Source organism: Pan troglodytes, chromosome 7 (assembly GCF_028858775.2).
Source record: "Pan troglodytes isolate AG18354 chromosome 7, NHGRI_mPanTro3-v2.0_pri, whole genome shotgun sequence".
NCBI classification, from domain to species: Eukaryota; Metazoa; Chordata; class Mammalia; order Primates; family Hominidae; genus Pan; species Pan troglodytes.
In genome coordinates, this window is record NC_072405.2 from 142,157,427 (window position 1) to 142,284,143 (window position 126,717).

The 126,717-nt window shown below is 36.2% G+C and overlaps 1 protein-coding gene across 8 annotated transcripts; it reads left to right on the top strand.

Annotated features, from left to right (window-relative positions):
* The first annotated feature begins 10,202 nt into the window (after nucleotides 1-10,202).
* On the top strand, nucleotides 10,203-119,278 carry EFR3A (EFR3 homolog A). 8 transcript variants are annotated; one of them, XR_001720432.3, is made up of 24 exons: nucleotides 10,203-10,444; nucleotides 46,627-46,703; nucleotides 50,873-51,000; nucleotides 52,602-52,752; nucleotides 56,078-56,199; nucleotides 59,931-60,080; nucleotides 61,881-62,018; nucleotides 65,708-65,786; nucleotides 74,406-74,541; nucleotides 76,580-76,747; nucleotides 82,152-82,266; nucleotides 83,172-83,223; nucleotides 84,981-85,153; nucleotides 85,480-85,555; nucleotides 90,280-90,441; nucleotides 91,070-91,201; nucleotides 92,334-92,401; nucleotides 93,721-93,848; nucleotides 102,541-102,632; nucleotides 107,901-107,949; nucleotides 108,747-108,850; nucleotides 109,377-109,426; nucleotides 116,722-116,827; nucleotides 119,051-119,278. XR_001720432.3 is itself a non-coding variant. In XM_003311923.6 (23 exons), exons 1-23 carry the CDS (start codon nucleotides 10,435-10,437, stop codon nucleotides 116,972-116,974), a joined length of 2,466 nt encoding a protein of 821 aa, XP_003311971.1. In that variant the 5' UTR covers nucleotides 10,206-10,434; the 3' UTR covers nucleotides 116,975-119,278. The 8 variants fall into 8 exon arrangements, 6 of the variants coding, with proteins under 6 accessions (XP_003311971.1, XP_016815364.1, XP_063673448.1 ...); XR_010159680.1 differs by having other exon boundaries at nucleotides 10,305-10,444; nucleotides 46,627-46,772; XM_003311923.6 differs by lacking the exon at nucleotides 116,722-116,827 and having other exon boundaries at nucleotides 10,206-10,444; nucleotides 116,869-119,278.
* The last annotated feature ends 7,439 nt before the right edge of the window (nucleotides 119,279-126,717 follow it).

A 126,717-nucleotide genomic window follows, 5' to 3' on the forward strand; every position in this document is an offset into this window, starting at 1 on the left:
GTCTAATGATCCCTTATGTTCAGAATTCTGCATCCTACCAAGCCTGGCTGTAGTGGTGCCATTTAAAAGTGTGCAAACTTCACTGGGTTTTGGACAATTAGTTCAAAACTAAGTTTGAGAGCAAAGTGGGAAATTCCACTGGCCATATATTATGAGTCCATAGGGTTTCCTTGGATCAACTACTCCCTTTGTTGGGAAACTACATTCTTTTCCACTTTGCTGCTAAACTTCTATTTCTATAGCCTTCTTTCCTTCCTACCTTGTTTCTGTTTCATTTATTTATTATGAGTTACTCAGTTAAAAAAGCTCACTCTGTGGTTACCAGTAATCTATCTTTCTTTCTTTCTTCCTTTCTTTTCTTTTTTTGAGATGGAGACTCACTCTATTGCCCAGGCTGGAGCGCAGTGGCGCAGTCTCCGCTCACTGAAACCTCCGCCTCCCAGGTTCAAGCGATTCTCATGCCTCAGCCTCCTGAGTAGCTGAAATTACAAGCACACACCACCAAGCCCAGCTAATTTTTGTATTATTAGTAGAGACACGGTTTCGCCATATTGGCTAGGCTGTTCTCAAACTCCTGGACCTCAAGTGATCTGCCTGCCTTGGCCTCCCAAAGTGCAGGAATTACAGGCATGAGTCACCACACCTGGCCTCTCAATACCAATTGGAAGTATTTAGCCATAGAACTCTGGGTGATGAATGATTGCTTGCTGCATGATTCAGTCACACCAACTCGCCTAGCTTTGAAAATTATCTATTATTATGCTCTATTACCTGTAATCTAAACAGAGCTGTGATTTAGAGAGAGCCATTTTTTACTGACTTTAGGCTCATTGCCTGCACACACAATAACTTTTTGTTTAAATGCTGCATTATAGTGTGGTATTTTTGAACCAATTTAAGGAACAATTAGATTTGATTGAATTCAAATTTACATTAAAATTCAATCACGTGTGATGACATTAGTGAAAATAACTGTTGGGACAATTGCCTGGATCTAGGTATGGTTGAGTCAGACAGTAACAGCTACAGTGCTAGGGAGCAGAAATTTATACCTTTCCTTCCATAGCTGGCAAGTTTCAGCTGACATCAAATGTCAGTTGTATTCTTATTCCAGAAACATTTAAATGAGAAAAAAAATTCGTCTTAGAATTGGGCAAATCTGGTGTTTTGATTTTGCAACTTAACTCCTTGAGCTCTGAGCATCTCTTGTGCTCACATTAGATACCTCCACAGTAGGATACTGGCCCTCGGATGCTTCCATCACTTCCCTGTTACCTCAGTGCATGTTTCTGGATCTAGCAAGGCAGTTCGATTCATGCACTTGTCAAAAACATTGAGAATTTATTTTGCTGTGTTAGGCCTAATTCTTGCTCTTTTAAAACAAATAATTTGTTGAAAATCTAGGACACAAAGAGACTTATAGACCACTCAAAGTGGTCTATAACATAACAATGCCCCTGATTCTCTAATAAAAACAATAAGATACAACAACCAGAATTATCCACACTAGTTTCAGCAATCTGCTTGTGAGATGTATTTTTCCATATTTCCAAGCAGGTCTACCACCTCTCTCCCTTATTTCATTAGATATAAATAGGATTTGGTTGAACTGGGTTTCTGCTTTAAAGGTATAAAATGTTCTGGATTTACTTCTAACTACTTCCTGCTCCCACCCCCCAACTACCCCTGCCAGTTCAAGATTCAAGGTAAATATAATTAGTAGCGATAATAGCTAATCATAACTCTATTACCTTATTTGAGGCAAATTTAATAACTATCCTCCACCCACTCATCATTTACTAGCTACATTAAAGACCAAGATGGAACAATGTATGGACAAAGATTTCTCATAGGAATGCACAAGTATTGAATGTACAAGTATTGCAATATTTTAAAGTTTATTTTCTGAGAAAGATGAAGGTTGATACAATTAGAACTTGCTTGAAACAACAGTTATAGTTTGAAACCAATAGTCAACAGTCCAAATTTCTTATTTCTATCTTTTTCCCAAATGAGAGAAAAACAAACAATTACATGGTGATTGTAATTCAGCTTCAAGCCTTTAAAAGGAGACTCAATACAAAACCTACTGGCATTTTTTTAAGGAATTAGAAACAGATGGAAAGCATGATTCTTCCTCTGGAGGGTTTGACATTCTTTCTGCAAAACAGATTGGAAAAAAGACAATAATTGCCTCTAAATCCACCCGTTGTAAGTATGCATCTCCTATTGGGCCTTCTAATTTGCTCTTCAGATGACTTTGCATACTGTCTGTGGTGAAGATCTTGGGTTTGCGGGGGGCAGACAGGCCTGATTTCAAATTCCTGGGTCATGACTGACTTGGGTGACTTTGGGGAAACTATTTAATCTCTCCATGCTTCAGTTTCCTCATACTAAAACAACAGGTATACTTAAGCGTATCCATTCAGTTTTGTGAGGATTATGTCAGAAAATGTACTTAAGGTACTTAGCATGATATTTGGCACGTACTAAAAGCTTGATAAATTATACCACCCATGATTACTTGTATACGCTATTGATTATTAGCAACAGTTATAGTGAAAACTAGTAATAGTGATTAGGGGATACATAACTAACCACTCCCAAACTTAGTGGCTTAAAGTAACAGCTATTTCTTCAGCTCGTGCTCCTGTGTGTTGACAATTTGGGCTGGTCTCAGCTGGGTGGTGCTTATGTGGCTTTTGGCTAGGCTGACTTTTGAATTCTTGTTTAGCTGGGTGACCAGCAGGGGCTGACTGATATATGGTGGCCTCATCTGGGATGATTAGGAGGATTGGCGCCTCTCTCTTCAAATAGAAAGTTTGGGCTTCTTCACCCTTTTTAAGTCTCTGCTCACATAATGTTTGTCACTGCCTCTTTGGTCAAAGCAAGTTACAAGGACAATGCAGACTCAGAGATGAGGAAAAAATTATCTCTTCGGGGGAGGTATCCCCAAATCAACTGCAAGAGTGTAGATACAGCCAGAGGAAAAAAAAATCAAAGCCATTTTTCTAATCTACCACAAAGATCTCCTTTCAATACTTCAACTGACCTCTCTGTGATGCTTGCCCTTTATGTTTTTCCCCTTCCTCCCTCCCTCTCTTCCTCCAATTCCCACACTTCCTCAAATATTTATTAAATAAAATATTTCATGTGCAGGAGATACAGCAATAAATAAGATTTGATACCAATTGTCATAAAAGTCTTGTAAAAAACTCACTGCCTAGCACGAGACCATATTTAGAAGATTTTTTTCTCTCCTTTCAGCAGCTCCCCTACACTCTGTGTTAAGTGCTAAAGCTAGCTAACATTTTACTAAATAACAATGAGAGTTAATGCTTTCCTCTAATTGTTTAAAATGATAGTGTTTCTAAGGAAGGGTTTCCAGCTGTTTTGTCTGATTTAATCAAGAACTCTTAACCTGATTATCTCAAGATTTTGCTCCACCCATTTGCAATTCTCTTTATAAAGCAGAGATGACTGAGACATTTGGCTCATGACATGATAGGGAGTGTCTGCCTTGCACAGTGTCCTAGTTGGCACCGAAAAGTTTGGGCAATGACCTTCTGGATTAGAGGCTGTTAAAGGGTAAGCTGGCTGGGTGTGGTGGCTCATGCCTGTAATCCTAGTACTTTGGGAGGCCGAGGCGGGCAGATCACCTGAGGTCAGGAGTTCGAAACCAGACTGACCAACATGCTGAAACCCGGTCTCTACTAAAAATACAAGATTAGCTGGGTGTGGTGGCACATGCCTGTAATCCCAGCTAATTGGGAGGCTGAAGCAGGATAATTGCTTAGACCCGGGAGAGGTTGCAGTGAGCCCATATCATGCCATTGCACTCCAGCCTGGGCAACAAGAGCGAAACTCCATCTCAAAAAAAAAAAAAAGAAGAAGAAGAAAATGTAAACTGAGGCATAATAAAATTTTAAAGAGTTTATTTGCACAAATAGCGATGCATGAATCTTCGGAGGGAACACCAGGGGAAGGTTTCTATAGGATGGACATAGAAGTAAAGCAAATAAAATATTTGATTGATTATAATTATACAGTCCCCATACTTGGTTTATTCTGTTAGAAAGTCCCTAGTTATATAAATTTGTTGGTAACTTCTGATTGGTTGAGCTTAAGTTCTGTTTTTCTTGAATTTCAGCATTTACAAGAAATAGCTCAAGTTAAGTTTTACTTAAGTTTGCAAATCAAGCAAGGCTTAGTTCACTCACGAGGCCTAACTGGTTTTATCTGCTCAGGGGTTCTTTAGACCTGGTCTGCATCTTAATTTACTTTAGCAAGACTTATCTTTTTCGTATGTTTTCATAAGTGTTTCCAATTCCTTTGTGGGGAAAGCAGAATCCAAACTCAGGTTTTCTGTGTCTAAAGTCTGTGTTTTTTATGCCTCATAAGAACTGGAAAGCCTTAAGTTATGATTAATCAATGGTAAAATGAAATGGAATGAAATGAAAAAAAGGGCATATTATTGATAGTATTGTGAGAAAAAAACTAAGCAATGAGAGCATCAGATTGCATCATTATGACTTTTTTGGAATAAGCTTTTAGGAGTGAATCTATAGCCTTATTAATTATTTCCTATAAACTGTAAATTTGCTGGCAATTACCTTTGAAGCACTAAAATGCATGCTAATTAAAAGTGAATTCTCTCAGTGCAGGATTTAGAAATTGGAACAAATACTACACTAAACTGGAAACAGAGGTATTTTGGACAATTTGAGCTAAAAGCCAATGCTCTAATAGGATATCAACAACGACCTTTCTAATATTATTTTGACCTCTTATTTTCTGAGAAGGAATAAAAGAAGGGACAAAGAACTTCTATTTTTAATGGCATGTATTCTGAAAATGTGCCAGAAAACATAAAAAAGAAAGTACTCTTCTATTTAAGTGCTAGTGAATGTCTTTCTTGATTTGAACTCAACATTGGCTTTTGAAGAGTTTAAACAAAATAAACAGGTACTATTAGTAATGATTAATATATAGGTAATGAGGTAACAAATGTCCCAGTCCTGACCAGCCTATATGTATAAATAAGGACAAGTTAATGCCCACATTACCTTGGTTCTTTATCCCACCTGCACATGCAGGCCCCAGCAGCCCTCCTTAGGATCCACCACAGTTACTGGGAGTCCCCAATATCTGCTATGTACCATAAGAAGCACTAGGGCCCTTCAGAGACAGGATGGAGGTATGCAAATTAGCTCTGGAACTTGAAAGAAACACCTTAAAGCCAACTTAGAAGTCTTGGAAGGTCTTTTTGTACTTAGTGATATTTGAAAATAATTTGTTCCTTTTTTAAAAAAATCAGTTGCAAAGACTGCAGCAATCACATTCCTTTTTCATTGTACACTGTCGTCTTTCTGTTCAAAGCCCTTTTTTTGTTAATTTTATTTCCCTATTCTCACTCCCTTTCCCTTCACCTCCTTATATATCATTGTTAAGATCCATGTTTTCTATGTGCATGTTTTTTAAAAAAATGACATAAATAGTACTGTGCTATAAATATTGATGCTTCTTAATTCTGCATTTTTTTTTTTTTCGAGACGGAGTTTTACTCTTGTTGCCCAGGCTGGAGTGCAGTGGCACGGTCTTGGCTCACTGCAACTTCTGCCTCCTGGGTTCAAGCGATTCTCCTGCCTCAGCCTCCCAAGTAGCCGGGATTATAGGCACCCACCACCATGTCTGGCTAATTTTTGTTATTTTAGTAGAGACGGAGTTTCACCATGTTGGCCAGGCTGGTTTCGAACTCCTGAGCTCCAGTGATCCACCCGCCTTGGCTTCCCAAAGTGCTGGGATTACAGGCGTGAGCCACTGAGCCTGGCCAATTCTGCATTTTTAAGATCAAGCCATGTTGCTGATGTGCATCCACAGTACGTATGAATCTACCATGTTCTGCAAGTGACAAACGCCTAGGTGGCCTCCAACTCCCCATTGCCATGAACAACACGTCAATTAACCTTTTTATCCATCTTCCTTGTGGACCCTGGTGAGAAATTTTCCAGGATATATTCCCAGGAGGATGATCTCCAGGTCATAGGGCATACTTAGTTACACCAAACACTCACAAGGACTTTGGAAGTTAGCTAGAGCAGGGGACAGAAAAGCCCATTCCAGCAGGGCAAAGAGCATGGGCAAAAGAATGGAAGAGTGCTACAGCAGAGTGGTTTCTGAGAACTGTGCACTCATTAGGACCAGGGGAAGCAAAGCGTAAGTTGCGATGTAGGGGAACTGAAGAGCTCTCAATGTCAGGCCTTGAAAGGCTTCCTGTGCTAAGCTAAGGGCTTTGAACTGTAGACTGAACACTCTACTGAGCCACAGACAAGTGTTAGCAGGTGAGAGGTCATAGTCCATTTCCATTCCTATAAAGGAATACCCGAGGCTGGGTAATTTCTAAAGAAAAGAACTTTATTTGGCCCACAGTTCTGCAGACTGTATAAGAAGCATGGTGCCAGTGTCTGCTTCTGGTGAGGGTTTCAGGGAGTTTCTACTCATGGTGGAAGGGGAAGGGAGGAGGCATCACATGGCATGAGAGAGGGAAAGGCGGTGCCAGACAATTTTTAGCAATCAGATACTGCAGGAACCAACAGAGAACTTATTCATTACCTTAAGGAAGGCACCAAATTGTTCATAAAGGATCCACCCCCATCACCCAAACACCTTCCACCTAGGCCCCACCTCCAATGTGGGGGATCAAATTTCAATATGAGATTTGGAGGGAACAAATATCCAAACCATATCAGAGGTATCATTAGATTTGCATGTTAGAAAGGGCACTCTGCCTGCCCTGCACCCTGACAAAAGCATCACCTCAAATACCAAGCTCAAACACTAAAGTGGCTCAAATGCCAAGGCAGTGCGTCTTCTCTTAAAGGGATCTGGTGACTCGTCTCCATGTCTACCACACATAGTGTCCAGGACAAGAGCTGGGCAGTGTGGGCACCAAGAGAGATGGCTAAATCCTCGTTCCTGCCAGCCCAGACTGGGCTCCAAGAGAGGAGCACTGACACAGAGGGGATAGAAAGGGGAAGGGTGTTTGCAAAAGGGGATAGGAGGAGTGGCCCAAGAGGGGCTAAGACCAAGTACCAAAGATGACGGCAGACTCTCTGCTCTCAGAAGTAGGGGGTAGGGGGCCGGGCGTGGTGGCTCACACCTGTCATCCCAGCACTTTGAGAGGCTGAGACAGGCAGATCACTTGAGGCTGGGAGTTTGAGACCAGCCTGGCCAACATGACAAAACCCCGTCTCTACTAAAATTACAAAAATTAGCCAGGCGTGGTGGCATGCACCTGTAGTTCCAGTTACTTGGGAGGCTGAGCTAGGAGAATTGTTTGAACCCAGGAGGTGGAGGCTGCAGTGAGGTGAGATTGCACCACTGCACTCCAGCCTGGGCGACAGAGTGAAACTCTGTCTCAAAAAAAAAAAAAAAAAAAAAAAATCAAAAAGGAAGCAGGGGCTGGCTGTGGTGGATACACCAGCAGAACTCTGATCCAGAGGATAGGTTAGGGAAAGAGTATGGTAACATTGCTACCAATGTGCACAAACTAGGGGAAAAAAAAAATCACGTAGGTACTGTATATATAATCAAAACATTATGACACTATTTTTCCTGACATTCAGCTGTCCTTCCTCAGAATCTTTGGCTGCTGATTTTTATTTCTGGCAACAATACAAAACCAAAAGACCAAGAGGATTAAAAACAGAAAGAAATGAAAAACAAACAAACAAACAACCAGTATGTGCAGGACAATTTTAGGGCCTTTGGGATCTGCATCTTTTTCAAGGTAATGTAAGCAGAGATGTCTGCCTTTTGGAGTCATGTCTTCCCTTGGCTCCTGGGGCACTGTATCCTGTGGATCTCGTCTCTCTGTGCCTTTACTGCCTCCACATCTTCCCTAAAAGGGCTCTCTTTGACACCCAGCTTCAGCTCCTGTCCCGGGACCAAAGATTTCCAAATCTCCCACCCTGAGGTCCCTCAGCCCACCTTCATCCTGGCTTGCCCAGCTGCCTTCAGATTCATTCACTCGGATGTCTCCCTCTGATACCACCTCAAGCTCAATATGTCAAGGAGAAACTCACACCTTTCTTCACACCCCTTCCCTAAAACAGCATTTCTTCCTGACTGGTCTACTGCTCTCCAGCACCACCACTTTCCTTGTTCCAACCTTGGAGTTACATAACTAACAGATGCCTCTCTATTGCTCCCAAGTCAGCAGCCAACAAATCCAGGGATTCTTTTCCAAAGTAAGATTCAGTTCTTTCTTTTTCCACAGCCACCACCAAGACTGAGCACCTAACACTCTCTCCTGTATTGGGGCCTTCCGATTTGGCTGCCTACTTCCACGGTTTCTCTACCACACCATTCCCCCTGCAAGGCCCTGCTTCTGATAATTTAATGTTACTGTTATGCTTTTTGTAAAAATCACAGAACAGTTTCTTAAAAGACAAATTCCAAGGTTGAATGTAAAGTTGTTTATCAGTTTTATTTACCTGTTTTTGTTTTCATACTCTTGAATAAAATCCTTTATTTATATATTGAATTAATATACTCTGGCCCCCACCTGTGTGCCAGCCAAGGATACATAAATATGAACAGAATATGGCTTTTGCCATTTTCTGAAAAGCAAATAGGCCCATGGTAAAACACAAGCACTCATGACAGTTTATTTAGGATGCAGTGAGAAAAGTGCTGTAGCAGAGAGGAATCAAGATAATGCCAAAGTCTTAGGGAGAAAACTGGGAGCATGAAAGATTTTATAGATGATAAAATATGCAACAGGGCATTAAAACATGAATAAGCACTAGGTAGTTTGGTCTTTACTGTTAGCAAGGGACAGTCTCTTTTTTTTTTTTTTTTTTTTTTTGAGATGGAGTCTTGCTCTGTAGCCCAGGCTAGAGTGCAGTGGCCCGATCTCGGCTCACTGCAAACTCCGTCTCCTGGGTTCAAGCGATTCTCCTTCCTCAGCTTCCCAAGTAGCTGAGTGAGAATACAGGCATGCGCCACCAACCCCGCCTAATTTTTGCATTTTCAGTACAGACAGGGTTTCGCCATGTTGGCCAGGCTGATCTCGAACTCCTGACCTCAGGTGATCTGCCCACCGCCCACCTCGGTCTCCCAAAGTGTTAGGATTACAGGCGTGAGCCACCGTGCCCAGCTGGACAGTCTCTTTTATAGGTACAGTACACACTCTCCTCTCCCCAGCTGCCATGACTCACTCTAAATTACCCTTCATCCTCTCCCCAGTCTCTTTCAGGGCTCCCCTAGGCTTTGCTAATTCAAATTCTGCTTTCTTCCAAGTCCACCTCAAGCCAAGACTAATTTCTCCTCAGCGCTTCCTAGCTCTGATCTTCATGTTCTTCATCTTCTCCTCCCAGTACTGCACAATATCATTTCTTAATCAGAAGGTTAGCCCTACCTTTTAGGACAAAGGTTCTCAATATTAACATTGTATTTAAATCATCTGTATATGTGCTCGTAGGTTTGGCTCAGCACCTAGGAATCTGCTTTTCAACAAGTCCCCAGGGGATCCAAGCACAAAAGGATCCTGGACCACTTTGACCCACTTTGAGGAAGGCTGTGTTAAACCTCTGCGGTTGGCTTTTATATCTCCGTATGGGCTGTCCGCAGCCCACGGCGCCTAGCATAGTGTAGGTGCGTTGCTCAGCTCTCTGACTCCGGGTGTCTGCTCAGCTTGGTGACTATTAGATACCTCAATTATTAATGACACCCAGAGTCAAGAAGAGTAGCTCAGCCAAGTGCACAGAGCTGCCCTCTCCAGAAGAGACTAACTCCTGAGGGATAAGGTCGCTCTGAAAGTCACAAGAGCAAAAGGAAATTACATTTTCTGCCCTCTCAAAAAATGAGCAGCCATCACCCGAAATGACCTTAGTGCATCTCAAATAAACCATGCTTTCAGAGTATGCAAAACGCACTGCAAGTTAAACCGATTGCAAAAGAAAAAGCCCACAGGTACTCCGTGCGCTCAAAGCCATCATCCTCACAAACGTAAAGTGATGCACTCCAAATAGAGATCAAGGAAAACGAATGCCACGCAGGTCACCAGGCTTTGAAAATAGAAGGCACCCGAAGTTGTTCTACGTGGCTGTCCCCAGCCACCCATTCCACCCGCTCGACAAGGGATCCTGGGCCGAGCTCGGCCATCCGCGGGGGCGGGGCCGGGACGGCGGCGGCGCGCTGACGTAACGGGCGTGGGTCGTCCGTCGCGCCGCCCGGCGAGGAGTGGGCTGGCGGCGGTAGCTGTCGCCCGCTTGGTTGCGTGACCGCGGGGTCCGCGTCCGCTCCCTCCACCCTTCGCCCTTCGCCTCGTCCCGGCCTCCGCGGCCCAGCAACGGCCGTCATGGTGCCGTCGGCGCTCCCTGCGCGGCCCCGCTGAGCCTCGGTGCGGCGGCGAGCGCGGTCGAGGTCGCCATGCCTACCCGTGAGTGGCCGGCCGAGGGCCGGGGGCGTTGGGAGGCGACTGCCTGCGCGACGCGCTTGGGCCGGGTAGTCCTCCCGGGCGGCTGGGGAGGCTGGGCCGCGCTGAGCAGAGCCAGGAAGTGTCTGCGAGCGGCGGAGTTAGTTTCGTTTCGGCTTAGCCTTCCGGGGATGGCGTGAGCCCGTTGCACGGATCGGGAAACTGAGGCCCGAACGTTAAGGGAACTGCGGGGACGCGCTGTTAGGAGGCGGCAGAGCTGGTGGTAACCTGACCCGTGGGATTTCAAAGTTAAAGCCCTTTTCCCACGGCCACACGGCTTCGTGGGACTTTATGGAAATATTGAAAATAACTGCGGTACCATTGTCAGTCCCTTCTCACCTCGGGCCGGACGTCGCTAGTGGACGCGCCGGCCCCGAGTCCCTTCCGGCGGCCGCCAGACAGACCCCCGACAGCCTAACTCGGCGTCCGTATCGCCGTCGGGGCGGCTGAAGTCGGAGCTTTCTGTGGAGCTTGTTAGGCAGAGGCACCTCGACTGTGGCTTTTGGACCACACTTCGGATTCACCCGGGCAGATGATTAAAAATGCCGGTTTCGGGACCCGCCCTGTTCCCATGGAATTAGTCTGGAGCTTGGGCCCCGGAGTCTGCATGTCTAATAAGCGTCCCTGGGGTTACCAAGGCACCCCAAAGTTTAAAAGTCACTCGGTGTTGGAGGATTTTTAGACAGACGCGATACTACAAGTACTACTAATGACCTATTTTAGAATGACCCAGATAATCGCAGTGTGACTTTATAGCCACAGGTCAATGTGGATATGTGCAAACTAGGGAAGCTCCTGATCTTGGGTAGAGAGGAAGCAACTTTGTCATTGATTTGAGAATTCAAGTAGGACTCTTTTGACTAAGTGTTCAATACTATAGAATCTTTACACACTTGTGAATATATTTCCTAGAATTCATAACTACTTCTAGTTGTCCTTGTTTTTGTAGCCATCTGGGACGCTGAATTTCCAGGTCAGTCTCCAATGCACGTTTCGTCTAGCGGTGGGAAAAGATGAGTTATTTCTTGATATTAGAAAGATTGATATTTTCCTGATATTTAAGGATATTAAATTTAAATTGATATTAAAGATATTTAAATATCTTCTTGAGATTTAAAGATTTTCCTGTGGCAAATCTTTACATAGTCCTGTTGTAGAGATTACTTTTAACTCCTCATACATGTGTGGGTACTGTGGATTTTGTTTTCTTCACACACTACTGTGTGTCCTTAACTCACGTTCTTGGACTTCGCATCCAGTAAATATGTCCAGTTTAAATTTCTGTTTTATTCCTTTTGGTTGGAGGAATATCATTTACAATCATCTTCATTGTTATTGCCAGTTTAGTACTTCTAAATTCATGTTCACGTTATTCAGTGAATATCTGAGACTAGCACTATGCTAATCTTTTATTTTCTGAGAAACCAAAGGGGAGGAGGTAAGCACCTATTGAAAGTTGAGGCTTCAAGTAGAATTTATTGGTAACATGCCAGAATTATCCTGTGAAATAAAATTTTTAGTTATGTTCTAGGGTTATCTAGCTTCACAGAGTGGATATAGTAAACTCGTTTCTTTTCAAATGTTTAGTTTATTCTGCAAAATGATTTTAGGATGGGCCATGGTGGAGTTTACATAGTTAAGAATGCAGATTTCACACCCTGACTGGAAGACAAGTGAAATGTTTGTTTTATCTGTCATTGTTAATATTTGTCATGGTACATTTTTTATGACTGAATAAAAGTGTGCTGTGGATTGATTGGGGGTACCAGTGTGAGGTGAGTAGTGTTCATATTTGCCTTTTCTCTCCTTTGGCAGTCACAGCTGCCGAAATTGCTGGGATAGTGCAGTGGACAACAATATTTCTTTGAAATTCTGTTTGTAGAATATATATCCAACACAGAGATGGCAAAATTGTTATTCTCTGTAGGAATTTAGGAGGAAGTTCACAGCTCTTAGGAGGAAAACTGTGCTCAGATAAGCTAAGTGTTTTTGTTTGATTGGTTGTTTTAATGTTAAATGGTTGAGAGGCTCAGTGATAAGCCCAAACTAGTTAATCCGTACGAGTTTTAATTAAAATCAAAGGGTTGGAGGTGATCACTGTGGTCTCTCAGACTCTACAATTCTGAGAGCAACCCTTGCTGTAAGTCATAGAATTATTCTACTCTTGATATTTTGTTGCTTATTTGGAATATTGGTACTCATTGAAACTGTTGTTAATAACTAGAATCCAGTGAAGCATGCAGTAACCCCACTGGCTAAGCAATGATATATCTCATGAATATTAACAGCCACTTCACTAGAATTATTTTGGAGATCCGTAGACTCTTTGAGAAAGCAACCACCTGGAAGGATGCCTGACAGGAAACTGCCAGGACACAGAAACAATTTTGTGGTCGTGTTACAAGCCTGTAGTCTGAAACAATCCTTAGGCACAGATTTCAAGACTATGCTGCTGAATGCTGTTTCAAACCTGTAAACCTATAATTTGACAGATCATTTTTCTAGAGGCCTTTATTTCATTCTCCATTCAAAGGACCATTAAGAAGCGTTTTATTTTAAAGATTTTCAAACTCTGAATCGGAGTTTGAGTTGGAACGACTGTTGAAGCTTCTTAATCATTTTATGTTGTGTATCGGGAAGCTGAGCCTTCTGAGAGTTTCCATGGAGTAAAACCATGACTTGAACACAGAACTGGCCCCTATAATCAGTAACCGCAGTGAGCATAGTAACATTAATTTTTCTCTAGCACTAAATTGATAATAGTTTAGCCTTTTTTTCCCCTTGAGTTACATTAAGGTAAATGTAAGCTTGGTCAAAAATTTAAATCGTTCTGTGAACTTACAAGAATGCATTTGCTTCCATCCTGTCACAGAAATCTTTGGAAAAGCTGTGGATATCACTGGTGTGCTAAGTAGATTCTTGTTTATATAGACACAAACTTAAACTTTTAGTAAACTCCTTATGTGAAAATGGCTCCTGAGTTCACAGATAACTTGCCTCAAAACAGGTCCAGTAAAATGTGCTCTTTTATTTTATATGAAAAGTTATTCTATATTTTCTAGGGAAAACCAAAACTCTCAAATATTGTTTGCTGTTAAACTATACTTTGAGTAATTATGTGTGTTGAATGCTTTCTTTTCTCATTTAGGTACTGACGTTGAGGTCTAGGCAAATTTCTTAGGCTGTAATAATAATATGGTTACTCCATGTTTGTTTTTCTTTTGATGAGGCTAATTACATTTAACTTATTTTTTAATTTATTTTTATGAAAGAAATGCAGAATGAATTATAAAAGAGGGTTGCTGATTGAAGTGTTTTCCTTTTAGAGACACATTACATGCAAACTTGACCTACACTTTCATATTACTGGATTATTAGCCTTTTGTGTTCATTCATATTCTCATTCTTTCTCTCCCCTTTTCCCCTCTTCCCCCCTTTCCTCATTGTCCCTTTGCTTCCTTCTCCCCTCCCCTCCCATCTCCCTCCTTCCTCCCTTCTTCTACCCACCACCTATGTGTCCTGCCAGAGTTGTAGCTGATGAATTTTCTTTTTTGCAGTGACCTTTGGCTTGATACTGCCCTGTTTGCTGCCCAGATCTCATCTTTCAGTCTGTCCCCACTTGTGGGGACATGGGACTACATTAATGATTATGTAGGTGGTAGGAGATAATGCTGGAGAAAGAGAAAGCCAGAATTTGAGGTTGTTTTTTTTTTTCTTTTTTGAGAGGGCGTCTCACTCTGTCGCCCAGGCTGGAGTGCAGTGGTGAGATCTCTGTTCACTGCAACCTCCAAATCCCAGGTTCAAGCAATTCTCCTGTCTCAGCCTCCCTAGTAGCTGGGACTACAGGCATGTGCCACCACGCCCGGCTAATTTTTTGTATTTTTAGTAGAGATGGGATTTCACCATGTTAGCCAGGATGGTCTCAATCTCCTGACCTCGTGATCCACCCGTCTCGGCCTCCCAAAGTGCTGGGATTACAGGTGTGAGCCACCGCTCCCGGCCATTTGAGGGGTTTTATATGCTCTCGCAATCAACAGTTACGGTGGCTTTTTTATAGGCTTAGTAGCAGTTTCCAACTTACTGATTACTTTATGAAGACTTACAGTTTGCTATTAGTAATAGGAAGTAATTATTGAATACTGATTGTGTGGTAGGCAGTATACTTTGTGCTTTACCTGAATTATCTTCTTTAACTCTTCCACTTTGAGGGAGGCCCTATTTGACCTGTTTTAGAAGATAGAGAGATTGAAGTTCAGAAAAGTTAAGTAACATTCCTAATGACAGTAAGTGGTAGAGCTGTTATTGCAACTAGATGGGTCTGACCTCTTAAGTCCCAGCTCTTTTTTCATACTATGGTGCTCTGAGCCAGGCAGGAGTTGAACAGGATCCCATCAGTTTTACACTGTCAATTTTGCTTAGCACTGTGCCTGGTTATATAATAGGTGCTTGGTAAATGCCAAATAAATTAATAATTGAATCTTTACAAAATTTTTAAATTGATACATAATATTTTCACATTTATGGAGTAGGGTACATGTGATATTTTGTTAGATTCATACAGTGTGTAACAATCAGGTCAGGGTATTTAGGGTATCCATCACTTTGAGTGTTTATCATTTCCATGTGTTGGGAACATTTCAAATCCTCTCTTCTAGCTACTTTGAAATACACAGTACATTGTTATTAACTATAGTCGTCCTACTCTGTTATCAGACATTAGAACTTACTCCATCTAACTGTATGATTTACCTATTAACCAACCTCTCTTCATCCGCCTTGCTCCCCCCCATGCTTCTGGCCTATATGCAGAATAGATTGAATTGTAACTGGAGTCAGATAAGTTATTCTTTGGATACCATAACTGGAACTTTTTTTTCCCATAAAGATAGTGTTATAAAAGTTTTATAATTTGGCCAGGTGCAGTGGCTCACATCTGTAACCCCAGCACTTTGGGAGGCCAAGAAGAGAGGATCGCTTTTGGCTGAGAGTTCTAGACCAGCCTGGGCAACATAGACCCCGCCTCTACAGAAAAATTAAAAATTAGCCAGGTGTGTTGGTACATGCCTATTGTCCTAGCTACTTGGAGGCTGAGGCAGGAGGATTGTTTGAGCCCAGGAGGCTGAGGCTGCAGTGAGCTATGGTCTCACTACTATACTCCAGCCTGGGCAACAGAGTAAGACCTATCTCTAAAAAGGAAAAAAATATATATATTTAGTTTATGATTGTGTTCTTTGCAGGCCTGTTTGTACCACATTTGAGGTCTGAGACAAGAATACAAATGGAGGTCTGCAAATCATAGTTTAAATCAGGGATTTTCAGTCTTTACACTATTGATGTCTGGGACAGGTTTAGGGGTAACAGGGGCTGTCCTATGCACTATAGGACATTAAACATCATCCTTGGCCTCTACGAACTGGAAGCCAGGAGTAACCCTCCTGCCCCAAGCTTCTGTCAACCAAAAGTGTCTCTAGATATTGCCAAATGTCCTCTGGGGGACAAAATTGTCCCTGGTTGAGAACCACTGGCCTAAATATTTAAATGTTATAGACCATACTGTGCCCGCAGCCTGGCCTGCTTTCCCATGCAGGGTCCCCAGCCTGCTCCCTAGGCATTGCCTTCTCAGTGCAGAGGTCCAAGTAGCTTGCAGGCTTGATCCAGTCAGTAGGACCCTGGCCTGGGATTGACTGTCAGTTTCCTTCAGGGAGCCAGGGTGGGCAGGTTCCCCTCCTTTGATACGGTACTTTTCCATCTCAGGATTTCTAGATAGATAGTTCCAAGCATCTCCCAGAACTATACTAGCCGAGTAGCTGGACAGATAGAAGGTGGAAGCCTAGCTTTCTGGGGAACTCATTCTGCTTAGACTCTGACTCTAGGTGACATGGAATGGGGAACTTGAAGCAAAAACAGCTGCAGCCATCTTTCTCTGGTAATTTGAGATGGAGTCTCACTCTGTAGCCCAAGCTGGAGTGCAGTGGTGTGATCTCGGCTCACTGCAACCTCCACCTCCTGGACTCAAGCTATTCTCCTGCCTCGGCCTCCCGAGTAGCTGGGACTACAGGTGTGCGCCACCACGCCTGGCTAATTGTTTTGTATTTGAGTAGAGATGGGGTTTCACCATGTTGCCCAGCATGGTCTTGAACTCCCAAGCTCAGGCAATCTGCCTGCCTCGGCCTCACAAAGTGCTGGAATTACAGGCGTGAGCCACTGTGCCCAGTCTTTCTCTGGTTTTCTAGGGCAGTGATTTTCAGTTATCACTACTCCATGCGCTTTCCCACCCACACACACCTCTGTAAAAGGAGAGACAGTCCTCTGTGTTTTGCAGGGCAGAGGCCCTTTTTTTCATGGGTCAAATAAGATACTGATTTTTAGGATGAAACCACATTTTACTCATTACATGGCTCAACTCTGGTGTGGAATGATCCAGTTATCATATGCAGTGTTTCTGTTGTGGTGGGATGGATTGCAGTGAATGAATCTTCATCCTATAGTGGGAGTAGAGAGGTTTTTATTGGTACCATTTAAGGAAAGGGGTCCCAGACAGTCTCAGAAATAAAGAGAAGGGCACAGAAAATCCCAATATGGCCCGCAACTGCTTCAGAGAAGAAAGAGTGGACCGGAAGATAGGACATGAGTCGTTTGTCTAGGTTAAGGAGTCTTCAGTCTTTTTGCTAAATTAACCCTTTTGAGAATCTGATGAAAGCCATGATTATTCTTCCCCAGAAATGCAGATTCTCACCCAAAGTTTTGCATGTAATTTGAAGCAATTCAAAGGCATACTAAGATGGAAAAATGAAGTAAATCACCACAGTGGCAGTTCTCTGAGAAAAGCACCCTAACTGAGGTTGTGGAAGAATATCATTTGCCAAATATATGATGCCAATATAAGTATGTCTTTTTTCTGCTTTTTTGTCTGTTTTCCCCCTAACCTTTTAACATTATCTTGTTTTTTCTTACCTTCTCTGTTAGCCTACTGAAATCTTTAAGGTATTATATAATATATAGATGGATATTCAGTAAGGCTTTTCTAAAATTGGTATCTATGAAGAGAGTTAGTTTAAGAATTGCAGGATCACCAGAGAAGGAACTTTAAGAGAGGGAAAAATGAAATTGAATAGAATTTGAACTTAAAAGGCCGTTTTATCCAATCATTAAGGGGAAAGTGAAACCAAAGTAGTTTTGGGGCCAAGGGTAAAGTTCCCCTTTGCCCTCTGAAGGTTCACTGAAAAATCAACTGACAAAAGGCAGATTAATTGGAGAAAAGGCATACAAATTTATGTAACGTATATATGCACAAGAGCCTTCAGAATGAAGACCCAAAGATACGGGGGAAAATGCCCATTTTTATGCTTAGGTTCAACAAAGTATGGACATTATATAGAAATATTGGCCAAAATACGAATGATCTAATGTTAATAGACTGAGTGGGGAAACTCAGCAAGGCCCATCTAGATTTTTCTTGGATTATCTGAGCATGCATTCTTTTCTTCTGGGTATGGGGCAGGACCCTGTCTGGCTTGGGGTCTTGTGACCCACAGTCAAACAAGGTGGGTCAGGTAATTTCTTTATGATCAGTTTTTACGCAGAAAGGCCGAGGGAAAGTTAGAGTAATATTTTTCAGTTTTATGACTGGGTTTGGGGAAAAAGGGTTCTGGTTTTTGTAACCCACCTTGGGGAAGAGCGATTCTGGTTTCTATAGCTAGCCTTAGGGGAAAATGGGACTGAGAGACAGGAAGGCAGGAGAAGGTCAGAGAAAAACTTTTGTTTTTGAGGCCTTCATTTTGGAGTATGTTTTCTGAGGCCCAACAATAGGTTAACTGTGCCATTCAGCTAGATAATGGTGTGATACTAGAACCCAGCTCATCTGAATCCTGGGTGGGTGTGCTCACAGCTACATACTTCCTACGACCTGCATGGCACATGGAAGGGGTGGGAGATAAGCAGGATAGAAACCATGGCTAACAGTATGAAGAAAGATTCAAAATTAATATCAAATAGGAAAAAAGATATTATTTACAGCATTTGTACAAATCTGAAAGCAAAATATTATGAATCCTATGTGGTTAGAGTACATTTTTGGTCTCGTAGATTACCAAAAGACTTAACACTAACATGCAGAGGCAGTGAAGTACAATAGAAAAGACAGAAGTTTAAATTGGTACAGCATTTTTAGAAAGCAATATAGCAATGTGTTATCAAATACGCAAATCTTAAACCACTGACACAGTAATTTCACTTTTGGGGATCTATCCTTTTTCTTCTCTATAATTGGTGTTTTCCTTCTACAGTTAGCATTCTACAATCAGAGAAGAAGATTCTTAAGATGTTTTTACAGCTCAACATAATTTTTTCAACATTTTTATAATTCAACATTTTATAAAAATTTTTATAATTTTTTTCAAAACCTTGAAATGACATGTTAAAATGCTGCTTTGAACTGGTTTTTCTTTAGCCTGTAGAAAAGAACTTTGAGTTACTACTGGTCAAGTAGTTTTGACCATACTGGCTTAGGAAAACAGCGCATCAGCTGTCTGATTGCTATCATGTAAAAATCTGTGAACGACTTTGAGAAGTCATTGGTGGATTATGTTGTTCAGGGATAGGAATGGAGCTCTTTTCCTATCACTTGTATTTTTTTTTTTTTTTGAAAGGAGGAGGAGGAGGAAATAATTTCTGCCTTATTAAGTGGTGGTTTAAATCATGAAAACCTGAAAGGTTGAGATGAGTCATGATGTGGGGGTTCAGTTTATTGGGAACGGACAGGTTTTTATTTTTCTGTTTTTTTTTTTTTTTTGGAATGATCTTGTGTTGTAGAGTTGAATACAGTTCTAGGGAAGTATGATCACAAAATGAATGTTGGCAGTTCCTTCTATGATTAATATGTCAGACTTGTCAAAATTCTCTCATCATGTGTATTTGCCGGGTTTATTCAGTTCTTGAAATGAGGCAGCTCTCAAGTATATTCTAAAGCAAACAGGAACTACTATTTTTCTTCTTTCCATGTATGGTATCATATTATCCCTTTTGCATATGTATTTCTTGCTCTCTGACTTTAAGTGTTATTAGATAGTGTGATTCTAATTTTTATGGAGGAAGGAAACACTAGTCAGTTTTTTTTTTTAATTTTACTTCTGAATCAAGAGTTTTCTGTATTCTTAAATTAGGCATTAAGCCATTTGCTTTATAGTCTTTAAGAGGAATTCTGTCCTTCTAAATGCTATTTTTGTTTTTATTCTTAGTTGGTGAGTTATTCAGCTGTACCTTTTTATTGTTATTACCTGAACTCCAGGGTATTTCTGCTGCAGTAGTTTTCTGGATAACGCTAAGCGTTCTTCACATCCCTGTTGTTTAATTGGTGTTTTTGAACAGCTGTCTTGGCAATTAGCTACCAAGTTCCCTTGCTGTGGTTACAGTTAACTGTAAACGAATTTCACTCCTGATGAGCCGAGTGAAGTGTAAGGTGTCCAAGGTTGGCGTTGTCATTTCCTGGAATCTCATAAACTTTGCAGAAGGTACTGTGCCAGGCTAAAGGAATGGCATTTATGACATCTGACTTGGATTGTTTTATTTTATTAACTTAGTTAAAAATAATTTACTAACTTTTTAACCCACTAACTGGAGAAGATTTTATCTCCTACGCATATTTAGATGCAATAGAATTTACGTAACTGTGCTTTAGAGGTGGAAATGCTTTATGAACATGTTGTTAGCATCAGCAGGTTATCAGTTCTTGCATTATCATCCCACCATCTGCTGCAGCTGGCTCTAGAAGGGCATCTACAGTGGGGATGACACTCTAGGCAAATGTATAACACCTAAGATTCCGGCTCTAAGTCCCTATGGCTTCTCCTGTTTTCTTAGCTGGGCTGGAGTATGTGAATTTCAGAGGTCCAATTACTTTTCATTTCACAACTCAAATTGGAAGCAGACTTAAGTGACTTGTCATGACCCCTTTTCCCTTGGTTCCATCTTGCTTCTTTGTTTGGTCTTCCAGTGATGGGGGTATCTGCCCCAGGACAGTTCTATTTCTAATACCTATACAGAAGCTCCTTCCCCTGGCACAGCATCCTCATTGTTGATTCCTGAGGATTTCATATTGCTCTTGACCCACATTGATGAATACAATCAGTGAGGGTGGCCCAAGGGAAGCTTGAGCTTTTAGAGCCAAGTTTTCAAAATTTCTTCCACAGAGTATAATAAGGACTGTTGTATGGGAAGGATTCCGACAAGACTGTGCAGGTGGCCCTCTCTATCTGACCAGCTTCAGCTGGAGCAGTTCTGTTTTTTTTTTTAACTTTTATTTTAGGTTCATGGGTACATTTACAGGTTAGTTAATAGGTAAACTCGTGTCACAGGGGATTGTTGTAGTACTATTGTATTGTTGTAATATTATTGCACCCAGGTACTAAGCCTAGCACCCAGTAGTTATTTTTTCTGCTCCTCTCTCTTTTCCCACCCTCCACCCTCAAGTGGGCCCCAGTGTCCATTGTTCCTTTCTTGGCGTCCATGAGTTCTCATCATTTGGCTCCCACTTATAAATAAGAACGTGGTGTTTGGTTTTCTGTTCCTGTGTCAGTTTGCTAAGGATGATAGCCTCCAGCTCCATCTGTTCCCACAAAAGACATGATCTCCTTCTTTATTATGGCTGCATAGTATTCCATGGTATATATACACGACATTTTCTTCATCCAGTCTGTCATTGATAGGTATTTAGATTGATTCCATGTCTTTGCTATTGTGAATAGTGGAGCAGCTCTATTTTTATCTCTTTTATTTGTGACATTCTGCATTTGGTTTCAGTAGTGTTGGCTACTTGTAAAAAGTTTGAGGTTTATAGTATTAGACATTAGAATATGCCCTCTGACAAGAATGTAAGCTGTTTTATAATCAATAGCTCGGGAACCTAGAGGCAAAAATAAAAACTATTTAGTTGATAGTGCCTCACCTGATTTGCTCTCATGATCTCCAAGATGGGAGATTTTATAATCTCTTCTTGTAGTCATTTCAGTCATAGGTACTGTCAGTATGTTCCTAGAATCACAAATGTTCTTTCAATTTTTCTTGTTTTCCTGTTGGATTTCTCTTAGCAAATATTTTTGGGCCTACATTTGTAAAGCACTGCTGGCTGGAGAATACAGAGGTGAATAAAGCAGTCCCTAGCTTCAAAAAGTTTACCTTATTTATAGAAGGGTATAAATTGCTATAACACAGAGAATGGCAAGCACGATTAGAATGGTGCTATTGGGGCCCAGGGGAGAGACTGCACCTCTGATTGGGAGAAGAGAGCAAGGGGAAATGAGTGGAGGACAGCTTTCTAAATCCAAGTACCTTAAAGTATACAGTGGTCAAAGGAGAAATGCTGCATTGGGGAAACTGTTTGAGATGAGTTATGCAGGTGGAAATAACCATTAAGCAGTTTAAGTGAGACAGTAGTGCTAGGGAAGGTGAAGAATCTAAGGCTGTGTATGTGTGCACACCTGCGCATGGTAATTTTGTCTTTTATTCACATATTTATTGAATGCTATGTGTCATTTATTATGCTAGACACTGAGGATACGGTGCTATCCTCATACAGGACATATGGACACCAACAGGGGTGTCGTCCCTGCCCTCATGGATCTTGGTCTGATGGGGAAGAAAGGTGCTCAGCAGGTAGTTACACTGATGAGACAGGGAGCTTTAGAGGGCCTATGGTTTCTTTCCTTTACTGCTGTGTTTATAGTTTTGGTATAGTGTCTGGGCCATGGCACACATTCAATGTATGTTTATAGAGTGAATCAAAGAAATGTAATAGATGTTAATAATAAAAGAAACACAAGTTGCTATGTAAACATGTAAGTGAGCCTGGAGGGAAAGCAGTTAGAGGTTATTAAAATACAGTAGTCTAATTGGTGGGCTTTGGACTTGGATGGTGGTTGTAGGAAGGACTGCAGTGAACAAATGTGAACACTTTTGAGGAAATACAATTGATAGGATTAATTGGATCAAAGGATTGAGGGAGAAAGGGGAGTAAGGATTTACTCAGGTTTCTGGCTTTATCATATGGGTGAATGGTTCTGGTTTGCTATAGGGACTTTTTGGAGGAGGAGCAATTTGGGGAAATTGAGATGGAAGATGAGTCCATTTTAGGATATGGTGAGTATAGTGCCTTAAAGACATTCATGTTATGTTTGTAGGAGTAATAGTGCATAAAATTACTAAAGGATAGGTTGTATAGAGGCTAAAGAAGCTGAGGGCAAACTCTTGAGGAACATGTTTATTTAAAGATGGAGTGAGGCACAGGAACCGAAGAGGGAGCAGGTGGGTTATTTTTTAAACAAATACCATTGCAACAAATGTTTGCAGGATGAGAGTTATGCAAGACTCAAATGACTCACACTTATTTTTAGTAGCATTTGAATATTCCAATGTAGCAAGAAGCAGAAACACTGGGCAGTCTCTTACAGTTTGATCTGATATGATGACAATAAAGGTAATTTATGAAACAATTTTTTTTAAGCTTTAGGACTTAAGAACAATTGTTGTGTCTCAGCCGTGGCAGTTCTGTCCTATACGTCTGGCCTAAACTGTCTTTTCACAGCTTCCTAGCTGGGGGAGGTGATTGTCAAATTATAATTGGGTGAGAGGATGTAAACTGTAAATTGTGCAGTTTGCAAGTAGAAATTAGGGTGGCTCCACATATATAAGCTAAAATAAATAATATAGAACTAAACTGTTAGTAATTTATCAACCCATTGCCATCTTGAGAATCATAATGTATATTTGTGAAACAACAGAATGATTTGCAGGCAGCAGATGTAATGCTTATGCAGAGTTGCTGGGAAACTGCTTTATTCACACAAGGAACTGAGGGACATTAGAGACGAGCTGTCACCTGAGAGTATCAGTCAGCTCTTGGAGTTTTCAGTAAGATTTCTTTCCCCTTATACAGCGAATACTGTTCTCCTTTCCTCCCCGTCGACTGGTTTCTCGGCATCTACTTGGTATGACACAGTAAACAGGCTCTATTCTCTGTTTTCAGCAACATAGAAATATTGTTCAGCCTGTCCTGATGGAGTACAGCAACCTGCTGATTAAGGGATTAACAATTTTAAAAGTATTTTGTACAGTGGTTCAGGGAAGATTAGAGAGGGTTGAGTATAATTGTGGTTTGGATGCTTTGCTTTTGCCAAAATTGGCAGTTGTTTCAACCATTCTTAATATTTTCATCTAAAATTGCACGGTAATTAAACCCTGCTAAACACTTTTAAGTATTTGCATAGAGGTGAGATAATGTTCTATTGATTCTTTTAATTTGTAAGAGTAGATTAAGTTTATCTTTATAGTTGCAGTAATAAAATGAATTATACAAATATATACAGAATTCCAGGTTCTTTGTCTATAATGCTACAGAAAAACTGGTTGGTTTGTTTTTTTTCCATGTGTCAGTAGTAGTAACCCTTATCTTTGAACTTGAGGTAATTTTGTCAGTTGGTAATACATTGAATTCTTAGGGTAGCATCAGATTTTGGTTTATGAGCCATTTAAGAATATTGATTAGAAAAGATTTGATTTTCTTCTTAGAAGCATATGATTAACATAAAAATACCTTGTTCATGTTGTGACCACAGTGTGTGTTTGTGATAAATTAAAAGAATAGGGGCCTGGCACAGTGGCTCACTCCTGTAATCCTAGCACTTTGGAAGGCAGAGACGGGCAGATCACGAGGTCAAGAGGTTGAAACAAGCCTGACCAACATGGTGAAACCCCATCTCTACTAAAAATGCAAAAATTAGCTGGGCGTGGTGGCGCATGCCTGCAATTCCAGCTACTCAGGAGGCTGAAGCAGGAGAATCGCATGAACCCGGAAGGTGGAGGTTGCAGTGAGTTGAGATCGCACCACTGCACTCCAGCCTGGGTGACAGAGCAAGACTCTGTCTCAACAACAACAACAACAACAAAGAATAGGTTAAAATTTAAAGAAGTCTTAGGCTTTTGACTTTGTGTTACTATAATTTCATCTATAGAGTGAATATAAAATGTTTAAGGTTTCTTGGTTTTAGTTGGAAGATTGGAGAGAATATATCAGGCATTGAACTTTGAATGCTTAAATTAGTAGAATAATTTTTTAATTGAACATTTTACTTAACTAGCCCTGCTCAGCAAATCCTGTGTTATATGTTGCTATCTTCAAATGTTGGATAGAGAAATTACTTAAAATATATATTTTATTTAGATATGTAATTAGACTGCTACTTATCTTTTCAGTTACTGTTTAATCAGAAAATGTAATCATCTCAATTCAAATGAAAATCTCTAACATATGGCATAGATGCTGTGGGTGTTATAGAATCTATAAGAAGAATCAATGCTGTTGGTATATTAAATGTATTTCCTCTAAAAATAATTTTGGAAGTTACAAACACTCCTACAGATTTAACACTTTTGTTGCTCTGTGACTAATGAGGAAATAAAATTTTTTTAAAAATTTAAGTAGTTAGGGTTTTAAAGCTGTTTTAAATTTTGCCTGAGATAACTCATATCCTATTTGTGAATTACTTAGAGGACTTTTAATTAAAGTAACTCAAACCAACTTGGTTAGCTAAGAAAGATCCTAGTCATTGCCTGTGGTAGATTCTTCATGCTCATAATGGTAACAAACTAGTATTTTTTGATTTAGGGGTTTTCCTAAACTATGGTGCCTTACTTTGTTTAAGCAGACACTGTCCTTTGTCAGTGATTTTTTTTTTTTTAAAGCTTAGCTAAAAATCTGCAGAAAGCCCCAAACCTATCTTTTTTCCCCCCATATTCGGCTTTTCATTTTGGACAATAGGCTAGTAGAATTTTAAACTGTGACCTTAGTATTACTAATGCATATTAAGGTCACAGTAAGTATACCGAAGGAAATGATTGATTTTTTAAGCAGCTTTATTGAGATATAATTTGCATACCATAAAATTTACCTGTTTTGGCCGGGCGCAGTGGCTCATGCCTGTAATCCCAGCACTTTGGGCGGTCGAGGCAGGTGGATCACAAGGTCAGGAAACAGAGACCATCCTGGCTAACACAGTGAAACCCCGTCTCTACTAAAAATACAAAAAATTAGCCGGGTATAGTGGCGGGCGCCCACTACTCAGCTACTCAGGAGGCTGAGGCAGGAGAATGGCGTGAGCTCAGGAGGCGGAGCTTGCAGTGAGCTGAGATTGCGCCACTGCACTCCAGCCTGGGCGACAGAGCAAGACTCCGTCTCAAAAAAAAAAAAAAAAAAAAAAAAAAAATTACCTGTTTTAACGGTATGAGGAAACTTGATTTTTACATTAAACAAAATCCCTGGGAAATCACCTGGACAGATACTTTTAACAAATGTGAATTTTCAGATGCTCCACCTTTTCTTCTCCCTAGATTTTGGTTCATTAGGACTCAAACTTTAGTAAGTATTAGGAGACTTGTGAAAACGAAAGACTCTGAAATCCCAGTTCTTTTTAACTTTTTAATTGTAAGGAAGATACATTTATTTCTGGATTTTATATATATGTATATATATATATTATATTTAAGTTTAAAAACCTGAAAGCTTCCAGTATCAGATTACTGTAGTGACAAGCATTTTAATATGTGCAGGAAAGAGTAAAAAGTAAAGACTTTTCTGCATGCTGAAGTTACAGTACAGCAGAGGATTCTCACCTTAGTTTTACAAAATAAAAAGGGGCCTTAGCTTCAAAACTGGATTTTGCTTGGGGATGGATTTGCTGCTAGAATTTTGTGAAAGATTATGTAAAAATATTTCCATTATTTTCCTTGTCAGTTTTGGGACACTTGTGCCGGAGTGCTTTGTTATTGTAAGCTGAAACTTCAGTGCACAGACAGTGGAAAAGCTTTAAGACATTCTAGACCCTAAGCAGCAATGGCCATTTTGCTGTGAGTTTGTAAAGTAAAAACGTTCTCTCCCCCTTTTCCTAAGATGTGCATGTAGCAAGGATGGCAAAGCCCTCCCTGTAGCTCTTGCTTGTGGTCTTGGTATGCAGGGAGTTTACCAGGAACTTCTTATGTAGACCCTCTAACAGCATAAAAGGCTTCTTTTTTCTTTCTCACATGTTCTTGTATTCTTAGGGACATTTTTTAGCTCAGAGTAACCTATGATAGGAAAAGAAGATAACTTCTAGAAGTGGTAAGTTTTGTAATATGACAGATTCTCAAGCAGGGTGTCGCTTCCCCATTCTGTACCATCTGACTTAAGTTTTGTACGTCTGGAGAGCAGTGGCAGTAATTGTATAATTTTTTGGCAGCTGCACAATGTTTTGATGACGTTGCTTTAGTCTCCAAAGTAGACAGTTCAGATTTTTTTTTTTTTTCAAAAAGAACTTTCTCAGAAAGGCAGTATAGTGTATAGTGTTGAGAGTACAGGCTTAGAGGCCCTTAACGAGATCCATGCTCCATGCTCCTCGTTGTATGGTCTTGGGGATATTATTGTCTTTCTGATTCTCTATTTGTAAAGTGTAAATAACAATACCTACCTCATAGGGTCATTCTGAGGATTAAATAAGACCAAACCTAGAATTTAGTGGACACTCAAATATTTGGTAAATACATTTTGAAAGACTCAGACTAGTAGATGAGGGATAGATAGGAGCAGGGAATTCTTGGAGTAGATTGGATCTTGTTGCCATTTGGTTAAGTCTTCTGATTTTCCACTGTATTTGCACAATATCCATGAAGCCAGATTTTGTGCTTTTGAAAAACACTTGGATTAGAATTTGGTGTATTAGTTTGCTGAGCTGTTGTAACAAAGTGCAACCAACTGGATGATTTCTACAACAGATATTTATTGTCTCACTATTCTGGAGGGTAGACCTCTGAAATCAAGGTGTTGGCAGGGTGGGTTCTTTGTGAGGGCTGTGAAGGAAGGATCTGTTCCAGGCATCTCCCTGGCTTTTAGATAGCCATCTACCTGGAGTTCTGACTGTATGTGTGTCTGTCTCTAAATTTCTCCTTTTTATAAGAATACTAGTCGTATTGGATTAGGACCTACCCCAATGGCCCTATCCTAACTTGATTACTACTACAAAGACCCCCCTCTCTCTAGATATGGTCACTTTCTAAGGCACTGGAAAATTATGACTTTAACATATGAATTTTGAAGGGACACAATTTAATCCATAACAGAGGTATATCAGACATGAGAATGAAACAGACTTTTACTTACAACGTTTTCATTTTTTTAATTGTGCGTATTTATTAAACTTTGATGTAAATTAATGGTATAATCTTTTTTTCTTTTACTGAGCCCAGACATTCATTTACCTAAACTTAAGTGAAGTGTATGTGGCACTTGAAAAAGATTGGTAAAATTGAACAAAAATTCCTTATTTCCTTGTCTTAGTTATTTTGTATGTTACTATTGAGATGAGGGAGGAATGTTTGAGTTTGAGTGACTGAAATATCAAGGGAGGAGTTAAATTCTCTGGAGGCTGACCTGAAGTCATTTTGGCATTTAAACTGGTTTCAGAATGGTACATATCTACTAAATATAGAATTTACTGGTGTACATGTTGTACGAAATCTTATGTGTATTAGTTTTCTAGGGCTACCGTAACAAGGTAGCACAAACTGGGTGGCTTAAGACAACAGAATATTTTTCTCTCACAGTTCTGGAGTCCAGAAATTCAAAACCAAGGTTTGGGCAGGATCATGCTTCTGAAGGCTCTAGGGAAGAATACTTCTTTGCCTCTTTTAGCTTCTGGTATTTACTGTAGTCCTTGGAGTTCCTTGGCTTGTGGCAAAATAATTCCAATCTCTTCCGCTGTCTTCATGCAGCCTTCTTGTGTGTATCCGTATCTTTCTTTTTTCTTATAAGGATACCAGTCATTGAATTTAGGGCTTACCCTAATCCAGTATGACTTCATATTGATTATATCTGCGAAGACCCCATTTCGAAATAAAGTCACAATGGCAGGTATAGGTTGAATATTCCTAACCCGAAAATCTAAAATGCCCCAAAATTTGAAACTTTTGAGCTCCTTTTTGAGCACTCAAAAGAAATGCTTTTTGGAGCAATTTGAATGTCAGATTTTTTTATTAGGGATACTCAACTAGTATGTATTCTACAAGTACCCTTAAATTAAAAAAAAATTAAAAATCTGAAACACTTCTGGTCTCAAGCATTTTTGATAAGGTTAATTCAACCTTTACTGGGGTTAGGACTTAAACATATTGTTTTGGGGAACATAATTCAACCCACAACACTTGTCCATTGCTTCTTAAAATCACATTTACTGTTAATTTCTCTCTTAAATTCTCCAGTTATTCTGACTAGTAAATGGACAGCCTTGTTTCCACACATTAATATACTTGAGTGTGACAGCTGAGAACTCTCCCACTTTCCTGCATGTTAACCTATTGCCTTGGATTTCCAGCTACATAATCATGCTTTCACTCTTTGTCCTTCTGTTTCAGCAGTTTGTTGGAAATTCTTAGATTGGTTTTGGTTTCTTGTTGTCTTTACCAACTCAGTGTCATAAGTTGTATTTAAAATTGTTGAACTTTCTGTTTTATAACTTACAGTAGATTTTATCTCCAGGAACTTTTTTGTAATTGGAATGCATATTGACTTACTACTGAATGCTTATTACTAATAACACTTTCTATTGAGACAACAATGTTCTCCGCAGAATGAATAGTATGAGCACATGCATTGGAATGAAAACATTTGAGACTTGATTTGAAAGCTGTATTCACAGGTTTTGCTGTGAAAAATGTTATGCTTTATTGGGAAGTAATGCTGAAAAGGTAGAGATTGTGCATAGGTTCACCTCCAAGACCGGCCTGTCAATGAAGCATAAATAAATTGGGGAGATCGTTATTTCGGCAAAGTATTATGTGGCTTTACTGTTTAAAATATGTTGGCATGTGTGTGTATAAAGCTAAAATAAGCCATTGATCATGTATACTTTTTAAAATAAGTGATTTGAGTTTTTGTGGGTATGCACTGAAGGAACTATCTTTAAAATTGTTTGATTGTGGATACTATATTATCTTTTCTATTCTCAATATTTGTGTGACATATAATAAAATGTTTTGTACTCATTCTTTCTAATGTGTTCATTTTGCTCTGTATAAACTTCACGGCCTTTAAAAAGGCATCTGGGAAAATGTCAGGGTGTTTTGTTTTTTTTTTTTTTGACAAATTGGAAATGCCACATTCAGATGACTTCTTAGGAAGAATAAAATGTTGTTATTCTGAGTCTAGGTTTGAACTTTAAAGATTCATCTCGTTTTAGTATAAAGTGTTTTATTTACCAAGAACTTCAGTAGGCTTTCTTGTCACCTGAATGGCAAGTTAATTCAGAAGGAACGTATCAAAATAATAAAATGAGAAAAGTTAGGAACCAGCATTAGCTGAGTCACAATCCCCTGCTTAACCTCATTTGCCAGTGCGCACTCGGAAGAACTGCTTCTTACCAAAACATCTGTCTCTTCAGCTTTCAGTAGGAAGCAGTGTCCTTTGGCTTACAAAGAAGTGGTAACAGAACTAAGCGAAGATGAATGAAACAGTTTGAAATTGGCATTGGTAGATTTAGTTTCTTTTTTTAAGCAATTAAAATTTAAAAGCCCGCGGCAGTGTGATTGGCATTTTTGACGTTTAGCTTGTGCTACTTAGTATCAGAGACTTAGTATCAGGGACTTATCAGTAAGTCCCTGATACTTACTGTAATTGCTGTATCTTGCTAAGACCTGCTGTTTAGATATTTCTTAGGTCATAAAATGAATGCTTATTAGATTGTTTCTCGTGAGAACTAAGGACCAGTGTAGAGATCATTTATTACCAAAGTATGAGTATTAGCATTTTATGCCAAAGGAATTATTTCTGCATACCCCATTCAGCATTTTTATATACTGAGAAATAACATTAATAAATATCTAATTATTTGTCCTTGACTCGGCATTTTTCTTCATAGTTGTTAATATAATTAATTTTTTCACCAAGTAATTTTTTTATCCTTTGACATGTGAAAAGACTAATCATATAATTACAGTGTTTTCATCATGCTACTGCCCTACTCTAACATTTTGAGTTGTTTACAGTGCTTACAGAGTCCAGGCTTAACATCCATATATATGTACAAGGTTGTCTAAAGTTTTGAGGAGAGACAAGTATATATTGGCATTATATGCTTGTACAGCTACTGCTAACTTATCTTTCTGATTCTTCTCTAAGGCCCCAGAGCTAAATCTGCAGTTCAGCTGGGTTAGTCATTTTATTACTCCAGAACATCCTGTTTCCCTCAGCCTTTCTGGAATACTCTGTTCCCTCTGTTCATTTTCTTCCTTTCTTCAAAGGCTAGCTCAAAGCTCAGATTTCTTGAAAGGAGAAACTTGTCCTAATCAGTCCAACTCAGAAAAGTCTTTTCATCTTCTGGTCTGTAAGAAATAGTCTGTTCTACTCATTTCGTGTTCACGCTTGGCTGAGCTCGTCTTTTACACCTTCTAAGAAGCTTTTCTAGACTTCGATTTTTCTCATTTCTCTTATATTTTATTTATATTGTTTATAGGTGGGTCCTTCTATTCTTTCAAGCATGTAAGTTCTTGTTAGATAATATTTTCCATTAAGGTTTTTTTCTTTATCTTCCACAGTACCTTATATACTACTTTCAACAAAAATTAGTTAATGTTTGTTTGCATTTGAGTTGGAATGTCATGTGCTTGATAGAATGAACCTTAGTCTTAGTTCCTTAGTCTAACCTCTGGTTTCTCAGTCTTAGTTCCTTAGTCTAACCTCTGGTTTCTCAGTCTTAGTTCCTTAGTCTAACCTCTGGTTTGAGTCTCAGGAATATATTTACATCCAGGTTTGGTCCTTTGAGGATATCACAGACTAGTCCCTTTTTCACATGATGTCCTTTAAATATTTGAGTAATATCTGATATTTTAACATTTACTATGTGATACATCCTGTGCTAAGCATTTTGTAACTAAAATAATGAAGATTTTTGTTATGCATTATAAATTGTTCTTAGTAGCCTTCAAATACACCACAATCTGTGCAGTTAGTTAAATTCAACAGCAGTTCATTTTTGCAGAATCTGTGAAGTGGGGCAAAACGTCCTTCAATTATCAGTAAGATACCTACTTAGCTCTTGCAGGCAGGTAATGCATTGCACTCCATTTCCAATCAATAATATGTGATGAGCATCCAGAGAATTATATAAAAATGATTATGAAGAAATTATCTTGATTTGATTTGAGGACATTAAATATGAAAACACAAAAGCATAAAAATGATACAAATATACTGGCTTCTGCAAAAATCTGAATGAGGAAGTTCTTAGTAATATGTTTCCTGTGGCAGAGGGAAGTAATTTTTTTTTTAATAAGGTCTTCTCTCCCTGAAGACCTGATTATAATTTTTAAAAGATAACTCTTAATGCTATATTAAGTATAGTGAGTGCTTTTAGGTAAAGTTGCCTTAAATTGGGTTTTAGTAGAAAGATCTTCTACCTGTACTTTGTCCCTGATCCTGTGTTTTCCTTCACAGTTGTTAAAATAATTATCCCCCTCCCAAATTTTGCTAAGGCCTAAAACAGAACAGTAGTGTATACAGTAATGAATATGCCAGGCTAATGTTGGTATTCATTGTGGCTAGATTATTTTATTTTAATGTTATTATTTTTTTTGAGTTTTAAAATAAATGCAACAAGGTCAGTAATCACACTGTCAAGGCTAAAGCCAGATCAGTCAGTGAATAAAATAGTTAAAATCTATTATAGGGTTATAGTTGATTATTAGCTTTATTGTGTTGTAAGACTAGATAAAAAAATGACTAGAAGACTAGCTTCATGTTATAAAAATTATAAACAATATACTTCAAATATTAATATGAATTGCTGTCTCAAAGGCTAATTCATTGATCAAGAAATGCAATATATTAGTCAGAGTTTCAGAATGTATTATGGTGACTTTAAAAAACCATTTTTATTGTCTGTGATTTCAAATTTAACTTCTTTGTAAACATCTGTGATGTACTATATAGTTAAAATTAACAGACTGAAATTATTACTTTTTTGGGTGTAAAAATAGCACATTTTAAACACCAGAACCACATCAAAAATGATGAAATTGAAGAAATAAAAAAAATTTGTATCTTCTTATTTCGTGTGGTCAAAGCTTTATTGTGGCACAGTGATGCAAAATGACCTATAATGGCATATGGGGGTGCTAGATACTAAAAATTACATTTTAAGATATATGTCTGCTTACTGCCAAAACTTATTTACTTTATAGCTCAGGAAACACACCTGTAAGTTGTTTTTTTAAAAAAAAATTTTGGAGGGTATTTTTTGAGAAAGGATCTTGCTCTGTTGCTCAGGCTGGAGTGCAGTGGCATGATTGTAGCTCACTGCAACCTCAGTCACCTGGGTTCAGGTGATACTCCCTCCTTAGCCTCCCGAGTAACTGAGGCTATGAATGTGTGCCACCGTGTCCAGCTAGTTTTTATGATAATCAGTTTAAACTTTCTATGTACTTTAAGTGTGGGAGTCAAATGCTGTTAGTTTTCATTTTTTATTATAGCATTTTGACTATAACTGATTGCAACATAAAATGATTAATATTTTAGTCTAATACATTAGAGAGGACTTCACATTTCCAAGGTTGCATTTTTCTTTCACGGAGGGGAAAGATGTACATTGTAGCTGTGGACTTTCTTAGCAGTCATTTCTGGATTCCTTCTCAATGTAACATTTCACCCTGTGAGTCTTTCAAAAATGAATAAACCACAGCTCTGCCCTTGAGGAGCTTATAGACCTCTGAGAAAAATAGATCAATAAGTTATTAACCCAAACGGTAGTGGTTGTGGCAGCAGAGAGAGTAGCACCTGCCTAGCTTTAGGTCGTGGTTAAGGACAACTTGAAGAATAATGCTGGGCTGAGGCTGGGAGGTAAGTTAGCTGAAGACAGGGACAACATGAGCAGAAGCCTGGCCTATTCTTCATACATGTTAGTTTGCCACTGCCTTTTTTGGTAGTGTGGCAGACAACATTGCCTATTTGCTCAGTATCCAAGGTATCAGATTATTAAGCAAAAGTACTAAATGCAGAGCTTTGTGGCAGTGACTGGAAATCTTCCTCTAGGTTACTGTTCCCCAAACTTGAGAACTCTAACCATTAAAGTTTTGTCACACCCTACATCAAAAAATTGCTGCATGAAAAGTTAAATATTATTATTTTAGGTGATTATTTGGTGCTAATATGATTTTAGACACAGAAGTGAACATGGGCAGCAAAGTCGGTATAGTATTACATGGTTATAAGGTGGTCATACATATACTCATATACAAAATGAAATGGTTTTTAGCAAGAGCTTTTTTTAGGAACCATAACGTGTGTGCCAATCAGTTACCAGCTATCAGTTAATTTTTTGGCATTGAGTTTATTCATTTACAATTTACAACTTCTTTTGTCTCTTCACTTACTGGAAATTGAATTATCGTTTATTATTTTAGAAAAAAACCCAAAAAGTTAAAAAGTGAGAGTATAAAAAGATGAATGAGAAGAGCCCTTCCCTTATGAAACTACCCGGAAACAAGTTAAAGAACAGATATAGATGTGATGAACTGTGAAAGCCTTGCAAATTCCCATCCTTTTAGAACTTCCTGTTCATCATGATTTTGCAAGCATTGATAGTAATTCTGCAGCTATAATCTTAAAATTGTCTTCTGACAATGGAAAATAAAATCTGACAACTGTAATTTTTTGAATTTTAGTCTTTCTAGTTTGGGAACTTCTTGAAGACATACATGTTGCATTCCTGGCACTTTGCGTGTAGTTAAGTACCTTATAAACCTAATTGATTGGTTGACTAGTCATGAAATACTTAAAATGTTCTTTGAATGTCTGTCCTGGAAGAATGCTTCAAATGTGGAACTTCTGTTACTGTGTGTATTATAAGAATAAGATAGTTGCCCAATTCTTGATCCTGTTAGAAGAAATCTCTGCTTTTCTTATACGTTCGACATTAAGTGCTAAATGAAGGGTGGGGTTTCTGCAGACATTATACAATTTTTTTCTTCAGATATTTATCATCAGACTTTCCTTTTGTTGTTATTCTGATCAATTATTTTATCCTTCAGCGTTTACTAGAAATTATAAAATGTAATCTTAAGTTCTGTATTTTAGATAGACTTTTATCTTGCCAAAAGCTGATTAAAGTAGCAATAAATTAGTAAATCCTCATAAAGGAAATTTCTTATTACCTAAATAATAAGTTATAATCTTGTTGTAAACTATGTTATCAGTTTCTCCTTTTTCCATGTCAGATGTGGTCTATAGAACAATGATTTTCAGTCTGGGTATTCTGAAACTGCCACTGTTGTGATTTATTTTGGTCACAATATTTAGTCCATCTTGAAATTTTAAATTACATTATTGTAAAATCATGTTTTCCTTTTTACTTGCATTTAAAATATTCTTAATTTCTTTTTCTGATGTTTCCTCATTACTGGAGTGTTTTTTTAAAGTCCATGTATCTTATCTGTATAATTGGTACCTTTGTAAAAAGTACAGTATTTGAAAAACTATTCTTTGCATTTTCTAACACAATCCTTTTGTAATTTTCTTTCTGTTTATTCAGAGGTCTTCTCTTTCTGCTCTTATTGTGCTGATCATCCCTTAAATGTTTTCTTTCCTCAGGATTCTCTAAGTCTCCTATTTGCCTTTAGTGATCTCAGCAGATTTGCTTTTGCTATCACTTAAATGCTTTTGGTTTTTAAATTTGTTTCTAGTTTAGATCAATTGTCTGCTACAGGATATCCCACCTTCAAGTTTACCTCAAATTTAATATGTGCAAAACAGAATTCATTCTCTCTTCTTGATATCCTCCTTTTACCCCAGAGTGTATCCTCTTGTGTTCCTTGTTGGTCAGTGACACTAGCATCCAACCAGTTGTCCAAACTTTCCTGTCTCCTCCTCTTTACCTTCTATACTCAGTTGTTTCCAAGTCAGCTTCCTGCAAGTTTGCCTAGGCATTTTTCTCATGTTGCAGAACTTTATGCTTACTTTCAAATTAAAACCACATTGTTTAAACCTCTTAAGAGCCTTAATAGATGTGGCTCCCTTTGCCTGGGAATAATAATCCTCTCCTCTTTGCCTAATTTCTACTTTTTCTTCAAGACTTAATTTAGTCATTACTTCTTGCAGAAAGGTTTGTTATCCCATTAGCTATTATCTCATAGCAACCTGTGATAGTTGTTATCACAGAGATAATTCTTTCTGTATGTGATTATCTTTTCCCACCAGACTACGAGCTACTAAATGGCCAGGGATTGTGGCCTGTATTTGTATTCCCTACATTTAGTTTAGTGCCTAGGGCATGGTAGGCTTCACTAAATGATTGTTAAAAGAATACATGAGATTGGGTATTGTTTTTCCCAATTATGTATATTTCTGAGGCACATTTGTTTTTTGGTTTTCAGAGGGTAGCAGTTTCACCTGTGTCCCTCTCTGAGTTGAGAACCAACTGAAATACAGAAATATAAGAGTCAGTTTGAAGCAAGTCAAAATACCAGTTTTACTACTAGTAAAGCTGGGTTGGAGAATGCATCTTGATCTTTGTCCATTATCAGTCTTTCTGTTACTTTTCCTCCAAATCTAAACTTTCCAATGATGTATCTGAGGGACACCCCAAGTTAGCAGAGCAAACACATTGACCAAGCCTTTTGCGAGGAAGGCACATTGATTCAAACTGCCCTATAACTCCATGGAGATCATGTAAAGATACACGCTTCCAGACCCAGGTATGCTCATAAGCAGGAAGAATGAATTGCAGACTGCACATCTGAAGGAGAAACTCTTAAGAGTTTGTTTATTCATTCATTTAACAAATAGATATTGAGCTCTTACCATGTGCTGGATGGACATTGTGCAGATGGTGCAGATATAGATTTGGTGCTTATGTTTTAGAGCCTATTAGGTTCCTTTTTTCCAGACTGATGAGTAAAATAAGTCACTTTTCCTCTTATAGCAGAAGTCTTCTCTAGGGAAGATAGGAACAGATGAATAGAATAGTTTATCCAAAGGTATAACCTGTTCTCTAGCCATTGCATGTAAAATAATTCCCAAGGACTGATAATTTTAAGAACACAGTGGAATGAAATACAGAGAAACATATCAGCACAATCTTAAGAGAAATTTCAAAGGTCTAGTCATGTTTTAGAAAAACGTGGAAAATTTGATCATGATAATTTCACTTTTCCTTTACTATACTTGAAATACTTGGCTTAGGATTTTAAAGACCATTTAGTCATGATTTATTTCTGACATAAGTCTGCTAAGTATTCATTTATACAAGTTACTGAGAAAATCTACTCCCTAATGAGGTCTGGTGGCAGCATTTGAAAATAGTGGGGAAATTCTAGTGGTGTTAGCCACAAATACCAGCTCCCTGTTGCCAGTGATAGGTCTTTATCACATCAGCATCTCCTGTGAAATCTTTTCTTTCTCACTCATTTGGTCTCCTGGTTCTTTATAGTGCTATTTATGATTCAGTTATTGTAATATATAAGATGATCTTACGAGGTGCAGCCTATATTGTAACTTACCGATTGCATAACTTAGATAAAGACAGTTTCCCGAATACCTGAAGTACACAATAAGAAAAAGTTATATGCTAAATTCTCTACATCATTATACAAGGGGAGTGGTTCTCTAGAGCAGTGGCTCCCGAATGAATGTGGGTGTGCATGAGGGCCATGGTGGGAGGGGGAGGCTTATTTTTAGAAAGAAGAATTCTGGTATGCCATCCCAGGGATTGATTCAGAAAGTCCTGGGTTGGGGGCAGGGAGTATTCACTTTTAAAAGTACTCTAGGAGATTCTTCTTCAGAGGGCTCATAGGCCACCCTTAGAGAAGCATTGTACTATGGAAACATAGTTCGCTTTGATTGTATTTATTCCAAGGCAACCTTGTACAATTAAAGAATAAATACAAACAGTAAGAGAAGATTTTTATGAATGTTGATTTTGTTAGGGAGTTAGAAGTTGTGGTAATTGTTTCTTAGAGATGTGTTAATGTTAAACGTTTGATAGACAAATCAGTATAATTAGGTATATATAGTTATACCCCAAGACTGAGGGTAAATCCAGTCATTTTCTATTGTTATTATTTTGTTTGCATCTAGCTTTGTTTTTAGTAAAGGAACTATATATTTTGTTTTCTGTAATGTTGATTTCTTACAATCTTAATATATATTAAACTGCTTAATATCAGGAACCAGTTGTATGAATATTTGCAAATTTCACAATGCCTTATATGTAGTAGACATTTTATAAAACATTTTCATTACAAATGTTGAGTAAATGAGCTTTCTATAAAAATTGTTGCATTATTTGATACATGGTAAGTATTATAGTTATTATATATGAAAAAAAGCCAGCTAACATCTTAGGGTTTTTCATTTGGTCTTCTATGTTTCTTTTTGTCTTCATCTTTGTCTGCCCTGACTGGATTCTTGCTGCTTTTCTTCATTTTGCAGTTGTAGCTGAAAATTTGACTATTTGATACCTTTAGACATGTTCCAATATGCAGGAGAATAAGTAGGAATATCCTGGCTCCTGGTTTGCCTGGGATGGTCAAAGTTTATGCCACTGGTCCTGGCATAATTAATAATAGCACCCCCCAGCCACTCTCAAAATGCCAAATTATATAAATTTCTTTGAAGCTTGAAACCATGTAAATAAGTGATTTGCAAGTTGAGTTCTTGCCTTCACATATTCTTGCCACAATCCCATTTTTTGTTGTACTAATGTTATTGGTTCTTTCTGTATTTTGATTTCTAATTGTGAACATTTTTGAGACCCCCTAATTTGAGGTGTCTTTATTTTTTATGAGAATTTTTCTGTTTTGTATGTGGAATTTTTAATTTACCTTAATAGTATTTTTAAACTATAGAAGATTTGAGTTGTCTCAAAATAATTTGTTCTTTTAAAATGGTTTAGAAATGAGTGACAGACGGTTCCTGGGCCATTAGCTTATGTTCAAGCATTGATATAACAAAAGCAGTTTTCAAAAAGACATTTAACAATGTTCCTTGGTGTTCCATGAATATTTATTCAGGTTGTTAAAAGTCCTTTACAGGAAATATTTAGCTTATAAATAGGCTAATAAAAGGGAAGCTGTAAGTTCAGTTTCTTTTGTCCTCTTGGTATTAAAGGAAGCTGTTACCAGAAACACAGATCTCAGTTTTTAAGGTAAAATACTCCTATACATGTTAGCTAGGTTTGTTACTTTGTGTATTTACCAAGATTTTCTCTAAGACATGGAAGTAAGTTCCTATAGAAAGCTCCAAAGATATTGATTGATTGGTTGAAATACACTCTATAAATGGAAACTGTCTCCATAATGACTTTACCAATTGTTTCCCTACAAATATAGGGAAACACTTTATTTTTGCCAACAAGTGCTTTTGTTAGACTGCATTTTAGCAGGACTCTTAGAACATGTTAGTGCTTAGTACTATTATAAATTCACTCTCAGTTCCATTATAAACTGTGGATAGTCTGATTTGCCTTATGTCTTTCCTCTGTTTTTCTCCCTCTTAATCACGATCCCTAACATTTGTCTTAGACCACTACATAATTACTACACTCCTCTAAAACATATTAATTAGCAAAGTAAATTTCAATGTGATAGTACCATGGTTTGCATTAAAGAAGAAAGTCACTGCTTACATCTTTTTAAAAAAACAGTTACAACAATGAAAATGTTCTTTTTTTAATTCTAAGAGTACTACTGACATTGTAGAAGACGTTAGCCAATCTTTTATATATTAAAAAAGGGAATCACATACTGTTTCAGTTTTTATTTTTGCATCATTTGATTACTTACCTCTGTAGATTGGGACACCGGGGCGGTATAGTCTTCTTGCCAAGACTCTTCCCCCTGAGCACATTGAAGATGGTCAGTGACATGTAGGGTCCAGGGACATGGTCTTGAAAATAGGAATGAACCATGCAGTGTTGTACAGTGGTGGGGCAGAGGTATGAGTACTTTTCTCTCCTGGCTGCAGCTCTGGTTTCTCTTTCATCCATTGGGTTGTTTCCTATTTTGCAAACTAAGCCAGGATCAGATGAAATGAAAAGGGAATGATATTATCTGATTTTAATATTTGTGTTAATTTTTTTCAAATGATGATTCTAGAAGCTTTTCGAATGAAATCTCTCAGAATAATATTTTCCAAAAGCTGGGATTATTCTGTATTTTATTGCTCTTGTCTTTGTGTAACTCTGCTGAGTAATATTTAATTTTTTTCCAATAAATATGATAATATACAGTAAAGTTAAATTGAAGTGTAAGTCTACAACATGATTACTAATAAGTAGGATAATGTCTAAAATTAAAACTTTTTAAATTAGAAATTGTAATAGTGGGAAAAAAATCAGATATAAAGTATAAACCAGTTAGTTGCCTCAGGAAAAAAAGGTGCTGTTTTTTTTTTCTACAGTTTCCCAGAATTGTTTGGAGAAGTGTACAACAGTTTTGTCTGTGTTATGCCTATTATAGAGCAAAGTATTGCAATGTAAGGAGAAGACCATCTTTTAAAACAGAATTGGAGCTTTAATTCTATTTATTGCTTTGTTGTCCTCTTTTCCATAAGGTTTATGTGCCTAGGAATTAAAAACAAGTAGTGAAATTGAGAATGAAAGGAGAGAAGGTATACGATTATATGTGGAAAGAATCATGTAATAAAATACTCCTCTAATGGATTAAAATCCTTTTAAAAGGAACACTTTTCTGAAGATAAGATTATTTTGTTCCCTTTCTTTTGACCCCATATCTAATTAGTCACCAAACTCTTTTCATGTTTTCCCACTTTTCTGTCAAAGCTCTGGGACACTAGAATATGCATTTTGTTTTTCCCATGTGCCGTCCTGCCTAGTGTTGCTTGCGTTGTTCCATTTGATTACAGTTGTCCTTCACTGTCTCTAGTTTATTCCTGTAGTTCAGTCTTACTCGTTCTTCACGGGAGTCCTCAGTATCCAGTTCAAGTTCCATGTCCTTGGTAAAACCTCTTTTCACTTTAGCCGCAAGTTGTTTTCTCTCTCCTCTGAACCTCTGTGGTGCTTACAGCTGTGCAGTCTATTTGACACTGGAGAACTTTTGTCCTAAAATGTCCAAATTTTGTTTTAAAACTTAATTTTTAAACTTTGTCTTTTAAAGTATGTAGTCACCTTTTTAAGTCCTTGTAGTTGTCATTTGTAGCATAGTGTGCTAAAATAACACCTATATTACAGGCTTTATAGATAATACATGTGTGTATGTGTGTGTATATATATATAAATACAGAATTATATATAATACGTGTGTGTGTGTGTGTATTGCTCTTTGGGTAGCTCTGTTGAGTAATATTTAATTTTTTTCTGATAAGTATGATAATATGCAGTACACAGACATATTTAGCTTTACTGCTGCGTATTACATATATGTGTATATACACACACATACACACATATTATATGTAAATTGTTTTGGTACCTGGAAAGGATATGTGTGAGTGGAACTGTAATATTGCTAAATATTTTTGATTGTATGAAGTAAATGTCTTGTTCTGACATCAACTGAATGAGTAACTTGACTTTTAATTTTAACCTTGGAGGGAATATATGTGAGGCAGACTCTTTTAAAGGGTTTTGGACACCACAGAGCTAGAGTTCTTGAAGTGGTTAATTTTAAAAATCTTCTAATAGAAAGTCTGTCTCTTTTCACCTTGATTACTGGTGGACTCTGCTAGACCTAAAAATAAAGCATGAATTGTTCAAAGTGATTCATTTGACATTGTCATCTGTTTGTTGGAAAAATCATATCATTCTGGCACTTATTTAGTGTTTTATGGTGGACAGTGTACTTTATTGATTTTTATAGCGTATAGGAGCAGATGTTAAACTCACTTTATATTTTGTTTCCTTATTTATTTAGGAAAAAGCATTTTTATAAATGTCTGCTTTATGCCTGACATGCATAACAATGAGTAAGATACATGGGCTTTGCATTTGAGGAATTCATATTCTGGTGGTGAAGACAGACACATATATGTAAACAAGAGCAGTAGATTGTTACAGGTGCTGTGATAGAAATATATAATGAGGGCATGAAGGACCAAAATCCAGTAATCGTAGGCACTGTCATTTAAAAGTATGAAATCTAGTGAGCCATACATATGTCAGTCAATTTCTATTATGTTACATGTGAGAATTAAATGAGAGAATTGCTACATAGAAGGTGTAGATACTATTATTGTATGCTTTTATAGATTATGAAACAAACTTAATTCAAAGCCATACAGTCAGTTTCCATAATATGAATACAATCTAAACATTCTTCATCTCCAGTGACAGTGTTACTAACTTAGCATTTTTGTTTTGGAGGATAGCTTTATCCCAAGTAGCCAGTGGCATGGTGGCAGTTAGTGGTGGAGACATCAATATTTCCAGTTAAATTATCATTGAATAATATAGTCCCTTGAAAGTGGAAGTTGCTTATTTTTAAAGGGGTCTTTTTTTTTTAATGATCCAAGTCCCCAAATTTATAGAGTTGCATAGGAAAGCAAATGATATCACAAACCAGAAGTACTCAGTGGTCAACCAACCACTTACAATATTGGTTCCCAGTATTCAGAATTCTCCTAGTGCCTTTGAGTGCCTGCGTGCCTAATCCATACTCTCAGTTTCACCTTGAGTTTCTCAATGCAGCTGCTCAAGTCCTTCTATGAATGCCTCTTTGAGACAGGATGGATTGGAAATTAGCTCTAATACCTCATTATTGAAGGAGGAGGATGTTTCCTCTTCTAGAGGTCAGTTGGCATCACTACTGTTTAGGGACTAAGAGGCATTGCTGAATCTATATGAGAATGATGTTAGGGGAGCAAAGGAGAAGAATTTTCTTGCAGTGTTGAGTAGATAAAACAAACTGCTTGCTTCTTCTACTATACTGTCACAACACTTGAACACTTCTGTGAACAAATGTGTGGGAGATTTTCCCCAAGCACCGAGCCAGCAATTCCCCAGCTGGGTGTCCTCTAACGTAATTCAGTTCTTAGCAATATTTACCTGGAGGTAGTGTCACAACCCACAGGTTGAGGGCTCTGTCCCACAGGACTGCCTCCCTCCGCCCCCCTCCCCTCCAGCACACACACACACTCACATACACACACACATGCTCTCTCTGTCTCTCTGTCTCTGTCTCTCTCTCAAGATACCAGTTGGAAGCCCCAGGTTGTTTTACCTGTGCCTCTGCCAGCTATAAATCAGGATTCCCACACTCCCTCCTTGGACTCAGCTAATTTGCTAGAGTGGCTCACAGAACTTAGGGAAATACTTTACTTACATTTACCAGTTTATTAGAAAGGCTATTAGGAAGGAGACAGATGAACAGCCGGATGGAAAAGATGCATAGGTCCAAGTATGGGAGAAGGAGTGAGGAGCTTCCATATATATTTGCTCCAGGTAAGTCACGCTCCGGAAACTTCCATGTGTCCAGCCACCTGGAAGCCCATCCACACCCAGTCCTTTTGGGTTTTTTTATAGAGGCTTCACTATAAAGGCGCGATTGATTAAATCGTTGGCCACCTGTAACCAACTTAACTATCAGCCCCTCCCGCATCCTTAGAGGTTAGGGGTTGTGGCTGAAAGTCCCCATCCTCTGGTCATGCCTTGGTCTTTACTGTGACTAACCCACACCAGAAGCTATCCTTGAGCCCCCAGCCATCAGTCAACTTATTAGTATACACAATGACACTTGGCACTTTGGAGAACCTAAGACTATCAGAAGCTATTTGTTAGGAAATGGGAAGACCAAATATGTATTTCACAATATCACAGATGTCTTTAAAGAAATGTTACTTCAGGAGTATGTAAAATTTACTCATAAAAAAAGAGCTTATTAAGTGTGTTTAGGTGGCTTCTACACTCCAGGCACTTTTTATGTATTATTAATTTAATACCCTTAACTGTGAGAAGTAGGTAGTAGGATTTTCCTGTTCACTGACTAAGGCTCAGAGAGCTGTATTGAATAGATTACTTCTGAGCTTATGTGTACACTACTATAATATTCAGCCTGGCACTTTTTTGGTTATAATTTATCCACTGTGTCTGAATTCTATTTTCCCAAAGTTATCCCACTTGAGCCTTCCTATTTCATATTCTTCTAGTGTATCATAATCAGAGTTCTGAATTCCACATGCTGTAGGAGGAGAATAGTGGATAGTTTTCTCTTTTATGTGCTGGAATTAATTTATTTTTACTGATAATAGTATTTATTGAATATTTCCTAGGTTACAAACACCGCAAAGGCACTAGACATACAATTGGGGAAAAGAACTACAATATAGAATTAAATTTAAAGGAAGAATTTATATTGCTTAGACTTGCCAGTTGTTGGAGACTTTCTGTGATATGCTCATCCCCCTCTTTTTTTTTTTTTTTTCTTTTGGGAAAGAGGAAGTTGGGAAGAGGTCAAAAATATATTAGTTTTGGGACCCAAGTGAGTTTGTTGGAAGGGATCAGAAGCTAGGATAAGGAGGAACTAAAGGAATGCTTTAAGGAAAGGGGTTGTAAGTAGGCTTGCTTTCTTATTTAACCTGTATGAAAAACCTACTTTTATTAAGCTAGCAATATAAGTACTTTAATAGTATCTTATTTAAGCTAGTTGGCTTTGCTAGCAGAACTTGATATGGATATTATCAAGTTCTTGATAGCTTTATATTTGATGTCAATGGCAAGTTAGGTAAGTTACAGTACTTCTGTGCCCTCTGCTAATTAATTAGAAGTAAAGTGAACTAGGCACTTCCTGAACAGTAGGTAAAAGGATCTAGAGTCAGAAAGATCGACTAGGAAATAGTCTGATACAACATGAAGGACTATGTTCAGGTACCTGCAGCTGAACTCGAAAAGCCTTATGAATTTACTTCAACAAGGGAGTCACCTACATTTCTATATTTGAGTAGGTCCAATGATTTTATTTTACTTGTTCTTCTGATATTTATAAGTAGAATATTTGTATTTATTTAAAAGTCTATATAGTAATTTCTTTTGTGATTATTATTGCCAGTTATTTCAACCTTACATTGTCTTTGATATAATTTTATAAAAACCTGAAATTATAAATGAAAAATTTTAACCTATATGCCTTCTTTATAGTGGGTAGTTTTTTATTTTTAGTAAGTGATCAAAAAGGTGTTTTTGTTTTGTGTTGGGCCTTCCTGAGAAACTCACTGTGATCATTTATTTCCCTATATGGCAATGCATCCCTCTTCTGTTAGGCACACACATTTCTGCAATTATGTTCATTGGTCATGATTTATAGAAAGCTAAAATATTTAAAGTAATTTAGAAATTTGCTGGTACTTGAGTTTAGTGTGGCAGTTACTCTTTGAAGTCATCAGGTCTGGGTTGGAATTGCAGTTCCTCAGATCCTCCCCCGCTGGGTGTTACTGGACAAAATTGGCCTCTCTAAGCTGGTTTCCTCATTTATCCAATGGAGATGATCATAACCCTCAGAGAGTTACGATAGGAGTGAGTGAATAATGTTGTAACATCCTTAGTACAGTGCTGCACACGTCATCTTCAGAAAATGGTAATTGTCCCTCCTGCTATTGATATAGTTATGGTTGTGAACCATATGTAAAATTTATTGTGATTTTTAAATTATGGGCTTACAACAAAGATTTTTATGCTATTGGGAATCCTATCTTAAGGGTCCTTGATCATCATCTGCTTACCCTGATTGTAATACTCCTCTTACTGCATTACTAATAATAGCTACCATTTTATTGAGTGCTTGCTTAATAAGAGCTTTATATACAATTTTATTTAATTCTTATTATTATGAAGAAGGCATTATTGCATCTATTTTTACTGATGGGGAAACTTGTGTGTAGTAAGACAAAGTAACGCACCCAGCCCAGCTGGACGGAGGGAGACTGATTCACTTCAGATCTGTCTGTTCCAAAGCCCATGTTCTTTAACCCATGGCTGTCCACTAGACACTTTACCATTTGCTTATCTGTCTCTCCTGGTAAACCTAAGCTTCCCAAAAGTGGGAACTGGACATTGTTTGCATTCCAAGGTTACATTTATATTTCAAGCTCTTTTAAACTAAAAGCAGTGTATAGTGTATAATATCAGAAATGTTAATGTAAGTGAAACTTAATAGCTTATTAAGAATCTTTCTTATTGAAAATAACAAAATTTCCCATTGTTACAGAAAACTTGAAACATGAGGACTTGTTTTTTAGACGTATGGCTAGTCTGTGCCATGCTAACAATTTGAATTTACTATATTTGGCTTTGCATTAGTGTTCACTAAGTACTCACTTAATCTTCTTTTCAGGTTATAAGCTTCTTTCATCATTGCAATACAGGACGTGGCTCAGTGCTTGTGTGCTTAATACATATTTGATTTTAATTTATTTTAGTGTCAGTATTAATGTTGATCTAAAGTATTTTTAGATTATTTCAGTTGTTTGGGATTCATCAGTGAGCAAAACAATGATCCCTGCCTTCATCTGAGTTTGTCCTGGTGAGGGGGCACAGATGAGGACCAGTAAACACAATAGAAAGTTTATTTAATGTGGTAGGTGATAAGTGCTATGGGAAAAAGAAGGTAGAGCAGGGTAAGGGTGGTCAGAGAGGCGTAGATGAAGAATTGAAGAAGGTGACAGAGTTATTATAGCTGTTAGTAGATACTTGGGCATGCCCCAGGCAGAGGGAACAGTGAGCAGTGAGAGTTAAGATCCAAAGGAGGGGGTCTAGCTGGTTAGAATTAGCAGGGAGACCACTGTGGCTTGAGTAGAGTGGATTGCAACAGGTGGGTGGGGGTATGCTGGAGTTGCGGGCAGATGACATCAGAAAGGAGGTAAAGGGGGCACGGATGATGTTTTCACTTTGTCAGATGAATTTGGCAGGATGTGTATGCATGTTACATAAAAATTCTTAGAAGCTGTGTGTCTTTGGAGTAAGGATAAGAAATTTAACTTTGTCTTTTCTTAATCACTGATTACATTTGTATGTCTTTATTTGTGACAGTTTGAACTTTGTATTTTATATAGCCCATTAATATTCAGAAACTTGAATTTCCAGGCCAGTTTACAATATTAATAATATCTGTATTTCTTGATTTTTTTTTTTAAACAGGAGTATGCTGCTGCTGTTCCGCTTTGCGTCCTCGCTACAAACGCCTGGTGGACAACATATTCCCTGAAGATCCAAAAGTAATTTGATCTACATCTACTGATCCTTCTCTTTGCTGACCCATTCTGCCCCCCGCTGACCTCCTTAAGGTTTCCCTAATTTCATTTCTCTACTTTTACCCTTACATCTCATCATTTATACTACTTTTTTTATACTTTTCTTTTTTTTACTCTTAAATGACCCATGCTTGCTTGTCTAGTTTTCAGATCCTTTTAGTAGATTAGGCACAAATCTAGAAAAATGGACAGTTGATGTTCTTTTATAGTTTATATAGTGTCTAAGTAACACTGTCTCATTAATTTATGTTCATTAATTTATGAACCAGTGCCAGATTATTTAAACTAAGTGCTCACGATACCACTGTGAACAGAGAGAAGGTTTTCTGCTCTCATTATGCACATATATAAGTAAATTGGTAATTACAATTTCTTGTAAAAAAAAAAAATGTTGTACTAGACAAATGAAGTATGGGCTGCTCCTGGAGAAGATAGGAGTGATACCCAATTTGGGTTGAGGAGAAGAAAGCCTGGAGGAAATAAAATCTAAGCTAAGATCCAAAGAATAAATAGGGATTGACCACACAGTTTTTAGAAGAGAACTGAGAGGTAAAGAAAGATTGTTTCAGGCAGAGTTTTTCTTTTTACTTAAATACTATTTAATTTTTTTATAACAATTATTTTATTTGTGAAGATTACTGGTTTCAAAGCAACTGGTTGGGGTGATTTTGTTTCACATTGCCTCAACCTTTCTAAGACTTCTGTAGTCTCCTGTTAAATGAATAGGAACAAAAAAAAAAAGTTACATGGCTTTTGACTTCCAAAATTTGCTTTATTTTAAAATGTAACAAACTGTATAAAGCTTTTGGTTATCTTAATATTAACTTAATGTTGATATGTCTTATTTTTAACCAAATCTGTTTAAACATTCAGTTATGTAGAGGAGGTTAATCAATTAAATATTATTGGCTGCCAGATATCCTGGAAAATTTGTGGCATATTAAAAACCCTAAGATACGGTACTGCCTTGAAGGACCTTTCCATCCAGTAACTGACATAAAGCAGAAACATACTAAATATGAAATTACAGTGCATAAATCAGTAAGTAAAATACTAAGTAAATCAGGTGGAAAGTTTTGCCTCTAAAGCAGGGAGGTATCACTGTGGGTTGGGAACCTCCGGGAAGCATTCACAGAGGAAATGAGATTTGCTGAGCCTTGAAGTATGTATACCATCTGGAGAGGTAGACAAGATTAGTCTCTTTATTGCAAGTGAGGGGAAAGAGAAAAGACATGGGAAAGCAAGACATATATTTGAAGCCTAGAGCAAGTTATCCATCAGACTTCAAGCGAAGGTTTATATAACCTAATTGTAGAGTGTAAGGGTGGTAATCATGTTGACCATGATTTCTCATTTGAAATTTCAGATGTTATCAATTAGTAGACTGAATATCCAAATAATTATTTTCCTGAGAAGTCTGGGACATATGGTTACTGAAGGTAAGGTGGAGGCCAGATTTTAGAGGATTGTGAATGACAAGGAAGGCCTCTACTTTAGTCACTTTAACTTGTAGGCAGTGAGGGAGCTTTGAACACTTGATCATTGAAATGACCATAGGTAAATTAGAGAAAGAATCCTTATTTTTGCCAAGGATTTATATAAGATTTGTTTAAATAGCAATCTTTAAAATAAGATTTTAAAAAAGGAAAAGATCTACATGAACCTTGAATATATGTGGCAAACATTACTCAATTTGCCATATTTCTTATTTTTAATTTATTAAAACAAACAAATCTTGTGATATGTCCATAATGGGTCAGACAGTAGGTACCCAAATGCAGAAGCAGATGTCATAGTCCCTGCCTTGAAAGAGAAATCTAGTAAGGGGGACAGATAAACAGTTTCTTAAAATTAGTAGCCAGATGATCTTGGGCAAGTCCCTTGTTTTCTCATCATGTAATGGAAGTAATAAGTAGTACCAATCTCATAAGGTTCTCATGAGGACTAAATGAGTTAATGCAGCTCTTTACTCACTGTTGCTTTCCTAATGTCTATCATTGTGCCTGGCACATAGTTGGCACTCAATATTTGTTTAATGAATGAAAAGATAATCTGATAAAATATAATAGTGGAGATAAGTACTGTGAGGTAAAAGAACATGTAGTTGGAACATCTCACCCAAACTTGGAGCGGGGGCTGTTGGGAGGGTGCAACACAGTGTTGGAGGAAGCTAAGACCTAAAGGATGAGTAGGAATTATCCAGGTGAACTGGAGAAGGGTTCCTGGGCAAAGAGATGAGTTGAGTGAAAGAAGTCTTGCACAAAATATATGATTTATAAACTGTATGATTCTATTTATGTTCAGATGCATGCTGATTCATAGTGATAAAAAGCAGAGCAGTGGTTGCCTGAAGAGGGAGAGATGGCCTGCAAAGGACATGGGGAATCTTTTGTAAATGATGAAAATGTTCTGTACATGTTGAACATCCCTAATCCAAAAACCTGAAATCTGAAATGCTCTGAAATCCAAAACTTTTTGAGCACTGACATGATACTCAAAGGAAATGCTCACTGGAGCATTTTGGATTTTGAATTTTTGGATTAGGGATATCTAAGTAGTTAAGTATCTGCAAATATTCCAAAATCTGAAAAAATAGCCAAAGTTGAAACACTTCTGATCCCAAGCATTTTGGATGAGGTATCCTCAACCTGTATCTTATTTTTAGCAGTGTCTTCACAGATGTATACAACTGTCACATTTCCAATTATATACCGTAGGTCAATGCAGTTATTTATATATAGATTATTCCTCAGTAAAATTAGTAAGGGATTAAAAATATAGGAGAGACACAATTGTATTTCAATGATGGTGTGGAGAAACTGATACAGAGGGAGAGGTCAAAGAACCAGGAATAAGAGGGGCTAACTGATGGAGCCAGATCATGGAACTGTGTGTGGAAGACAGCCAGAGCAGAGGCAAACCAATTCCTCCTAGACAGGAAAACTAGATTGCTTCACTTTGCCTAGGGCAGGGTTTCTCAACTTAGGTTCATTTGACATTTTGGTCCAGATAATTGCTTACTTTTGGGGGCTATTTTGTGCATTGTGAGATATTTAGAAACATCCCTGGCCTCTACCTACTAGATCCCAGTACCCACCTTCACCCATCTATGACAACCCATAATGCCTTTAGACATTGCCCTGGAGGGGCTCAGTTACCCCTGGTTAAGATCTACTGGCCTGGCAGGCACTGAGAAAGCAGGGATGTTTTGCCAGTAAATACTAATGTGATGGCTCCCACCTTCTCTGGGAAAGAGAAGAGCTCATTTGCTGTCTGAGAGAGGAGAGAGGCACCAAAGTAGCAAGTTTGAGGAAAACGGAGTAGGTACAAAATATGAGGGGGTGACTCAACTAAGGAAACAGCAAAATAGCCAAAGAACATTGTGGGACCAGTTGAAGGTGAAAACACACATCTACACAATTTTTGTTGCAGATTCACTGTCTAACATAGTTTCCCTTTCTCCCTTCTCACCTATTCCAATATTCCTAAGCAACACTTACTTGGGTTATATATGGCCAAGAAACTTACGTGGTAATTGGGGAGAATTTATGCACCTGTTGCACATCATCTTTTAAAAGGCAGAGACAAATGACCGTTTTATAATCCCATATCAGGGACCTGTTGTTGCTTTTTAAATATGTTGAATAAGTATAGATTCTACAGCTCTGAATACTTTCTTGTTTATTAATTACAACAAAAACTTATAATGATATCACTGACTTCTGAATCATTAAAAAAGCCATATGTTGACTATCGTATAAGTAAATGAGTAAAACAGGCTTAATAACATTTCACATTTTTAAACTGAAACAAATTTTGTTTGAAATCTTTTTACATCTATATCCCATTCCCTATATACTACAGATAATTGAGCTATGTCTCTATAAAGGAAGATGTTAGAGTCTAATTTACTGTTTGTGCTTTGCATAAATGGGGCATTGTAAAAAAATTTTTGAAAGTTCTATGTATCCATCATGGTGAATGTTAGCACTAAGGAGGTTATGTGCAGAAGGGTTCTACATAAATATCGTTTAATGCCCAATCCAAAAAGGGAAATTGTAAAGCAGGCAACACTTAAAAATATAATAAGCATGAAAATATAGATAATCTATTTATCTTGTTACTGTTTTTAGGATGGCCTTGTGAAAGCTGATATGGAGAAATTGACATTTTATGCAGTATCTGCTCCAGAGAAACTGGATCGAATTGGTTCTTACCTGGCAGAAAGGTTGAGCAGGGATGTTGTCAGACATCGTTCTGGGTAAGGAAACTAATGGCTGCTAAAATAGGATCTTTGGAAAATTCTTTCTGGACTTTTAAATCATTCTGTAGATTATTTTGCCATTTAGTGAGACAAAGATAATATATAGAGGATAAAACATTGTAATATTATACAAAGAAATGTATAATACTCCAATAGATGCTGTGGCTTTTATTATTTTCCTGGTGGTCAGGTTTTGTGAGTAGACTATGTTAGTTAACTGAGTTACTTTTTGCTTGTGTCTATTGATTTTTGAGTCTTTTCTAATGGGAAATAGTAGAAATTGACTCGCTTAGTCTATCAGTGCAATACTGTAATTTAAAAATCAGTCTCTAAATTGAAAACAAACAGAAAGATCCTGTTAACCAGATGATTTTTTTTCACACAGCTGCAGTTTTACCTCTTGGAGGAGTAATAAGAGAGAACCGTGTTAGGCTTAGATAGCAAGGCCCAGGAAATTCAAGCATGCTGATTTGGAACTGTGCTAGCTATACTCTTACTGATAAATAGAAGTCTACCATCCTACTGTATTTTCTGTGCTCGAACAATAATAACTTTGCAATTTGGATTATAAATACTTTTTCATTCTGTCATTTTATGATCCAAGTTTATTGGAGTATTCTATTCTCCAAGTGATATATTAGCTTTCTGTACCTTTGCATTGTTACCACTTAGAACATTTTAGTAAGTGATGGCACACATAGCTTTATGGTTGATTGTTGAAGGAAAAGTATCCAAAGACTGAATTTTAATTTTGTTTTAGATTTACCCTTTAAAAATTGATACATAATATTTTACATATTTATGGAGTACCTGTGAGTATTTGTCACATGTACAGAATGTGTAAAGATCAAGTCAGGGTATCTGGGCTATCCATCACCTCAATTTATTTATCATTTCTGTGTGTTGGGAACATTTCAAGTCCTTTTCTAGCTACTCTGAGATATACAGTACATTGTTGCTAACTTTAGTCACCCTACTGTGCTGTTGAACATTAGAACTTATTTCTTTTATCTAATTTTGTAAGTTTGTATTCATTAACCAACATCTCCATCCCTCCACACCCTGCCCTCGCAACCGCACTTACATGCCCTTCCTATCCTCTGGTATCTGTCTGAATTTTAAGTACAAGATGTAAAATCTGATGAATTGTAAAGTAATATTTATGAGATTTTTTATTATGTTGCTGATAGTGTTTTATCTACTCATATTTAGACATATAAGTAGATTATATTGGAAATTGTCACATTAATAATTATTTTGGGTCAGATACAAGTAAATATGGTTAAAAGTCTGGAAAATAGAAAATGTCCATATTTACAAAGAAAAATATACACAAAGTTAATGTTAAGCTCAGATAGTTAAGGAGAAAATGGAGGAATACAGTGTATATTTTCTGTATACTTCGATAAAAGGATTATTTTATAACCTACAAGATATTAGTGCTGTGTGAGAATTAAGATTTTACTTAGGAGTTACTAAATTTGCATTTCTTTCGTTGGTGTATTTCAATAGACTTATTTCAGTTCTTCCAATGGAAAGCACTTAGGAGAATTAAGAGAGGTAGAAATGCTTTGACATTCTTTTTCTCCTACATGTAGGTATGTTTTGATTGCTATGGAGGCACTGGACCAACTTCTCATGGCTTGCCATTCTCAAAGCATTAAGCCATTTGTAGAAAGCTTTCTTCATATGGTGGCAAAGCTGCTGGAATCGGGGGAACCAAAGCTTCAAGTTCTTGGAACAAATTCTGTGAGTAAAACTATTCTGTTACTAAATATATGCTTAATTAGCATATCTAGAATTAATTACTTCTTAGAATGACTTTACCTGGTAAAAGCAAATTCCCTGAATAGAGCGTTTGAACAGTCAACACAAATTAAGATAATTAGAATACTTTGCCTCTCACTTTTCCTGCTGTTTCTTGTGAAATCTGGTATTAACTAATCGTAATAGAATGTCTGCATGTAAATGAATGCATACTTGTCATTTTTATTGTTTCTTGGTCTTTTATTGCAACACTAACTTTGTGTCCTACATTCCTTTTGAGTTTCATGCCTTTTCATTAATTAAGGTTGTTTCCATTTTTATGGCTAGTATGAATAATGCTGCTATGAAGATTTGTGTACAGGTTTTTGTGTGGATGTATGTTTTTCATTCTCTTGGGTATATACTTAGTAGTGTAATTGCTGAGTCATGTAGTAACTGTGTTTAACTGTTTTCCAAAGTGGTTGCATTATTTTACATTCCCACCACCAACATATGAGTGTTGTTTCTCCACATCCTCATCAGTACTTGTTATTGTCTATCTTTTTTTATTTTAAGCATCCTAGAGCGTCTGAAGTGGTATCTCATTGTGGTTTTGATTTTCATTTCCCTAATGATTAATGGTAAAACTCTGCACGTGCTCGTTGACTATTGGGTATATTTTCTTTGGAGAAATGTCTATTCAAATCCTTTCCCTCCTTTTTTCAATTGTCTTTTTATTGTTGAGTTGTAGAAGTTCTTTATATATTCTTGATAAGAGTACTTTATCAGATATATGATTTGCAGATATCTTCTCCATTTCTATGGTTTTGTCTTTTCACTTTCTTCATGGTATGCTTTGAGTCACTAAAGTTTTGATTTTGATGAAGTCCAGTTCCTTTTTTTTTTTTTCCTTTTGTTGTTGGTGTGTAATGTGTGTTTGGGGGGTGGTGGACGGGTATGCCTTCAGTTTCATATCTAAGAAACTATTGCCTAATCCAACATCAGAACGGTTTACTCCTATAGTTTCTTCTAAGAGTTTTACAGTTTGTTTGTATTTAATAATTCATTTTGAGTTAGCTTTTGTATGTGATGTGAATTCAGCATTCAACTTTATCCACATTTTGCATGTGGATATTTATGCCATTACTATCCGTTGAAAAGGCTATTCTTTCCCTTTGAATGGTCTTGGCAGTCTTTTAAAAATAAATTTACCATAAAAGTTAAGGGTTTGTATGTTTATTCTTTTTTAGACTGCTTCTGAACTATTTCTGCTCACCACATTCATTTTCTTCTATCTTGAACCATTGTCCCTTAAAATAAGTTTGGGGAAAGCATACCTACTTTAAAAAGAAAATAGTGATAATATTTCTTCTCTTGTCTTTAGTTTCATTGTATCACCTTCAGTCTTTCAGTTCCAACTTCTTCTCTGAGAAGCTTTAAGGCATTCAACCTACATGAGTACTGTATGTTTCCATTCAGAGTTTTAATAAAAAAAATCATATATTACCTGCTATTGTTTATGGATAATTATTTTCTGGTATAGGAAGAGGAAGTATACGAGGTGCTGACAGTGTGGATTCCAGAGTCTGACTACCCCAGTTTGAACTACGCCTGTACTGCTTTCTAGCTGTATACCTTGAGCAAGTTATTTATTCTCTCCTTGCCTCGGTTTTTCGTCTGTGAAATGAGGAGAATGAGAATACCAATCTCGCAGGATTGTTTTGTGACATGACTTGATATATATGATGCTCTTGGAAGAGTGCATGGCACTGTTAGTTATTACTGGTAGTAAGAGCGTTAAATAAACCCTCATTCAAAACTCTTAATATGATTTTTATCCCTTACTTCAGCAGGAATATATTGGGTATTTCCAAATGCATTTAGATGATGTGACAAGCTTAGTTTCAGGCAAGGTAGCTACTTAGGCTTCTCCTGTTTTGTTTACATTAGGTGAGGAACGTTTTGGGAAAGTGGCTTACTAGCTAGGGGGAGAATTTTAGTATACATTTCCAGAAATTTCTTTACTTTCACCCAGCAATGCCATTAGATTGTTTTAGTGAGTCATTTGGGCAAAAGACCAAATTCCCCAGTTACCTACCTTAATTTGAGTGAATTTTATTAAATGAAATGCCATGTTATTTTGACCAACATTAATTACCTAGTATTTCCTGGTGGTCTGATTTTCTTAGTGGTGCTGAGTGCCTTATGTTGTCAAACATGACCAGTGCTAATTTAAAATTTATTAATGGTGTTCGTACGGTTTAATTTGTTGACATTTTCCTCTTCATGTTAATGCCAACTCAATATAACAGTAATAGATGCAATGTATTTCGGTTCTCCTTTGTTTCAGAAATTGTGCTAGATACTTTTTATTTTTACCTCTTTTTTATTGTAAAGTGTTTCAAATATAGAAAAGTGTGGAGCATAATATAGTATAGCTATATACCTACTGATTCAAGAAAGAAAAATATTAAATAATATCAATAAATGATAATATAATTTTTGTTATAAATAATACATAATGGTAATACATGTTAATACTATGCAACATTGGTTCATGTTCTTTAAAAGAAATAATACAGTGTATGCTAGATATTTTACATATATTAATTATGTCATGATTCTCAACCCTTCAAGCTTAGAAATATTATTTTCATTTTATAGATGAGGAATTACAGCTAAATAACTTGTCCAAAGACACAGTGAAGTAATGCTGTATATAACAGGAGGATTCAATCTTAGGCCTTTCTTAGTTCGAAGCTTGTGTTCTTTGTACAATGATAAACACACTGTCATTATTATGGATTAAGATTTAGGGAAAGCACAGATTATGTTTTTTTCTTCCTCTTGTTTTCTAAAAGTTTATTATTAAAAAGTTTCTTTTGGGTTGGTGCAATGGTTCATGCCTATAATCTGGGTGCTTTGGGAAGCCAAGGCAGGAGGATCATTTGAGGCCAGGAGTTCAAGAGCAGCCTGGGCAACATAGCAAGACCCCCATTGTTACAAAAATAAAATTAAATCAAAAAATTAGACAGGTTTGGTGGTGCATGCTTGTAGTCCTGATGCCTTGGGAAGCTGAGGCGGGAGGATCACTTGAGCCTAGGAATTCAAGGCTCAGTGAGCTATGATCACACCACTGCACTGCAGCCTGGGCAACAGAGCAAGACCCTATCTCAAGAAAGAAAGTTTCTTCTGTATTAATGTCGTATTTGATGTTTTGTTTGTTACTTATTTTTATATTGCTTGTTAATATGACAGTGTATGAAATTAAATGTATTTGGTTCACACTTTTGAAGGTGAAGTGTATTATATTATTTGTGTTTTTTAGTTTGTCAAATTTGCAAATATTGAAGAAGACACACCATCCTATCACAGACGTTATGACTTTTTTGTGTCTCGATTCAGTGCCATGTGCCATTCCTGTCATAGTGATCCAGAAATACGAACAGAGTATGTATTATTTTACTTTATGATCTATAGTAAGTAATTTAGAGATTAATATTGTGTTTATATGTTACATAATGATTACCAGAGGAAACAAGAATATGCCTGAAATATGGCTTTCCATTGCTGTTAGAAGCTATAATTGCTGACTGAAGTAGCAAAATGAGAATGGTTTTCCAGCTCACTAAAATGCAGTCTTTACTGTAGCCTACAATGTCTCTTCATGCCCTGCTTACTCTGTCAGATCCTCTATCATTTCTTCCTACCTTCACTCTAATCCTGCCATGTGGATCTCCTTGCCATTTCTTGAATACTTTAGTCACACCTCTCCTCAGGCCCTTTGGACACATTGGTCTTTGTGCACAGAACAATTCCCTGGATGCCCACATGGCTCGTTACCTAACTTTGTTCAGATTTCTGCCCAAATGACAACTTATCACAAGAACCCTCCCCAGCCACCCTTTATTAAATGTCACCCCTCTCGTTCTACCCCTAGTTATCTTTATCTTCTTATCATGTATCTCCTTGTTTCTTGCTCCTCTATGGAATATAAATTCCAGGAGTGTGAGGACTTTGGTTTGAGGACTGCAGTATCGTGAATACTTTGAATAGTGCCTGGTACATAGTAGACTCTCAGTTAGTACTTTTTGAGTGAATAAGTAGATAAATTGAATGAATGTATGTTACTGAATCACTGTCCATCTGAGGTTGTCATGACAACTGTCTTGGACATTTTTAAACATTTCTTCTGGATATATCCTACTAAAAATCTGGAATCAAATATTTTATAAACTCAACTATAGGTTGATAGAATGAGACATACAGAAATGAGAAACTTTAAAGTTAAGAAAGTCAAAATGACTTTAGGAGATATAGAAAGTAATTGGAGCATTACTATCTTACACCTAAAAAACAAGAAATCAACCAGGATTTAGAGTTACTGTGGGCAGTTGATAAGATATAGCATGCTTTATAACTTTTACTTTTATTTTAAGATAATTAAAGGAATGTACAGAAATATAACTAGGTTTTAGTTAAAGTATGCAAGCTACAGTGCTGGTTTACATGAAACAAAAACAGGTATAAATGTTATTTTAACTTGGAGAAAGAAAGCTTAAAGGTGATTAAATAGTTATTTTCAGGTATAAGATTTGTTTTTGTCTGTGATGCTGCTGGTATGATTTTTGCTCAGTAGAGTATAGGCCATTTAGAGTCCTGCTATTATTCCTTTATTATGAAGTGTAAAGCCTTCTCAGAGGTAAAAAATACTATAATTACCTTACAGTAGTTAGTTTTCTATTTGTCTCCATGACCAGGAAAATTCTTTTTTCTCTCTCTAAAGGATATCTTTTAAATGTTTATGAGACTATTCTCTCTCTTCAGAGGCTGATAATAAGTTTTTAATGGGGCAAAAAGATACAAAGATTAGCTAAAGAAAATGGCAATTTTTTCAAGATTTTAACATTTTTGCTTTCTTTCAAAATATAGAAAATATCTGGAATGTAGTACGTTTTTCTAAGTATTTATCATCCTCTAGTGAAATATCTTGTCTTTTGAATATATTTTTACCTGTTCTTCATTACTGCTTCCAAAAAGAAACTTTGACATTTTCTGTAAACCAATGAAAGGACTTATAGTACAATTTGCTAACTCTAGGTCTTTCCAGTATTATATCATATTTGAAGTTCCATAATGCCAGCATTTTATTTGAATTCCTGTAAAACAAATGAGTAAATTAAAATGCTATTTAATATAAAATACTTAGTTTGATTATTTCTGCTTTAACTTAACTAAAAGCCCTTTTGATTTTCTTTAAGTATATTTATATTCTATTTTAAGTTCTAACTTAGAGAAATCATCAGTCCCTTTATTTTTTTACCGAGCTGTTACCAAATAGAACTCCAGGGGACGTGGACAGTAGGAGATGGGGCTGGTAAATGTTAGGATTTTCTTATTTTCCTTGAAGAACTGGCTCCCACTTGTAGAGTCATGCATCACAATCTTTAACTCTAATTTTCTGAAGAAACTTCAGCTGTGGTAGAAATTACCACCACCACCACCACCACCACCACCATCATTGTCATCATCCTCGTTGTGGTTAGCAACAAACAGGAACAGCTAACACTGAGTGCTTTCTGTGTGCCAGTTATTGTTTAACCACTTTACATGAATTAACTCATTTAAATTGTTCAACATTTCTATGCTGTAGATGTGACGGTTGTTCTATTTTACTGATGGGAAACTGTGGAATTCGTTTTGGGGGGTCATGGCTAGAATGTACTGATTAGTCTAGATGTTAGATCTGCATTGGATGAAGCTGTGTAGCTATAGTAGCTATTGGTAGTTACCACCAACACTGCCCTTTAACCTTGAGCAAGGGCACAGCTATCTGCTGCTGCACCATTTAGGCTACTGTCTCACAAGGCATGATAAAAGTTTCATCTTGTTTGTTAATGTGCTCCATGCCACCTTGTGCTTGGCCTTCTCATCACCCAAGGTGTAGCAGCAGGTATGTAAAGCAGGCACCTTTTGTAGGAATGTTAGGCTTGCCCACTGTGATAGCTGCACGAGAATCTCTCAAGACTCTTTATGTTTTAAAAAGCAGCATGTATAGACATGGCTTTGAAATAGGCAAAATTTGCCTTTGTGTCTTCCAATTCATTTTTCTCACCTGTTCAGTATCATATTACTGCCACCTCCCATTGTTTTGTCCATCTGCTACTCCTGAATGCCTGCATTATTTTGCCATGGAGATGTAAAGCAATGTCACCTCCCTCCCCATATCTTCTATTCTTTAAACCTATTTACAGTTTTTAGAAGACAATGCTAGGTAAACTGAATAAACAACTAATTGGTGAGTATTTTAGATAGCAGAAAGAAAGGAAGTAAATAGCCATCATATTTGACCAGAAGGAAAATGTTTTGAGACTCATTGGGCCACCAAGTTAGCTCTGCTTGAGACTTTGTTCTTTTGCGGTTTTTAGAAACTGTTTTCTAGTCACTTTTCTTCTCATTCTTGAACCTATAGATTTTTATTTTCTTTTGCTTTTTTAAAGAAGTGTAAGGAAGAGCTTAAGGAGGTTTGGTGCTCTGATCTGGGATGGGAGGATAAGGCAGCATTCTCTCACTACTATATTGATACATTTTAAGTCACATTATCAGATTATTATATGATAATGTATGTGTTTATAGACATATTTGTATATATATTGCTGAGGTTATCTCTGCTCCATTTCGATAGTTCTTATTTGTAATACCTTTTAAAAGAACCAGCTTAGTCTTCTATCTAGGTAGTCAAAGGGAGTTGAAGGGCTGTTAGGGAGGAACAGTGAGAGAAGTCTGAAGAAGCATGAAGGGTGTTCAGAACAGTGAAATCCTGTTTTCACTCAGCTCTTAAGACTTCTAGGTAAGAAATGGAGTATCATTATCATTTTAAGAAAACCTATGCTGTTGATTTTTTAAAATTGAAAAGTAGATATTTCTGTATTTTATAGTCCTTTTAACGTTTTAAATGCGGATTTTAAGAACATGATATTTGAAGTAAGCCTTTTTGCGGCACATCTCTGTGTCTCTTAAATTTTTGAGATTTACTTTCTTAGACTTGTGTGTTATTTTAAGATATTTTATTGATAAGATAACAGTATTTACTTGATATCCATTCTCTTAGCTAGGCAAACAGACTTGTTTAAATAATTTTTTTTATGGCTGATTTTCTTCCTTTTTTTTTTTTTTAATAGGATACGAATTGCTGGAATTAGAGGTATTCAAGGTGTGGTTCGCAAAACAGTCAACGATGAACTTCGGGCCACCATTTGGGAACCTCAGCATATGGATAAGATTGTTCCATCCCTCCTGTTTAACATGCAAAAGATAGAAGAAGTTGACAGGTATTTAAAAAGATATTAGTGTTGAGACAGTGTTACTTTTATATATATGTATGTGTGTTTGCTAGGATAAGAATGTTTTGTCTTTAGTACTCTGTAAACAGTAGTCTCATAAAGTTAAGTGAGTTTAAAAATATGTACCTTTCTGAAAAAATTTTTAGTCTGTAGTGATCACATTAGGCTTAGCAGACTACAGATTATTATTCATACACTTAAGCCTTTATTTTCTTTTAGAATAAGTTTACAGTTTATTTGCCACCAACTATTGAATATCCAGATTGCTGTTTTAATGGATACTACTTAAAGTTGCAAATGTGAGAAACAGAAATTATAGCTCTACTTTTGTTAATATAAAAGATCCAGCATACTTTTGCACAGGGAGTTAGAACTAACCAAAATAATAATGATAATGATAATAATAGCTACCCACACTGTATTTTATTTTTTCAACAAATGGTTACATACTGTTCGTATTTGATTTGTCCTAAGATGTTTTGTAACTGAATATTGTTTTAGGATATAGGCTTATTTTTTCTTTTTCCTCTACAACATTCACTTGCAGTTAGAATTCTGTACTTTATTACACTTTTTCAAATACTAGAAGCATGCTTATCCCCCACATTTCTGTTGCCATACACAGAGATAATAAGTTAATAATAAATGAATAGTGAAATATTTATTATAAATAATATTTTAAATATTTAATATAAATAATAAATTAATATTTCAGAAGCAGTATTCTCCAATGGCTTATTATCCTGACTTTCCTGATTCTTGCAGTTTGAAGAGGAAAATTTGAATCAAATTTAAAAGTGATTCAATTCTATAGTTCTAAATTTAAATTTTATTTATGATTTTAGTGATTATATGTGTAATGGCAGCATAAAAGTAGTCTAGAAATGAGATGTAATTGATAACTCTATGGTAACACACGTTCATGTTAATTTACACTAATTACAGAAAGGATTCATGCTTAATTCCTTAGATGTGACTGTCTCCAGCTTTGGGAACCTTTCCTAAAATGTGAAACTTGATGTATTTTAGCACTATCTGTATTTTTCCTATTCTTGGCACTGTAGCTGAGGTGAAAGTTTCCTTATCTAAAATATTTACTATTTAAAGGATCACTAGCTAATTGGGAACCCATTTTCCATAATTATGGCTCTTGAGGTCCAGGATTAGCATAAGTAATATACCAGAAACAAAGCTCATTGGTTGTCAGTTCTTAAGAAATTACATTTTTTCATGATATAATCCCTGTGCCACATATACATTTTTAGAATTATTACTCATAAATTCATTAGCCTAAAATAATGTTTCAGGATATGAACAGAATATTGTCTGCTGAAGACAGCTACGTATACAGATACTCTAATTAGCTTTTAAATTTTATTTTTTATTTACAGGCTAGGTCATAGTTTTTCACTTTATTTTTGCCCATTTACAGTTAAATTAAGGATACCTAAAGATGGTCTCTGGGCCCTGTGTTCTTACTAAGATTTTGCTATAAATATAGAAAAGTTGAATGAAAGTGAAAGCAAGCTGCTGAGTATTTTAGTTATACATAAAAGACATTCTGTTAGCTAGAAACAATTTGCACAGCCAAGTTTATTTCTTCAATTTGAAAGAGTGTATGATTCATTTTGGTGGTGTTAAATTCGTGAAATTAGAATTAAGCTATATATTTTCTGGAGTATAAAAAGAAAATGCCATTTTAACATTTCTAAAAAGTAAAGTATATTTTGTTTATTAGAACTAATATTAAAATTGTTGTGTTTTTCTTTATTTCTCATTCTTTTTTAGTCGCATAGGCCCTCCTTCTTCTCCTTCTGCAACTGACAAAGAAGAGAATCCTGCTGTGCTGGCTGAAAACTGTTTCAGAGAACTGCTGGGTCGAGCAACTTTTGGGAATATGAATAATGCTGTTAGACCAGTTTTTGCGTAAGTAGTTGGTGTTTTCCTGGTTATTTGTGATTTTGCTGTATTAATTCTGTGTTAACTTATTTATAGAGGGCAACTACTTTTTTACTTGCATGAGTGGGTTATTAATGGAACCAGTGTAACATTGTGAAAGTAGTACAGGACTGAGTCATGCATGATATGTTTGAACAGTGGTTCAATTACTTAATTAGCTTTTTCCCTTTAAGTATGAAGTGTAATAATGTGTTAATATCATGTGCATTAACTTGAATATCTGCTTACAGACCTTGAAATGCATATGTGCAGTGAAATATTTAAACAAACAGTGTCTAAGCGTGATGTATCTTGTTCTACTAACTTTCATGGTCAGTTTTTCCTGGTCCCTGGCTTCTATTTATTGGCTCTCTTTTTGCCATGGCTGGGCTGCCTTAGATCACATTCCCATCTCTGAGTGAATTCATCTTTTACATAGTGATTAATCAGAGCAAGAATATTAAATATCTTGTTGGTACTTTCATGCTCTCCTCCAGGCAAAATATGTTAATGAGCGTTGAGTTTCTCCACATAGATATGGTCTCTCATGCCTTGTCAAGCCTTTGTGTTTCTGACTCAATCACCAGATGATAGATCTACTATATAATATTCTGTGTAATTTCTGGACATTTTTGCTAGTCTTTCTTTTGTTAAAATTCACCTTGTCCTTTTCTCCTTCTGACTGTAATAGTGGCTTTATAGAATATGTACGATATTCTAAATGTAACATCCAGAATTCTTTATTTAGGACAGATGGATGTTCTTAGCCTGGAATTCAAAGTTGAGCCTTAGTTACAAGAATCTATAAATCACAAAATTATATTAAAAATTAGAGAATCATTAGATTTTCAAAGGGATCTGTGTTTCCTCCCACCTCCAAAATATTGAGATCTGTTGTTTAAAGGCTCCGTAAGCTTATGGAAATGCTACTAAAAATTAATCAGAATTACACCAAATATACTAAGGGCAAATTTATTTTTTTAATATCTAGATGTGCTGACTTAACGTCAGAATTCCATTTTTTATCTTAATACTCTTAGAACTAATCTATAAGGCCTTAAAAATCTAGAGAGCTAGCTTGGAAGAAAGAATTTACCAAATAAGTTGTACTTGAGTTGAATAACTTGAACTCAGTTATATTCTTTTCTACATAGAACTTAAAATTTCTGATCATATATTAGTTAATTAATTAAATTAATCTTAAGTAAATATGTGATTACACATTAACCATTTAGTTAATTAAATATTAAATGCCCTCTGCAAGTGAGGTGCCAGATATTTGGGGAATATATGCATGAATAACAAATTTGATGGGTGATTGACATGCATAATATTTATAAAATAATATATGGATTATGAGAAAAGGACAAAAAGTGCTCTAGCAGATCAAAACAAATAATTCATGTCTAATTTGAATATTTAGGGCCAGTGTCTTTTTTTTTTTTTTTTTTTTTTTTGAGACAGAGTTCGCTGTTGTTGCCCAGGCTGGAGTGCAATGGCATGATCTTGGCTCACCACAACCTCCGCATCCTGGGTTCCAGCGATTCTCCTGCCTCAGCCTCCCGAGTAGCTCAGATTATAGACATGCGCCACCATGCCTGGCCAATTTTGTATTTTTAGTAGAGATGAGATTTCGCCATGTTGTTCAGGCTGGTCTCGAGCTCCCAACCTCAGGTGATATGCCTGCCTTGGCATCCCATAGTGCTGGGATTACAGGCATGAGCCACAGCACCCTGCCAGGGCCAGTATCTTTTAATGTAGATGAAGGTAGTTATCAAAAACTGCTCTGGAAATTGTATTTTATTTGTAAAGAATGCTTTTGTTTGACATTGAAGTAGGTTTTTAATTTCAATTATTATTTGATCAAGTAAAGAAAATAATAGATGATTTAAAAGAAATTTTGAATGTCATATTTTTAATCAACAGTGAGCACAAGACACTGATATTGTTGGCTGGAGTGTTGGATATAGTTTAGGGGTTATGGTGAGATAAGAGGGAACACGTTTAGGCTGTACTGTAGAGATCTTAAAATTTTATATTTAAGTTTATAGATAATTAGTGGAGACCTTAGCTCAAAAGTATAAAGTGGCTATAATTTCCCTTTGAGAAAGTTAATCAGATAGGGCTATATAGGACACATTTGAGCCAGGGCCAGTATGTTAGCAGGTTACTGTAATAAAATTCTTGACAAGTGCATATGCGAACTATAAGTAATTGGTAGCATGCTTGAATCGGTAAATAAAGTTTATTTTTCTGCCTCTTAGGAGATAAATATTGTATTGGACGATATTTAACTTGACTGTTGGGTAAGAATCCATAAGATCATGATAATACAGGTCATATTAGCATTAAAGATTTATTTTATATCTTCTGAGAGTGAAGATGGAAGAATTTGCCTCAATTATAAGACAAACTACCCAATTTATCAGATTCAGGTTAACTGTGCATTTGTTTTCTGCATTTTGTTCTGTAAATTCTCTGAATGTGTTTCTATCACTGCTTCTGTCCACTTTATTTTAATTAGTGGGTTTCATTTCTGCCTTCTACTCTTCATTCAGGCTTCTTTAGAACAGGTAGCCATGTTCAAATTCTTCTTCGAATGTATAGAGCCTAGAGCATAGTATGTAACACGTAGTAGACCTTAATAACTACGATGATTCAAGAGGGATTTCAGGTCTTTTTTTTTGGTACCATTTCCATTTTTAATGACCCAAAAAGTAATTATTACTTTCAAGGAAATGAAAGTTATAAGAAGCAGCACAGATGTTAATATAGGTCATATCAGGATGTGCTGTTTATTAGTTGTATGAACTTGAAAAACTCATTCAACCTCTCTGAGCTCCAATTTTTTCACCTTTGAAGAGTTTTGAATGCATGCATTAAATGGTTTATTTATATGTTAAAATAGAAGCTACCACTTATCAAGTGCTGGCCGTGCCCTGTGACTATGCTAATAACCTTATATACTTTATCTTACTTAATCCTTTTACCCTATGAAATGGATGTTGTTATTATCCCCATTTTCCAGGTCAGAGAACTGACCCTTAGAGAAGTCAAGTAACTCACTCATGGACAAGGACATATAGGTAGAAAATGAAGTCAGAATTCAAATTCTGATCATTTTATTCCTGAACCCATGGTCTAGATTAACCATTAAGGTTGATAATATATGCCTAGCATAAAGTATATTTTCAACAAATGATAGTTTACAATAAAGCTGGTTTCGATATGGAAGGACAATTTTTAAAATTTAATTTTGATACAGTAGGTGAGAAGTAGATCTGGCAATCTGTGAATATAATCTAAGGCTGTTCCCCTGTTGTTTTCCAGCCTTGTATTTGTCCTTCATTCACCCTCTTTCATTCAGATTTACTTGTTAGTTAAAATTACCCTTTGAGAGAAGTAAATTAATAAATCACAACATTAAAAAAACAGGGAATCAATAAATATTTGTTGATTAAATGTTCACGAAACTACTTCTGGTCCACAGCATTGCTTTAGAAGTAGCTTTAATTGCAACATATACTTCACGAAGTTCATTAATTAAGAATTAAATTGAAATCTTGCTTTTCTTTTAGGTAATATTCTCACTATTAAGCTTTTCCTATTGTTGAGGTTTCTAGAGGAAGAAAGTATAGTAAAATAGAGAATTTTAAAGTAATTTTTGTTATTTGCAGGCATTTAGATCATCACAAACTGTGGGATCCCAATGAATTTGCAGTTCACTGCTTTAAAATTATAATGTATTCCATTCAGGTAAGGTTTGATTAACTATTTACTGTATTTATATAAGTAATTTTGGTTCTCTATGGATAAGCACATTATCAAACAGATGTGGGAAGCTGTAGGATATAAATCATTGCTCTTAATTTAGCTCTTTTGTCTCATTCATTTTCATTTGCTACTTATTTTCTTATTTGCCAAGATAAAAAGATAGATCTAATAAAAATAACTAAATCATTCTATCATGGTTCCCCTCAGAGCCAAGGCCAACACAGACAAGCTTCTTGACAGTCTCCTGCTATCCCCTGATTCATTGAGGGTGTTGTCTTTTAGGGGTTCCAAATTGTCACAGGGATTTCTAATCTCATAGCCTTCATTTCCTGGATGGGCCCTAAGCTTTGTATCTAGTCTCCTATGTATACAACCATTTAAATGAGTAGCTTTGGGCACTGGAAAGCTGAAGATTTGCCTGGGACTGCTGCTGGCCTCAGTGTGCACTCGCCTTTCCAGATGCTTACCTTCTTGTGGAGTTTAGACTAAGGGACTTTCCTTTCTTGTCACTTTATGTGGATATCAGAAAGTCTTATATATAGCTGATCCTTGAATAACATGAGTTTCAACTGTGCAGGTCCACTTATAGTATAGATTTTTTTTTTCCAACAAAATGCAGATTGAAAATCTATTAGGTTGTCGGATTCAAAACCCCACGTATATGGGGGCTGATTTTTTTCCTCGCAGGGCCAACTGCAGGACTTGAGTATGTGCAGATTTTGGTATGGGGTGGGGCTGGAACCTATCCCCAAGTATATCAAGGCATAGCTATAGTCTAGTATTTTACTATTGTTTTATGACAGGGTTTGGCAATTTGGGAAAACATGTATAATATTTCTGGAAATTGTAGTATATACTAGAATAGGAATTTCTGTTTATTATCATTGTACAATTAAAACTTTGGATAGCTTTGAGTGTTTTAGTTACCATTTACCATAAAATTGGTGCAGGTATCATTCTTAGGTAATATTTCACCCTCTCTCCATAAAACAAACTAGCTGGTCTTGACCAGGATTTATATCCTTAAGGGTTTACATAGTTTCAAATATAGTAAGGCATTTCTGGTAAAGGGAAAGTATTTTACTTAAAGCCTATATTTGTGCTAAATTTATTTCTTGAGGGTAATAAGATGTGATTAAGAGTTGTACTCTGGGATCAGACAGAGTTCACTATTAGGCTCTTCCTTAAGAGTTTCTGCAGGCAGCAACATTTGCTGTTCACCAGTATTCACTGTTCTGCAGCCTCCGCTGCTGATACCCAGGCAAACAGGGTCTGGAGTGGACCTCTGGCGAACTCCCAACAGACCTGCAGCTGAGGGTCCTGACTGTTAGAAGGAAAGCTAACAAACAGAAAGGACATCCACACCAAAACCCCATCTTTACGTCACCATCATAAAAGACCAAAGGTAGATAAAACCACAAAGATGGGGAAAAACAGAGCAGAAACACTGAAAATTCTAAAAATCAGAGCGCCTCTCCTCCTCCAAAGGAATGCAGCTCCTCACCAGCAATGGAACAAAGCCGGATGGAGAATGACTTTGACGAGTTGAGAGAAGAAGGCTTCAGACGATCAAACTTCTCCGAGCTAAAGGGGGAAGTTCGAACCCATGGCAAAGAAGTTAAAAACCTTGAAAAAAGATTAGACAAATGGCTAACTAGAATAACCAATGCAGAGAAGTCCTTAAGGGACCTGATGGAGCTGAAAACCATGGCACGAGAACTACTTGACGAATGCACAAGCTTCAGTAGCCGATTCGATCAACTGGAAGAAAGGTTATCAGTGATGGAAGATCAAATGAATGAAATGAAGCGAGAAGAGAACTTTAGAGAAAAAAGAATAAAAAGAAACAAACAAAGCCTCCAAGAAATATGGGACTACGTGAAAAGACCAAATCTACGTCGATTGGTGTACCTGAAAGTGATGGGGAGAATGGAACCAAGTTGGAAAACACTGCAGGATATCATCCAGGAGAACTTCCCCAATCTACCAAGGCAGGCCAGCATTCAGATTCAGGAAATACAGAGAATGCCACAAAGATACTCGTCGAGAAGAGCAACTCCAAGACACATAATTGTCAGATTCACCAAAGTTGAAATGAAGGAAAAAATATTAAGGGCAGCCAGAGAGAAAGGTCGGGTTACCCACAAAGGGAAGCCCATCAGACTAACAGCGGATCTCTTGGCAGAAACTCTACAAGCCAGAAGAGAGTGGGGGCCAATATTCAACATTCTTAAAGAAAAGAATTTTCAACCCAAAATTTCATATCCAGCCAAACTAAGCTTCGTAAGTGAAGGAGAAATAAAATACTCTACAGACAAGCAAATGCTGAGAGATTGTGTCACCACCAGGCCTGCCTTACAAGACTCCTGAAGGAAGCACTAAACATGGAAAGGAACAACCGGTACCAGCCACTGCAAAAACATGCCAAATTGTAAAGACCATCAATGCTAGGAAGAAACTGCATCAACTAACGAGCAAAATAACCAGCTAACATCATGATAGGATCAAATGCACACATAACAATATTAACCTTAAATGTAAATGGGCTAAATGCTGCAATTAAAAGTCACAGACTGGCAAATTGGTTAAAGAGTCAAGACCCATCAGTGTGCTGTATTCAGGAAACCCATCTCACGTGCAGAGACACACATAGGCTCAAAATAAAGGGATGGAGGAAGATCTACCAAGCAAATGGAAAACAAAAAACGGCAGGTGTTGCAATCCTAGTCTCTGATAAAACAGACTTTAAACCAACAAAGATCAAAAGAGACAAAGAAGGCTATTACATAATGGTAAAGGGATCAATTCAACAAGAAGAGCTAACTATCCTGAATATATATGCACCCAATACAGGAGCACCCAGATTCATAAAGCAAGTCCTTAGAGACTAGAAAGAGATGCAGACTCCCACACAATAATAGTGGGAGACTTTAACACCCCACTGTCAACATTAGACAGATCAATGAGACAGAAAGTTAACAAGGATATCCAGGAATTGAACTCAGCTCTGCACCAAGTGGACCTAATAGACATCTACAAAACTCTCCACCCCAAATCAACAGAATATACATTCTTCTCAGCACCACACCACACTTATTCCAAAATTGACCACATAGTTGGAAGTAAAGCACTCCTCAGCAAATGTAAAAGAACAGAAATTATAACAAACTGTCCCTCAGACCACAATGCAATCAAAGTACAACTCAGGATTAAGAAACTCACTCAAAGCCACTCAACTACATGGAAACTGAGCAACCTGCTCCTGAATGACTACTGTGTATATAACAAAATGAAGGCAGAAATAAAGATGTTCTTTGAAACCAATGAGAACAAAGACACAACATACCAGAATCTCTGGGACACATTTAAAGCAGTGTGTAGAGGGAAATTTATAGCACTAAATGCCCACAAGAGAAAGCAGGAAAGATCTAAAAATTGACACCCTAACATCAATTGAAAGAACTAGAGAAGCAAGAGCAAACACATTGAAAAGCTAGCAGAAGGCAAGAAATAACTAAGATCAGAGCAGAACTGAAGGAGATAGAGACACAAAAAACCCTTCAAAAAATCAGCGAATCCAGGAGCTGGTTTTTTGAAAAGATCAACAAAATTGATAGACTGCTAGGAAGACTAATACAGAAGAAAAGAGAGAAGAATCAAATAGATGCAATAAAAAATGATAAAGGGGATATCACCACCGATCCCACAGAAATACAAACTACCATCAGAGAATACTATAAACACCTCTACACAAATAAACTAGAAAATCTAGAAGAAATAGTTAAATTCCTGGACACACACACCCTCACAAGACTAAACCAGGAATAAATTGAATCTCTGAATAGACCAATAACAGGCTCTGAAATTGAGGCAATAATTAATAGCTTACCAACCAAAAAAAGTCCAGGACCAGATGGATTCACAGCCGATTTCTACCAGAGGTACAAGGAGGAGCTGGTACCATTCCTTTTGAAACTATTCCAATCAATAGAAAAAGAGGGAATCCTCCCTAACTCATTTTATGAGGCCAGCAGCATCCTGATACGAAAGCCTGGCAGAGACACAACAAAAAAAGAGAATTTTAGACCAATATCCCTGATGAACATCGATGCAAAAATCCTCAATAAAATACTGGCAAACCAAATCCAGCAGCACATCAAAAAGCTTATCGACCGTGATCAAGTGGGCTTCATCCCTGGGATGCAAGGCTGGTTCAACATACACAAATCAATAAATGTAATCCAGCATATAAACAGAACCAAAGACAAAAACCACATGATTATCTCAATAGATGCAGAAAAGGCGTTTGACAAAATTCAACAACCCTTCATGCTAAAAACTCTCAATAAATTAGGTATTGATGGGACGTATCTCAAAATAATAAGAGCTATTTATGACAAACCCACAGCCAATATCATACTGAATGGGGAAAAACTGGAAGCATTCCCTTTGAAAACTGGCACAAGACAGGGATGCCCTCTCTCACCACTCCTATTCAACATAGTGTTGGAAGTTCTGGCCAGGGCAATCAGGCAGGAGAAGGAAATAAAGGGTATTCAATTAGGAAAAGAGGAAGTCAAATTGTCCCTGTTTGCAGATGACATGATTGTATATCTAGAAAACCCCATCGTCTCAGCCCAAAATCTCCTTAAGCTGATAAGCAACTTAAGCAAAGTCTCAGGATACAAAATCAATGTGCAAAAATCACAAGCATTCTTATACACCAATAACAGACAAACAGAGAGCCAAATCATGAGTGAACTCCCATTCACAATTGCTTCAAAGAGAATAAAATACCTAGGAATCCAACTTACAAGGGATGTGAAGGACCTCTTCAAGGAGAACTACAAACCACTGCTCAGGGAAATAAAAGACGATATAAACAAATGGAAGAACATTCCATGCTCATGGTAGGAAGAATCAATATCATGAAAATGTCCATACTGCCCAAGGTAATTTATAGATTCAATGCCATCTCCATCAAGCTACCAATGACTTTCTTCATAGAATTGGAAAAAACTAAAGTTCATATGGAACCAAAAAAAGAACCCGCATTGCCAAGTCAATCCTAAGCCAAAAGAACAAAGCTGGAGTCATCACGCTACCTGACTTCAAACTGTACTACAAGACTACAGTAACCAAAACAGCATGGTACTGGTACCAAAACAGAGATATAGACCAATGGAACAGAACAGAGCCCTCAGAAATAATGCCACATATCTACAACTATCTGATCTTTGACAAACCTGACAAAAACAAGAAATGGGGAAAGGATTCCCTATTTAATAAATGGTGCTGGGAAAACTGGCTAGCCATATGTAGAAAGCTGAAACTGGATCCCTTCCTTACACCTTATACAAAAATTAATTCAAGATGGATTAAAGACTTAAATGTTAGACTTAAAACCATAAAAACCCTAGAAGAAAACCTAGGCAATACCATTCAGGACATAGGCATGGGCAAGGACTTCATGTCTAAAACACCAAAAGCAATGGCAACAAAAGCCACAATTGGCAAATGGGATCTAATTAAACTAAAGAGCTTCTGCACAGCAAAAGAAACTACCATCAGAGTCAACAGGCAACCTACAGAATGGGAGAAAATTTTTGCAATCTACTCATCTGATGAAGGGCTAATATGCAGACTCCGCAAAGAACTCAAAACAAGTTTGCAAGAAAAAAACAACATCAACAAGTGGGTGAAGGATATGAACAGACACTTCTCAAAAGAAGACATTTATGCAGCCAAAAGACACATGAAATAATGCTCATCATCACTGGCCATCAGAGAAATGCAAATCAAAACCACAATGAGATACCATCTCACGCCAATTAGAATGGCGATCATTAAAAAGTCAGGAAACAACAGGTGCTGGAGAGGATGTAGAGAAATAGGAACGAACACTTTGACACTGTTGGTGGGACTGTAAACTAGTTCAACCATTGTGGAAGACAGTGTGGCGATTCCTCAGGGATCTAGAACTAGAAATACCATTTGACCCAGCCATCCCATTACCGGGTATATACCCAAAGGATTATAAATCATGCTGCTATAAAGACACATGCACACGTATGTTTATTGCGGCACTATTCACAATAGCAAAGACTTGGAACCAACCCAAATGTCCAACAATGATAGACTGGATTAAGAAAATGTGGCACATATACACCATGGAATACTATGCAGCCATAAAAAATGATGAGTTCATGTCCTTTGTAGGGACATGGATGAAGCTGGAAACCATCATTCTCAGCAAACTATGGCAAGGAGAAAAAACCAAACACCGCATGTTCTCACTCATAGGTGGGAATTGAACAGTGAGAACACATGGACACAGGAAGGGGAACATCACACACCAGGGCCTGTTGTGGGGTGGGGCGAGAGGGGAGGGATAGCATTAGGAGATATACCTAACGTAAATGAGGAGTTAATGGGTGCAGCACACCAACATGGCACATGTATACATATGTAACAAACCTGCACATTGTGCACATGTACCCTAAAACTTAAAGTTTAATAAAAAATAAATAAATAAAAAACAACAAAAAAAAGAGTTTCTGCATGACCTTAGACAAGTTACTAAAACTTGCCTTATTTATACCGTGAAGAGCATGGAGTAATTATGGTGAACCTACCTCCTAGAACTGTTTGTGTAAATAATAACATATATAGTACTTAGAAGAGTGCCAGTGCTTCTGGTCACTTCTGAATAAAATGCTCTTTTGTTGTCATTATTGTTATGTTCAATGTTGATAGTCATATATTAGCTCACAAGTCACAAATTGAAAAGTAGTAATAATAACTAATACATATTAAGCATTTTTCATACAATAGACACAATTTGGGTGCTTTATACAAATTAACTCATTTAATTGCCCCAAGAATCCTATGAATAATTGTTATTGTTTAAATATTGTAGATGAGAGAAACTGAGTTACAGGGAGATTAAATAATGCTCTCTGAATCTGAGAGCTATTTAGCTATTAAATGATAGTCAGAATTCGATCTTGGGCGAGTTTGGCTCCAGGGCTTATGTACTTCACCACCACTGTATTATGTTGTGTCTTAAAGCGATTCATCTGTTAACATTGCCTTAAACTTCAGTGTAAGGGCAAATTTTACCATAGGTAAATGAAACCTCAGTACACGTGACTTCAACATACTGTATTACATCTTCTCACTTTCCTTCCTTTCACTCCATATTCTTTTGTTTAATACATGATATCATTCTTGAGTTGTTCTTTATAAGTAGAAAGAACACCTGCTCTGGTTTGCTTAGTATAGTCGTACTTTATAATTATTGATAATACCTCCTTCACTCTCTGCAGTGTCCTCATTTGGACAATAAATCAAATGGCTACCTTACCTATAAAGGCAGACTAATAATTGCACAAGGTTCACACATCAGAAGCATGCAGCTTCCTGGACAAGAAGTTCAGTTTCAGGTTTTGTGTGTGTCTTCCTGCCTAACATTCATCTATTTTAACATAACTTTAAATGAAACAAAGTAAAGATGAAAACACAAACTTAGTTTTTACCTTGGGTGATTTTAAAAGTAGATGTGTATTATGACAAAAATTTGAGAAATACCTAGAGATGAAATCTGTTACTTGATAGAGGAGGGGAACTTTTTGCTTTTGAGCAGAGTAACCATTATGCATAGGGCACTCCTGCTTCTTATCAAACCACACATTCCAAAGAAAAGAAAGGTAACCAGCCTGAAAACAGGGCAGAGGGGACCTGTCTGAAGAGAAATACAGACAGGGAGATTGAGAGCCACAGGTGCTTTTTACAGCTTGGTGCATGATAGTAGACTGATCGTGACTCATGGGTGTAAGTGTAGGTTTTAAAAAAACAAAACTTTACTGTTCTTCAAAAAAAAAAAAACCTATTCACTGGAGTTAAGAATAAACATTTTTTTGGCTATCCTTTTTTTGATTTAGGCCCCAATATCATTCACTATGGTTGATCAAATTTATTTATATGTGATAAAATTGCCTTTGTTAATTGCACATCTTTTGATATCTCCTTGATTTAAATTTTGTCAGGTACACATGGATAATATTTTCACTTTGACACTAGCTCTTGATTAGATGAGTGTTTTGACTCCTTAGCATTGTTAGGTGTCCATGTTAAATAGTATTTATCTAGTTTGGGTATGGGAAAATACTGTGAATGTCATAATTTATGTTTTTTACAAAATTTTGTCCTATTAAATTATAAAAGTGTATAAATGCACTTTGTGAAATTACAGAGAAATATAAAGATAATAAAGTTTTCTCATAAATCCCTTTCTCAGAGGTGGCCAGTGTTAATCTTTTTATATATAATTTTAATTTACTTTTTAAAAACTAGATTGAGTTTTATTAAACATAGAATTGTGCAGTATGCTTTTTTTCACTCAGAGTGTCATAAATATTTTCCAGCATCTCTGTTTATTCTTCAAAAGAATGGCTTTGTATTGTGGCTATTTATTGTCTCATAACATGACCACCAGTCACTAATTAGTCATTTACGTGTCAGGTGGTTTTTTTATTCTTAGGAATTCTGCCAAGGTACATGTACTTTTTATACATCTTTGTACTGTTTTGTCTCCTTCAGGCTCAGTATTCTCACCATGTGATCCAGGAGATTCTAGGACACCTTGATGCTCGTAAAAAAGATGCTCCCCGGGTTCGAGCAGGTATTATTCAGGTTCTGTTAGAGGCTGTCGCCATTGCTGCTAAAGGTTCCATAGGTGAGTGCCAATAAATAAAATAAAATAGTGCATTAATCTGGTTCAAAGTGTCCTTTCAGTAGGCGTAGCAGTGTATGAAGAACTCTTTAAGAATATTTCTACACATTTTTCGGTGTACAATAATTTTTTTTGAAATTTGGGTTCATGCAATTATTTTCAGGCTTCTTTAGCACACAGTTAAGTATTTTCCTTCACATCAATTCCTCCTCCCTTTCCTTCTTCTAATAAAGGTTTTTGAGTATTGATTATATACTGAACATTGAGAGAATGCAGATACAAGAAACTGATGGTGTACTTGTGATTAGACAGCTCCACCTAATACTGTAATATGTGGCAAGCTTTGATCACATATCATTTAAAAAGGCAGGGTTTACAGAAGGGAGGGAAAATGGATTAGCACGAGCAAAATTTTATGTGGCCCATTTTGGGTAGAATGTATGGTGTTAGTTTAGAAGTCAGAGAAGTGGCTTTAAAATTAAGTTGTAGCCAAATTGTGGACATAGTTCTTCAGCTGATTAATAGTCCTTAAAGATTTACTGTAATCTTCATGAGAAATGTGCTATAGGATAATTTTTCTGGCAGCAAAATGTAGGGCACATTAGAAATAACAAGTCAGTGTCATTGTTATATCCATGAGGAAAAGAACTTGCCCTTGCATGGAAGCAGTAGGAATGACAATGTCAAGTTGATAGGATTTGATAATGGGTTAATGAGAAGAAGGGATAGTTCAAAAATTACGATATTTTACTTACATGTAACTACAAAAATGAAATAGTACATATTAGAAATACAGAAGTTGGAAGGAGAATCTGGTTATGGTTTCTTTGCTTGAAATTCAAAGTGGAAATATATTATCTAATGATATAGTCATCCCTCAGTATCTGCAGGGGATTGGTTCGAGGACCCCTGAGAATACCTAACTCTGCAGGTACTCAAATTCTGTATATAAAATGGCGTAGTTTTTGCATATAACCTGTGCACACCCTCCCATATACTTCACATCATCTTTAGATTACTTATAATACCTAATGCAGTGTAAATGCTATGTGATTAGTTGTTACACTGTATTGCTTTTTTATTTGTGTTTTTTTTTTTTATTGTGGGGTTTTTTTTTCCCCCGAATATTTTCAACCCATAGTTGGTTGAATCTGTGAATCCAGAACTGCAGATGTGGAGGACCAACTGTATTCTTTTGTTCTTTTATTGTCAGATAAAGGTGGGCATCTTGGATGTGAATTTTCTGTTTTATCTTGTAACTTGAAGAGATAAAACTGGTTATTTAATTGGAAAGTTATTTAATTGCAAATAATGAAATAAAACATAGATGATACATTGAATCATCACATCGATTAATGTCTACTGTGTGTGTTAGGTACTCTGTGCTAGGCTCTATACGTTTGAAGAGGCATTTAAACACGGCTGCCTTTCCTGAAGAAGCTTAAATTAAGAGTAAAAGGCAGAAATGAAACCCACTAATTAAAATAAAGTGGACAGAAGCAGTGATAGAAACACATGCAGAGGATTTATACAAAAAGCGAGAACAAATGCAGTTAACCTGAATCTAATAAATTTGGTAGTTTCTGTCTCATAATTGAGGCATATTCTCCCTTCAGTCTCAAAAAATACAAAATAAATATTTGATGCTTCTGTGAGCTATATTATATAATTTTGTGGATTCTTACCCAGCAGTTAAGTTAAATATTGTCCTAGTACACATTATTGTGAACAGATAAGATTAAATAAGTAGAAAGTTTTTTGGTAATTCTTATATGCCTATACACATTTTTTAAGGGTGGAACCAGAGATTCAAACGGTGAGTTGCTCATAAATGCCCAGTAAATGTTTGTTGTTATAATGAGGGTCTTTCTTAATTATTTCTCATTTACTCTTTTTTAAAAAAATGAAATAGTTTATAAATTACTATGGATTTCTGACTATTTAGAAAATTACAAAAACAATCTGTGGAGAAATAAGGTAATTGACTTCAAATATGCAATACTAGAAACATGTATCTTCTCACATAAGTGATCCTTTATAGGTCCGACAGTGCTGGAAGTCTTCAATACCCTTTTGAAACATCTGCGTCTCAGCGTTGAATTCGAAGCAAATGATTTACAGGGGGGATCTGTAGGCAGTGTCAACTTAAATACAAGTTCCAAAGACAATGATGAGAAGATTGTGCAGAATGCTATCATCCAAACAATAGGTCAGTACATTTCACTTTTCAAAACTATCATGTAAAACAGTGATTTACAAAGCTCTCACATAAGGTCCTGGACTATTATAGTACCTTTGTCAAAGGTGAATGATAGCTTAAATTTCTGAAAACTTAATTTTCGAAAACAAGCAAGCATGAGAATGGAAGAAAGAACACTATGTTGTTCCATTAAATCTGCAGGACACAAATTCATCTATTGTTGACATTTTATGGCATTTACTTCTTCATTTGCTTTTACTCTCTCTTTCCTGCATCTCTTCCTCCCTTCTCTCTCTCCCTCTCTGTTTCTTTCTCTCCCTATGTGTGTCTCTTTGTGTGTGTATGTATATGTGGGAATACACACATACACATGCATATATTTTTCTAAACCACGAGATACAGGAAGTTGCATACATCATGGTCTATTACCACTAAATACTTCGATGTATTTTTCCAAAAAATAAATGTATTTTTTAATATAACCAGAGTAAAATTGTCAACATCACTAAATTTAGGATTGATCCAGTACTTGAATCAACCTTTCATATTTCAGTTTTATCAGTTGACCCAATAATGTACTATATTGACTTTTTTCCTTGAATCCAAGATTCAGTCTAGGATCATATATTGCATTTAGTTGTAATATTTCTTTAGGTCCATTAGTCAGGAACATTTCCATTATGACATGGACATTTCTTATGAGTAAAGTCCCCCTCCCACTTTTTTAAAAATAGAAAGTTCTTCATTTGGTTTTGTATGGTGTTTCCTTGTGATTAGGCCGTGCGCGGTGGCTCACGCCTGTAATCCCAGCACTTTGGGAGGCTGAGGCGGGCGGATCACGAGGTCAGGAGATCGAGACCATCCTAGCTAACACGGTGAAACCCCGTCTCTACTAAGAATACAAAAAATTAGCCGGGCGAGGTGGCGTGTGCCTGTAGTCCCAGCTACGCAGGAGGCTGAGGCAGGAGCATGGCGTGAACCCGGGAGGCGGAGCTTGCAGTGAGCTGAGATGGCACCACTGCACTCCAGTCTGGGCGACAGCAAGACTCCGTCTCAAAAAAAAAAAAAAAATTCAAGTTAGTTATTCCTGGCTGGAATACTACATACGTGATATGTTCTTCTCAGATTAGCACATCCAGAGGTGCACACTGTAACTTGCTCCTTTTTCATTATATTAATTTTGATCACTTAAGGCATTATTATATTCCTCCACTGTATAGTTTTAGTTTTTTCCATTACAAATAATAAGCAACCTCTGAGAAGACACTTTCAGATCATGCGGATATTCTGCTTTTCATCCAGACTTAAGGTTAGATCTAGCATTCATTTATAATTCTTGTCTGAATTAGTCTTTACCATAATGGCTGCAAAATGATGGTTTTTAAACTCTAGCACTCCTTCCAAACCTATCAGTTGCCTCTCAATGTTCTATTGTAAGCAGGAGCCCCCTTTTCTACCTTTCTATGTATGTAGGAATGCATGTATTTGTTTATTGGTATGAACTCAATGGATTTATATTTTAATGGTTTATAATTCATTACTGTAGTTAATCATTTTAGTGCTCAGATTGTCCCTGATTTGGCTCATGGGAGCTCCTTCAAGACATCCCCCCACCTCCCTGAACCTTTTTTTTTTTTTTTTTTTTAAAGCACTGCCTTACTTGAGTAAGCGGTTCCAGACAAATTCTGTACTTTCTGCCCCAGCCCTGGAATCAGTCATTTCTCCAAAGGAGCTGCGGTTGTTTTTAGTGGGTAGTGGTATTAGAGACTAAGATCTGGATGCTAATATCTTGGACTTTAATATCATATGCTTTTCTTTCTTTTTTAAATTTTCTTTTCTTTTTTTCCTGTCGGTAGTCAAAGTACAAACAGTGAAGAGCTTCCTTAAGAAAACAGCCATGAGAATTTACAATTTTGGAAATGAAATAATCTGACTGTATAAATACAGATTCAAGCAAGCAAGCTATTTTTCTAATTTAACTTTTTTCTTTCAATATTTTCTTTAGGATAGCCAGATCATATTTTAATATAACTACCTGGTTGCTATGATAATTTCACAATTGGATTGTATTCCTGGGGTTTAGTACCTAATTTCTAACCTAATAATAATTTCAATTAATAGTAGAGTCATATATAAATTTCTTCTGAAACTGGGCTTATGCCTATTATCTGGGTAATTTTTTCACTTATGGGCTACTTATTTATAATAATCCTTTGGGATACTTAATACAGAGTTTCTCTTGGTCATCTTGTTTTTGAAGTTTATGGATATGCATACATGCATTTTGCATCTCCATTGACACCACCTATTTATTTATTGGACATATGCGTACACCAGTTCTTGTACTAGGGCCTCATGATACATGGGGCTGTCACCTTGTAGAGGCATTTGTTGATCTGCTTGGAGTGGTACCTCTGTTTCATCTAGTTGCAGTCTCATCACATGTCTAGAAATTGTCCTCATTAAGGGAAATACCCAGGAGTGTCTCATTCAACACACTAACACAAAGTAGGCACTTAAGATTTTGAGATTGACTGAAAAGACAAAATATTATGAACTCCAACATTACCATGGAGTCATAATAAAGCATAGACATTCTAGTTACTGCTTAAAACAATTAGTATTAATATATAGTGAACCTCGCTTCTGTGGTGACTTTCACATTTATTTCGGTTATTTATAGATTTTTTGCGATATTCGAGGATGTTAAATCAGCTAATCTTGTTTTCACAGAATGGATTTACATTGCTTTAATGACTTCTAATTAATTCAGTGTTACTCTTTCACTCTAGAATATTTAATGTATTGTTTCTTAAGTATTATAAAATGTATATATAGCAGACTCAAGCCATATTTCTGTGATACAACACATTCAGAATAACATGTAAGAATTTAAAAATGAGAGGAAAGAAATGCAGTGTGGCACAGTAAGATTTCTCTTTTAAAATCAAACTTTAAAAAAAATCTGGTTTCCTTAATAGTTTCCTTTTTAATTTCTCAGTATTCTGGCAGTTGTCAGATCATGGCGTTATTCCTGTCGGTGGGCCATGGAACAGGGCTGCTATAGCTTTTGCACTTTAAGTTATCAGGCTGTTGGCCAACTTCTTTTTCTTTTAAAATAGTGAAGAACATAGCTACCTGCTGTGTTCTTTTCTTCTGGGCTCATTTCTGTTCACTAGTTCAAATACAAACAGTAGGTATAGTGAACGAGATGCTTTTGGTGACTTTATCCTTAGAGTTAATCATGTTGAAGACTCCTACCCAATTTTAAGTTAAAAAAAATCAAAGCAATTCTAAAGCATATATTAGTTGCATTTCTTTCCTACTATTATTATTTTTACATCTTTAATAGTCGTTTGTCTAATTAACATCATATATAGTGGACTCAGTTGACCATATACTTGGGAGACAAAAATAAGAGTTTTTCCTTAGGACAGTGGTTCTTAACTTTGTTGCACGTTGAAATTACCTCAGGATCTTAGAAAAGTACTGATGCTTGGACTCCCACCCCCAGATATTCTGACTTAATTACTTTGGTATGTAACCTATGCATCAGCATGTTAAAAGCTCCCCTAGGTAATTCTAATATGCAGCAAAGCTTGGGAACCACTGGATTAGAGGAAACTATTCCACGCATTTGAAAAGCATGAAGAATGACCTTGAATCAGAGATACAAATGTTGTTGAATACAGGGAAGTATGATAGTGCTTGCTAACTCCAAACTTTTACTGTAGTTAGGTGCTGTGGTAAAGAGAAGTGCAGGGTACTTTATGTCCTTGTGGTAATAACTAACTTGTTTGAAACAGAAGGTCAGTGTCCAGTTTTCTGCAAGACTAGGAATGTATCTAGTTGTATGGAAGAAGTATAGAATAATAATAGCATAAGCTTTGGAAATAAATAACCCTTACCTCAGGCCCTAATGTTAGCTGTGTAATTTTTTGGTAAGAGTTCTTGACTTCTCTTATCCTCATTTCCATAAGAGGAAACCGAGACAAATAATAGAACCTAGACTCAAAAGGTTATTTTGCGGAACCAAATACAAAATAGTTTCTTATTCCATAAATATGTATTCCGTAAGTGTTAACAACAATATACTTTATGGAGATGGAGTCATGTTAAGGTTATGAGATTTTTGACTGCTAATGTACATGATTGTGGGAAATGACTTTTACCCCTAAGTCCAATCAAAATGATGAATAGAACAGTTTGAGTTTGTATAAACACATCATTAACTCCAGTAATAGAAGCTGAACAGTTACATTGAAAAGTCAGCTTATTCTTAAAAAATACTAAAAATGCAGAAAGTTTCTGTAATGACTACATTGAATTTTAAGAAAGGAACATAACAGCCATGATTTGATAGTCTGTTCCAATCTTTCAAAGAAATAAGAAACTTTTAAAGTGTGAGTAAATGATAACTAAAGGTTATAAATCTTTTGTGACCAGGAAGTAAGTATCAAAAGCTACAGCAGATAAATTTAAAATATTCTCAGAAACTAGACTGCATAAGAAAAATGACAAGTAAGTTATTTACTTATTTTTTACATCAGTTGAATTATGTATGTTGAATTATGTATGTTGAATTAATTCACAGGGGTAAACTATAAACTTGGCTTATTACAATGACATTCAAATATTTGAGCAATCTTGGAAAACCAGAGTAGTGACTAATTATTAACTTCTTTACCAGACAATGTGTGGCCTGACTACCGGAACAAAAATTTAGGCTTACGATGTGTGAACTAGAATTTCATCAGAAATACTACCAAAATATTTTTCCTTTTTTTTTTTTTCCTATTTTTTTTTTTTTTTTTTTTTTGGAGACAGAGTTTTGCTCTTGTTGCCCAGGCTGGAGTGCAGTGGCACGATCTTGGCTCACCGCAACCTCCACCTCCCAGGTTCAAGCAATTCTCCTGCCTCAACCTCCTGAGTAGCTGGGATTACAGGCATGCGCCACCACGCCCAGCTAATTTTGTATTTTTAGTAGAGACGAGGTTTCACCATGTTGGTCAGGCTGGTCTCGAACTCCCAACCTCAGGTGATCCGCCCACCTCGGCCTCCCAAAGTGTTGGGATTATGGGCATGAGCCACTATACCCGGCCAATATTTTTCCTTTTTCTAAAACTCCAGTCAACTCAAGTCAATGCCGGTTTATCACTGTTATAATTATATAAAAAAAGACTTTGATATATTTATCATTTTATCTACCAGTCCATTATACACAGTTTATATTGTACATAACTAAATGATTTTGTACAAATGAAATTGTAATATCCTTTAATGTTACATGTAGCTTACAGACTTGTGAGGGATTGTTTTACCACGTATTGAAAACTTTGGCTAAAAATAATTTTGTATTATATGGAAAAGTAGACTTTTTCAGTTTCTAAAATTTATCTTAATACTTTCATAGGATTTTTTGGAAGTAACCTACCAGATTATCAGAGGTCAGAAATCATGATGTTCATTATGGGGAAAGTACCTGTCTTTGGAACATCTACCCATACTTTGGATATCAGTCAACTAGGGTATGTTCTCAGACTGTAAATTTGAACTTTATCTTGAGTTACATTTTATCCTAACGAAATCTAGAAAATGTTAATGTTTTGTTTTTTTTAAAAAAATCATTAGTAATAGCATTCCTATGGAAAGCAGTTAGTATTATTATGACAGTAGATTGCTAAACAATTGAATTAACATTTTTAGGCCTTTAGAATCATTTTCAGCTTATAAATTCTCAGATATTTCCATCTTTAGAAATTGTTTGGCCTGGACATTGTGTGTGTGCATACACATTTAGGGTAAAGCTTCAAGTTTCCTGTATAAATTTTAAACATTAATGTCAGTATATCAGAAATATTGGCTTATTCCTAGAATTTTAGAACTGAAAGTAATTTTAAAGATTATGTGTCCCCCTTATTTTATACATTTAATTTGATTTTATAATATGCTAAAGTTTTTGTTTGTGAATGTTGTTTTGTTAATTTAATAGGGAAGTAATAGTATCTTATTCGACTTACATTTCTTTGACCATAATTTGTTATTTTTTAAAATTGTTCTTACCTGTTTATTCATATTTGTTAAAGAAAGATTATATTCATCAACTATGTTTGTAGTAATTATTTTCTCCAATTTAAGGTATCTTAATTTGGGTTGTTTAGTTGTCTGTTTATATGATTTAATTTTCTTGTCATCAGATGCATAGGACTGTTTGAGAGCCAATAACAGATTTTTTTGTTTGATATTTTTAAATATAATAGTTTTAATTCACGTGAAATTTTACTTTGGCATGTGAAGTGAGCCATGACTTAAACTGTTACAAAAATAAAATCTATTTAGCCAATAAGAATAGAATTTTAAAATCAGTAATTGAAGTAAATGAAGTAATATAAATGCTAATTAGTATAATAATTCAGCCTTTTGTATATTTTAGGGATTTGGGAACCAGGAGAATTCAGATAATGTTGCTGAGATCTTTGCTTATGGTAAGGCATTTAAGACAAATAAAGGACACACTTAACCTTAAATTACTGAAAACATTAATTGAATAGCTTCATGTTACAACCGTTCTTTCTTAAGTAAGTTACTGTTTATGGTTAGTATTTTATTATGTTCTTCATTTTAAAGATTATCCAATATTTTTTACCGTTTATTTCTCACTTCTTCTGTCACTGTGTTTGATCTTCATAATGATGAAACATACAGAGGGCAGAAACTATTGCTGTCTTATAGATGAAGATACCTGGGCTCAGAGACTGTGAGTGGAAGGAGTTGGTGAAGTCCACCAAAGTCACTCGGCTAAAAAACAGAACTCAGACTTGAAATCCAAAGTTCTTTCAACATATTATGCTAATTCTTTCTCATACTGACCAAATAATTGCTTCTGATTGGGAAAATAATTCATTAAAATGAATATTTGCCATTTAAAATTTGAAGTGGCTATAAGTAGCTGAAAAGGAAAAGTATACCCAGAATGAAAGGTCCTCTGGTTATTGTCTGGCAATTGTACTCATATTTGATTCAGCCATTGCTAGCACATATGCGTCCTCTCAAAATCAGTATCTTTCAGATTTATCCTAGAAATGTTTACTATACATGATCTAATTTTTTAAACAGACTCTCTCAAGTGCAGAAATACCTTGTATGGTTTTATTTTTAATTCTTTTTAATTCTGTTTATGGCGCTTGTCATTTAGAAGTTTTGAATTCTAATATAGCCAGATTTATCAGTTTTTTCTATATGTTTTGCACTTTTTCATTTGTATCTTATATAAGAACTCCATTCCTCCTCTGATGATATAAACACATTTGTTTGTATTTTCTTATAGCAGTTTTAAAATTTTAGCTCTCTACATTTAGAACTTTAATCTGAAGTTTATGTTTATATGTGGTATGAGGCATGGATTTTCCCAGATGGGTAGACAGTTGTCCCACCAGTTTCCCAGCTGACTTATAAAACTATCTCCATCCTATAATAAATGCCCAAATGTAAATGTTAAGTATTCCATACATGTTTATAATCCTGAAATTCTGTTGAGATCTCCCACCTGCAATTTAATTTGATCCTAAGCCTTTATTTATATTAAACAAATTCCCTAAGTAAATTATTTTGCCTTGCCTTTCTGATTATACCATATAGTCAACTGTGAATATATGTTATGCTTAAAATGTTTAATAGCATTTAAGTATATTCTCTTTAAAAGTTTTATGTTTAGAAGATATTGACGTACTCTTAAATGTCAAATCAAGTAACTAAGTACAGCTTTCCAAAATGAAAATGTATTCCTATTAACCAACTGCCTAATTTAAAATGAAAGAATAATTTGCAAACTTAAATTTAAAATTTGTAGGTCTTACTTTTACTCTTTGTCACCTAAGCTCCTTATATCTGTTTTGTACTAACCTTAACCTCTCTGTGTCTCAGTTTCTCCTTATGAATGGAGATTCACTAGTGTCTACCTTACAGGGATATGGTGAGGACAAAGTTAATACATATGCAGTGCTTAGAATCATGCCTAACACATGGTAAATGTGTGCTATTATTAACTTTATTCTTCTTATGAATGATGTTTTTGTAAATTCAGCAAAATCCTTCATTACTTTGCACATTTCTTTTATGTCTTTTCTCCAGGCTTCGGTCCATATTTTCTTTCCTAAGTTTATGGTTCTTATAAAACAATATGAGAATTTTACAAAAAAAGGACTCATGACAAAAGGTTGTTTGTTTTCTTCTCGATAATCAGGTGACCTCTGGATATAAAGCGAAGACGATTGTTACTGCACTGCCAGGGTCTTTCCTGGATCCTTTGTTATCACCATCTCTCATGGAGGACTATGAACTGAGACAGTTGGTCTTGGAAGTAATGCATAATCTCATGGATCGTCATGACAATAGGGCAAAGCTTCGAGGGATCAGGTAATGTGCCATTTTGAAATGGATCTCATGATAATGTTTTTAAATTGCTAAATTAGTGTATTTAAGTATTGTGATTTTTAAAAATCTAGCATGTTCAGGTTTTATTAACCCAGAATTTTATTTAATTGGTATTGAGATAATTTAATCAATATGTTTTAAGATAATAAATTTTTGTAGGGCACGTATGTACTCTTCAGAAGCAATTCAGTAGTATCATTACATACAGGCTTATCAAACTCCTAAGTATAAATACAATTTTCCATATAAGATGTGATATTGTAAATAAGTGTGCTATTCATTAAAAATGATATATTGATCGTCTCTAGAATAATACCGGATGTAGCTGACCTAAAGATAAAGAGAGAAAAAATTTGTAGACAAGACACAAGTTTCATGAAAAAGGTAAGACATCTTCTAAAAAAATAAATGTGTAGTGTAAATTACAGCCGTTTGAATTGTTAGGTGGTTTTATATTGATCTGTGACCTTGAAATGAAGCCATAGAATTTTGAATTTGAAAGACTTCAAGACGCCATCTTCAGCCTCCCTCAAGTGTAACATTCCTGTCGGTGTCTCCTCCAGCCTGTATTTGAGCATTCTATTGTTGGGCTGCTGTAGTAGTTCTAAATTTCTTCTCTGAGTAAAATGTCTTCCTATAATTCTTGCCCTGGCAATCCTCTCCCACTAAAAAACACACGTACTGATTCCTCTTTTAGCAGCTTTTTTATAGACAGCTTCAAGTTTCTGAAAATAGCTATCACCATCACATAAATTAACTATGGTGAGTTTTTACTGTCTTATTAGGCATTGTTTTCTACACTATTTGGGATATAAAGATGAGTTGGGCAGGATCTCTGCCCCAATAATGGTTTTAGCTGGATTTTCATGATGATAATTTAAATTCTGTAGATCTACTGGCAAATGGCTGAATTTAGAAGATTATGATATTTATGGTTATTTGCATATTGAGTAAACTTTCTGTGCGGTTATTATTCATCCAAAGCTTGGGCACCTAATATTCGCTATACACTGAGTCAATATTAAGAGATACGATAACCATGACACTACCAGCTGCCCTTATAACGAACACAGTATTGCCAGCTAAGGGAGCCTGTTTTTAGAGGTGCGAGGAAAAGGAGACAGAGCCCCGTAGGAAGCTAGGTGCAGAGACCCGTAATCCATGTTCTTTTTTGCCTCTTTACTAGACCATGCTTTCTCCCTGACACTGTCTTTAATGTTTCTGTCTCTACCATTACTATTGATTGCTGTGTTTCAAGTTAACTCCATTTTAAAACTTCATTTAAAAAATAATTTACAAAATATCACTCTTCCTAAATTAATGTGATTCCTTGAATAAAATATTTAAATGAGGCTATACTATATATCAAAAAACTGGTTAATAAATAGGACAGATATATTAATTCCTCTCAATTTTTATTTTTGTATTTCTTTATATCACCTAACTAATGAATTCTGCATAACTGAGGAACCTCAAACAATTTTTTAAAATATTTTTTATTGACATTATAATTATATACATTTATGGGATACAATATGATGTTTTGATTATATGTATATAATGTGGAAAGTTTAAATCCAGCTAATTAACATATCCATTTTCTTGCTTACCTATCTTGTTTTATGGTGACATACTTGAAATTTACTCTCTTAGTTATTTTGAAATATACAATACACTATTATTGACTATAGTCACCCTGCTGTGCAGTAGATCTCAAAACTTAACTCCTTCTATCTGTCTGAAACCTTGTAACCTTTGATCAATAATCTCTCCATACCCTCCTCCTCGCTCTCAGGCCCCAGCTCTTGCTAACCACCATTCTCTACTTCTGTGAGTTCAACTCTTTTAAATTCCACATATAAGTGAGATTATGCAGTATTTCTTGTGACTGACTTGTTTGACCTAGCATAATGTCCTCCAGGTTCATCCATATTGTCACAAATGAAAGAATTTTCCTCTAGTGTAAGGCTGAATAGTATTTCATTTTATATATATATATATATATATATACACACACACACACTACATTTTCTTTATCCATTCATCTGTTGATGGACACTTAGGCTGATTCCATACTGAGGAATTTTAAATCATTACAGATATAATGAATTTTGTAAACTCAATTTATAACTGATTTTTGAGTTTTTGACCTTATGCAATGACATTAAACAGTCATGAACATTGAGACTGGATTTCATTTTATCCATTATGAGTTATAGAAATAATACTTCTGCTGTTTATTTTGCTAGTCAACCAATTTGAAAGGCTGTAATTTAACGGCAAGATTAGACTATTATTTCATGTTAGATTTTGAATCCTTAAACTGTTCTCAGAATTAGTTATTCCTCTGTTTTATAATTTAAAGTAACTTTCCTTGCTAAGCATTTGTTGTCATTAATGTAAACCATTCCTTTTTGGGTCTTTCTCTTTAGAAGCAATGTGTTCACACTTTTTTTCCTTTGTCAAAATTTTATTTTTATAATTTGACACCATTTTTCATTTACCTTCCAATTTGTTTTGTGAGTAAAAATGTTGTTTGATTTTCATATGAAACCTTAACTAGCAACTCAGATAAGTTTCTACAAAGAACTAAAGAAAAAAAATTGGGTTCTGTAGCCACAGGATGATGGACTGGCCTTTAGTTAAGAGAATCCTAGTTTAGCATAGACAGTGTATTTTCTATATTAACATTGTTCAGGCAGCTGTGTCTTAGATTACTACCCAGCCTAAAACTACTCCATCTGAATGTTTTAGGGGCATCTTATATACGGAGTCTGTTTGAAAAACGGTTCCAGGGCTGGAACCCCTTATACATTGGGAGGTATCACTTCACCTCTAATTTCCTAGTGAAGCGTATTCTTCCAGAGAAAATAGCTGCCACCACTGAGTCTACAACTCACTATATAGTTTCTCACCATGTGAAAAAGGTCTTGTTAATGTTTCACCAAATCAAGGAATTATGTCGAAAAGAGTACTTTTTATTATGAAATATAAAATACATGCGAATTATTACTTTAATTATTTTAAGGTGAACAACAGTATAACCAAAAGCATCCCACATGTTCTGTCTTCTTCATAACTCCATCCTCTCCCCTACAGGTAATCACTATCATTGCTCTGACTTTGATGGAAATTGACTCTTTCAAATTTTTTTTACAGTTTGATAACCTAAATATACATTATGTCCTTGAACTATATTGTTTAGTTTTGCCAGTTTTTGTAATTTGGGTGAAAGGAACCATACATTGTGTATTCTTTTAAGTTTAGTTTTTTTTTTATTCAGCTCTATTTTGGTAAAATTCATCTGCGTGTGGCTTCAATAGTATTCCATGATATGAATATACCACAAGTTTTCTTTTGTTGTCAGACATTTGAATTCTTTCCAGTTAGTGAGTGTTATGAACTGTGCTCCTAAAAACATGCTTGTACATGTGTTATGCTGTATATAACTCCCATTTCTCCAAGGCCTGTAGGAGAGGAATTGCTGAGTAATAGGTTATGTATTCTTCAGATTCACTAGATAATGCCATACCAATTTGTAAAGTTATTATACCTATTTGTATTTTTACATTACATATTACAAATTTTTTATTTCATCTAATATGGTGACTATGTAGTAGGTAATTTTTAAAAACAAACTTGAATTACTTAAGGAACCTGAAGTCTAAATTATCACGTATGTATGCACCACTTTAATGTTTGTTAATGATGTTTAGAACCATAGAATTCAAGAATATTCTGAGGTTTTGAGAGGACCCAATACACAGTTTTTTTTACCCCACCCAAGTATAGAAACCTTATGTGTTTGAGAGAGAGAAAGAACGAGAGAGACAAACTCTAGATTCAGAAAGGCGGAAACCAAAATAACAACTTCAGAAATAAAGGAATCTGGTGGGTAGCTTTATGTCTGTAGCCAAAAAAGGCTTACTAACACTGTAACACAGATTTAAGCCGACTTAACCAGTCAGTCATTGTCACAGCTGGAGAACTATAGGCCTCCTTACCGGGATGGGACCTCAGTGCATATTAAATAGAGAACAGAGCAGAATGCATACTTGTTACAGACATGCTAGCTTCAGAAGAGTCTGTGCTGTTCTCGCCCAGTTTCTTCTCCTAAAATGATCAGAAGAACTTTCTGAGAAACAGGCTTGGTATATTAAGCCTAAAGTCTCTCCACATGGGAAAAATTGAGTGTTCTTAACCCTGCCTGCCCATTATAACCACATGGGGAGCTTTATACTTGAAAAATACTGATGCTTGTGCTTTGCCACTGACCAGTTACATCATATTGGAGGAGGGTGGACAGTAGTGAGAAGTGGGGAGGGCAAGAGCATGGTGGTCATTCCAGTTGTCCAGTGATTCCAGCGGGCAGTTAGAGTTGAGAGCTAATTGAGTTAATGTCGCCATTGTGACTGGATGTGGCATTGCACCTATATCCAGGAATGCTTTAGAAAGGAAAGGCTTTAATAATCTTTATTATAATAATAAATAATCTTTATGATAATAATCTTTACTTAGATCAGTCTAGTTTAGGGGAAACCTCTGTGCAATACCTGGGGAGTTTCTATAACCTCTTCTCTGTTAATAGGCTTTAGACTCGCCTTCAGGGACTCCATGCCAAAATGTAACAGAACCTGCAGATGCTCTTCTCTGTACGGCTAACCCACCGCACAGGGATTGTTCCCCAGTCAAGAGAGCCTCAGTACATTTCCTCTCAGTACAATATTCTTTATCATTGCTGAGGCTGTATTGCCAAAGTGTCTCAGGATTCTGTCATCCATTTCACTTTTTTTTCTCAAGTCAATCCATAATTTGCTTTTGTTTTTTCAAATCACTATTAAAAACATTTTCATTGTTAGCACAGGAACTATTTTTTACTGGTTATTTTTATTTAAGGTTTGTCTTCAACTTTAACATTAGTTTGTAGTTGTATATTAGCATGTTGTTTGATATTTATAATTGAAATTTGACTATCTGATCAACTTAAATTTCATTTCCATGTTAAGCTATATAATAACATAGCTACACTGTAAGAGTGTATGCATGTGAAATCTGCCTTTTCTACATTTTAAGCAAAATTACCTTTGTCCTCTGTCTTTTCACCTCAGAATGGGCAACAGCTGTATCGGCACATATATTTGGGTTGTAAAGAGGAAGACAACGTTCAGAAAAACTATGAACTACTTTATACTTCTCTTGCTCTTATAACTATTGAACTGGCTAATGAAGAAGTAGTTATTGATCTCATTCGACTGGCCATTGCTTTACAGGTATGCTTTCATAACCATTCACTGCAGAAAACATTTTTTATAAAGCAGACACCATCTTTGAAATGTTGCCGTTATCCAAGGACATGAATTTTAAAAGGGAGGTATCTAGTTGTAAATCTAAAATACTCAAGACTATGATTACATTCTTCATTTATTCCTTTTACATATGTTGCATGAGCATCAACTTGTGTGCTAAATATCCTTCAAGGCCATAGGGATATAGTGTGATGAAGCAGACAAACATAGTCCCTGTATCCACACTTCCTACACTGGGGGGGATAGTCATTAAATAAGAATGACATACATGCAGTTGTTTAATTAGAGTTGCATAAGTGTTATGTAATAGAAGGACAGTATGCAATGGCTATATATGCATGTGCGTGTGTGTGCGTATATATATATGATAACAGGAAAGGCTTTCCTAGGGAAGAGAGTTTAAGTTGAAAAAATTAACTCTCTTGTAAAAGAACATTCGTTTTCCTTTCAGAATTGTTTTAGAAAATAACTTCTGATAAAGTGGCATTTTTGTTAGCTTTCCAAACTACCTGCAGTTTTCCAGTGTAATCAGAGAAAATGCTGGTGAAGTGTAAGAACTTGATCTCTCTGATGTGTTTGTTTCTTATTAAAGGACAGTGCAATTATCAATGAGGATAATTTGCCAATGTTCCATCGTTGTGGAATCATGGCACTGGTTGCAGCATACCTCAACTTTGTAAGTCAGATGATAGCTGTCCCTGCATTTTGCCAGCATGTTAGCAAGGTAATGTATTTAGAAAAGTCCTTAAACTTGAATTTTGTACAAAATTGCTAATTTTATTCCAATGATGATTATTTTTAACTTTGGTGATTACGTATCAAATTAAGATAATTCTATAAAAATCTACAGCCAGTAAACTGAAACTACAGCTAAAACTGTAGCTACTGTTTTTATATTTTCTTAGATGCATGTTGTTTTATTATAATAGTTTAATGTAGTGGTTGAATGGAATATATGGTTTTCTTCTAGAATACCTTATGTGATTTATTCTATGACTTTTTTCCTTTGAACCCTTATGACTCTTAGTATGTAAATTTTCTTAAATTATACTCTTTTGTTGTTTATCTAAACTACTTGAGGCAGATCTCAAAAGTTGAATAATTAATGTGCATCTCAGAGAATTGTCTTGTGTCTTTCAAATATATTTAGTTGTCTTTAGCTGTAACTCTTACATCGTTATTTGCATGACTTAATAAACATTTCAATGCCCCCAAGTTACCTAGCAGAAAAAGTCCACTTTTAAAGACATCTGTAAGAGAGAACTTTATTTTTCTTAAATTGGAAGCACATCATTTAGTCCTTGCTAAAATGTAGACTTGTAGTGTACTCTAAGAAACAAAACTCATCCATTCATTAATCAGACATTTGAGTGAATATTTGATGCCCACCACTAGAGAAGTAAATACTACAAAAGCAGCGTACCTCTTTGCTCACAGTTCATTGGAGGAGCCAGACCACACAAGTGCCTGGAGACCTTGTACACAGGCTGCAAAAGGTAATGCAGCAGGTGGAGGATGGTGATTGTAAAGCGATTTCCAAAATAGTGCATTTGAGAAAATAGATATTCTTGCTTTATTATAATAGGCTTAATCAAATGTAATGTGTCATCATTTTTTGCTTTATATATTATTTTATTGTCACAGTTTTATCTGTTAAATTTTAAAAATAATAGATGTGAAAACAAAACAAACTTTACATTTGGGCTGTAAACTTAGCTTAAATTCAAAAACAAAGTGATGGTATTTCTTATAAATGTTTAAAGTTGTTTTGTTTTTAAGCTGTTTTCTGAATTTTTATAGCAAGGTCCTGAGGGGTAGGGTTTTTGATTTTTGTTCTGTTTTTGAATATTTTTTAGGTTATTGAAATTCGAACTATGGAAGCCCCTTATTTTCTACCAGAGCATATCTTCAGAGATAAGTGCATGTATGTTAATTCTTTACATTTTAAGGATGGGGTACTGACTTGATAAACCCATCAGTAATAATTATAAAGGAGTAAATATTGTTACAGTAATTCTTGGTGCTTTATACTAATCATCATTTTGTGTCTGTCATTTAATTCATTTAATTATTTCCCTTGTTATAAAAGGGCCTGCACATTATGGATGTTGACTTATGCACAACATGGAGTCAATCTTGAAAAAATTTTTTAAGAATAAGACTTGGCCAGGCGCAGTGGTTCACGCCTGTAATCCTAACACTTCGGGAGGCTGAGGCGGGTGAATCACCTGAGGTCAGGAGTTTTAGACCAGCTTGGCCAACATGGCGAAACCCCGTCTCTACTAAAAAATACTAAAATTAGCTGGGTATGGTGGCATGTGCCTGTAGTCCCAGCTACTCAGGAGGCTGAGGCTGGAGAATCGCTTGATCCCAGGAGGTGGAGGTTGCAGTGAGCCAAGATCACACCACTGCACTCCAGCCTGGGTGAAAGAGCAGAGCGAGACTCCATCTCAAAAAAAAAAAAAAAAAAAAAAAAAGAATAAGAAAACTTACCCCACTTTTTAAAAAATGTTGGATATGTCTCTTAAATATAGCATATTTTATGTTCTCATATGTAAATGATCAAACCTTTAAGAGAGTACAGTATCCTGTTGAAGACGTTCAGTAATAGGTAACAATACTCAAAATATTGTGAAAGAAAGAATGTATTAAGGAAAATCAGTGTTATTTCCTGCATTATTTCTTGTTCTCTAAAGAAAAGTATATATATGAATAATATTTTGTTTGAACTTTTGGGCTATAAAAGCAGTTTATTTTGAAAGCATCAGCATAAGATAATATCAAGCAGTTTGCAAGGAAAGTGAAACCTTATGTGGGTGGGCAAGTACTTCCGAACACTTAGCTGGCTAATGTGGTTTTCATTAACAATCGGTGGGCTAATGATTTTTTTTTTATTTTGTCTCTCACTACACTTTTTAATTAACATGACAATAAAAGCTACATTTAGTGTTCTTTATTACTTAACAAGTAAAGATCAACAGAGTAATATAAGGCTGAATTCACTATTGGAATGTTACTGAGAGAAGAATCACTGCAGAATGGTTAATATATGGGACCACATACTGTGTGTTTTTAAAGAGCTCAAATTAGTTGCCTAAAATATACTGATTTTTCTGCTACTACAGTTTACATTGTGTTTATATTTAGAATATTGAGGCTTTTGCTCTGGAATGTTTTGCATAGTAACTTATTTTTGCTCAGTAATTTAATAGTGAATGATTGTTGTTTTGATGAACTTCGCAGGCTTCCAAAATCTTTAGAGAAGCATGAAAAAGATTTGTACTTTCTGACCAACAAGATTGCAGAGTCGCTAGGTGGAAGTGGATATAGTGTTGAGAGATTGTCAGTTCCATATGTACCACAAGTAACAGGTAAGAGGAGGATAATTAGAACTCTCACTCTGGTGATTGCTTATGTTATAGTAATTTTTTCATTACCCAGTTGGCAATGAAAATTAATTCTGGTGTGTGTCCTTACTACAGCCCAGCCATTTTCAAATGCTTAAGAGTATTTACTTTGTTTTTTAATTTTGCTATTGAAAACCTTCAGTAAATCTCTAACGACATAGATATGATTTTACCAGGAGCAAATCAAGTCCTTGAATATTTATTGTTATAATACTTAATATTTTATTTAATAGTATATTTTAAAGTGAGATCTTTTCTTATTAAATGATATTCTATTTAAGTTATGGAAATTGATGAAAATTGTTTAATGATAAGTGATTATTTAGGTTAATGAATTAGGCAACTTTCGTTATTTGAAAGAGTACAGACTGTTGTTATATAAATAAAACTACAAACTTTTTGAGTTAGGGATTTTTTTTTCTCTGTGAACTATATATTTCCTTCTATTTTTCCCATTGCCTGAAATAATTCTGTTTGAAGGCAAAATTGCATAGTGTCTTGTATTCAACTTTTACTGTAAAAATTAAAATCAAAGAATTTATGTCTTATGCTTTCATTTTAATTTGGTGACTATATAAATATTAAATTTTGTAAGTGAATTAGTTCTTTGGGGATACCTCTGTTCTACAAGAGAACCATTTGATTTCACTTAGAAAGATTTCTGGATTAGTCACTACAAGTAGTGCAGTCTTTCTAAATGGCTTTTTTTTAATAACATGGATCCAAAATATATACATTTAGTACAGTAATAGTTGTTCATAACAGTCTGAGATGTTAATGAATGCTTTTGCATTTTCTTTTAAATTTTATGCTATAAAAGACTGTGTTCCTCAGGAACTCCTTGAGGAAATAACAGTGCTAAGAATAAAAGATTATAAGAGCTTTATAATTTAAAATATTAAAAAAACATTTAAAATATTTTACTCTTATAATTTGAATTTAGCTCTCTTTCCTTCAAGCAAAAAACCTCTTAAACCCAGGCACAAGCACAAAGGTAAATCCAGTTGTCAGTTTGGCCTGCCCTTTCCCTTACCTGTCCTCTAGGAAAATAGCTTAATAAAATGTGCCTTTTAGAAAATGGGGCTAGTGGCCTGCATATTTTCTATAATTAGTTTAATTATTATTTTCCTTTATCTTCCTTATAGCCCTAGTTTATTTTTACCCCTGTTATTTCTTTTTACCCTGTTCCTTTAACTCTTAACAATTTTTAATGAAAGCTCTGGTACTTTCAAAATTTTTAACAAATGGTCTGCACTTCTCTGATTCCTCCCACCCCTAAAAAAGATGTATTCTCTCATAATGCATCTCTACCAATGACTAGAAGAATTCTGAATATTTTAGTGTCTACTTAATTGTATAACTGCACTACTAGAAATCCTACTAGATTTTTCTGATTTGTGAAGACTGATAGTTTAGAACCTATCTGTGGCATTAGTATCCTACCTTAATGCAGAAACAGAATAAACAGTGATATTTTATGGGATACTGAATCTGTAATTAAATTTCCTTTTGCTGTGTAACCATCAGATATTCATTTAAAAAATTCAAGGGATTTAAGAACAATGTATTAAAATAAAAAAGCAGAACATATTTAGTTTGTTGTGTGTCATGTAGTACCCATCATCATCACAATAGTAGCTACCATTTATTATGCACTGTGTGCTAGGCACTGTGATAAGTGCTTAGTATTCATTTTCTTATGTAATTCTCATAATGGTTTGGTGAGGAAGATAGCATTATCTTTGTTTACAAATGAGGATAGTGAGGCTAAAATTGAATTAAATGATTAGGTGACACCACTAACAGCCTCTCCAGTTAGTTGCTTAATAAATTATTTGATTTCACTATTTTTCAGGGACTCAAATATTGTTCAGGCATCCAGAAAGATCCAGATTGATTTTTATCATTTCTTTCTCTAATTTCTACTGAGTGCCTACAATGTAATATATATCAGGCACTGTTATGACTTTCATAGGGTAGAAAGATGTTAAGATGCAATTCTTAGCCTCAAGGAATACAATCTAGTGGGAAAAGCAGATGAATGAATGAAACACAGTGATAAATAGATTTAGAGAAAGAATGATGATCTACCTAAAGTTTATTGAACTATTGATGCCTGGCATCATCATAATGTGGTTGATAAATGTTAGCTGATTATTGTATTTTACTTGTCTCTAATCAACCTAGAATTCGAATGAATAGTGTATGTTTAGGCCTGTGCCAAGTACTGCTTTGTGAGGGGAAAACAGTAGTGTCCCCCATCTGAATCGTTCAGAGGTACCAGTGGCTTCAGTCAACTCATACAGTTATTTAAGTATTAAGCGAGCACCTCCAGTGTGCCAGCTGCTGTGCAAGCAAAAGCCAGAATGAACAAGATGGGTAGGTCCCTACTTTCACAAAGCCCACAGTCTCTCTTAAATGTATTGTTCACTTGAACCACAAAACACAGCAGCTGATTTGGTATTATTCTGGGTGCATAGGAAATAAGTTAATTTCATTATATAATTTTTCTTTAAGAAGATAAATAACCAGGCAATTGTAATATGACTATTCGGCTATTATTAGGGACATTTAGGGTCCTCCAATAGCACATACAAATATTTAATCCAGGTTTGGCTGGCCAGGGATATCTTCCGGAGGAAAAAGCCTCTAAGATGAGCTTGAAACAGGTGTTAGGCAAGTGAACTGTGCTTCATATGGTAGTAACAACATGTGTGAAGGAATGAGGTAGGCAAGAACAGGATTTGTTCCGTGAATTAATATAGAGTAACAACAGACTTCAGGGAGTGGAGTTAGGAATTGTAAAGCAAGGTGAACTAGTTTGAACTCTGTTCTGAAGGCAATGGGGAAGCATGAGTGATTTTAATCAGAGGATAACATGATCAGAGTTGCATTTTAGAAGTAGTACTTTGGTTGTAATTTTGCAAACTGGAGATGGGGTGACTATTTATTTTGATGGCATGTTAGTCATCCTTAGGAGAAATGACAGTGGCCCATAATAAAGAGGCATCAGTGAGGATACAGAGTAGGTAGACTCTAGAAAAATTTATGAGAGAGAATTTATAGGCATTTGATTGGTATGGAGAGACAAGAAGAAAGCCAGGGATTTTGTCCAGGATTCTGGCTTGGGCACTACAGTGAATGGTGTAAAACTGAGGGGACGCATAGGATTTACTTACCATTTCATTTGCTAGTTTTTTTGTGTGTGTTTTGTTTTTCTGGGAGGGATGACAGATATAGCTGGTGTATTAGTCCATTTTCACACTGCTGATAGAGACATACCAGAGACTGGGCAATTTACAAAAGAAAGAGGTTTAATTAGACTTACAGTTCCACGTGGCTGGGGAAGGTCTCACAATCATGGCAGAGGGTGAAAGACAATTCTTACGTGGCAGTGGCAAGAAAGAATGAGGAAGAAGCAAAAGCAGAAACCCCTGATACATTGATCAGATCTCATGAGACTTATTCACTATGACGAGAATAATGTGGGAAAGACCAACCCTCATGATTCAGTTACCTCCCACTGTGTCCCTCCCACAACAGGTGGGAATTCTTCAGATGCAATTCAAGTTGAGACTTGGGTGGGGACACAGCCAAACCATATCAGCTGCGTTCAAGTGAAGAAGGAAAGAAGTACATATTTCAGCTGAAACTCTCTATAAGTAGTTTTGAATCTGGGGTGGTAGAAGGATAGAGTTTTTATTAATAGAAATGAATAGGAAAAAGTGGCTGGTTTTGGAGATAAGCCTCTTGTTGAGTTTGACAGTGGAGTATGCAAGTAAAGTAGCTTGTAGGCAGTTAGGAGATAGGACTGGGTTTTGTGTGAGGGTTAGGAGGTTATAATGAAAATTTTGAAAACAGCAACATAGGGGATTTTGCTAAAGCCTTCAGGGAGGATGACTTCTCACAGTGAAGGCATGGAGAGAAAGAGGATGGAATGGCTTTAGACAGTTCTCTTTTCCTGAGGAGAGGCCATGTTGGGAAGGAACGTAAAGCTCCAAAGCCGAAAGTCTCAAGAATGTGAAAGGAAAGTAAGGTAATGTTGGAATGTGGGTGCTAGGAAGTTGGGGGGTGAGAAGGCAGGTAGAGGAGCTTCCAAAAAGGGAAAGGTGGCACAAATTGCTGAAGCTTCAGAGAAGTAGAAAATTGATTAAGACCTTTCTTTGGATTTTCCTAGAAGGTGATTATTGATCACCTTTGAGACAACACTATATTTCCTTTTTGTTCTCAATGATTTTGCCACTCAGTGACCCCTTTCCTGCCCCCATACTTGTCTTTTCTTTTTTATTATTGGCTTCAACATGACTTTCTTTCTGCAACCCCTCAGCTTTCATAAATTAACCCAGAAATTATTTTATAGCCTCCTTTGAGAGAAGCCCTTATTTTCACTTCCGGTGAGACCTTGAAAGTTAATTTACCTAGATGCTATAAGCAGATCAGCAGGCATGACCACATACTGCTTTGTGGCAATTCCATTGATGTCTTTATGTCCAGTTATTTGTATCAAAGCATATGATTATGAAGGAAAAACAAAAAATACAGGGTCTAGGTTAACTCAGCAGTAGCCACATGCAGGATATAAAATATTCTCATCCTGAAAATTCTTGCAAAACAATGTGTCCTGTTTTGTTGCAGTTGAGTATGTACTGATTCTGTACCTTCAGTCTTCATGCAGTAGAACCTGGATGACTTTTGTATGGGAGATACAAAACCCAGAGTCTCACTGAATTTCGTGCATGGATATATAGGTCAGACATCAGTGTACATGACGGTAGTACAAGGGTGAAGGATGATGGAAGGGAAGTTCATTAATAACTGGTAGTAAGTTTTTGTAGCTCAGAAGAAAGAGGGACAAGTAGAAATAATTGGAGTAATATTTAACACTTTAAGGAAGCGATGTGATGTTCAGATAGGCCTTGAAAGATAAGAATCTCTGTAGTGAAGAGGATGACAAAGAAGGGCAGGTAATGACATGATTCTAGAAAGCAGATATCCCACAGCGTGCACAGAGGTTAGAAAACAGGCATCTTTGAGTTGAACACTAGATTAATTAGGGAAGGTTGAAGTTACTGTTGGTAAGATCTGATGAGAGAGCCTAGAATGTCCTTTTAATTCACAAGCAGTTTTGGGGGCATAGCTTGGGAAGTTATGTGGTTAGTGTTTTAAGAAGCTTAGTTAACATGGTGGTGACATACAGGTAAAATTGTAGAAAGGTCTGTCAATAGGATGGACTGAGTTACTGGTTCTCAGCTAAGGGTGAATTTTGCAATCTTGGGGAAATTTTTAGTTGTCACAACTGGGACAGAGAGAGATGAGACAGGCCTATTGGCATCTAGTGCATAGAAGCTAGGAATGCTGCTGAACATCTTATAATACAAGGGACAGCTTCCCACAACAAGAGTTATCTGGCCAAAAATGTCCATAGTGTCAAGGTTAAGAAACCCTAGCTAGGTTATGCTATAGTAGCAAACAACCCCAAGTTCTTAATGGTTTGAAACAGTAAAGATTTATTTATTGCTCAGACTTGCTGTACATAACTATACATCATCCACATTCTGGAATCCAAGCTAATGGAGCTACCACTGTCTGGCACATTACTCATACTGTATTGGCCAGGACTTGTTACAGAACCCCTCCTAACCACAGAGAGGACAGAAATTGCAATCCTGTCACATCCCCAGAAAGGGGCAAACTATAATATTGACTAACAGCATTAGTCACAACCATGGAAGGCTATCTTGGAGTAGAGGAGTTGTCAGTAAAAGAGAAACCAGTTTCTTGCTGATTGCTGTTAATTCTTCATTCTTTGCCCCTTCAGTAAAGTAAAATCACAGTATATACAGAATGGGATTAGAAAGATGGAGCATAGGCTGGGCACAGTGGCTCACACCTGTAATCCTGGAACTTTGGGAGGCCGAGGTAGGAGGATTGCTTGAAGCCAAGAGTTGAGACCAGCTTGAGAAAAAAAAAATACCCCATCTCTACAAAAAGTTAAAACAAAAAATTTAGCCAGTTAATTCCATGTCTTTGCTGTTGTGAGCAGTGCTGCAATGAACATAGGCGTGTGCAAACCAACACAGGAACAGAAAACCAAATACCACATGTTCTCACTTGTAAGTGGGAGCTGAATGATGAGAACACACAGACACATAGAGGGGAACAATGCACACTGGGACCTGTTGGAGGGTGGAGGGTGGGAGAAAGGAGAGCATCCAGAAAACAACTAATGGATACTAGACTTAATATGTGGGTGATGAGATAATCTGTACAACAAACCCCCATGACGCAAATTTATGTGTATAACAAACCTGCGCATGTACCCCTGAACTTAAAAGTTAAAAAAAATTAACTGGGCATGGTGGCACATGCCTGTAGTCCTGACTACTCGGGAGGCTAAAATGGGAGAATCACGTGAGCCCAAGAGTTTGAGGCTGCAGTGAGCTCTGATCACACCACTGTACTCCAGCCAGGATGACAGAGAAGAGACACTGTCTCAGGAAGAAAAAAAAAAAGAGAGAGAAAGATGAAGTGTTGCCAGATGATACAGTAACTCTGCTGTTAACGCTGATTCTAGACCTGAGCTTCCCTGCTGTTTTGGGGGAACATTATAAGTGTGTCTGGGGACTGTTCTCCTTAGCTCTTCAGGTAGCTGGAGAGGGCCTGGGGCAGTCTGAGCCTGCAGTATGAGCAGGCCCTTCCATTTATCTCTGTGTACCATGCATGCATTATAATTTAATGTGTGCAGTGAGGTAGAAAACCTTGGGAACTCTGCATTAAGTAGTGGGCTGCATTTGTTTAACAATTATAATTAGGACTGAAAATGATCTGTTTTAGAAAACTCTATTGGTAGTATAGAAGGGAGAAACATACTAGGAAGACCCACTTGAAAGCTATACTAAGAGTTTAGGTAAGAAAAGATGAAGATTTTGAATGATGACACTCTTGAAAATAAATAGGACAATGTGGAGATAAAGATGGCTTATTTAGAGATGCAGAATTGGATTTAGAACATGTCAAATAGAATTGATTAATAAGAAATTGGAAATGTTGAACTCAGAAAAGGAGGTGCCGGAATCCTGGTCAGTCACACAAGTATTTATAGAGTACTTACTAGGTGCCAGCTGCAACCCTAATAGTACCTGGGAACTCTTTGAGAGAGTTAGAAGTCCTGGGATGTGACCTGGGTGAGTACATTCCTTTTAGGACTGGGAGTAGAACAGTAGCCAACTTGGCATCATTGTCACTCTTTCTGAATTCTCTTCTGTATCGTAAAGGAAAAATTGGAACTATGTTTTTTCAAAATCAGAGAATGACAATGAAAAGCACTCAGAAAAATTTGCAAGTAGAAGAGGAAAAACTATTATCTTTGAAAGACAGTGTAGCATTCAAATGGGTGGAGATCAGACTAGAAGCTTCCAGAAGCTTCTTGAGAATTACCATCTCCATGCTGCAGACTGAGACTATCCGATGGCTAGCCTAACTTTTACTCACTCAGCTTTCCAAGGGTTGAATAAGCCTCTAATACTATATGTTAGAATACACAAAGTGACTTCCTTTTTTCGACTGTAATCATGATTATTGGAGATTTTCCTAGCATCCTGTACTCTCATCACACTTTAATAATTTGTGTGATTTTATTGTATATTTTTCCTGTTAAACTGTAAGCTGCACGGGATGTGTAATGTCTATTCAGCAGACTGTCCCTAACACCTAACAGGGTCTCTAATCACTTCCTAGATTTGTTGAGTATTGAATGCTAAAGTAGAAAAACAGAAGTAGAAAAGAATGTATGTAAGGACATTATGATCAACAAATTCAAATGTTCATGAAGTGGTTAAGCAGAAAATGGGCTAGGAATAGCTTTTGAATTTAGTGATTTGGAAGACCATGGAATTTTATTTAAAAGCGCTGTCAGAAGAGTGGTTGGGGTTGGGATTATAATTACAGGACTTCAGCATAGTCAGTAGTGAAAAATCAGAGCAATTTGTTCAGACTGTACAAATGAATTGGGGGCACAAAAGTAGATTAGCTAGAGCACTCAGGTAAAGACAACATCTTTCTGGAGAAGTGGTCAAATTATAAAGCAGAATAACAACAGCTGATGGAGATGACTGAATGGACAATGCTGGATGAGATATTAATTGAAACAGCAAATTCTTTCAGCCCACAAATTGTAATGCACTGTAAACACCTTTAGACATTGCTTCCCAAACTGTCATCCTAGAACCAGAGTTAGCTGACAGCTTTCACTGTTTCGTGAAAATATTAGAGATATAAGGGCAATATTGTCAGTTTTCATTTAGGCTAAATGTATTAAGTTTAGATTATGTACTTCCTTCATTTGCTGTTACATTGACTTGCTTTTTTTAATTAAACTATTCGGTAGTGGTTGTTGATGTTGCTGTCCTAAATGCCCCTTTTTGAAAAATAAAAATCCGATAACCTTATTTCAGTTCACCTCATCAATTTTACTTTTTAATCTGCTTCACGAAATGTAAAAGTCCGAGAACACGCTGCTTTATGTATTTAGAAGGAACAAAAAAGACAAACTGTCTGAATTTTTTGAGTTTTTGAAATCTGAAATAAGTAGAGTTTATAAATGAAAACCAACATAACATTTCTAACAAATAATGGGAAGAAAACAATTTTATTTTAGATGAAGATCGACTTTCTAGAAGAAAAAGCATTGTGGACACCGTATCCATTCAGGTGGATATTTTATCCAACAATGTTCCTTCTGATGATGTGGTAAGTTACTGAAAGTTTATGGTAGAGTACTGTCTTGGTAGACATCATTTAAAAGAATTTTTTGCCTTCCACACTTTCAAACAGGAGGAAATACAACTCTAAATTATCCTCAAATCAACTAAATTATTAGTAGAAATTAATCTGATTTAGCTTTGAATTTATTTATAATTTATTTTACTGAACTCATTTCAGCTGTCTGTAAAGATATATAAACCTAACATTATATGTTACAATGTCAGATTTCACATTATAATTTAGTGTAATAAAAGGAACTGTAAAGTATAAGATTTTTTTTGCTAAGGAACTTTATACAAAGCCTGTCATTAAATTAGTGGGCCCTCTAGGTCCTACTTATTTTAAAAAATTTAGGAAATGCAAATTACAGAAATAAATAGAACTATACATCCTCATGTGAAGCCAAATGCTCACTACCTTTGAAAAGTTTTAAAACTTCATCTATAAGGGAAAATGTTTTAATTATTTTGGATAGTAAGGATGTTGTTTAAGCTGTGTCAGTGAACTATGTACTCTGTAAGGACTGTGGCTTATTTAAAACATCATAGATTTCATGCTCTCCTCCCGTTTCAAAAAAGCACAAGAGTGTACCCTCCTGAGTTATAGGGGAAAAAGCAGCCAGTATTCTCTAGGACTTATTCTACACAAATCACCAGAGAATTTTTTCATAGTCAAGTAAAAATGCCAAAATGCCAGCATGTCAAGTCAACCTCCACCTTGTGGTTTATGCATTGTTTGCCTTCCTAAGTATTTTATTATTTCTCATTGGTACAATATGCATAATTAAAAGAATATCCATATAGGGAAAGGGAAAGGAAGTTAGCTGAATTATGCTTTCTCAAGCCTCCCTCCTACCCCCTTACAATTCCTATTGATTTATTTGTCTTCAGGTACTAAACCTATTTGGTGGCCAGAGTACAGCCAGCTGACTTATGTTTTCTATGCCATTCAACTTCCCATTACATAGAAGTTATGTTTTATTAAGAACTTATCAGCACGGCATCAAGAGTAGTTGAAGAAGCACTTAGTGTTCATTTTGAAACTCAACGCATTAAGGCTAAAGTTTCTTACCAGTTTAAGGCTTAATAACAACTTTTCCCAAATTCACCTCTTTCTTCAGAGCAATTTAATTTATATACTCCTTACCAGTAAGAAGAGTATCTTGCTAGTTCTGTCTTTTAATGATTATGAATTTGCCGCTATTACCTTTCTAGGGAAGAAATTCATCCAGAGTCTTAGATTATAAACTTAATTTTGTTAAGGGAACACTATGTGTTATTGACTGGTATTTTCACCTTTCTCCTTTTGTTAACTATTCTTACTTCTTTCAAAAATATATAGGGAACACTTGAAACTGTTGGAAAGAGTCAGTCTATTTTGATAAAATCAACTGAAAAAACATTTGCATAAAGACTCAATGTAGGGGAAAGATTCTTGACACAAATCTTACATTAAAAGTCTGTTAATATTTTTATTAACTTTTACAAGATCCTGTTGTTTTTCATTTACTAGAAGTCCTAAGTCAAATATGCCTCACACCAAGCATCTGAAAAGTTAAGTACAGTTTAGTGTCACATTTGCTTGAGCACATTTGAGTTTCAGACTCATTTACCATTGTGGAATCTTCTTTTGGATATTAGAGATGTTTGTTCAAATACCAGAAGACAGAATAATACTATCTTCTAGGCTAAAACTAATTAATTACTTTCATATAATGGACAGGAGAAATTCACATCAGATAGATATTTTACCAGTTAATGGTGCAGCAGAATATCAAACTATTTTCTTAAAATGAATCAGATAAGAACATTGCTCATAAAAAATAACTTTTTTATTTGATCAAAATTATTTATAGTTTTATATGTATAATCCTAGTTTATCCTGAGATGTATTTGCTTTTGCTTTTTAAACTTATAATTTAAAAAAAGAGAGAGAGAGTCAGAAAGTTGTTTAGTTGGAGACCATAACAAACTTCTGTTTCCCTAAACTCAAATTGTTACTCTAGTCTATTGAAATACCTTATCCACTTGAGATCTGCCAGTTCTGACATTTGCAATTCCAACCTTGGCCTACTGAGAATCATTTGGTGAACTTTTTCTAAAAGTTGCCATATATAAAAAGATGTATATTATTTTCTTCTAAATAATACATTATTTCTTCTAAAAATGTGCTGATGCCATAAAATGTATTATTGATATTTTTATCATAAAGCAGTTGATTTTATACCTTTTACATATCTCAAAGCAAGAGGGAGATTTGAGAGACTCAAGGTAAAAGGTATTTTTAGAGAGTATAAATTGGTGGTTGACTTTAGAGGAATGCTTCCCAATGCATATATATGCACACTACACATATATATGCATATATGTGTGTATACACACACATTTTTATAACGATACCTAATTTAAATTAATGTATTCAAGAAGATAAATGACTAAAATAGAACAGAGGCATCTGTGTCTCCTGAGATAAAATTATCAGCTTGACTAATAGAATAAAGCACTATAGGCATGATTTTTTGCTTCCTTATATATGCATAACTGATATGAGTAAAACCTGAAAATCACCACACTACTCTTCTCTCTAAAAGCTTATAGTAAGTGCTTGATTATTTAAGGGCATGGGCAGGATGTTATATATATTAAATTTTGAGTATGTGTTAAATTTTTTGATATAAAATTAAGTCACTGGTTGACTGTAAAAGATTGTTGTTTTTTCTATTACAAATAACAGATCTTTGTTATATATCCATGTACTCCTGCCTTTTTTCCCCAAATACAACTGGAGAAGCTTGTGTGTATGCTAGCATCTAGTCAATATTAGTCACACTGTGGTGCTAGATGCTATCAAATTACTATGATATTAGTAGACGTGACATAGCAACTACTATAATTAGAAAAAGATGAATGGCAGATTTTATGTAGGCCCAAGGGCATTATATAGTGTAGGTTAGTGTTGTAGATCATAGATAAAGCAAAAGTCATAGATTATAAAGGGAATGTTGAAATTCCTTTAGGATGGTGCCTTTGCACCACTTCTCTATAACTCCAACATAACCAGTTTTCCCTCTAGAGTTGGAACAGATTGTAGTTTAGTAGATCACCAAATAAAGTACGTAGCTTGTATTTACCAGCTATGGTATATAAAAATATGAATCATTAAATGCTAGTATAAAGCAGTTAGTCTTAAAAAAAAAAAAATCCACAAAAGGGATGAGTGGGAGATAAGATTGAAGCAAAATTATAGAAAGTTGTATACCAGGCTGAGGGCTTTCTATGTCACTTCACAGGAAGTAGGTAAACACCGAAATTTAGTCAGTGTCATTATTAGAGTTGTGCTTTCATAAAAAGAATCTCTCAAGTGTGACAAGGCTAAATTAGAAAGAAGAGACTGGAGGTAGAGGCCAGTTAGGAGATCCTTGTAATAATCCACAGTTGATGGAATGAGGATCTAGAGTAGCCAGGCTGGAGGTAACAAAGAGGGACAGGAGGGCAGGAGTACTCTACTTTACAGTAGAATGAATAGGACCAACAAATGACTTAAAGGGATTTAAAGAAAGGAGACATTAAAAAAAAGAAAAAAAGTAGACACTGACGGCATGACTTAGGGTTTCTTTGTTTGTTTGTTTGTTTGTTTGTTTTTTGAGACAGAGTCTTGCTCTGTCACCCAGGCTGGAGTGCAGTGGCGCGATCTCGGCTCAATGCAAGCTCCGCCTCCCGGGTTCACGCCATTCTCCTGCCTCAGCCTCCTGAGTAGCTGGGACTACAGGCGCCCGCCACCACGCCCGGCTAATTTTTTGTATTTTTAGTAGAGACTGGGTTTCACCATGTTTGCCAGGATGGTCTCAATCTCCTGACCTCATGATCCACCCGCCTCGGCCTCCCAAAGTGCTGGGATTACAGGCGTGAGCCACTGTGCCTGGCCGACTTGGGGGTTCTTGATGCTAGGAAGCTGCATCATAATTATCTGAATTAAGGCAAACAGGGACAAAAAGAGAAGAGTTAGTAGGGTAAGGTATTTTAGCTCTTTACTTATCTGAGATGACAGGTGATAAGTAAAAATTATATGTATCAAGAATGCTGGCCTTCTAACTTCTCCATGTTCCTTTTCCTCTACTGTAGTTGTGTCTCAAAAGTCAGAAGCTCCTAGCCAGTTCTAAGAACAAAAGCAGTTTCTTTTTTTCACTGAAGGACTAGAATGCTTATAAGTACAAATAATTGACCAGCCAGAGCCTAATCTTACATGTCTGCTCCGAATATCTAGAACAAAACAACTGAAGATTCCCAAGTTTAATCTGACTTCAACTAGAAATATGAAGCTCAGTAGCAAAACTGAGGGAGTGGAACTCTTGCTGCTTGATTTCCAGCTAAAGCCTTTGTATTGCAGAGAAGCTAAGGTGCAGAGAATGAAGTCTTTTGCTTTCATTAGTCTTGCTGCCTTAGACTTAACAAAAGAAGCTCATGAGCTAAAAGTAGGGATGACCAGATTCCCAGGCAAGTACTCATGTATCGTTTCTTAATTTTTATTCAGAGATACTATAGGAACTGGATTTATTATTTATCCTAAAAATGTGCTGATGCCATAAAATGTATTACTGACTTTTATCATAAAGCAGTTGATTTCATACCTTTTTACGTATCTCAAAGCAAGAGAGACTTGAAAGACATAAGTTAAAAGGATAGTTTCAGAGATTATAAATTGGTGGTTAACTTTAGAGAAATACTTCCCAAAGTAGTGGTTCTTACTTTTAAATCATTTAAAATCTTAGTTTTCCTTTTGATTTGTAAACTGTGTGTGGTACCAAAATCGTAGAGGCTATAGAGTACTTAGTTGTTTTTTATCACATGGCTAAAAATGTATTTATGTATAATCTCAGCCTTCACTCTCTCAGAGCATTGTTTACTTACAACACAGTGTTCAGTCAGTGGGACTGAAATCTTCTTGTACATCACAGTACTGGAACTGAGTTCTGTAATTCAAGGGTGGTTTTGTTGCCTAGGGTATGTTAATTATTGCAGTCTAATGCTAATCTATAGACTTGTTTTGGGGAACCACTGCAGTAAGCCATTGTTAGAACCAATGAAAAAGTGGAGATTATTTGGTACTGTGGAGTACAATCACAGCTCACAGCTCAGACCCAACACAAAGAAGAAAACAAATCTGAAAAACTTCTTAGATGACTTGTAACTAGGTAAAGGTGTTATTTATATTGACCCTTTTTAACTCTCAATTTCACTTATCACTTTTCTCTAGGTTAGTAACACTGAAGAAATCACTTTTGAAGCATTGAAGAAAGCAATTGGTGAGATATTTTGCACTTGTTAGTACTACCAATATTCAACTTATCTTTATCTGCTGCTTTTTGCAATGACAGAATACGTAGAGGGGACATTACAAAAACAAAACCAAAGAAACTTGTTGGCTTCTATAGACATGTATCATTTATTTAGCTACATGTTTTAGGCTTCAGAATTGTCTTGTCCCTTCAGGGTCATATTCCTGAACAAACAGACACAATTATGGCAGTGATATAAAAGAAGACATTTATTAATTTACTTTCTCACAAACTTTGGCCAGACCATACATCATCATAAGACCAAGAAAATTCCTTTCCAAATTGTGGTAAATAAATGGAAAAGGCTACAACAACATAGTTCCAAATGACCCCATTCTTATTTCAGTTATTCCACTCAGTACCAAGATTCAATTTAGCAAATATTTTATGTAGTACCTCGTATGTGCAAGAACATAGTTGTATAAAAGAATCATCCTTCAGGAAGGACCGTGGAGTAGTTAGACTTGTAGGAAACTCCCATTCCCTTGCCGTCTTTTGGTAAGAGAGACAAAGGCATTCTATGAAAGAGAATCTTGTGATGTGTAGTTTTAACCCTTAGATTTTTTGGGTTTTTGTGTGTGTGTGTGCTTTCTAGCCTTAAACAAGACATTTCATTGATGTTAGGCCTTTTTATTTTTTTCTTATAGAAGCCCTGTAAATTGCCCTTAATTTTGGATGATATATCATTAGCTCTTAACGGTCATTGACTGGGTTCTGTGAAATTATGTATTCCCTTTAATGAGTCTTTATAAATATTTGTATAGATACCAGTGGAATGGAAGAACAGGAAAAGGAAAAGAGGCGTCTTGTGATAGAGAAATTTCAGAAAGCACCTTTTGAAGAAATAGCAGCACAGTGTGAATCCAAAGTAAGTAAACAAATGGTGAAGGGATTGTGGGTGGACTGTTGTTTTGTGGAAACTCTTCCTTGGTGATTAGTTGATAAGTTCCGAGCTTTAGTCAAATCAACGGAACACAGGAAAATATATCAGATAAGGACTGAAACTCTGAAGGCATATCTATGAGACCTAAATAATTTCTTTGTGTGATGTAAGCTGATGGAAATGGTGGAACTGTTTTCCCAAATTAAGTATTAGTGATTGTTATTGTTTTGATAGTTTTTTGCAGTGGTTTTCCATGATTTTGCTGCAGGTATTTTGTTTTTTGTGTTTGTTATGTTTTTAACATTGAGACGAGGAAAGGGAAAAAAAGACAACCCTTACATTAAATTCTAATAGATAAGACAGATCAGACCAAAACTTTAAAGCATTGTGTACTTAATAATTAATCAGCTTAATAGTCACAATTATACTTTGTCTCTTAAGTTACATTGATATTATTATATATAGATACCTAGAAAATAAACCATTCTTAACATTTTTTTCTTTTTTGCAGGCAAATTTGCTTCATGATAGACTTGCCCAAATATTGGAACTCACCATACGGTAAGGGTTTTGTTATCACAATAGCAATAACACACACACACGAATAGAAACTGTCAGACCCCTATGAATTTGTGGTTCATTATGTTTCAGTTATCATGTTAAAGTAATGCTTTTCATTTAGGATTAACATAAGATCATATAGGTGATCCTTTGCTTAATAGTGATTCTGTTTTTTAGGCAGAGTCTGATACCCTTTCTTGACTAGTTGTCCTCTAGCTTTTTAGCTTCTTTTTTAGATTATTCATTCCTTCCTGATGATTTCTTAAGTACATCTGGGTAATTTGAAAGACCCATATTCTAATATTATGCTTAATTAGGAAATTGCTCATATTGAATCGTTTTGTCCTGCAGAAACTGCATTTTAATATGTCAGTCTCATGGTTCTTTTCAGGGCAGTAATAAGTCTACTTATGCAGATGGCTCATTTGAATTATTGAACTTTCCTTTAGTTTTTTTACATCATATTCATTGGAATTCTGCTGTGAATTATTATGCTCTTTGATTATCCTGTGTCTATACATTAATAAGAAATGTAGCACCTGAAGGAAGGAGAGGCGAACTCTAGGTTCCATCTAAAGAAGGAACTTCCACATAGTCTTACATTGACTTCAGTGTGGAAACCTGCCTTTGTGAGAGGTGGCCAGTAGAGATGTCTATGCTTCTGGAAATTTTTTCTATATCTGCCATATCTTTTATATTTTTAACTTGATTAATTAAGTCTGTTTTGCTTCAACCCTGTATTATATTAATATTAGAGACAGGTAAATGCTCTAGGCCACTTGCTTTTTTGTTTCAGTCTTTTTTCTGCTTTCATAAGCAAGGCACATTTTTGTCATTATATATCTTACTCTAGACATTTCCCTCCCATTCCTGCTACACTCTCTAAGTTGAGAATCACTCATTTACAAAATTTAAGAACAGAAAATCAGACTAAAATATTCAATATGTGCTAGACAAGGGGTCCCCAACCCTCAGTCCAGAGACCTGTACTGGCCCATGGCCTATTAGGAACCAGGCTCCACAGCAGGAGGTGAGCGGCGGGCAAGTGAACATTGTTGTCTGAGCTCCACTTCCTGTCAGATCAGCGCGGCATTAGATTGTCATAGGAGCAGGAAACCTATTGTAAACTGCTCATGCAAGGGATCTAGGTTGCATGCTCCTTATGGGAATCTAATGCCTGATGATCTGAGGTGGATCAGTTTCATCCTGAAATCATCCCCCCAGTCCCCATCCTTGGAAAAACTGTCTTCCACAAAACTGGTCCCTGGTGCCAAAAAGGTCGGCGACTGTTGTGCTAGACTTAGGATTCAATTAAAATTGCTGGGTGTGGGCATTTACTTCTTTGATGACTAAATGTCAAACATTTAATAGTAAATGTCTACTGTGTACTTGATATTATGCTACATGGTTTATATCTATTATTTCTGCTAATCCTCACCATAGCCCTGAAAGGTAGGTAGACACTATTTTTTTCATTTTTCAGGTGAAGACACCAAGGCTTAGAGAAAAGTAAAATAATTTGCTGAAGGGCATACAGCTAATGAGTGGCAAAGTCAAAATTCAAATCCATAACTGATGTTCTTAAAAGGAATGTTGCTAGAGATCACCATATCACATTTAGTCAAACTAACATAACTGTATGAATTTAATATTTTAGAATAAGTATTATAACTAATTCTGTTTCATTGGTACCACAACTACTACTAATACTTACATTCATTGAACAGTTACTACTAATAATTAACGTTTTTAAACACCTATGTTGTTCTAAGCACTGTGCTAAATGTATTATTTTATTTAATATCTGCAACAGACTCTAACAAACAGATAGTGATTATTCTCATTTTACATGTTTGTAAACAGAGATACATGGAAGTTAGGTAACTTATACAGGGTCACCTATTTAGGAAGCAGTAGCTCTGGAATAGCTTATGGAGAAACTAAATAGACTTTATAGAAATGTGTCTTCAGAGTTTTCAGGTCCTGTGTGGTACATTTTCTCTTGTTAATTTGCCTCACCCTAACCATCAGACAGTGGAAAGAGTTTGTATCCTCCATAAAAGAAACAGAACACACAATATTATACTTCGCTCCCACTGTTCTTTCATTTACATTTTAACCATACCGGAGTATGGTTAAAAAAAAAACAAGAAAGGCAAAGAAGCAGTAAAATACAGTGAGAATAAGCAGCCTCACAGATAACCCAGTTATTGGAATTAGTAGAAAAGGCCCTTAGAACACCACACACCCACACCCCCCACCCAGGCCCCACACACACACGTCAAAGAATTTAAAGGACAAGATACATATAGTTTGGAGAGAAATGTGTGTGACACTGCTTATTCTCACGATAGTCTCCTGTTTCTTTGCATTATAATTGCAAATTTTAATGTTCCTCTCATAAGAGTACTAAAACATAATTAACAAGAAGACAAAAATGCAGAAAGGATATAAGATTTGAACCATTTCAGTCAATTTAAGTGGCCTTTAGAAAACACAATGCTAGGCAAATACAGAATATAGATTCTTTTGAAGTGCACATACGACATTCACAAAATAGATGTGGGACTATAACAAGTGTAAGTAAATGTCAGGAAACTGACATGTTAAGACAATATTGAGTATGTTCTCTTGCCACAAAAAAAGTATAATGCATTAACACATATCTAGAAAAATTTCAAATATCTGGAAATTAAAAGACACCCATACCTCAAAGAAGAAATGACAGGACGAATTAGAAAACATTTTAAACTGAAAATACCTATCAAAGTTTTGTAAGATGAAGCTAAAATCGTGCTCAGGAGCAATTTTATATCTTTAGATGCTTTTGCTTGCAAAGAAGAGAGACCTGAAAGCAGTGAATTAATGACATTTGGTGAGACATTAGAGAAAGAAGAACAACATAAGCTAAACTAAGTATATCAGAAGTCAATGAAACAGAAAATAGGCAAACAATAGGAAATATTAACAAACCTAAAAGTTGGTTCTTTGAAATGGTTGATAAAATTGGTAAACCTCTAGTCAGTGTTAAGGAAGAAAAAGAGAGAAAACACAGATTACCAATATTACAAATAAAAAAGAATTATAGATAATAAAGGAATGTTATACACAATTTTATGACAATAAATTCAACACTTTAGATGAAATGAGCAAAAATTATTGAAAGTCAAAACTAAAATTGACACAAAAAGTAGTAAAACATCCAAATAACCCTATAACTGTTGAAATAGATTTGCAGTTTAAAAGCATCCTACAAGAAAATGCATTTAACTTCACTGCTTACTTTTATCATACATTTAGGTAAGAAATAATACCAGTTTCATATATATTCAGGAAACAAAGGAGGTAGAAACGTTTTCTAACTCATGAGGCCAGTATAACTTCAACACTTAAATGAGACAAGGATATTTTAAGAAAAATGAAATTATAGACAAGTACTCCTCATGAATAAAGTCACAGAAATCTTTATCAAAATGTTAGCAAATGTATAAAACTGATGATATGGCCTAAATAAATGGGGTTACTATGAGGAAAGCAAGATCAGTTTTACATTAGAAAATTGATCAGTCAGCAAAATTCACCACATTAACATGGTAAGAAAGCAAAGTTGCATGATCACACCAGTAGCAGGAAAAAAAGCATTTGAAAAAGCTCAATGTTCATTTAAGACAAAAATTATCAGAAAATTTGGAATAGAAGGGAACTTAATCTGATAAAGAGTAATTATAAAAAAATCTATTGCTGATGTTATGTATAATGGTGAAAGTCTGATGCTTTTCACCTAAAACTGGGTCAAGGATGTCTACTCTCACCATGTCGACATTGTATTGAAAGTCTTAGGTAAATAAAGTAAAAAAAGGAAAAATATAAAGATGAGAAAGGAAGAAATAAAACTATCTTTTCACAGATGACATGGTTGTGTATGTGGAAAATCGTAAGTAATCAAGAAAAAAAACCCTACTAGAGTTAATACATGAATTAAATGAATTTTAGTAAGGTCACAGGATTCAGGGTATTCAAGGTCAGTATTCAAAATTCAGTTGTATATCTATATGTTAACAACAAACAATTGCAAGAGTAAATTTTTAAACATAGCATTAAAAAAAATTAGCCATAATTTAACAGTATGTAAGATTTCTGTTATGAATATAAAACATGAATGAGAGAAATTAACACCTAAACAAAGGAGAGATACACCATGTTCATGAACTGAAGGATTAAATATTGTTTATATGCTGTTTCTTTCAAGTTGATCTGTAGCTTCAATAAAATCCCAATCAAAACCCCAACAGACTTTTTTGTAAAAACGTATAAATTGATTTTAAAATTCAGATGAAAGTACAAAGGACCTGGAGTAGCTAAACAGTTTTGAAAAGGAAAAATAAAGTTGAAGAATTTACACTGCCTAATTTCAATACTTGATTTATAAAGCCAGAGTAGTCAAGACATTATTGGTATAAGAGTACACAAAGAGATCAAGATAACAGAATGGAGAGTCCTATCAAAAACTTAAGTGATTTTTGATAAAGGAATCAAAACAATTTAATGAGGAAAAGAAAATATTTTCAACAAATGTCCTGGAACAACTAGATAAGCTAAAAGAAAAATACTAATCTCAATCCCTACCTTCCACCAAACACAAACATTAATTATTAAGTTGGGTAATCAATGTCTATGTAAAAGCTAAAATCAAAACTTCTAAAAGAAAACATAGGAAAAAGTCCTCTCAGTCTTAAAATGAGCAAAAAGATTTCTTAGGACATACAAAGTACTAAACAAAATTGGTAAATTGGTCTTCATCCAAATTAAAAACTTACCCTTAAAAGACTCCAGTAAGAAAATGAAAAGGCAGACCACAAACTCAGAAAATACAGTATACACAATACCAATATCTGATAACCCCTACAACTGAAAAATAAAAAGACAATTTTCAGTGGCCAGGACAGTAGATGTTTTACAAAAGGAATGTTTGAATCGCCAATAAGCATGTGTAAAAGTGTTTAACATCATTAGTTAACAAAGAAATGCAAATTTAAATAAGATACCATTTTGTGCCCAATAAAATGAGAGAATTGAATATATTCACAGAAAGATATATGTGAATGTTTATGACAGTTTTATTCATAGTTGCCAAATGTCCATTAGCACGAGAACAGACAAATGGTGATAATATAATGAAATACTATTCAGCAATAAAAAGGAACACAATTTTTGGGGTAAATCTAAAAAACATATTAAGTAACAGAAATCAGACATAAAAGAAGACAGTTTGTTGGACTGTTCATAGAGCCTGTATAGACCATTTACGTGAAGTTTAAGAACAAGCACCACTAATCTTCAGTGATGGAAATCAGAACATAGTTGTTGCATGTGGATGTATGTGTATGGGTATGTCAGAGTGGGGAGAAATTGACTGGTTAGGGACATGAAACATTTTGGGGGTGATTGAAAGTGTTCAGTATCCCTTGAACCCAGGAGGCGGAGGTTACAGTGAGCCAAGATCACATCATTGCACTCCAGCCTGGGTGACAAGAGTAAAACTCCATCTCAAAAAAAAAAAGAAAGTGTTCATTATCTCTATTGGGCTATGATTTACATGGGTGTGATTTACATGAGTGTATACATTTGTCAATTTTTGTCAAACAGTACCCTTAAGATCAGTTTATTTCGTTCTGTGAAAATTATCCCTTAATAAAAAATTTAAGTGTATTGTAAATACTGGAACAATTGCAAAATTGTTAGTTACCAAAAATAGATATACCAGGAAAATATAAGAAAACCAACTGAATAACTTAACAATTGAGGACAGTTTGCAGTTAAAAATAATTATATGAAATTAATATCTGTGCATTTATTAATTAAAATAAAAACACTCTTAACCGTGAGCTAATAAATTCAAAGAAGTATGTAAGACTTACATGAAGAAACTATATATCTCTGAAATATGCTTAAGAATATTTATATAAATGGAAACATCTTATTCTTGAATAGGAAGTTAACATAGACATCAGTTTTCTGTAGATTAAGCTATCATTTTAGTAAGATAATTTTTTTTAAGTATTTGAACAAATGATGCTAAGGTCCATGTGAAAGAATCCACATGCAAGAGCAGTCAGGAAAATGCTGTAGAAAGAAACAAGGGAGCATTTGCCTTGCTTGGTAGAAAAACATATGACAGATCTTTGGTACTTACACCAGATTGGACCTGCATACGGGTAAGTGGAAGAGAGGAAAATTCAAGTATAGAAGGTATCTGTGGTAAAGATAAGATTTCACATTTTCAAGGAAAAGGGCAACTGTTGAGTTGATCTCATTTGGACAACTGCTGAACACTACTGACCAGCGAGGGAGGGTCGGGGGAAGTTTTCCACTTCACTTCTTTTGCCAAGGTAGACAACTTCACTCATTGTTTAGAAAAATACATAAAAACACTAGAATTAATACAGGAGTATTTCTTGTAATCTTGATGTAGAGGGAAAGTTTTTCTTAGCATAACCAAAAAACTAAAAATTATAAGGAAATAATTGATTTTTTTGGTAAGGCTTTTAAGCATTTGGCAACAAAAAAAGTTGAGAATTAAATAATGAATTGGAGGAAAGCATTTGTATCATATGACAAAAGGTTAGTTTCCCAAATTGATAAGAGAAAAATACCTGAGTAGGATTAGAGGCAGTGGACTTAAATAGGCAGTTTACATTTTCAAAGAAATGTAAAATGGATACTAGAAAGATACTTACCATTAATAGTAACATAAAATTTAAAAATGAAAATAAGAATGAATTATCTCCTACCTCTCAGATTGGCAAAGCTGTTTTAAAAAGACTGACTATATCTAATATTTGTAACAATGTAAAAGGTACAGTGAAATGCTGAAAGTGTAAATTGCTGGTATTCCGGCAATATGTATGTACCAAAGTCAACATTTTGAGTACACTTTGATGCAGAAATTCTACTTGTAAGACTATAAACCAAGGTGATAACCAGTCGGAATAAAATTATGTATGTATAAGAACAGACTTTTTAACATTATTTATCATGATGAAAAAATGAAAATGAACTTGCATTTGTTCTCTGGATTAAATCAAGTATGATATATATATATAATGAAATACTATTCTGTCATCAAAAAAGATAATATCTGTATACATGAAATAATTTTTTACTAATGAAACAAAGCTCACAAGAATGGGTAGAGTATAATCGCATTTAAAATTGTATATACATATTTTCCAAGGAAAATGTCTGCTTTAGACTTAAAAACAGTTTGACACTACTGTGGTCTGTTTCCCATGCAGCCTTGTAGCTGGCCAGTAACTACAATGGCATTGATCACTGCAATTAAGGAGTCTGACTTTGATATTCGCAGATAGTAGATAGAATACTCGGTGAAATGAACAGCTTGTAAGTACACCTGCTGACAGTGTATTTTTGTTATTTTATAGTCCTCCTCCCAGTCCATCAGGAACCCTGACCATTACTTCTGGGCATGCCCAATACCAATCTGTCCCAGTCTATGAGATGAAGTTTCCAGATCTGTGTGTGTACTGATCGGCTCATGAAGACCTCAGCATATGATTTGTAAAGCCTAAAAATTAAGGCCAAGCTGAGCTTTCAGGGTTTACTTAATGTGTATTAACATACTTCTTGAAAATAATGATGGAACATATCTTTAACCAAATGCTTGGCATACCATATTAGAAGTTTTGGAGCTATATATAATTTCGAGTACTTTCGAAGATAGATTTATGCCATGTTAATTTGCTTTGAGGTTCCTGTTGCCTTTTTAAGTTGAACATGTTTTGGTTTCACTTTATTCCACTGTTAAGTAGTATATTTTAAACTTTTCACAAATGTAATGTTTTTTAAAAAGTAAGCCTTCAGAGGATTGAAACTGTATAAATTGTTTATCTCTTAAGCATCTACACAGCCTTTTAGATGTAGAATTTTTGTTGTTGTTTTCTACAAAGGCAGATACATTTAAATATATTCCTAGTCCTGGGGCTGCAAAACTGTTCGGTGGCTTTTTGTCCCCATGCTTTAGATAAGCTGGGATAGGCACCCTGCTATTCAGTTACTATAATAATATGTGATAGGCATTCCTCATCTTCTTCACAATAATAGGACATCTGTTGAATAGCATTCCTCGAATATAACCCTAAAAACGCCATACTTTAAATTGTCTGGTTCCTGTAATATTGTGTTTCCTGCCAAGAGTTTGACCATTCTGCTTGAGAAGTGTAGAGCTTACTCTTGGAGTACCAAACTGTGCAATATTTTTACATCATAAGATGTATTAGTTTACAGGCTGTGCTTTGAAATTATAGTAGTATTTTGCTGTGGCTCCATTAATTAAATGAGATATATATTTAGTGCAGAAAAAAGACATTTAAAACAGCTATTAGTTCACCTGTGAAGAGTCTGTACATTTTGATTTCTATTAAGAGCACATTTATTTACATTTGTATATTGTTTTAAATCCTCATAGTCAAAAAATTCTCCAGATGGACTTTTAATTTGTAAGATTTGAACTGTGACTTGTATACATCTGTTTAGAATCAATTATATTATATTTGAAAAGCTGCCTGTGTTTTAACAGTCAAGTATGCTAAAGTTTGTCAATTTAAGCTGCTTTTGATTTCAGCTACCAAGATCACAGGTGCACTCTACACATAACACTGACAGACCCATAACATTACATACATCTTAGTGAATTCTATCACATGGTAAAATGAACAGCTTTCTGTGTAACTCATAAAATTCTCTTAGGACATTTTTATAAAGTCACCTGTTTATAGTTCTATCTTTTCAGATTCCATTTCTTTTTACATAAAACAGCATACATATCAAAAACTGTAGCTTAGAATACAGTTTAATTTTTGGCTTTTGTTTTTGTTTAAAAAATTGCAGTGAAGAATGGGATGTTTGTGTTTATGGCTATTTGGGCACCTTTAGTAGAAACAGACAAAAGTAAGGAAACGATAATAGGACAAGCATACTTGAAAATTTCTGAATACTTAAACAAAAGCGCAACATCTTGAAAACCAGTCTAGTCATTGAAGCCTATGAAATGACACTGAAAGATCCTGGGCTGCTTCTTAAATAAATGTAGATCAGCAAGACTTGTTTCAGAGTGACAGTGGAGTCGTTACCACTGGAGGACTAAAGGGCCCTGTGGCAGTTGTCACTGGAACTTTGCCTCTTGATCAGGAAAAATGCTTCACCAGTCAGTAAAGCCAAGTTGTATTTTTTTTATTGCCCTTTTTTCCTTCTGTATTTTTAAAGAAGGATGTTAATTTTTGACTATACATTTTAAAAAAATCTAAGCAGGGGGACATGCAAAAACAATCATCATCCACTTGGATGTCATTTTATAGATTAACACTGTGTGCTTTTGTATGGAAAAAATATATATAATTTAATAGTATAAAAAATAAAATATATATTCATTTGCACTTATGTGAAACACAAACTTTGCTCTACAAAATTTCGTGTTTCTTAGTGATTTTAAAATGCATGTATTGCATGTAAAGGAAAACCATTACAATTAATGTTTATCACACCTTTATCTTGGTCTTTGTTGATTTGGGTTTTGTTGGGGTTTTTGTTACTGTTTTTAAATTACAGTAGGCTTCTATATATCCTGGATTTCTGAACTGGTCTTGTTGACAAGGATTCCCAAGAAATGGATCTTTTCACTGGCTGACTCTCCCATATCTGCAAGAGATTCTGCAGGAACTGGGTGTGCACACGGTGTTGTAGCCAGTTCAGGTACTGAATATTTAGGATTTGATGAAGTTCACTGTATTGCTATATTTTTGTAGATAAATAAAACTCAATAAATTGTTAATCATTCTCTTTTTGCTGTATAGAATTGCTTATATCACTCTTTCTTTCATGACATTGAACAGTTAACATTTAAATGTTCCTCCTGTACTTGTGTTGTCTGTGACCGCTTATAGAGTTTTATTGTTATTGGTGTTTACCTGAATACCTATGCGTACACACACACATATTTCCTTAATACTTCTGAACTCATTATCTTTTAGAATAATAATACTACTACACTTTACCAGCAATTAACTTCTCCCTACCCAAAATGTTTTTCTTCCTGTCTGAAAATGGAACTAATTTGTCTTATTCGTGCTTATATCTGTATTAAATGCAATAAAGTTAGTTTTTGAAATGTAAAAATTCACTGTGCAATTCATATGTAAGCAATAAAACATAGATTACTTGTATATAAGTTCATTTTTATAGCTATTGTTACATTTAATTAAATTTATTCAATATTTGCTTAAATTAAAAATGAATTGCTTCTTTTGAGCCCAATAGTTCAAGGCTGCAGTGAGCTAGGATCATGCCACTATACTCCAGTCTGGGTGACAAAGCATGACCCCATCTCAAAAACAAAAACTGAAGAGCTTTAGTAAAAATCAGTATGCCAAGTGAATTCGTTCCCATGTACATTGGAAGTATCAGAATGATAACTGCTAGTCATGACAATGACAAGACGTAGTAAGGTAAAGTTCACAGTGTGTGCTTGTGAAAGTGTAGTTGCCATCTCTGTGTCAGTCTTAATGATTGTCTTTTCAACCTTACCTCCTTGTCCTATAAATTACACAAAGCAGCTCTTAAAAAAAAAAAATATATATATATACACACACACACACACACACATACACACACACATACTCTCAGTACCCTATCCCCACCTGGTTTGCTTATTCTACCACTTACAAAGATGTGCATCATAGCCTAAATGTGGTTCAGGAACCTCCTTTGTTAGGCAATGTAGCATAGCGGTGAGGAGCTCAGGCTGTTGTTCACAAATTCAGCACCACCACTACCTAAGTGACCTTAGGCCAATGACTGAACTTTGATCCATGAAGTTCTCATCTGTAAAGTGAGTATGGTAAGTTCTGCCCTCCGAGGTTAGCTGTGAGGAGTAAGTGAACCCCTTAGAAGAGGTTCCCTGTGCCCCGCCTACGTGACACAGAGTAAGCATTCAATAAATGATTAATAATCATCTTTGAGTTCACTACACTGGGACATAGGCAACTGGGCAGCCCTCAGCTCTGCAGTCTTAGGCCAGCCATTCCACATTTCTGAACCTGTTTGCATGGGTATAAAATGAGCGCTGTGTTTGCTGTGCTATCCCATATACTTTCCTTCCAACTCTAACTTGCTGTGATCCTGTTACCTGTTCTCTCATCTGATAAAATTATTAATCTCAAGTGCCAAGTTCAAATGAATGAAAAAGCAGAGGCAAGGTGGAACATCAAACTCTGCCTCTTACTTTTGCTGTATTCAGCCTCTTACCTGTACGTTGAATCAGATGCAGACTCTTACGTTGAATCAGATGCAGACTCTTACGAAGGCACTGTCTTAGACTAGGTTTCTCTAAAGCAGAGCCTGAGACAAGGTGTATGTGGAGGTATTACTTTGGGAATTGATCTAACATGGAAGCAGAAAAAGCCGATTAAGAGGATTTCTTGATTGTCTCACTTGAGGTGCCTGGATAACCATTCCACTGGACATTCTAAGGAGTCTCATAAAAATAATCTCAAAACTTCCCAGGGGGTGAAAAACTGGGAAAGCATTTATTATTTGGCTTCTGTTCATGGTTGAAGGTGGCCCTGTGGTCATTAACTCCCCCACATTTTTGGACTGTTTGTGCTTGAGTGCTGAGCTGTTACCCCAAGTTTCCCATACCTCATTCTCAGGGAAGTCCTGTGCCAGAAGGCAGGAAGTACAGCAGTACAGCAAGCAGGCAGGCATTGCCATTCCACTTCCATGAGACAGTCAGAGTCCGTGTGGAAATTGTTATCACAGCAGGGTCTGAAGGGATATGTGAGGATTAGAGGATGTGAAGTCAAGCAAAAGATGTCCAAGATAGCACCATCTAGTCTGGTAGTTAAGAACAAGACTAAATCTGGGAGCATTTGGTTTATAATTTCATATGTCCCCCATCTTGCTCACTGGTTTTGGCCATAATACCTCTTGCGCCGTTGTATTTGCTGACCCTTTGCTTTGCTTTTCTTATCCTACCTCACCTGCATAAAGGTTACAGCTATACACTTGTAGAATTCCTGATTCAAGAGACTTAAGGGCTGCAAGAATCTTAGAGTCAGGTTCATTCAAAGCTTATGTTTGACAGATGAGAACATTGAAATTCAGACTTAAAGCTGACAGTAGTCATTCACCAACTAACTAAACTAGTAAACTTCTGATTATGACATCAACTTTTGTATATCTGAAATTAGAAATACCGTTCAATTCCCTAATACAGCAAGAAAATATAAAAAGTAATCATCCCAAATATGATAATTGTAAGTCATCTAAATGAATAAAAAAATCGAAATTAGGGATCCAGGGCGTTCAACTCAGTGCACAGTAGGCTCCTTTAAAAAAAAATGCTTTACTGAGATATAATTCACATACCATAAAATTCACATTTTAAAGCGTACAGTTCAGTGACTTAATATATTCACAATGTGAAGCACTGATCACCACTATCTAATCCCAGAACACTTAAATCACCCAAAAAGAAACCACATACTCCTTACCAGACACACATTTCCCCTTCCCCACCAGGCCTTGGCAACTGCATTTCTCTAGAGACTAATGATGTTGAACATCTTTCCATGTGCTCTTTGGCCATTTGTATATCTTCTTTGGAGAAATATATATTCTGAATCTTTACTTTTTGGGGGTTGTCTTTTTATGGCTGTAGCCTCTTGTCCCTAGTCTGCACTCTTTCCAATTTTTTATTTTGCTGCCACATACATCTTTCTGAAGTGTAGGAAGCACTACTTAAAATACTTCTCAGACTTTCCTATACACAATAGGACCCAAACTTCCTTGCCCAACATTATAGGGCTTCCATCGTCGTTGTAACACCAGCCTTTCTGCTTCCTGAGGAAGTGACTCTAACATGAGTCCTGTTTTGGATGTGTTAAATTTAAGGTGCCTGGGGAGCATCCAAGTAACATATACTAGCATGAGGTTGAATATTCAGGCCTGGAATTCAGAGATTTGGTAGTGATTCAGAAGTCAAAAGCATATTGACAACAATTAAAACTGAAAATGAATGAGCGTGTCCCAAGGAAGAGAGGGTTTGTGACTTGTGAAAAGCTGCTGGCCCCACATAGACACCTGGGAACACATAGCTTTAGAAAGAGGGGCTGCGAAAGGGATCAAGAGAAAGATACCAAGAAGTTATAAGAGCTGCTTGTTCATGTGTTTGCCTGTTCCCTTTTTCAAAGTATTAGGATTTGAAATCTAAAAATAGCCTAGAAACCGTATAAACTCAAAAGTGGGGGAAAAAGTCTTTCTCTCCATCCATTATTGATGTATACTGTGGGGGGAGAAGTTACCATCAGAATTCTGTAATCTCAGGGAAAGTATCACCTTTAAATTCCCTTTCGGCTCTAGCTTTTTGTAATTCAGTCTACAGTGTGGTGCTATGAAGACTATTTTCACTGAGTCAGACCTGGAATAATCCTTAGAAGTCATCAAATCTAACGCCTTCACTCTGGCCTTCTGGAGCAGAACGGGACTGTCCCCTCCCTCCGCTACGCAGCCAGCAAGACGGGCCCAAGGGAAAAGACATGAAATGAACAGTGATTTAGGAAACTAAGCAGGATAGAAGTTGGTGCTTACTCCAAGACACACAGCGGGGAATGGGACATGGCGGGACTTTTAAGTTCTAGTTCAGTTAAGCACTGTCAGAATCATCTCTTAAAACATAAGTTCACTACTTCTGCTTAACAGTATTTATAGGGAGAACCATTAAAGATTGTTAAGCAGAAGTAGTGAACTTGATGTGTTTTAAAAGAACCAATATGCTCATTTCTTAGCCAGACACTCAAGGCCCTTCACAATCTAAACCTACCCTGCAGATTGTTAAGCATAAACCCTGAATTTTTTATAAGATGGTATTTTTACCAGGGATCTGGGATGCCTGAATCCTGCCTTTACCAGTCAGCCAACCAGGGTGAAATTCTTCATAAGCTGTTAAGATAAAACAAATGTACTTTATTTCCCCATTATCTGCAGGTGATATATTCCAAGACCTCCAGTGGATGCCTGAGACCGTGGATACTACCAAACTCTATATACCACTGTGTTTTTTCCTATCATACATACCTATGATAAAGTTTAATTTATAAATTAGGCACAGTAAGAGACTAACAACAATAAGCTCATAGAAAAATTATAACAATGTACTTCTATACACATAAAATAAGGGTGACGAACAAAAGCGCTGCAATACTGCAACAGTCAATCTGATAACAGATAGTTTCTAAGTGACTAATGGGCATGTAGTGTCTACAGCACAGATATGCTAGGCAAAGGGGTGATTCACATCCTAGGTGGGATGAATTTGGGTGGTGAGAGATTTTGTCACACTACTTAGAAGAGTGCACAGTTTAAAAACTCTGAATTGTTTATTTCTAGAGTTTTCCATTTAATATTTTCAGACCTGAATTGTCCACAGGTAACTAAAACCACAAAAAGCAAAACTGCAGATAAGCGGGGGACTACTGTAAATAGAAAGCAAACTACCACTTTAAGCTGTACCTGACAGACATATTGCAAGACACCCCTTTAAAAAGCTCTCCATATTGGGAGGCCAAGGCGGGCGGATCACAAGGTCAGGAGATCGAGACCATCCTGGCTAACACGGTGAAACCCCATCTCTACTAAAAATACAAAAAATTAGCCGGGTGCGGTGGTGGGCGCCTGTAGTCCCAGCTCCTCAGGAGGCTGAGGCAGGAGAATGGCCTGAACCCAGGAGGCGGAGCTTGCAGTGAGCCGAGATCATGCCACTGCACTCTGGCCTGGGCGAAAGAGCGAGACTCCGTCTCAAAAAAAAAAAAAAAAAAAAAAAAAAAAAAAAAAAAAAGCTCTCCATAAAGGCTTTCTAGTCCAAATACCGCTCTCCCTGGCAGGACTTTTCAGGAATCTAGACCTACTTCATTCTCAGTACCTGAGCAGCTGGTTGTTGCTGGTGAGATGTAGACCAAGGGAGGTAGAGCCAGGAGAGTGTACTGATGGGTTGAATTGGGAAGATACAGGAAAATTTTCCAAGGTTTTAGTCCAGATTAGGTTTGGTGATTGGCTGTGTTATTCACTAAGGCAGGAAGAGTGGGGCAAGAGCAAGTTCATAGTGGGAAAGGATGCATCAGGCTAGGAATCAACGGGTTTGTTTTGGCCAAGTTAAGTTTCAGATGCTTACAGACTATCAAGCAAAAATCCAAGTGACTATTCAAATATGCGAGTTTGGAGTCATGGAAAAGGCCAGCGTTTGAGCCGTAAATATGGAAATCATCAGCAGGTTACATGAAGAGAGAAGAAGAGAGTACTGATAAAGACTCTCCTTGACCAAGGAGATCAAGTCAGGCTGCTCTGAGCCCTCTTCTCAAGTAGGCCTCAGACTAGGCCTTTGAGAACTTCCACTCTCACCACAAACAATTTTGTCCACTCCCCACACTAGGAGGCTTGAGCAAACACCAGTATAGCTCCTAACAGCTCAAGGGCACACCCTTAGGATAAGGACCCCAGCCCCACTTAAGTCCTTGTCTGAGAAAGCTCAATGCTGACAAAATAATTTACTCTTCATTCCAGCGAAAACCTGAGTTTAGGCCCCGACCTCCATTTTGTTAGAGCATTTACTTTACAGAACTAGCAACTATAAATCTTTTCCCTGCCCCTTTGAGATATAAATCTTCTACCACTCAGAAATGTCTCCTCACAGACCTAGGAGCCGTCTCTTTTACAGGCCAACTTTGAGGGAGAGAGCTCTCCTGTCTCAGTTCCTGAGGGTGGGTAGGCTCAGGAACTGAGACAGCAGAGCTAGCTCCCTCAACGTTGCTCCAGTTTACAAAAGAGCTATCTCCCACCTTGCTCTCATTTGCAAAACTGCCTCCTGTCCTTAACATATGATAAATTTGTTTTGCCTTCAGATAACCAGCAATTAACAAACACAGATGGCTAATCACGTAGACCAGTCCCCCTTACATCCTTCAGTACATTTCCTTTAGCACACCCCAGCCAACAAACTATGCTAAGGGGAAACTAAGAAAACAATCAGATTTACATCTGTAACAGAAAATAAAATACTTAGGAATTATCCAGAGATGTAAAAGACCTATTTAATAAAAATTATGAGACATTGATGAAGGAAACTAAAAAAGAATCAAATAAATGGAGAAACATTCTTCAAGAATTGAAATAATTAATAATATTAAGATGTCCATAATACACAAAGTGATCTACAGATTCAATGCAATCCCTATGCAAATCCTTATGGCATATTTTTTTTACAGAGATAGAAAAAACCATCCTAAAATTCATATGGAACCACAAAAGATCCTGGATAGCCAAAGCAATCTTGAGAAGAACAAAGCTGGAGGCATCACACTTCCTGGCTACAAAGTATATTACAAAGCTATAATAAACAAGTATGGTGTTGGCATAAAAACAGACACAAACCAATGGAACAGAATAGAAAGTGCAGAAATAAATGCACAAACTAATGGTCAGCTGATCTTATACCAGAGTACTAAGAACACGCAATGGGGAAAGGAAACAAATGGTGTTTGGAAAACTGGATATACACATTGAAAAAATAAAGAAATTAGGGCCATATCTCACACCATACACAAAAATCAACCCAAAATGAGTTAAAGACTTAGACATAAAACTTGACACTATCCTAGAAGAAAATATATGAAAAACCTTCTTGACATTGATCTTGGCAATAATTTTTTTGGAGATGACCCAAAAAACAAAGGCAACAAAAGCAGAAATAATCAAGTGAACTATGTCAAATGAAAAAGTTTCTGCATACCAAAGTAAACAACAGAGTAAAAAGACAACCTACAAAGTGTGAGAAAAAATATATTCTTAGACATTTTGGTTTGTATCCAAAATATATAAGGAATTCATATAACTCAATACTAAAAATACAAATAATCTAGTTTAAAAATTGGCTAAGGAGCTAAATAGACAGTTCTCAAAAGAAGACATTCATATGGCCAACAAAGCATATAAAACAGTGTGCAACATTCATAATCATCAGGGAAATGCAAATCAAAACCACAATGAAATATCACCTCAAATCTGTTATGGTGGTTAGTATCAAATATACAAAAAAGTGTTGGTGATGATGTGTAGAAAAGTGAACTCTTTTATACTTCTGGTGGGAATTTAAATTGGTACAGCCATTATGGAAAACAGTATAGGGATTCCTCAAAATAGTAAACATAGAACTGCTATATGATCCA

Bases quoted from the DNA above. Each gene is read 5' to 3' on its own strand.
- EFR3A (XM_003311923.6), top strand. The intron at 56,200-59,930 runs GTATGTATTATT...TTTTTTTAATAG, and splicing joins GATCCAGAAATACGAACAGA to GATACGAATTGCTGGAATTA. The intron at 90,442-91,069 runs GTATGCTTTCAT...TTCTTATTAAAG, and splicing joins GACTGGCCATTGCTTTACAG to GACAGTGCAATTATCAATGA.